Source organism: Zootoca vivipara, chromosome 7 (assembly GCF_963506605.1).
Source record: "Zootoca vivipara chromosome 7, rZooViv1.1, whole genome shotgun sequence".
Taxonomy (NCBI): domain Eukaryota; kingdom Metazoa; phylum Chordata; class Lepidosauria; order Squamata; family Lacertidae; genus Zootoca; species Zootoca vivipara.
Genome location: NC_083282.1, coordinates 65,076,745 through 65,214,791, shown reverse-complemented (window position 1 = coordinate 65,214,791; position 138,047 = coordinate 65,076,745). Strand labels below are relative to the sequence as shown.

The window sequence follows — 138,047 nt, the reverse complement described above, 5'->3', positions numbered from 1 at the left end:
CCCATTCCTCGGTCCCAGCTCCTGCCTACCTAGCAGTTCGAAAGCACGTCGAAATACAAGTAGATAAATAGGAACCGCTACAGAGGGAAGGTAAATGGCAATTCCGTGTGCTGCTCTGGTTCGCCAGAAGCGGCTTTGTCATGCTGGCCACATGACCTGGAAGCTGTACGCCGGCTCCCTCGGCCAATAATGCGAGATGAGAGCGCAACCCCAGAGTCGGTCACGACTGGACCTAATGGTCAGGGGTCCCTTTACCTTTACCTTTTTATAACAACTTAGCCTACAAGGCAACAAGTTGCACAAAAACCACTCAGTGACCTTCACAGCCATGCAGGAATTTGAACCCAAGTCTCCCCCTCTTTCAAAAGCCCAGCATTCTAGCTGCTATACTACGATCCCAAGCAAGCTTTTATTTTTCAGTTGCTCCCCACATTATTCCATTGGCCACTTTCAAGGTCTGTGGCTGCAAGCCTAGGCATGCCTACTAGGAAGTCTGTCTCATTGAACTCTGTGGGACTTAACGTCTGAGTCAATATGCATAGGAGTGCACTGTCAGAGTGTCTCCTGTCCGCTCATACATCTGGGTACAGCCTTCCCTTAGGCCAAATACCAGCCAAGGGACTGGTCAATGGAAAGAATGTCAGCCAAAAATGTGATAATATTTTTCCCTTTCAACATCCCCCTACCAGTAGGGAGGGACTTTCTATTTTATTCACATTTCTCAGCCCACAAGCTCAATGGGGAGAGACTTTGGGCAGATGGCTCACATGTTTCAAGTTTGCCTCTTCACAGTTAGACATCAAACCAGCCTATGATTCATCTGATAAGTCTGGGCTCCTTTTGGAAGTTCATAGCTGAGCTGCCGAACAAGACCAGAATCTTAGGTTTAATTTTAAACAAAGCACAAACATCCTTGGTTTGAGAATGCGTTCCTCTCCCTCGCTTGAAATTTTGGCTGTATTCAACCATGGAATTTCAGCAAGTGCTGCCTATTCATGTCATCGCGCTGCAGGGTGACAATAGTGGCAATCTGTCAAAATTCTCTCTTCTATACAGATATGGGAGCTCTGGCCTTCCCTACAAGTCACCATCATCTTATGTGTGTATTTCACTGGACTTTGCTGTCCTCTCAGGGCCAGCCTGGATACTAAGGGAGAGTGAGGCAGATGCCTGGCATTGTAGGAGGAGTGGCAGCAGTCCCCCGTTCCATATTGTTCATAGGAACAAAGCAACATACCTTTTAACCAGGCTTCCTCAACTCGGCCCTCCAGATGTTTTTGGCCTACAACTCCCATGATCCCTAGCTAGCAGGACCAGTGGTCAGGGATGGTGGGAACTGTAGTCTCAAAACGTCTGGAGCGCCGAGTTTGACAAAACATGCTTTTAACCACCCATGGGTCCTTTACCTTTACCTTTTACCTACCAAGTCAAGACCATTGGTCCACCTAGCTCAGTATTGACCACACTGACTGGCAGCAACCCTCCAGGATTTCAGGCCAAGATATTTTCTGGCCCTACCTGGAGATGCTGGGGATTGAACCTGGGACCTTCAGTACGCAAAGCAGATGCCCCGCCACTGAGCTATGGTTCTTCCACTGAACACACACAGCCGCTCACCTCTACTGGAAGGCAGAGTTGCATATATCACCCACACAGAGCTTTGGACACTCTTAATCTAGCCTGCTGCCCTGAGGTAGGATGGGTAAAGCTGTCCCATTACTGGAGTTGAAGTAGATATGAGAGATGCATCTTGTCCTTTGCCTTTGGCAGCAAAGTGTCTTGGCTAGTCATCTCTTATTCTGCCACAATTCACAGACTGGGTTTGGACAGTCATCTGAACTAGTGGGGAGGAACCTCAGATCTGTGGGTCAAATTCAGCCCTCCAGGACTCTCTCTCTGGCTCTCAGGAGTCTTCCCAGGCCACATATTTCACTAGTTCTGTCCCACATCCTCCTAGAATACTTTTGCCCAGCTGAAATGTGTCCTTGAACTGTGACGGTGCCTCTTGCTTGCCTGGATTGAGGATGGAGATGTGCGTGCATAGAAATCTCTTACTTTGGCATGGCTGCAGTGTAAACCATACTATGCAAACCACCCTGACATTCAAGGCACCAGATTTACAGTGGTGTGAGTGGTTCCCCTACACTGGGCATCAAACCAAGGGGCTGCAAGATAATAAATACTACTACTACTACCACCACCACCACCATTTATACAGGTACCTACTGAGAAGATCCATAAAAAACAACTTTACCCAAAGGAATTATGAAAATAAAATATTTAGCCCCCTCCCCAATTTTGTCCTCATTCAGGGCACCATGTTACCAGACTCTGCCCCTGCTCTCTCTCATCTCCTTAGTGAGATTGTGCATCCCAGTCGGCTGAAGAACATAGAAGAATCACTAGGGTTTAGCTATGGAATGGGAGCAAACCTTTTGACTAGGGCCTTTGTAACCCAATCCTCAAACTGAAATCCTCTGTCTGCTGAAAAAGCAGCACTGTCTGATATTTCAAGACAGACTGTTTTACAAGGTATGCAAAAAGCACTGGAGGGACAATTTAATTTTTTAAAGCCAGCTCAAACATCACAGTCCGTGCAGGAAGAACGCTCAACTCAACGTTCTTAAGCAGTTCTGCTAAACTCAGTGGGACAACTTCACAGGTGTGAAATTTGTACCTTTGGTGCATTGTGATAAATCTGCTTAGAAAATTTAGTAACAAAGGTCAAACTTTGTGGTTCAGAATTGAATATGAAAATATTGGGTTGTATGACCAGCATATGTTAAATTGTGCATGAGGTCCAATGGAAGGTCATCTATAGGTTTCCTATTAAGACCCTGTTCTTTCTTGTTATTTAGGATCAGTATCTGCTACTATCTATAAAACCATATAAAATTGAGACGGACTGCAGTTCCAGTGCTTCAAGGGACGAGCCCTTTTAACTACTGTTTTTAAAAGGTTACAGTGTGGCTCAATCTGGCTAAACCTGCAAGGGATCAGGAGGCGAGGTATGTGAATTTCCTTAAGGACCCCTTCCCCGACCATTTATTCCCCAATCTGAGCACTGGTAGCTTTTGTCTAGAACCATGCACAGCATCTATAAATAAAGGACCCCCAAGAAGGGAGCGCAAGAGGGCCTTGAAGTTGCCCATCCACAGGCAGCACTTGGGCAGCAGGTGAAGCCAGCACACAGGTCCCCTAGCCACACTCTTCCCCACTGTGGCAAGATTTATTGTGTTTCTATTTAAATTAGGATATTTCTAAATTCGCCTCTATACATACGGCTCGACATATGCAAATCTGACCTCTTTTGGCAACGTGTCACCCCAGTAATGTTTTTGCACCTGCGCCTATTTTATTGTTTTAGCTCATTTTAAAAATATTGCTCTTGCTATTTAGTCATAAACCACTTTTTTTAGTGCTTTGGTGTGAGATGGCAGGGTATAAATATAGCTCGTATAAATAAATATGTATAAGCACAGAAGCCAGGGCTAGTTTGTAGCTCAGTCCTACACATGTTTCTTTGGAAACAAGCCCCATTGCATTGAATGGGTCTTACTGGCTTGTAGCCAACTAAGTTTTACTCAGAGTAGACCCATTGGTGGAGTGAAATTAATCATGTTCATTAATTTCAGTGAGGTGACTGTTCACACGGAGTAAGCCTTGCTAAAATCAGTGGAGATTGATTCTGGTAACTGTGTCCAATGGGATTTAATTCCCAATAATCCCTGGTAGGTCCTTAATTCAGTGACAGAGCATCTGCTTTGCCTGTAGAAGGTCCCAGATCAACCCCCAGCATCTCAAGGTAGGACTGGGAGAGAAACAGGTAAGAGAATCATAGATTTGTAGTGTTAGAAGGCATCGTGAGGGTCATCCAGTTCAACTCCCTGCAATGCAGGAACCTTTTTGCCCAAGGTGGGGCTCAAACCCACAACCCTGAGATTGAGCTGTTCTGAAACCCTGGAAAACTGCTGCCATTGGTTAGACTCTGTATAAGGCAGCTTCCTATGTTTCTATTAATTGCATCCCTACCCTTTCTCATTGCTTGATTGTTTTATATAACTTTTGTGAAATCTAAGTTTTGCATGTTTTGAGCTGGGCTGAAGGGTAGGATGACAGACAAAAATCCTATGTATGCCTATTAGAAGGAAGTTCAACTGAGTTCAATGGGACTTAATCCTAAATCAGTGTGTATAGGATGGCAGTCTCCGCATGGCATCTTGCCACTAGCCTTTCTGAATTTTTCAGGTAGTGCTTTCCTTTCTTGCTCATTGCCCCTTCCATTCATGGCTCTCGGCTGCATTAGCCTAGGCCACAAATCAGTCTTACCTATACCATCTTGAATCAGTCATGTAACATCACAGCTCCCTGGGGATATGGCTAATTGCAAATGATTTGTATTTGAGAAAAAAAATCTAAGTAGCTGATGCTGCCTGCACCTCGTTGCCAGTCCTGATCAGCATGTGCCTCCTGAGTTTCTTATCATTAAAGTCAGAACTTCTTAAAATGGATGCTAATCTTCCTGCAATGTTTCCTGCACTTGGGGTGACTAACACCTCACATTTTGCTTCTTATTCCACCATTGTTCTGTCATATTGGCCTTGTCCTGCACTCCGCAATGACAGCATTCCTCCCTTTATAAATAAGCAAACCAGATTTTGTACACATTCACCATTCTCTCATTTCAACAAATACTCTTTCTGACCTTGCACAACTGGCAACTTTGCAGTCCACGAATGGTGCCTACCTCCCTCTCTCAATGAGAAGCAGGGATAGCTTTCAAATTTTACAGAGCATTCTTCTTTCTCACCACACTTTGGAACTCCCTGCCTATTGATATGTGGCAGGTGCCTTCGTGGTACTCTTTTCGGCACCTGATAAAAACATTCTTGTTTAGTCGATTGCTATTTTAACATTTCAAAAGTTTTTAATTATTGTTAATTTTACTTTGTGATAACCTTATTGCGTCAAGTTTTTTTTACAATCAAGCAATGTATAAATTTTCTGAAAATGTATTATTGTCATTATCATCAATCATCATCATCATCATCATCAATAATAATAATAGTAATAGGTAAAAAGGTAAAAGTAAAGGGCCCCTGGATGGTTAAGTCCAGTCAAAGGTGACTGAGGTGTGGCGCTCATCTCACTTCAGGCTGAGGCGGGCAGAGTTTGTCCACAGACAGCTTTCCAGGTCATGTGGCCAGCATGACTAAACAGCTTCTGGCACAACAGGACACTGTGACGGAAGCCAGAGCGCATGAAAATGCCATTTACCCTCCTGCTGGAGTGGTACCTATTTATCTACCTGCACTGGTGTGCTTTCGAAATGCTAGGTTGGCAGGAGCTGGGACAGAGCAACAGGAGCTCACCCCGTTGCAGGGATTCGAACCGCTGACCTTCTGATCAGCAAGCCCAAGAGGCTCAGTAGTTTAGACCACAGCGCCACCAATAATCACTTGTTCTTTGAGGACAATGTGACCGAGACAATTTAAGCAAAGCAGTCACATGATCCCATAGATCAGCACTCATAACTGCCTTCCCCTGTGCACATGGCAACACACATACCTGCCAATGCTTGTGCAGACCTGTACAAGGAAACTGCCTTATATGTAGCAGCCTCCTTCATTTGTCCACTTGGCAGGGCTGTCCAGCCCTCAACTTGTCTGGAAGTGATCGCAGCCCGGGGACTAGCAAAGCTTCCTGACTCTGCAGCTCCTGCGCTGCTGCTCAGGGGCTGGTGCGCTTTCTGCTCTCCCTCAACACCGGGAGGAGGCTGCTGTGTGGAGGTGGCTTCTGTGGCCGCGTAATTCCAAACTGGCCTGAGGGATTAGGGTTCTGCTGCCGGCTGTCAGGTTAGACCATGATGGATGGTCACTGATGGTAACAGCACAAAGGCAACACTGTGTGTGCAAGAGGCGAACGTGTTCCAATCCGTCATGGGCTGACATTTTTGTGTTAAAAGGAGGAGGGCGGGTGGAAGGCCCTTAGCGGGGGCAGCTCACAACCAAGGAGGAAAAGGAGTTGCAGGGCAGAGATGAGCCCTGACTTTAAAAAAAAAAAAACACCACTGGAAAACTTTTTGGAGGAAGCCACAGGAAGAAAAGTTCTGTCTTGAACCCCTGACGTACCTGGCAGCAAGTCAGTATGTCAAATCCCCAGTCCAGAGTGAACCCACATGGTCAAAGTCCAAAGCACAGTCCTACAGAGACTCTGGAGCATCCAAGCTGAGGTTCATCAACATGGGCAGTTGACCTTTTATATTTTGCCTGCTGATTGCAGCATCTGGGCTTGATGAGGCACCTGTTTCAAGCCTACTCCAGCTGAGGAATCACACACCTTCTCCCAGAGCTAGCAAGCCCCACCTGGCCAGCTAGTGAGCTGGGCTGTGGGCCCTTGCCTGCCTCAGCCTCCTGGAGAAGCCTGCCCACTGCTCTCTATGCCTCAGAGCAGGCATAGGCAAACTCCGGCCCTCCAGATGGTTTGGGACTACAATCCCCATCATCCCTAGCCAATAGGACTAGTGGTCAAAGATGATGGGAACTGTAGTCCCAAACATCTGGAGGGCCAGAGTTTGCCTATGCCTGCCTCAGAGCCTGCTGTGTTCATGGAGACGGGAGCCACTCTGGTTCCTGTGCCCTGACCCCCATCCCCTCATCGTCCTCCATCACCCCATGAGTACTTCTTACCCCAACCTCTCCTTCCCCTTCTCTAGTTTGCCCCAGTCTCAGCTACACTCCTCGCTGGGTTCCTCTTCCTTCTCCCATTGTCCTGCCAGTTCATGACAATTTCTGTATTTCCACTATGGTGGAACTAGGAGGGAAATGTTTTTGGAGTTGCTAAAACTTTAAACACACACTTTAACCCCCCCTCCCATTTTGCAAAATGTCGCTGTAGTGCAATATTGCTATGGGCAACTCCCATATATAAATATATAAATAGGGAGATTTTGCAAGGTGACAGAGAAACAAAATACCACCACTGTGAACCCCTTTGGCTCTAGGGTTTGCAGTTGCTGGTGCTGTTTGTTCCTAACTGGTTTTTGTGTGTGTGTGGGGGGGGGGGAAACGACTTGGTTTCATACTATTAATCTACCCCTGTTGCATCATATTTCACAGATGCTTCATTTCTGTTTAAATTTCTAATCTTCAAAAATGGGCAGTGCATCTGTTCCATCCTCCTGACATTTGGAAAGCTGGATTTCTGCATGGGTTTCAACTGAATTGGGATCCACCAGGCGCTGAAAGCTCAGGACAATTCCAGAGCAGAGCCATTCCGTTCCACTCATTCCCTACTGTAAATCAAAAGCCTTAGCGTCATTCGCAACACTGTCTTTCTATGCCAAGTCATCACCTTACCAGGAGACAGTGGGAGATTTAACAAGCTTCACACTAAATTTCCTTGGCTGCCGCAGCATACAACTCTCCATTATAGTTACAAGCAGCATTAGGGAGGGTTGTTAGGTCTGGAGCATCCCAGACTCTGAGATTTCAGGTACCAAACCTGAGATCTAAGGCTGGCCCAAGTGATGCTACAGGGTGGACCCCTGTGATGTCATCAATAATGACTCATTAATCATTAACAGCAGTCACTGGGAGCATGTCCTTCAAATAAAAAGCACAAACCAGCAACCTGAGCCCTGGAGATGGAAGTTAATTGGGAAAGGGGTGGAGGGCAGATTCCCCAGAGAGGCAATGCAACAATTTGCAGCCAGCCCACCCATTCAGGGTAGTTTAAGATGTCATAAAATCTAAAAAGTAAGATTCAGTCAGACAATAAAATAAAGCAACACTTAAAACAGCAGAAGAGCCAAAATCAAACAAACAACTAGAAGAGAATTAACTTTAAAAATGCATCCTGGACAAATATAGTCTTTGGTGTCCAGAGGCCAACCATCTCTCGGTAGATTTTCTCAAAATCTGAGTGCCACATCTTTATCAGCTGACCTTTGGTCAGAGGAGGGGATAGCAAGACGGTCTCAGAAACTGAGTAGTCCCCCCTCTAATAAATAAACAAATAATAATCTTGGCTTCTTGACTGAGCCCAGAAACTTACTGAAGTTGACATAAAACAAAACCTAGCATAATGTGATTTAATCTGGCCACGGATTTTGGCCCAACTGATGATACTGTACTATGTACTGTACTATGTACGGGCTCACAAACCTTTCACCAATCTCTTCCTTTGTGTCCCTGCTAATTAAATACAATCCAAATGATTTACATGTGAATTTCATCTGTGGCCAGAGTCATGTCTTACATAACCTCTGGAGCCAGGATTGACAGAAGTCTTTATAATGAGACCAGATACAAACGAAGACTGGGATCTCAAACCTTTAACCATGGCCTGGATTCCTGAGATTCCCTGCAACACACACTGTGGAACTCTCTCACACAGGAGGAAGTGATGGCCACTGGCTTGGACGACTTTTAAAAAGGGGTTTGACAAATTCATGGAGGATAAATCTAACAACGGCTACAAGTCATGATGGAGGCAATGCACTCCCTCCGTGGTCAGAGGCAGCCATGCTTCTGAATATCAGTGACTGAAAACCGCAAGAGCAGAGAGGGTTCTTGCGCTCAGGTCCTGATTGCAGGTTCCCCACATCCTATTGTTGTACTGTGTTGGGTTTATGGACTGCAATAAAGCTGTGTTTGTGTGGTTTCCCACAGGCCTCTCATTGGCCACTGTGAGAAGAGGGTGCTGAATTAGATGGACCGTTGGCCTGATCCAACAGGCTGCTCTTGGCAAGGACTCCAGTCTCATCTTTGGGTGAAGCAGAGGTAATATGAAGTGAAAACGGCTCAGGACCGCAATACCTCAAGGACTGCCTCTTTCCATATGAACCTACCCGGACCCTGAGATCATCTTCTTTGTGTGCCTCCTCCTCGAGAGGGTTGGAGGGTGGCAACACAAGAACAGGCCTTCTCTGCAGTGGCTCCCCATCTGTGGAATGCTCTCCCCAGGGAAGTTTGCCTGGTGCCTTCATTATACACCTTTAGGCGCCAGGCAAAAACTTTCCATTTTAACCAGGCCTTGGGTTGATCCGATTTACACCCTATGCCCTTTTAAAATGTGTTTTGTTGTGTGTGTGTGGGGGGGGGGCTATTGGGTTGTTGTTTTTATTTTTATTAAGTATTTTGTTGTTTTATATCTTGGTTTTATTCTGTGAACCGCCCTGAGGCCCCCAGGTATAGGGCGGTATATAAAATCTAATTCTAATTCTAATGATGATAAATATAATATAAATAAAAACACATCCTGCAGCAGCAGCATAAACCCAACTTCTTCTTGTGTTAAACAAAAAACTGAAAGGTATATTTACCACCCAAATCCCTTCAAAATTGCCCCCACTGCTCTGGAACAATTGCATCTGTCTTCCTGACTGAAACATAGCTGCCAAGTCTCCCGTATTCCCCGGGAAACCCCCGTTTTTCCGGCTGTCCCCAGTCGAAAAAATGGAATTTTTTTTGTTTTTTCCCGGTTTATTCTGGCGCGGTGGCCATTTTGGAACTGGGCGGAGCATGCTCAGAAGCGACTTTTGATGCTGCTTTGCCCAGTTCCAAAATGGCAGCAGCGCTACTTCCGGCCTGCTACTTCCGGTCCAGTCCCTTATTTCTCAGGCCGGAACTTGGCAGCTATGGACTGAAAGGCCTATTGCATTTAGTCTATCAAATGGATCACCGACTGTACCCTTCCTACTTCTCCCAGTCTTCAAAGAATCACTCGGCCCCTCCCCACCTGGGCTTTCATTTAGCACCTTTCTCTTCTTCTGAAGATCCAGGTCCCCTCTTCGTTTCACCCACTTAGCATATATTATTGCTCCTTTGACAATGACAAGTTGTAACATATTTTGGAGCAGCTGCTCTTAGCCTTCCCCAAGATGCTAGGCTGACTCCACCCACCCTCAGACCCCCCCCCTTGCGGAATTTGGAACAGGCCCCTTCCCCTGCGCTGACATACAATATTTCTAACTGTGCTGGTTCAAGAGGAAGACTCAATGGAGCCTGAAGTGAAGGGAACAGATGCTCTGCCAAAATACGGTCGGAGCAACTACCTCTTCCTGGGTGCCATTGGTCCCAGATGACAATGTTTAAAATCTACATGGAGTTACACAGCAGGGAACAGGGTAACAACTTGTAGTCACCTCCCAGAATGCACACAAGAACAGCCTCTGCAACTTATCACATGGGATCAGCCTTCTGTGGACAGCCTAGGTGTGCAAGGAAACTTTCACTGCTGCTGGTTTTTAATTATGAAAATTACATTTTATAGTATTGTTGCGTTTTGACGTTTTAGGAAAACAGTTCTGAATTGTGCCCTGAAAGACACACCAGAAATGTATTGAAACCAATAAATGTCGGTCAGATGTGCATTCCCTGTGAAGAGAAATTGATTAGTCAATCACTCTGGGAATTGTAGCTCTGGGAGCCTCCTTAACAATTCCCAGCATGCTTAACAAACTGCAGATGCCAGAATTCTTGGGGGAAAGCCATGACTGTTTAAAGTAGTATCATAGTGCTTTAAAGGTATGGTGTGGATGTGCTCCAGATAGGCCCACATTTTATGTTCTTAAAATGACTTGCTTTGCTTACTCTCACTGGATCTGACCAAAGGCTAAACAGTTTCACAGAACTGTTGTCTACATGATTATATAAGATGGATTCCATATTCTTTTGCACTTTCTGTGCCAGTGCAAACCATAGTTGCCAAGTTCTCCCTTTTTTAAAGGGAAATTCCCTTATGCTGAATAGGCTTCCTCGTGAGAAAAGGGAAAACTGGAAAGCTATGGTGCAAACCCCCTCCCCCAACACACTGGATCTTTCTGTATATGTGGAAAAACAGTGATGACACAGATTTCTTTCTCATCTGGAGAAGGCAGTGGGTGATGAGACAGGTGGCTGTTCTGGGGCAGAGCTCTGAAGGAGACGGATTCTGAGCGATATGCAGCAGCAACCAGAAACCAAAGGAATGACAGCTGTCTGAGCATTGAAATGATCTAAGGAATAGGGATGATCTGAGGAAAGAAGGAGGGCTTGAAAATGGCCTGTAAGGATCAAACAAGCCAAGTTTAGAAGCCACTTCAAAATTTATGTTTTTAACACTTACTTTACTGCACACACTAAAGAAGTGGTGCTTAGCCCACAAACCTGTGCCTGCATGTTTAATTTGGCCGCATCACTTCACAGTTGCTCCCCACTTGCCACAGCACCCTACGCCATGCAACCATACTGTGAGGCCAGTGTTTTAGGCCTGGTCTTTTGAAGCAGCCCTAGCACAGACTTTGTCTAATCCTCTGCCACTACATTTTGTGATAGCAAGTTCCATAGTTTTGCTGTGAATGGATGAAGAAGTGTTTCCTTTTGTCTCTGCTGAATCTTGCAACATTCAGCTTCAGTGAATTCTAGTATTAGAAACTTCTCTCTCTTCATTTTCTCCATGCTGGTGTATACCGGTAATCTTATATCCTTCTATTATATCCACCGCTTAATTGCCTTTTTTTTCTTACCTAAAGGTAAAGGGTAAATTTTGGTCTCTTGCGTGCTCCTCAGAGATGAGCACTGAAACCCAGCTGATTCCAAAAGAAGAAAGGAAAAGGGACCCCTGACCATTAGGTCCAGTCGTGACCGACTCTGGGGTTGCGCGCTCATCTCGCATTATTGGCCGAGGGAGCCAGCGTATAGCTTCCAGGTCATATGGCCAGCATGACAAAGCCGCTTCTGGCAAACCAGAGCAGCACATGGAAACACCGTTTTACCTTCCTGCTGTAGCGGTTCCTATTTATCTACTTGCATTTTGACGTGCTTTCGAACTGCTAGGTTGGCAGGAGCTGGGACCAAGCAACGGGAGCTCACCCCGTCGCAGGGATTCGAACCGCCGACCTTCTGATCAGCAAGCCCTGGGCTCAGTGGTTTAACCCACGGCACCACCTGGGTCCCACTTTTTCTTACCTAGAAAGTCCCAAATGTTGGAACCCTTTTCTTATGCAGTAGAACCTAGGTTTACAGAGCATCTCATAAGCTAAACGATTCGCAACCTGAACGCCAAAAACCCGGAAATAATTGCTTCCATTTTCTCCTTTCTCCACAACCTTTCCTTTCCCATTCAGCCAATTTCTTCTTCTGGGGCAGCTGCATCCCTGACCCTCCCCTCATACAGACCCAGCTCTTTGGAATGATAACTAAGCTGCCGAATGTGAGACATGCGTTGGGTTCTGTCCCACACAACACAGTGCATTGTAAACACACTGAGTCATGCCAGGATTCTCAGCTGTTGGGTTGCTGAATGTGGTGCCACTGCCAAGGAAAAGGCTACCAACCTGGATTCTAACATATGTTATGGCCCTGGTCACACTCATGTAATTCCACAGGGTCAGGGCACTATCCGCTTGGCAACAATTCTTTCAAATAATTGGCCTGCCAGCTCGAAGGGTTGTCCCATTTTCAACCTGTGTGGGTCACTCTTCAGTGTCCTCTCTGTCCCTGATTTCTTTGCCTTTGATCTCTCTTTGAGGGCATGACAGGTGCCCAGCTTAACGTCTCAAACACAGAGGTTTTGCAAATTCTCTTGGACATTTTTTTAGTGTGTTTGCAATGAAATAATGGCAAAGCCCCCTCAGGACTATAAGGGAACTGCAGTTTTAGGGAAAAGCTTGAATTCTTCTGGCGTGATCAGTGAAACAACAACAACATTTTTTGTACCCTGCCAAGGCCATTTTGGTGGCTATTTATTAATTTTCCCTCTGACTGTTTTTCTACAACTCACAATCCCCTTCAGCTTTCTTTCTACCTGAAGTGGAAAAGATATATACTTTCTGCAAAGTGGAGAAAAACAGCTCGTGTGCAGGAGAGGTTTTTTAAAGCAGAAAGTGGGTAAGGATTAAGTACCTCCTCCCCTACCTTTTCTGTGCTCGGAGTAGCTGGTTTATTTATTTATTAAAAAGTCAGGTGTCACAGACCCCTCTTTCAAATAGTAAGAGAATGGAAGGAAATGAATTCCCCTGATCTGATCAAGAGCTTATAATCATAAACCTTTAAAAGGTTCCCTAAAATCATGACACAGCCATAATGAGCTATAGGCCTCTGAGAACTCATGGTGATTTGCAGAACGGTACCTTAGTTTAAAACTGAAATTACTTAAAAGTTAAATGTAATTAAATAGACATCTGGTGCTTATGGGGGGCATGGATTGTAAAAACAACAAAAAAAATCAGGTCTGTATGAATCACTGTTTATGACTGATATACATTGCAAATTAAGAAAAACACATATAATAAAAAAGAAACAGCTACAGTCACAAGGATACTCTTAGAAATTTTGGACAGGCTGGGAACCAATAGTAATTGTCACTTGCCAGATGTGTTCAAGCCCTGTCTGCTAAAAAATGCTCTTTGCTCTGGATCTAGCGGAGTCTTTCTTTAGCTCAGCCTGTGATGCAGGGCAATTATCAATTTGCAGGCATCTGAATGAATTAACACATGCTGTTTTTTAGCATGGCTATAGTGCAAGGAAACTTTAAATTATCATACATTTATTCAGAGGAGTTGCGATGGTCGTGGTACAAGCAGGCAGAATCATAGCTGCCAAGTTATCCCTTTTTTACAGGGATTTTCCCTTATGCTGAATAGGCTTCCTCGCGAGAAAAGCGAAAACTTGGCAGCTATGGGCAGAATAAGCTGATGCTCCTTCCTTTCTGCCTTTCTCAGAAGCCCCTTGGAACTAATTCTGCACCCGAGTACCAACAGACACAGTAATGGAAGTAGAGAAAATAAGCAGTCAATTTATAATCCGTAGCACCCTCTAGTGTGAACAACAGGTAGGAGTCATCCCAGTTATATACGTTCTGGTGCTTCGTTTTCATGTATCATCATTTTTATTTTTTTAAAATATGGCTCAAAAGCTGCTGGGAGTGGACTTGCTATCTCTGAACCTCTGAGAGGGCCTAATTAAAACAATAATAACTACAGATACAAGTCACGTCACACTTCCTGCAAACCGAACTGTTCTGTTTCCCTTCCCTGTGTGGTGTAGTGGTTAAGAGCGGTAGATTCATAATCTGGGGAACTGGGTTCATGTCTCCGCTCTTCCACATGCAGCTGCTGGGTGACCTTGGGCTAGTCACACTTCTCTCAGCCCCACTCACCTCACAGAGTGTTTGTTGTGGGGGAGGAAGGGAAAGGAGAATGTTAGCAGCTTTGAGACTCCTTAGGGTAGTGATAAAGCGCGATATCAAATCCAAACTCCTCCTCCTCCTCTTCTTCTTCTTCATTTCTTCTCAACCTGGTGTCCTCCAGGTGTTATTGGACTACAATTAGCCAGTGATCAGGGATAATGGGAGCAGCAGTCCAATAACTTCTGGAAGGCACCAGGTTGGAGAAGATTGATATACTTTAGCTAATTATGACTGATTGAAAAACCTATAACTCCAGAACGAATAAGAGAAAACCTGAAGTAATATCTTTGAATGCAACACTCCTGGAATAAACACATATTCAGAACTTAATGGGTCTGAAATGTATGAATAGACAGTTATGATTATTATTTATTACAGTTATCCATTGCTTACTGCAGGTATTTGGGATTTCCAGAGATATTTGGGAGCAAAATTATCCACCTACCTTCAATAATGATTGAATTTAAACTATATTACACTTTTATATGATATTAAAACAAAGATTGGCCCATCTAAAACTGTCTTAGTTTCCTAAAGTAGTATCCCAAAACAAGAGAGAACATGTCTCAAGTTGCTGGGTGTGTGTGTGTGTGAAATGGATTTTATTTTCCAAGCAGCCTGCAGTAGCCATTAAGACTGCAGTAGCCTCCAGAATTCTGCTTCTGTGATTTGGTTTTTTGTGCACTGTGCATAGAGTGAACTAATAAACAAAAACTGCCACTGACCCTTAGGGGGAAAGACCACATTTAATATTTTCTTTTCTGCCAAATTTGGGAATATTAAATACATTATTAATATGAGTTACATTAGCATATCAGTGACTTCCAAAATAAACAAGTTCCAGACTTATCAGACAGATTTGAAAGGCACAGCAAGGTTGATTTCTGCTGATCATAGCCAGCTGTAGTTGCTTGTAGTTCTTATCATAATGAGCAAAGCCATAATAGTAGAGCACTGAAAAGTAAGCTATTGACCTTGGATATTAAGTAGAAGTAAAAGCTATATTCAGCATAGAAAGAAGGGCGCCGATGCAATTCTGTGATGCAATTCCAGGGGCCAATTTTAATTGGCAATAAAATTTGGCCAGTCACATCTGATACACTGATGAGCATGGAATTTGCATTTTGTCCCACTGGACCGACGTCTTCACTGAGGTATCCACTGCAATTCTAAGGTCTCATCTTGCGGTAAAATAGCTTTCACAAGGATGTCTAGTTTGGCAAAGCTATGCAGCACCACTAACTTCCCAAAGTAGCTTGGAGATACTAGCTTATTCAAGTCAGAACTACGCCTTAATTAAATCTAATTTGAATCTGTTGCTTCACATCTGGGAGACTGTGTTCTTGTTAGGCCAGAGGTGCAAATGCATTCTTATAATAATCTTGCCGCTTTGGAAGTGAGAAGAACTGACTCCTTCACAGTGAAAATGCTGATCAAGCGCCTTCCCAGTGTAGCAAAAGATGTTTATCTGGCAGCAAAGAAATTGTAGCTTCCCTGAGTTTAATTTCAGGACCTCAACCTTGAGCCTGCACACACCCTTCCCTTAATGTCAAAGAGCAGTATCCTGTGTGTGGCGTTCTCATGCTCTTGAAGCAAAGCTACAATGCTTGCATTAAGCACCCTTGATTCCCCCCGCGGCCACCATTAACCCATGCTATTCTGTGTGTCCTCACAAGAGGGCAGCAGTGGCCCATTGAAATTAATTGAGGGCAATCATCTGTCTCTGTCCACATTCACTTCTGGTGATAAATTCAGAGCCTAATCACACCAGCACTTTGTCACATGCAATAGCCACATTGTGTTCAGACAGAACCTGAGAATTCAGTATTTGTATACTTAAGGGAAAGGATCATCACTTTCCCTAGGTTAAATCACTGGCTTCCCCTATTAAAGAAAAGCAAGAGATGCAAAAGATGGCAGAGCCGGCCCACCCTTGAGATGAGTGAAGCAGCTGCCTTGGGGGGCAAAAACGCAAGAGGCAGCACTCCTGGGGGTCCCCCCCCCACCCAGCCTGCTGCCTCTGCTGCTACCAGAGAAGCAGCTGTCAGTGCTGCAGTTGCACAGCGGCACATTTTCATGTCACCACTCCAGAAAGAGGAGTTGGACAAATGATCAAGGGACTGGAAGAACTCCCCGATGATGATGATGATGATGATGATTTATTTATACCCTGCCCATCCGGCTGGATTACTGCATCCAGAGCATTTTAATTTAGGAAAAAAGGTAAATAAGAGGGGACATGGTAGAGATATATATACGTTTATGCGGATAAAGGATATGGAGCAGTTTTTCTCCCTCTCATAATACTGGAACTTGGGGCCCTCCAATAATAATAATAATAATAATAATAATAATAATAATAATATTCTTTATACCCCCACCTAGCAGTTCAAAAGCATGTCAAAGTGCAAGTAGATAAATAGGTGCCACTCTGGCAGGAAGGTAAATGGCATTTACATGCACTGCTCTGGTTCGCCAGAAGTGGCTTAGTCATGCTGGCCACATGACTCGGAAGCTGTCTGCGGACAAACGGCAGCTCCCTCGGCCAATAAAGCGAGATGAGCGCCACAACCCCAGAGTCATCCGCGACTGGACCTAAAGGTCAGGGGTACCTTTACCTTTACCTTTATTTATACCCCACCCATCTGGCTGGGTTTCCCCAGCCATTCTGGGCGGCTTCCAACCGAATATTAAAAACACAATACAGCATTGAAGCTGAGTGTTGGAAGATTCAGGACAGGCAAAAGGAAATGGTTCTATGTGGAACAGGCTCCCTTGTGAAATGTGGACTCTCCTTTTTAGGGTTGCCATATTTCAAAAAGTGAAAATCCAGACACAAATGTTGTTGAGGTGTTTGTTTTTGCTCTCTTTTTTTGTAAAGTGAAGTTTTAGAGCTATTTTAAAGGAAATTTGCCAAAATCCATATGACCAGATTTTCCAATTTCCACCTGGAAACTGCTTCCAACTGCACTATTCCGGTTATGTCTGGGAAATTCTGGACATATAGCAACCCTGCCTTCAATGGAGGTTTTTAAGCAGAGGTTGGATAGCCAACAGTCATGAATGCTTGAGTTTAGATTCTTGATTATACCCTCAGGTAGAAGGTAAAGGACCCCTGGAGTCAAAGGCGACTATGGGGTTGTGGTGGTCATCTCGCTTTCAGGCTGAGGGAGCCGGCATTTGTCCACAGACAGTTTTCTGGGTCATGTGGCCAGCATGACTAAACCACTTCTGGTGCAACGGAACACTATGACAGAAACCAGAGTGCATAAACACTGTTTACCTTCCCGCTGCAGCGATACATATTTATCTACTTGCACTGGTGTGCTTTCCAACTGCTAGGTTGGCAGCAGCTGGGACAGAGCAAGGGGAGATCACTCCGTCATGGGGATTCGAACCGCCAGCCTTCTGATCGGCAAGCCCAAGGGGCTCAGTGGTTTAGACCACAGCAACACCTACAGGATGAGAACGTGATGCTGGACTAGATGATCCTTTGGCGTGATCTATCAGGCTGTTCTTATGCTCTTATGACACTCAGCATTTTTCAGGTATTCAGGATCTTAAATGACAGAGTTCTTGCAATGACCAGCTGGAATGGAAAAGGTTGAGGCAGAGGAGGAGCCACAAGCTACAGGAGAGTCCGGGTCCTGAAGTCCCATCTCTCCCTCTCCTAACATATTACTTGCTTTTGGAGACAGACAAGTATTCCAATGAAACATGTTGATATTCTGTCCTGATTGTTGACTCCTAGGTTTGTTCCCGCACAGGTGGAGTTCTAGAAACAGCACTTCTCATGGCCCTGTTTACTGGCTGCATGATCCACAGGGTCCTTTTGCCCAGTGCCCAAGACACAGCTGGTCACTTCTGATCCATTTGGTTAATTGTTTCATTGAAGAAACTGTTGATGGAGACAGACATTTTTGGCAAGCGAAATAACTCTCAAGGTGGTATTTTAGGGCTGCATTTGGAAATTTGTGCTCAGTTTGTTTCGGGGAATTTGACTTGACCTCCCACTTCTACGGAAGGTAAGGATTTGGACAAAAATAGGCAAGTTTCCATTCCCTTCTGCCCTCTTCCCCCTTAATCTTTCTCAGAGGGCAAAACCTCCCAGCTGCATTGCTTATTTTCCAATATATCTAATCAGAATGATTGACTCAGAGGGCTGCGTTCCTAAGGTCTTGAACTATTTTGAGCAAGTGTACTTGGGGCCAGGCTGTCACGAGGAAGAGGGTAGCCTTGCAAAAGGTGGGACGACTCTCCTGCACACCTCTCCTTTTGAAAGAGGGGTTGATGAGGTCAGGGGCATCAGAAATGGGTTACTACTGTCAAGACAAAGCCTGAAGAAAATGCTTGCCAGTTTTGTTGGTGACAATAAATCGAGGCAAAATCTTAAGATGCTCTGCATTCTGCCTTAAGATGAGTGCATTTTGCTTCCTGGGTGAGATCCTGCTTTTCAGGGTCCAGCTAGTGTGTTACGGGATACAGGCTGGCCCTATGCAGCCTGTTTTATTTTTCTGTTGGAAGCAGCCCAGAGTGGCTGGGGAAACCCAGCCAGATGGGCGGGGTATAAATAATAAATTATTATTATTATTATAGTCCAAAGATAGTTCAACTCTGTTCAGTGGGGCTTATCAAAGTGTGCACAGAATTGTAGCCTGAGTTCGGACTCCACTGAATTTCAGAAATTTTGGGGACCATTTTTTTACAGGTGAATCATGGGCCATAGTCTGAATATTCAAACAAGCTTGCTGATTGCATTAAGTGGATATATGCATTGAAGTTTTATATCGCAATACTGTGTGAATGGCCCTTCTTGTACCAGTTTGTACAGCTAGCTATTTACCTTGGGGCTGAAAGAGAACAGGTTTGCAATAGGGGTAGGGGTGAGGGGAGAGAGGGCAGTATCAGTGGCCAGCTGACGCCAAGACCTGATTATTGGAGAAAACAGACACCTACCGGTAACAAGCATCTGGAGAGGGAAAATCTAACTTCTTTCGCTAACATGGCTGCATCTTTATCCGTCCTAGAAAGCCTCCAGAAATAAAATCCCTTGTCAGAAAAGCAGGAGTTCTAGAGGGCATTTGTGTCCTCCTTTTGCAGTTCATCTCCCCTCCATCTGCAGCGGATGAAACCATCTCTTTCTTCTCTCAACCTGGGAGACCTTGCCAACTTCATTCAAGCACAGATTTGGTTTGGAACAAAACTGCCTTTCAATCAAGAGTCCCTGGGGAGAAAACAGGTCAACATCCACTACGTATCTGCTCCTGCTCACGTCTCACCAAAGGATCCCACATCAGCTACCATCATTCCTTTGGGAGTATTATAATAGGGGAAAAACCCACCCTCTTTGCTCTGCACACACACAAAAATCTCTCCATTTTCTAGAGGATGCCCACAGGATGCTGCTGCTGTGTGTTCTTGCAACCAGAAATGCAACACCTGAACTGGGACATGCAAATCTTAGATCAGAGTACACTGGAAGAATTTCAGTGAATGTCTCAGTAAGTCCAGCTTAAAAAGGTAAAGGGACCCCTGACCATTAGGTCCAGTCGTGACTGACTCTGGGGTTGCAGCGCTCGTCTCGTGTTATTGGCAGAGGGATTTCTGACAGGTCATGTGGCCAGCATGACAAAGCCGCTTCTGGTGAACCAGAGCAGCACACGGAAACGCTGTTTACCTTCCCGCTGTAGCGGTACCTATTTATCTACTTGCACTTTGACGTGCTTTGGACTGCTAGGTTGGCGGGAGCAGGGACTGAGCAATGGGAGCTCACCCCGTCATGGGGATTTGAACCGCCGACCTTCTGATCGGCAAGCCCTAGGCTCTGTGGTTTAATCCACAGCACCACCCGCGTCCCGCCACCCGCGTCTACTTTAGGGATGAGCAAATCTGTCAATTCCAGTTTCTCATTTTCTCAGCCTTAAGTTCTATTCTCCACATTCCTGCATCAGTTTGTGATCCCCCCAAAGTCATAAAATTAGCATCCTAAAGTGATTTCCCCCCTAATATACACATTTTTTCTATCCAATTTTGCTTAATAGACACATTTTTACAAGCCAGCTTCTCCTAATATGATACATTTTTATGCTATCTTCACCAATATATGCCTTTTAAAGCATACTTTACCTAAATAGATGCAATTTTTAGTATATGATTTGGCTGAGGAACTGAATTTCAAAATTGGGAGGGGTGTGAATTTTAAAGGATGGCTTTGTTTCAGTTTGGGTTTTGTTTTGGAAAGTGTGAATTAGGTACATTCCCCTTTAAATGAGACCTGTTAGATGAAATATTTCATTGATTTTGCAAGCACCAGTATGATAAAGCCAACATTTATAAAACAAACAAATGTAGGTTTCATGTGAGTTATTATTGCAGGTTTGGCTTGGAAAGGAATAGCAGGTGTGAGAATCAGGTATGCGTACGTGCAAGACAATAATCTGATATAATCTCCTTGGAACCATGCCTGGGTGCCTGAAGGTCATAAACCCTCAGGAGAAAGACAGATAAAGGTTAAGAATGGGAAGCACAGTGTATCAAACTGGCCAGACTGGGCTTGACCTTTGTGCACCATAAATTAACCTCTCCATAAGGGCAAGATGATAAATTCATCTGTACCAGTTACTGAGTGAAAAATCAGAGGATGTTTTCTTGCCCCCCACAGTCATCAATCTGACTGCCACTAAGAGAAATGTAACAAGGTCTTTATGAAGCCGTTTTGGCCAGTGAAAAATTGAAAGACCTGCTTAAAGAGGCTGGTTTTGGGGCCACCTGATTAGTTAATTGAGAAATGCAGCTAAAGACTAAGATGTGCTAGAAGCATAAGGGCAAAATCACCACATGTGGAGGTATGAACCTGACCTAGCACATCCCCAGCACTCAGACAATGAGGAAAAATGGATAAAACTCAGTTTTACTGAAGTGAAGTACCACCAGTGAATCAGTTTCAAGAAGCTTCTCTCACCATGGCTGATATTACCTTATGGGGGGGCATAGGTTCAAAGGGATCCCCCCCAGGTCTGATTTTCAAACATTTTGCAGTCCTTGGAAACTACGACATTTTGCATTGTGTCTGATATTGTTCTACCGGACCCCTTCTAAGTGTGGTGTATTGTCCACCTTCATTTTCAAATGCTGTCAGGGGCCTGGGGAAATTTGCAGTCCGTGAGATCCATGTCTTTAGCTAAACTATGAGCTTGCAGTGCTGCTAGCCAGTGTTTCCCCCCTGAATCAAGTATAATGCTTAGCAGTCATTCCGGGAGTTTTGAAACCTCTGCCTGAAACAAGTCTCCAGATCTCTCCACTCCAGCCTTCTCCTGTGTGCCAAATTGATTATTGCATTCCAGGAGAGACAACCCAAGACAGTCTAGAAAAGGGTGCAACAGAGAGGAATAGGGAGCTAGTCTCCACTGCCACATCCACCACATCTGCAGTCCAGTAGAAAGAAAGGGCTTATTTAGGCCCCAGAAGCACCTGAAGTGAAAGGGAACCAAGAGAAGAATCCTCTACCGAAGGCCAGGATACTTCTGGACTGTGTTTAATAATTTAAGTTGGCAAGCCTTCTGGTACAGTCTAAGTTGAGGGTTCCCAAGCTCCCTTCTTTAGATTTCATATGCAGGACCATCATGGGCATACCCAGCGAGGGGCAGCAAAAAAAATTAAATGGTTATAAAGTGATGAAACGAAACAAAATTAGGTAGGGCGATGGCGAATAATCAGTTGTTTACCACACTGAAATGGTGTAAAAACCGAGAAGTATCTAGAGCCACCTAGCGACTGGTAGAGGAATCTATGTCAGCCAGCCATTGGGATTCAAGGGAGAGAGAGGTCTCTAGCGGGCTCTAGCAGAGAGAAGAGGGAATCTTCTAGAGCAGTGGTCCTCAACCTTGGGCCTCCAGATGTTTTTGGCCTACAACTCCCATGATCCCTAGCTAGTAGGACCAGTGGTCAGGGATGATGGGAATTGTAGTCTCAAAATATCTGGAGGCCCAAGGTTGAGGACCACTGTTCTAGAGGGGTCTAGTGAGTTCTGTGTCACTAAACTGAGCCGCCCGCCGCTAAACTGAGCCGCCCGCTATTAGTTTACCTTCTTATTTACATTTAGAAGACATCGAGGCTGCCTAAATGGATATAAGAAACTGGTTCCAAAAAGGTAAGTTAAGTAATTTCTGTAGAAAATTAAATTTTGAAGGGTAAAGACCTGGCTCAGAAGTGCAATGGGAGAGGACAGACTGACTGGGTTGTGTTTGATGAGCGTCCATCGGAAATTCTTCAAGGAAAATCAGGACTGGATTGAAACAAAAGTTTTGAACAAGTTTTCTTCAAACCCAAGAAAAATGATATTAGTCTAAGACGTGTAACTAGAATAAAAAAATTTTTTCAAGCAAATAATTGTAATAACTACTGTAATAAAGCACTGCTATAATTATATATAATTTTCTTAAAATTTTGGTTTCATTCACCTTTTCCAGGCTGAAATGTCACAACCTGAACGACCATGGCTTGCCCCCCCCCCAGTTTTGATCCTGGGTATGCCCCTGAGGACCACCCTGTTCGCCCTCACTCTCTTCCCTCTGTTAGAAAAACCACCAGTGCACTGTTGCCAAATCTGCAATTGGGGGACGGATGGACGGACAAGGGAGGTCCTGAGTCCCAGTGGCACAATCCTAAACACGTTTCCTCAGAAGGAAAGAGTTCCAAGTAAGTATGCTCAGACTCAAAGTTCCTTTGTGGCTATCCAGTTCCTTTGTGGCTGTGTGAGGATTTGAGCCCAGTTCTACTCACAAGCCAGCGTCTTAACTGCACCACCAACTGGCTCTCCAGGGTCTCATGGCTTGTGCAAATCAGAGGATTCTAAGCCACGGCATTGCAGAGCTGGCCTCTGCCGCCAACCAAGAGCCATTGTGAGGCTCACTGCTTCCTTGGCTGCCCAGGAAGAACATTGTGGCAAGTGGAAGACCAACCTGCCATCACCCATTGGCAAGAGCTGTAGGGAGCTTACTGGGGGTGGGGGGGAACTACTCTGCTCCAACTGCTGGTTATCCTGGGGCTTCGCAAACATGATGGGTGGAATGAGGACATTCTGGCCCCATCTACTAGCCAAAGGCAAAGGAGCCACCAGCTGCTCTTCAGACGAGAACACCAGCAAGATCAGCTTGGTTAAAACTGGATAGAAATACGGCTCAGCACTTTTCTCCGGTCCTGAAGATCTTTTATCCTTCTCCTCCGCTCTTCTTTCCATGAGGCCGTGAAGTAAATTACAGTAAAATATAAAATATAGTAAGTAAATAATAATAACCTGAGTACTTTGCATGAAAGAGAGCTTTCATTTCCCTATACGTATTCTTCCCTTGTAATTATCAACAAATCACAGAGATTGACTTAACCTTTAGTGATATTTTTCTTTCCAAAGGATTGCGTCACCCCTACCTCTCTTTCCCAGGGAAATCTGTGCCATTTCAGGCTGAAATTCGGAAAGCCCAGGACCCTTATTGCATCTAAGCCTTGAGGTCACCAGATTGCTGTTTTACACTCTTCTGCATCTGAGAGTGCACAGGGGAGAGAAAAGGCTGAGGGAATTGATCTTATTTATTCTATCAACTGCGACATACTAATGTTTTTGATGGAAACGTTTGGCCCCCTCCTGCCCTGCGCCAAACATTAGATTTGTTATAAATGGTATTAGGAATTACTCTTGGAAGGTTTCCCAGGTTGATAAAATTAATAATGTGAACTCTTTCCAGTGATGGCTGAGATAAAATGAAATAACAAAAAAAAGACTGTGAGTGGATGCATTTCAGTGAATTGAAATCAGGAGGATTTTATATAAATTCATCTCAGGCAGAAAATGCTGACTTCTGCAGGAGTTTCATTCCCAGTAAATACACTAATCTGATTCAGGGCTTCAGAGTTCACTGTTCAAAGATTGTGGGGATGGGAAGGAAATAATGAGTGGGGGAAGGAAATAATGTTTTGCTGTAGACAAATCAGAGCAAACTCGCCCCTAGCCAATTCTGGAAAGGGCAATGCCAAGGGTACTGCAATTTCTGGCACTTTGGAACCTCACCTGTTTTGCATTAATCTGGCAGATGTTTCAGTGCCTGCTTACAGAGTCTTTTTAATATTGTGTTTTCCCTCCAGTTGCAGTTACGTGACTAACACCAGTATTTATGCAAGCCTTCCCAACAGAGTTGCCTCCTTTTTTCTGGTGGGCAAAAATAAAATAAGTGGCGTCACATCATCTGCTTGTGCTGCACCTGTTTTCATTATTTTCCAGGCAGGTATTAAATGCAATAGTATCCCCTGTCTGTTCATGCCCTGTTTTGACTCGCAGGGTGCAGACTCAGTGGTTTGAAGGCACCTTCCCCTGACATGAACTACAAGAGGTCTCAGGCCCAGGCTCAGATCCCCAAAAGAAAACAAGAGAAAACAAGTGGAGATCAGCCACTGAACTAATGAAAATCCTCTAACCTTTCCTTATGGAATAGCAACATCAGTATGCAAGGTGATGAGCTATCGTTGCATTCATAATAGCTCTGCTGCAGTGTGACACCCTTGCCTCACAAAGGCTTATTCATGCACCTTCCTTATTGTATCTTGTTTGTGTTCTGCACCATGTCAGGTTCATGTCAATCATTTATTTTGCAAAACATTATCGCATCACCGAACCAAATGTTTATTCAACTGCTGTAGTTCCCATCTTAATTTAGTATTTCAGTCACAGAGAAAAGAAGCTTCCAAACAGGAGCGCCAGGAAAGATTTTGCATGTGCAGAAGTGAGAGATCTGGTCTCTTTCTCTCCTACCGGTAGTCTATCATCAGCTGCCTTCTTACCAGTAATTTCTTTTGGTGCTTGGAGCTCAAAATTCTCTCCATCAAGGTCTGCTTGCCATTTGCAGATGCAAGCTTGTATCCCAGGAACAACCCTTTGGCTGCTACATAACATCTTCTGTTAATCTAACTTGGAGCAGACCCATGTTTTATGACACAATTTACCATGAATCGCAAAGCAATTATTTTGCTTTACTTCCATTCTTAGGAACTTCCCAAGGTTTTTTTTTTTTTAAGAACTTGTTACTGCTCCAAATAATTTGTTGATAATTGCCCACTCCATTAGACCGGAGTACCACCTTTTTTGTATTGTGTAACCACCTCCACCTGCAAGAGGTGGCAAAAGCAGGCATTTGAGAACCTATTGCAGCAGTCTGAGCTGTTGGCAAAACAGCTAGAGAGTCTGCTTTGAATGCACAGGACATCAATAACTTTGAAGAGGGACAATACAAAATGGAGACAGGGTCATGCAGAGGCGTACTGTGCGCTAGGGGTGCCATGGCTCTGGGTGCACAATTTTTGAGGGGGCATGAACCCTGCAGGCAACCCCAGCCTGGACTGGCCCTGTGCTCCCCTCCACCTGCAAAGGGTCGCATTGACCGGCTGGGCTCCCCCCTGCGTGGACAGACAAGTTGCTAAGCATGTCCCTGCTTTGCTCCAGTGAGGGTGGGGTTCCTCTGGCAGCATCAGTGATGAGGCCTGGGCTGCCCCCCACCCAGCATGTATGTGCCCTCTCCCCAGGCGCCGGCAATTGACACTACACCGTTGTGGTCTTGTGCAAGGTGAGGCAACTGGAGGCTCTGCATTCTACTGTTGCCCACCAGCCCAATGTCCATGGCCATGAGAGATTCCAGAGGTTGCAGGTACACTTACCAGAGTCTGTGTTTCATTTGGGGATAATGAGGCACAGCAGAGTCTGGTGTCCTTACGATATATGTATCAGGGAATGGTCTGAAGCTGAGGATTGGGGAATGCATTCTATGGCAGATCAGCTTCTCTCCAAAGAAGAGCAGGAGGGGGAATCCCCCCCACCCACAGCATGTTCAGAAGAAGAGAGAGAGACACAGAAGCTGAACAGCATAGACAGGAGTTACCCAGCTACGAGATAGGGACAAGGGAAACAGAAGGGAGGGAACAGAGAGCTGAGGTGTCATTTGAGAGTGTGGGGGATCCCCCTCCCCACGGACCAGAAAGTCTGAACTTATCAAAGGAGGAAGAGAGAAGGAGGAACTTCCTGTTGGTGTCTTGGATGTGGCAGAAGGTGGAAGATTTAGAGTAGCCAACTGCCTTCCTTCTGGAGTGCTGTATATTTGTGCTTGCAACATGATGCCATAATAAAAGGACTATAAATTATAAACTGCTTGTTAATTCTTATTTGTGAAATTACCAAAGAGAGAGGAGGACTCTCCATGCCTGACAATATGGTTTATTTGCACATATATACAACCAGAACCTAGATGAAGGGATTACAGAGTATTCACATCTGTCAGGAGTGTGTGCAGGAGCCAGGCCCTGTGACTGGTAGGGCTTCACAGGACTGGGGCTTTCCTAAGTTTGTTCTGAAGAGGCAAGGCGCAGCCGCACAGGTGAGGCCAACTGGTAACTCACAGCACCTGGTGGCAAGAGCAGGGAAGGGATATAAGGTCAGCGTTTCCCTTTGGCTCTTTGTCACAGCAACATGCTTCTTGCCTTGCTGCGTTTGGCTTCTTGACTGCTTTCTTCCTGATCCTCGGACCCTTGGCTTCCGGACTCCTGGCTTCCAGATTCCCGTTCCAGCTCCCACCCCGCAGTCTTGCCCCTGGTCCTGACGTCCTCAGCCATGACTTCGACCCTCCATAAACTGAACTGTGACAACATCCCAAAAAGGTTCTGTTCCTTCCATTGCTGAAGCCTCCGATTCCTAGAGACTCCACCTGTCATGTCTGACCCTCTCTGCAGCATAAAACAGACTGCCTGCCTCCTGCTTCTGCCCCCCCCCCACTTGCATAAGTGACACTTTTTTCTGTTTGCTTATTTTGTTGTCCACTGTAATCTTGAAAACTTTCCCCTCCCAGCTCTGGGATTGTCTTTTGCTAATTACCCAGAGCTCAGGGTGGGGTCCCCCCCCCCACGTTAAAGAATGATATGTTGCCTTGTTGATGAATTTCACTGATGGGTTAATGGCAGTCCATCGTTTATTCTCTTTACCACTCTGCCATTAGGGTTGACTAGGACATGGGAAGCTGAGTCCAGCTATTAAGGGTCTGACTTCCCATTTTGACTCTCCAAGCATTGAATAATTTTTATTGGACCCAGGAATTTAGGGGGCACCTGCCCCCCCACAAACCCATAACAATACTTTGGCTCTTCTGCCCTCTGGACACATGGCCATGAACCCTCTGCCCCATTCACACTGGTCATTTCTCCCAAAGGAGATTGTTGTGAGGCTTAGAAAAGAGTAAGAGCCACATATACTTTCTTTGGAGTGAAGGTGAGATAAAAGTGTAATGAAATACACCAATAAGGTGAATGTCCTCCTTTTGGAACATTAGCACCAACAGATCCCTTGGAAGAAGTGAAACTTCAAGTGGACCCACTCCAGAGTCCCACACTCTGGACAGACCTATCAATTGCCCTTCAGATCTGCTCTGTGTCACAGCAGTAATAATAACAAAAAACTACAAACAGCCCAGCAGCTGGTGTGCAGAGAGTATCCGGCTGTTCAAAATAACCTCTCATTGTTGTGCTGTGTGTTTCTCACCTACGTGTTGTATCCACCAGCTGGATTTCACCTAATGCACCGAATTTCCTGAAGCTGCCTTTACAAAGTAGCTGCCTTTCATATGATGGATAGGGTACCAATTTCTAATGGAGGTCCTGAAGGATTTCTGTAATGTATATAATACAAGATGACCAGCACAGTAATGGACTGTGTCTACATTGCCGTTGTTATTGTAGTAATGCAATGCCAAAATTACATTCAATCAGTGAACAGAACAGGATATGACAGACCTTCCCATTTTGGTTCAGGAAATCGCAATGCAGCCATTGCTTTTTACATTTATTCATTGCCCTTCATGTACATTGCAAGGTGATTTACAACCATACAACCATACAACTAAAACTAAGTTTAAAAAACACATGCACAAACACAAACCAAAGCAGAAATCTACTTCTTTTTTATTCCAGCTGGGGAAGCTTGTCGAAACAAGAATGTATTCTATTGTGTCTAGAAACTACAAATAGCGGCGCCTGTTGTATCTCAACAGGAATGCTGTTCTACAAAATAGAACTTTGGCAAATGTATGTTATCATAGTATACCATCAGTTTATATGAAGCTTTACTGTAAGCAAACCTAAGTCCTCAAAGGCTCCAGAAATTCAGGGGGTTGTGGGGGGGTGGGGAATGGCAAAGGACACACAGATGTGGAATAAACTGGGAAGTCAATGATACCAAGGGGTGAACCAGCTTTTGCGCACATTCACCTTTGTTATCTTTTACTCTCCCTTCCCTTCCTCCCCTCACTAAAAATTTAGACTGAAAAATCTTTGGAGCACAGAACGGCCTTTTGCTGAACTTAGTGGCTGCCAGTCATGATGGCTCTCTTCTACCTCCTTTGTGAGAGGCATACAACCCAAGACAGTCAGAGGCAATATGTCTCTGAATGCCAGTTACTGGGAACCACAAGTGAGGGGAGTTCTGTTGGGCTCAGATCCTTCTTGGAGTCTTCCCACAGACATCTGGCTGGCCACTGCTTGATCCAGCAGAATGTTCTTCTTACATTCTGCCAAACACCATGTACTTTTTACATATAAATGTAAAACCACAGCTGGAGAGCCTGCAACCCTCCAAGTGGTATTGAACTATGATTCCAGCAGAGGTGCATTCCAGCAACAACCGGTGGGCCACAGGTTCCCCATCCCTCCTGTTCATAGCCATGAATATTGAATGTGCTTACTTCCTGAACAGTAAGAGCTGTTTGACAGTGGAATTTGCTGCCAAGGAGTGTGGTAGAGTCTCCTTCTTTGGAGGGCTTTAAGCGGAGGCCTGACAGCCATCTGTCAGGAATGCTTTGATGGTGTTTCCTGCTTGGCAGGGGGTTGGACTGGATGGCCCTTGTGATCTCTTCCAACTCTATGATTCTATTCTCTATTTTGGATTCTTTTTAGCTGGAGATGTTCGCACCTGTAAAATGAAAATGGCAATGGTTGTGTGGATGAATGTAGGAAAGTACTTCGAACTTTCAGCCTCCTGAATGACGGCCATCTTGCATGAACATTAGCTGTTTGCAGACTTCCCATAGGCATCTAATTGACCACTGGGAGAACAGGGTGCTGAACTGCATGAGTCTTTGGTTAGATCCAGGAGAGCTGGAGAAAAATTTAGACATTAGTTAGCAAAGCATCCTTAGAAGCTCTACAGAGTAGGTGGCCCACTCTCCCTTTCATGTGATTTTGGATACTTGGCGGTAAGAATCTGTCAGTTTCAATGTCTAGCTTGATTGCCACCGGCAACTAGAAATTCCACACAAGCATGGTGGAAGAGAGAAACCAAGTGGGTGCTAGAAGAGGGGAAGCCTCTCTGCTCTCCCAAAAGAGAAATGCAGCTCCCTATCCATCTTCTGCCAACCTCCAAGAAGCTAGTAAAAAATAAACAAACGCCAGACTAGTAACTTTTGAGGGCTAATATACAAGGCTGCCTTATCTGTTCGGCCACTTACCTTTGCTGATACAGTGATAAGAACCAAGAAGTACAAGGATTCTGTGCCATTCACAGCTTTTCCTAATGGCCATAACATAGCCACCCCTTTCCACAACAGACCATGTGAAGAGGTGTGGACTGCATCACCTTCTTACATGCGTGTCAGAAGAAGACAATTTTCAGGGTGCCCCTAAAATAGATGCAGTAAATAAAGTGGCACTCGGCAGAACATCCCCATCATAACTAACATCTCATTTCCCATTACCACCCTGCCACTTATGAATAATCATATAGTATATTTTTAACAAATCTAATTTGTGTGAAGAATGATGATACAGGGAACCAAGAGTGATGACAGGCGCACTTTCTTGCAAGCAAAGAAGCCAAGCTTGATTGCAGCAGACTGATGGTGCAAACTCAGCAAGAGAAGAGCAGAAATTAGTCCAGACTCCCTTACGTGCCAGAGATGTGGCAAGGATCAAATAAACTTAGTTGAGGAGCGTCGGGGATAAGGCCAGGGCGGTCTGAGAACGAATAGAAGTACAAGGTTGCTCCAGCAATTGGCTTTGCCTGCCCGGCACGCTTTGGAACAGAGGTGAGGGAAGTCTCTCTCAGATGGATCATGTGAATCGTGCAGGAACATGGCCCTGAAAGACGCACGTCCTGGTTTTCTCCAGAAACATGTTGGAGGGTATGCCTGTTCTATCAAGCCATGTGCTCTTACTGAGGGGGCTGGGTCTGCTCCTGCCTCTTGATGTGCTGCCATTGCTTCAGAGACAATACCTGGCTTTCTGCTTTACCTGGTGGAAAAGTGGTCTCCTTGGCATTGCCCTGATCTCCTCACCCTGAGCCCAAGGCAGGAGGACCGGAAAGACTTCTCAGTGAAGTCTCAGTTCCAAATTGGGGGCTTGAGTGGGAAGTTTCTGATCTATGGTCTCACTCTCTTCCACTTCCTTGGTATCCTCATCAAAGTCATGGGAGGACACTGATCTGTCAGTGATTTTATTCCCTTAGTTCTCTGCCTCCTGATGTGAACTAGATTCAGCTTGTATCAAGCTTTACTATATCTTCATAACTCATATTTTTATGCTGTGAACTACCCTGAGATCTTTGGATGAAGGGAGGTATATAATACATAAAGTAAATAAATAAAAATAATAAATATTTTGACATTTTCCATCAGGATGCTCTACATCAGGGGTCAGCAACCTTTTTTCAGACCATGTGGTGGGCTGGACTATATTTTGAGGAAAAAATGAACGAATTCCTATGCCCCACAAATAACTCAGAGATGCATTTTAAATAAAAGGACACATTCTACTCATGTAAAAACACGCTGATTCCCAGACCATCCGCGGGGCGGATTGGGAAGGCGATTGGGCTGCATCCGGCCCCTGGGCCTTAGGTTGCCTACCCTTGTTCTACAGCTTTTGAAATTGGTTTAGATTATTATTATTTTGAAATGTTTTAAAATGTGGTTTTATTTTATTTTAAATTCTATGGTTTCAACTTTTTGATGTTTGCCTCCCTGGTCTCCTTTGGGGGGAAGGGCAGGATAAAGATTTAATTCATAAATAAATGTGAGGGTCTGTTTCTTAATTTTTGCCATTTGGGTGGTAATGCTGCTGTTAATGATCCACCCTAGATCAGACGTCAACTTGCCAGTAGGTCTACCAGCTTCATTCCAATGGAGTAGAGCATCACCAGAAGTCCTCAGCGCAGTCACAAACGGATGTCAAGGTAGTCATTTCTTCAGATACCTCTGAGTCCGCTTTTTGCAAGCAGAAGCAAGAGGAGTCTTCTCACTGGCATGGAGATAAATCTTCCCAGGGAACTCGGCTCTGAAATATTTTTTGAGCAGCAGACTGAATCTTGGAATGGGTGAAACATTAATAGATAAAAGTGTCTCTGAACATGTGCAGAGATCTCTTTCTCCTCTACTGAGTAGATGAAACCTGTTCTCCCATAGAAAGGGCTAAAGAGAAGAGCCCTCTCAATTTTTGAATTAAGCATTTTGCAGTGACAGTGGCTGACTTCTTAGCAAAGGATTTCAGTACTCTGGGATACGGAAGCAAGAGACGCTCTCCGATGTGGCTCTGTCTGGTGCAACATTCTGTTGCAGTTCAGCGAGCCAGACCCCACCCTCCACCCTGACACACAAACACACATGCACAAAACAGGCCACTACCTCTTTAAAATATTGCAGGCACAGCCGGTGCAGTGTGCTGGACCATGTGATAGCTCGAAAGGCGGTTAGAAGCTGCAGGAGAGGAGACTTGGGGATGAGAGCTGCCTGCCTGCCTGCCTCAGAGTTAAGAATACACTGCAGTGAATCAAGTGCTCCTTCCAATCGGGGGAGTAAAAGTTCATGCCGTAGGGAGAGCAGGGCAGGTTTCATTCATCTGCAGGATGCCAGGAGCCACGGGGATCTAACGGAGCCGTCCGAGAGCAGAATGGTACCTACGCTCCCGCAGCCTGCCTGCCCTGGGTGTGAAGTGTTCACTTGGAGGAGGAAACAGTAACACACACTGGAATCTGTGTAGGAGAAAGTGAGTCTGAATCTTGTACTTCCTTGCTGGTCTGGGTCTCTCTCTCTTTTTTAACACATTGTGCACGGTTACTTCTGTTATGCATTTATTTAAGTGGTGGGGTTTAATCTAGAGGCAGGGAAATGTTCAAGAGCAGCAGAGGGAGGCGTATCATTTGAAGGGGAAATCACAGTGAGGAAGGACTGCCTTTGTTACAGAAATCAGGTCTAAGCATGGCAAATATTTGCCTGGAACCTGCTATACATTTTGGATTCAGGGGTGGGTAGTTCGGAGAGAGTAAGAAATTCCAGGGGGAGAGAAAAGTGAGATTAAAGGGGAAGGAAGGGGCTGGAGATAGTCAGAGGTCAGAGGGGTGAGTGTCAGGAAAATGTATGGATAAAGAGATCAGGAGGTTATTTCTCAAGTAAGCTTCTCCTCTCTGCTCTACAGAGATTTCACATGCCACTGTCCCTTGAAATGCTACCGATCTTGTTCTTTCCAAATGAAATCTATTTTCTCCTGGGAAAAAAATCAACATAGAAAGGTGTAAAAAAGAGAGAGAGTATTGTGGCATTTTAGAGACAAAGTTCATTATTATTAATATTATTATTATTACTGCTGCTGCTGCTTGTGCTTTTGCTGGGCTTTGTATAAAAGTGATTGTTTCTCTGGAACAATGGGAATGGCTTGCTGCATTTGAAGCACTATAGTCCTGATCCAGGACTGATAGCTTTGTAACTGTAAAAGCATAATGAGAGAAGGAGCAGTGGAAGCATGCATTGTCTCCCAGCAGGAAGAAAAAGCACAGTTCCAAAAGTACTCTGGATATATATGTGTGTGTTGGGAAGGGTGTTATTTTTCATGCTGCTATCCAACAGGCACCCTTGACTGTCACACCAAAGCATGCAAACACCTATCACAAGATTGCTTGTCACACCTCTGAGGGCTTCTTTGTGTGAAGGTTTTTCTGGGGACAGGTTGAAGTACCACAGGAACATGCTAACCCAGTTTAATCGGAGACCATGATGGGGCTCCAAAACTGAACTTGTGTACTTTGCACCAGTGCCCATTTGTCTGCACAATAAATCTGCAGTTGCTTCCCATCTGTAGCGTGCAATTTGCATGTCTTCCCTCAAGATAGCACTCATAATGCAGAGGTGTCACCTTTTCCAAGCATTCATGCCTTTTGAGTGAAACATTGTGTAGCTGGGGACAGGTGGTAAATCCCTTGGGTTGTGCTTTAGTTGCTGCTGTGCTTGATGTGTGGAATGTGGTTGCACAAGTCCACCTATTGAATATTTGTCTGCGAGGTGATTACTGCACCTCCACCCAATTCTTGACTCTTTTGTGAATCTCTGATTCTGTTAACTAGATAGGAAAGGCTGTCCCATTTCTCCAACTTCTGTCTGGAAGTGCACATCATCTTACTACATTTTAAAGTTTTAAGGGGTATTATTATTATTATTATTATTATTATTAAAAAGGTAAAGGGACCCCTACCATTAGGTCCAGTCATGACCGACTCTGGGGTTGCGCGCTCATCTCGCATTATTGGCCGAGGGAGCCGGCGTACAGCTTCCAGGTCATGTGGCCAGCATGACAAAGCCGCTTCTGGCAAACTCTGTTTACCTTCCCGCTGTAGCGGTTCCTATTTATCTACTTGCATTTTGACGTGCTTTCGAACTGCTAGGTTGGCAGGAGCTGGGACCAAGCAACGGGAGCTCACCCCGTCACAGGGATTCGAACCGCCGACCTTCTGATCAGCAAGCCGTAGGCTCAGTGGTTTAACCCACAGCGCCACTTGGGTCCCCATGAACTACAGCGCCATGGCATCCTTATGCAAATACAGTATAGAAAGATAATAATAAAATTATTATTATTATTATTATTATTATTATTATTATTATTATTATCTTTCTATACTGTATTTGCATAAGGATGCCATGACGCTGTAGTTCACATGGCTGCCAACAGATGGTGCTGTGAGTTCCAGAGTTACAAGAGATCAGCACAGCTACTGGAAGCCTTTCTCTTTCCCAGTGGCCACCATCACCAGGGGCAAAACAAAGCAGAGAAAGCCTTTCTCCTCTTTGTCCCACTGCTGCCACTTCCACTATTGATGAGGAGAAAAGCTTCCTTCTTGGCTGCCACCAAGCACAAGAAAGAAGCCTTATTTCAAAATTCAGGCTTCTTTCTCAGGAAATGAAGTCTAAGGAGAAGGGGAGATTGGGTGGGGTGGAGTGGGGCTGGCGAGTGAGGTGAAATAAAGCAAGCAGCCCCTAGTTAAAGAAATGTATGGGTTGCTTCACAGCATAAAGTCATCAAAAGGTGTACAAGATAAAAACAGAATAAAACACAGCAATAGAAGCTCTAAAAACAATAAAATTGATGCGACAAACTTGCAAAACAATAAAACCACCACTACAAACTCCCAAAACAGCAAAACCATTTTTCAGTGAGCCCCTAAATGTCACGATACAAGGTGCCTATCTGATTTCAGCTAGCAGTTGACTCCAGAGAGCCGTAACTGCAACACTAAAAGCCCACTTTCTGGTACAGGGCATATGGTATTCTCAGCAACACACTGTCTGAAAAACACAATTGCCAGGTAGGGATATATTTGGTGAGGAAAACCAGTAGTATATTGGCAGCCAGTGGAGCTCCTTCAGCAGATAAGTAATATGGTGTGAATGGTGTGCCTCAGTCAACCTAGCCAGAATACTGCAGTATAGTTCTGCAGAGGTTACTTGCAGAAGTGTCCCTGTTGGCTACAGCACATCTCTTGCAAGTTTGCTGGCGTGATATGGAAAGATATTCCCACAAAGAAAATGGAAGTGGTAGAGCACATGCATTGCATGCACAGGTTCCCGGGTTCAATCCTTGGCACCTGCAGTTGAAAAAAGGAACCAGGTAGCTGGTGATGTGATTGGCTTCTCTCTTCCCAAGACTCTGGAGAGCTATAATCCAGCAGAATAGGTCTTATTATGCTAGATCAGGCATGAGGAACCTTAGGCCCTCCAGATGTTGCTGAACTGCAACTCCCATCATCCCTGCTAATTGGCCATGATTGCTGGGTCTGATGGGTGGGTGGGGCTACGTGGCCTGCGCCTCCCAGCTCTTCCAAGGAGACGGCCCCAGGCTCCCGCTCCCGGTGCGAAACTCCAGAGGCACACGGGGAACGCGAGCCTGTGGCTGCCTCCTCCGCTTACGCTCCCACTTAGCGCTCCTCAGCTTACGCTCCCCGCGCGCCTCTGGAGCTTTGCAACAGGAGCGGGAGCCTGGGGCTGCCACGCTGCGCCCCTCAGCCTTTTGCTTCGGGGGGGGGCAATTGCCCCTCCTGCCCCCCTGCCTACGCCCATGGGTGGGAACATTGGATAATAATATATTATAATATTATTATATATTATAATAATAATTTATTATTTATACCCTGCCCATCTGGCTGGGCTTCCCCTGCCACTCTGGGCGGCTTCCAACAAACATTAAAATACATCAAATATCACAGATTAAAAACTTCCCTAAATAGGGCTGCCTTTAGGTATTTTCTAAATGTCAGGTAGTTGGTTATCTCTCTGACCTCTGATGGCAGAGTTTTCCACAGGGCGGGTGCCACTACCAAGAAGGCCCTCTGCCTAGTTCCCCGTAGCTTTGCTTCTCGCAGTGAGGGAACCACCAGAACGTCCTCGGCGCTGGACCTCAGTGTCCGGGCAGAACGATGGGGGTGGAGACGCTCCTTCAGGTATACTGGACCGAGGCCATTTAGGGCTTTAAAGGTCAGTACCAACCAATTGTGCTCGGAAATGTACTGGGAGCCAATGTAGGTCTTTCAAGACCGGTGTTATGTGTTCTCGGCGGCCACAACACTCTATTGGTGGTCCCTTGGTTGCAATTGGATCTGAGGGACGTCAGTCAAAGCGATTGAGGGACCACTATTTAACCAGATGCATGTGTCCCTGAGCTTCCTCTTTCAAGCTCAGTGCATCGGAACACCTGCCCACCTCTCCCTATATTTAGGGATTGTGCTTGACCTTGCTATACTGTTGTGTGTTGCCTGTTGTTGGGACAGGGGCATGGTAAAATTTTTCCCCACTTGGCTGATTGGCTTGTGCCACTTGGGTTTCACCTGCCACGCAGGGCCGTCTTAAGCATATCTGGCGCTGTGGTACGAAGATCCCTCTGGTGCCCGCCCTGTTTCCCAGCGTGGTTGTCTGGCGGCCCAGTGCCCTGGCGCCCTGCACCACCCAGCCTTGCCGTAGGGCCGGCCCTGCTGCCACGTAACTGATTGTCACAACTTGTAAGGTTGCGGATAGGCTCTGGTTCAGGTGGATAGGTGTGGCAGGGTGCCTAGCCATCCCTATGTGTTGGGTATTCCTTTAAGAAGGAATCCACGGACTCATGGTTGGTCTTCCGCACACGGGGTTGTGCCCTGAGCCTGAGTCCAGGGCTCATTTGGGTGGAGGCTGAACAGGGCTCCTGCTTGCCACTGTCCCAGGTGTTCACCCAAGGCTGACCTATGGTTGGTGCCCAGGGTCAGCGCTACCTGCAAGGGTGCAGGGAGCTAGTCAAACCAGAGCCTATGCAACCACTCACTTGATTGTAATCAATAAAGTTGTGGCCTAAATTCTGCCAAAAACCAAACCAATAATTTGAGTCTTGTCTGAATTTATTTCTGGGGGCGGTTAAAAGGTCTCCACATGCAAATGTAATGGTACAGGCCTATATTACTAGAGGGAGAAGCAGACAGGCAGGCAGGCAGGCAGACAGACACATAATAAACTTGCTGTGCTGAAGAAAAGGAAGGCTTGTTCAACAACATAGCTGTCCTGCATTAGTGGCAAATGCAAAATGATGCTTTACATTGTTATTGAATGGTAATTGATTGGCTTCTTGTTCCTGCTGAGTCCCAAGCACTCGGAACGAAGTCCCATTGATTTTAGTGAGACTGACTTACTTCCCAATGTAACTGAGATATAACAGCTCAGGGGCTGAATCATGCTAAATATCTTTCCTGGGGCAGGGGAGCTTGCAAAGCCCAGCAGCCACACACTTAAGAGCGAAGCGTCTAGAGCAGGCACCCCCAAAATTCGGCAATCCAGATATTTTGGACTACAATTCCCATCATCCCTGACCGCTGGTCCTGTTAGCTAGGGCTCATGGGAGTTGTAGGCCAAAACATCTGGAGGGCCACAGTTTGGGGATGCCTGGTCTAGAGCACTATTTTTGTTCCAACTTTAAGAGGCTGCTGTTTCAGTGATGCAATTAATTATGTTATTTATCATAATTATTTCCATGTTTCTTTTTATTGTGCATTATGTTTTTTATCCTACCTTGTTTTTGTAAACCGCTCTGTGACCATTTTTGGTGAAGGGCGGTATAGAAAACTCCTAATAAAATAAATAGAGCATTAAATAAAATAGGAAGAAAACAGGGATTTCAAGGATGTAAGGAAGACCCTACGGATCAGAACAAAGGCCTGTCCCAGGGAAGGTGAACCAGCAGACTTCCAGAAGTTGTTGTACTACAACTTTCATCCAACTCCAACATCTGGTTTTCCATCTTTGGCCAGTCTAGTCCAGCATCCTTTTCTTCCTTGACCAACCAGGTGCATATGGGATGCCCGCAGGCAGAACCATAAGACGATCCTGCTGTTTCTCAGCAACTGGTATTCAGAGGAATGCTGTCCCTGATTTTGGAGTTAATAATCAGCCATCTTTACTAATAGCTATGGAATGTGATTTACCAGGAAGAGAGGTTTCTAGAAAATGTGGGACAAACAGGGATTGTCCCTGATAAATAGGGACACTTGGAGCATTTGCAAATTATCAGTATAGCTTTAGTTACATAAAGACAAAATCCTCCTCTCTGGTATTTTCTTGTAAACCACAAAGCCAGCATATAAAAGACATCCCCAGTGACAGCAATCCTGGGGTTTTTTTTTGGGGGGGGGGGTATACTTTGGAAGTTTGCCAAAGCCTGATAATCTTGTAGACACAATGGCATCTATTTTTATTTAAACAAGAATCTTGCAACTAGGCATGTGTGGACAAGGGTGACCGACCACTTCTCTTGGGAACTTTCGTAAGGCTATTCTTCTGCAACCACGTGATCGATCAGCAGCATTCAGAGATGCTCTCTTAATGCTGCTTAAAAACTACCTGGCTGCTGAACTGGAGAGATGGGGGCCAGAGGTAGCAACAGTGAAATCCTAAATCTCTCATTGCAGCAGCCAATATGGGCAGGAGGGCAGGTTCTCTGCACAGCAGACACACTCAGATTACACAGCCTTTTAGTGTGAAGTTCCTGGTGGTGACCAGTCTATCAGAGGGATGGCAAATTTGAGTTGGAAATAGTCGGAGCACAGTCAATGGTATGGGAAGAACAAGGGAGCACCACTGGGAAATCATTTGAGGAGTTTTGCAGTGTTTGCGAAGGAAAATGTGGCATGCAAGGTAATCTGTAAACTTACTGAAGTATAGCGTCAGGCTATATAACTGCTACCGTGTTTCTCCGAAAATAAGACACCGTCTTATATTTATTTTTCCTCAAAACACACTATGGCTTATTTTCAGGGGATGTCTTATATTTTTCCTCCTCCTGCCGTGGCCGGTATTGCTGCTGTGCCTATCACTATGTCTTATTTTCGGGGTATGGCTTATATTCCTTGAATGCTTAAAAATCCTGCTATGGCTTATTTTATGGCTACGTCTTAAAATAGGAGAAACAGGGTATTTTAAAAGTTGGTTGCTTGATTGTGAGGTTATTTTGGATGCCTCTAATGTGGATATATATTTGTATGGTTCTAATTGCTTTTAGCTGCCCTGGGTTCCAGGAGGGTGAAAGGCAGGGTATGAAAGCAATACCTAAGCGAATAAACGCAAAATTGAAAGATGTTTGGGGTTTGAATACTTTGGTGGTCTCTTCCATCTTTAAAACACACGACTCCTTTGATCCTTTCAGGCAACATAAGGGTTCTCAGAGCACCATGCCGCATCACATCTCGGGCTTCCAGGCTGCCTACATCACCATCGAGGTGCTGATCGCCCTTGTCTCCATACCTGGGAATATCCTGGTGATCTGGGCCGTCAAAGTGAACCAGGCCCTGCGGGATGCCACCTTCTACTTCATCGTCTCCCTGGCAGTTGCGGATGTAGCTGTGGGAGCCCTTGTCATCCCGCTTGCCATCATCATCAACATTGGACCACAGATACACTTTTACAGCTGCCTGATGGTGGCATGCCCTGTCCTCATCCTTACTGAGAGCTCCATCCTGGCACTGCTGGCCATTGCTGTGGATCGCTACCTCAGAGTAAAGATTCCGATGCGGTAAGAGACAGCCACCCATGCCGGAGGGAGAAAATGTTGCCAGAGGCGGAGTTAGATTTCTTTCGGGAGGGGGTGTCGTATAAGAAGGTCATGTTGCACAGGGAGGAATCTGTGCTTCTTCTGTGGAGTCTGGTGGCTTTGTCAGGATTCTCAAAATCTCAAGGGCTTCTTCTTTTTCTTGAACCTGGTCCACTGAGGCATTTGCCAGTGAAGCTGATGCCTTGCCTGCCATCATTTGGGACCCTCGGTGGACGTGCTGCTGCTCTGACAAGTGAGAATGTGCACACGGCAGCAAGGATGTTGTTGTAATGGTTTGTGGACTGAGTAAGTGCAAGGAGGCCCTGCCTAGTTGTTCCTTAGCCCGTGCTATGAGATAAAAGGGATCTAAGCAACATAACAGGTTGCATTCATTTAAATTATACAGCATACTGTACCTGCTTGGGGGGGATGATGATGAAGGATGCGGGAGAAAATTGACTCAGTTCACTTTTAAAGGTGAACCGACCTATTTCACAGCTTCTGAAACAATACGCAAACTCAAACAGCTGTCCTTGGAAATTCACGCTTCTCAAAATTTTGCAGTGCAGTTCTCTAAGCAAACAATGTTCGCAAAAATGCATTTACTGAAGTGTGCATTAAAATGCACATATTCGTGAAAATAACAAAATGCATTATATTTGGGGAAATTATTTTGGAAAAATGCATACAGAAATGTGTACATACATTAGGATGAATTTGGGGGGGAAATTGCTGGGGAATTTTCATGAGGACTTTAAAAGAAAAATCACAAACTGAGGTGGAAATGTGGAAAACCGAGCTTAAGACTGGAAAAATGAAAAACTAATAGAGTCCCTCATCCCTAAAATGGGCTGAAGTTACTCATGTCTCTTAATTTGATGGGTCTGTTCTGAATAGAACTGACATCAGACACAACCCTAAGTAAGTACCCCATGGGTGAGAAGTTGTCAACCCCATATTGCAGTCATTAATGATTACTCAACTTGACACAATGTGGAAGTTCCGCCAGTATGTATAGGACTGAGCTGAGAGTTGGCCCCAGGATCTTTCCGGAGGCTGGTCCATGAGGGCAAATGGGAAACGACCACATCAACCTCAGCCTGCCCTCAGCTGCCTGTCTTCCTACTTACAACCAGTCCATGCAGTGCCACTACCTGTCAGCTTCCTCCCCCTTAGTCTCCGTGTTGCCCTTGTGGATTCAGCAGAGATGGGGTCGGGACTTTAATTAGTTGGCTCTGTCTGTCATTGGTTCTGACTCCACCTATGGTTGGTCTCCCTGCCTGTTGCCCGACCATTCCTGGTGGGCACCACCAGCCCCATTGCATTCTACATCACATGACTTTAAATATACATTTCCTCTATTTCAGAACTTCAGGCTGTGAGTGCTGTTGTTTTTGTAGCCAGAACAGCTATTGTGGAGGACAGGGAGAGAATAGCCCCCATGAGAAGCCCCCTTTGCACTTCTCACAGAGAGCCCAAGTTTGAGCGTGAATATTTGAAATGACTCTTTGCTGGTTGTGCAGCATGCTACATGTTTAAGAGTAAATAATATAATTACCCTCACTTATGTACATGTTAATAACTATTTGCGCCGACTGTGCACTTAACTTATTACTAGCTTAGCCACTTTCCTCGGGGGTTGGCAGAGGGCCCACCCCACATATACTTAAAGGTTACATCATCCCAATATGCCTGACTGAAGGCCTGAGCAGGCTGGGATTTGGGGCATCGTTTTCCGTGGCAGCAGAATTGCTGACTGCCACGTCTCAGCCAGGTGACTGCACAGAACAGCATGTGGAGCTGTTGGCTGTGCTGTGCTTCCACCCACGCAGTTAGTGCAATATGCTCTAGCACCAGATCTCAAAATAGGATTGTTTTTTCTTTTTTTAAAAAGCATTTGGCTTGCAACCCAGCCACATAAGGGATCCTTGCTCACCCCCTTCATGTGGCTGAGAGTAAGGAAACCTTCCTGCTTGTGAAAGGGTAAGTCTAGCTGAGACAATTTGGCTAGCAGGAATGTGAAAGCAGCCTGGTCTTAATGAGCAAGAACCAATACACTAGCAGAGATGGGGCTGGTGCAAGACATTTTGCCGCCTGAGACAAAGGACCAGATCCCTTGTCCCCACTTCCACATACAGAGGATGACTGTCTCACCTGAATTTCACTTATGCACTGGTGACAAGACAAGAAGTGTAGGGGAAGCCATATGCCAGACACAGCTCTATCCTTCCACACCTTGCTGCGTCTCTTGGTTCCCCATCATTTGCCACCCAAAGCCTCTGTTTAATGGTAGAGCCGGTCTTGTCCATAGCATTGTTGTACTCATGTCTCAGGGGATCTGAGCAGCTCGGCGAAAGAGTCCAATCCAGAGGGGGCCTTGCATGGAAGCTCCTTTGAAACAGAAGACATGCCCATTGATCCAAATTAAGTATCAGTCTCTTGTCTGCCCAGCTGATCACATAATTAGAAATATTACTGTCCCTCCCTCCCTCCAAGGAGCTCAGGCAACCTGCAAGGGTCTCCTTCCCCATTTTATCTGCACAGCACAACAACACAGTGTGGCAGGTTTGACTGAGAAATAATGTCTGGCCCAAGTTCACCCAAGGAGCTTCATTAGTGAGTGGTGATTTCAACCTGGATCTCCTGGGCTTCCTCTGGCAGTGGCTCATGCTCAGTTGCCTAGAAATCTTTTCCGTGAATAATTTGGGGCACATGTTATGCTGGGAAATGTTCCTGAATGTCTCCCTTTTCATTTCAGTATAGTTTGTAGTATGCAGGAGAAGCCAAAATTGTATGGAGCAATGTTAGGAGGACACTTCACTCGAGCGCTATGAATGTATGGACATTGAAGAGGAACAAACAAACTGTGGGTGGTCTCCGTAGTTCTGACAGGCAATGCTGATCTCCTCCATTACAACCACCCCATCCCTCCCCTCAACACTTCTCCAGGCTTCAAAACTGAGGCCACATTCACACAATACCTTTAAAGTGCCGTGGCACCAACTTTAACCAGTCATGGCTTACCCCAAAGAGTACTGGGAGCTGAAGTTTGTTAAGCTGAAAGTTGCTACGGAACTCTGAGAATTGTAGCTTTGTGAGATGAATAGGGGCCTCCCAATAACTGCAAACCGCAGCTCTCATAATTCTTTTGAGAGAAGCCATGACTGGTTAAAGTGGTATTATAGCACTTTAAAAGTATGTTGGGAATGCGGCTTAAAATTACCTCTCATCAGTTGGCAGCAGGACAGTAGACAAAGCAGGCATATGGGTCACCTGTCCACAGCCTTCCCCATTATGATGAAATGTGCTGCATTTCTTCTTAAATTATAGCAATAATTCCTAAATTTCTATCTACACATACAAATTATCATAGGCAGGTTCATGCAAAACTGTGCCCTCTTTTAGTCCTCTTTTTTGGACAATGTATTTCCTATTTGTGCTATTGTGTTTGTGGCCCCCACCTTACGGATGGTGCACATTTATATGAACCAGTGATAAAGTGCATACAGGAGAGCTATTTGTCTTCTGGTCCCTCTACTGTGCTTTGGCATTAGTAGCAACAGAATAATTAACAGTTCAGCTGGTAGCCATATGAGGAATATTATTCACTGCCAGTAGGAAGACAGCCAGTGGTGTAGAAGCATTGCATAGGGACATTTATTCCCGTTCTCTCCTTGTTCTAAGCAAATAACTCTCTCCAACATCTCTGTTGGCTTCAAGCTGATTCAACACCCTTGCATTGTTCTTGGATTGTAAATTGAATTGTTAGCTCAAGTGCAAGGCCGAGTTGCACTGTATAGTACATGCTTGTAGATTATTGGTAGAGCATGTACCTTGTTTAGTCGTGTCCGACTCTTCGTGACCCCATAGACCAGAGCACGCCAGGCACTCCTGTCTTCCATTGCCTCCTGCAGTTTGGTCAGACTCATGTTGGTAGCTTCAAGAACACTGTCCAGCCATCTCGTCCTCTGTCGTCCCCTTCTCCTTGTGCCCTCAATCTTTCCCAACATCAGAGTCTTTTCCAGGGAGTCTTCTCTTCTCACGAGGTGGCTAAAGTATTGGAGCCTCAGCTTCAGGATCTGTCCTTCCAGTGAGCACTCAGGGCTGATTTCCTTAAGAATGGATAGGTTTGATCTTGTTGCAGCCCATGGGACTCTCGATAGTCTCCTCCACTGGGAGAGAACTCTCTCTGAAACTTTGGAGGGGCACTGTCAGTCAGTGTACAGTAAGCTAGAGACTAATGGTCATCTGACTTGGGATAAGGCAGCTTTCTATGTTTTTGACACATTTAGAACTCTCTCTCTCTCAGCAACTTCTCAATCTTTTTGCAGTAAAAAATATCCTCTTGATTAGGACCCCCTACTCTGTACTGACCTTTTTGTAGCTGGGATGTTGGCTCCCAAAAGTACAGCTGCTCCTTAAATAAGCATGGAGTGAAGCTGGCTCAAGGGGGAAGAGTAGCTGTACTATAGGAATCTAGTTGTAAAACAGTAAATTCTGGGTTGGGGATTCCTGTTGGAAATAAAAGATTCTGAGATTAACAGGATGTGTGGCCCTGTCTGCTTTCCCCCACAGCATAATCCCCAAATGCAGGCAAGGATGCAGCCATACAGATGCATGCAGAGTTTTAAAAACTCTATCGTCAGTATGTCTCTGCAGTAGACTGGCGGAGAGTGTTTGGAGGGAATGGGCAGAGGTGGGCTCCCTGAACCAGGACCCCACAGAAATGGCTGCAAGCTGGGAGAGGGCATGTTGAGAATACTGAAAACACACTGTATTCTTGCCCATAGGCTGATGGCAGGGTCCAAACAGATAAATGCCAGGAAGAGCTTCCCAGCAGGCTCTTGCAAGGCAGGCAGCCGGACAGCTGCAGCTGCGGCACACTGGGAGCCCAGCTGCGATCGGATTCTGGAATGTGTGAGCAGCAGCATCATGGAAATTTATGCTGAGGCATTCTCTGCTCGGAGACACAGCACAACCCTTCAGCACGTGCCGAGCCAAAACCTGTCTGACTTCTACAGTCCTGTGGGAGTCTTGATTGACAGCATAAAGACAGAAGCGAGCCCTGGGCGGTAGCAGGCAGGGCAGAAGGGGCACGCCCGTTGTCTGCCCACATGGATGCAGTTTAAGCTCTAAAATCTTATCGGTAGGCTGTGTGCAGAATCCAGAACCAGAGAAGAGAGGACAGGTGGTGGCCTTTGCTATAGCCATGGAACCTGTAAAGCAAGATTGCTTCTCTGGTTGGATGTAGAAGCATGAAGGGCATTTCCCAGTGCTGCTGCCTGGCTAGGTCACAGAAAGGACAAGCACCGCTAAACCTCCTTGTTTTGTCTCAGTTGTGCGGTAGGCACAACTTTTAATTCTTTGGTCTGCTTATCAGCTGCAAACACGAAGGGCCCTGCTTGCAGCTTGCCTTCTTGTTTGCAAAGTGTGGCCGTCACAGGTGGTGTTCTGGCACGGGGAGCTAGGGCTGATTTTCTGGTGTGACTGGTTGTTGGAGCCACCGGGTCCCCTGGAACAGAGCAGGCAGCCCGAGTGGCAGTGAGTCATCTCCAGGCAGGTTTGCTGCCTGAGGCAATAGAGCCTGCCCAGCTTCTGGAACTCGGCTGGTTGAGCCTTGCTCTGAATTTCATGACTCACAAAGGAAGGTGGTCTCCTTGTACTCAGGTTTGTACTGGAATATTTATTTTTTCTGTACATGATGACCTTTAAGCACTGGCTGGAGATTAACTCCCATTGTTGGCAGAGACAGATACAGGGCTTATCCACACTTAACTTCACCCCCCCACTCTTTCCAGGCACAGCCTGCGCTTTAAAGCTCTTAGTCCAGAGCTTTCCCTGCAAAAAAAACCCCAGCACTATTTATTTATTTATGTAGTATACTTCCCTACACCCATAAGTCTCAGGGCGGTTCACAGATACTGGCGGAGGAACAGGGGTGCGGGGGGAGCGCACTGGACCTGGCGGCACGATCCCAGTGGGGTGCCATCGTGGCTGGCTCCCCCTCCTGCGCTCGGCACCACACCCCTGCAGGTGGTGCACCACGCCCCCGGGACGCATGCCACGCCCCCGGGACGCGCACCAGCCACGCCCCTGCCTGCTCTCTGGCCCCCTGCCGGAGCTTGAAGCTCCGCCACTGTTCACAGAATAAAATCACAATATAAGCACAACACTATGGGTGGTTTTTCACAGCAATGGTGGTGCCAAACGTAAGGTGGGAGGAAGAATAATGTCAGAAGGAAGTGCTATCAAATGGATTGGCCCTGCTCTTCCTATGGTAGTGCCCGTAGTCCTGCTAGTCTTTTTGCACTAGCAGCACTCATGGGAAGTGACAGTCACTGTAGGACTGTATACCAAAGCCTGCTAACTTCCTGTGCTCACCACTTGAAAAAAAGAATTCATTGTGCCCACTGCAATGGGAGTTTTGCAGGTGTATTCTACAATGTGCCATGGATGCACATTGGTGGTGGATTCATATTAGACCATCCACACATCATTCTGCTTTCTTAGTTGTTCTGTGATGCTTCCCGGGTTTTACTGCATCATTGCCGTCAGAAGGGGCACTCTTACTCTATAGCACTACAAGAGCAGGACACACACAACTCCTAACCTTTATGGCGTGGAAAACTACAGGAATTCAGCAGGAATTTGTGGGATGTGCACCAACTGGAAACAAAGCAGTATGTCCACCCTGAAACTTTTGCAGGAGTAAACAGTTGGTGTAGATAAAACTGAGGTAAATTGACCAAGTGGTAGATTTCAGTGTTTTCTCATGGTGAAACGCTGCTTGATCAAATTACGTCAATGAACAGTTGAACGAGTGAAACCAACCACCTGTCTCCTTGATCCTTGGAAATCCTGGCTAATAAAAATGAGTGGTGCGGGAGTCTTCCCAGCCCTGAAAGAGGTAGTCATTAAACCACTTCTTTTTTAAAAAAAATATTTGGACCCAACCGATATGGCCAACTATCGCCCAGTCTCAAATCTTCCATTCTTGGGCAAGGTGATTGAGCAGGTGTTTGCTGAACAACTCCAAGCATGCCTGGAGGTTGCGGACCATTTGGATCCCTTCCAATCGGGATTCAGGCCTTATCATGGGACTGAAACTGCCTTGGTCCCACTGGTCAATGATCTCCAGCAGGCTAGGGACAAAGGTGAAAGCTGTTTCCTAGTTCTGCTGGATCTCTCAGCGGTCTTTGATACCATTGATCATGATATCCTTCTGGACTGTCTAGAGGAGCTGGGAGGTGGGAGCACTGTTATAGTTGGGAAACACTGAACTAGAGCATGCACCACTCTGGCAAGACAGTCTGTGGGTCTCAGCCTGCGTACCAGATGGAGCTGGTAGACCAGGCATAGGCAAACTCCAGCCCTCCAGATGTTTGGGACTACAATTACCATTATCCCTGACCACTGGTCCTGTTAGCTAGGGATGATGGGAATTGTTGTCCCAAACATCTGGAGGGCTGGAGCTTGCCTGTGCCTGGTCTACCAGCTCCATCTGGTACGCAGGCTGAGACCCGCAGACTGTCTTGCCAGAGTGGTGCATGCTCTAGTTCAGTGTTTCCCAACCTTGTGCCTCCAGATGTTTTGGGACTACAACTCCCATCATCCCTAGCTAGCAAGACCAGTGGTAAGGAATGATGGGAATTGTAGTCCGAAAACAGCTGGAGGCACAAGGTTGGGAAACACTGCTCTAGTTATCTCCCGCTTGGATTACTGCAATGCGCTCTACATGGGGCTATCTTTGAAGGTCACCTGAAAATGTGGCAGCTAGACTGGTGACTTGGAGTGGCCGCCAAGACCATATAACACCGGTCCTGAAAGACCTACATTGGCTCCCAGTACGTTTCCGAGCACAATTCAAAGTGTTGGTGCTGACCTTTAAAGCCCTAAATGGCCCAGCCCAGTATACCTGAAGGAACGTCTCCACCCCCATCGTCCAGCCCGGACACTGAGGTCCAGCTCTGAGGGCCTTCTGGAGGTTCCCTCACTGCGAGAAGTGAGGTTACAGGGAACCAGGCAGAGGGCCTTCTTGGTAGTAGCGCCCACCCTGTGGAATGCCCTCCCATCAGATGTCAAGGAAATAAACAATTATCCTACTTTTAGAAGACTTCTGAAGGCAGCCCTGTTTAGGGAAGTTTTTAATGTTTGAAGTTTTATTCTGTTTTTAATGTTCTGTTGAAAGCTGCCCAGAGTGGTTGGGGAAACCCAGCCAGATGGGCGAGGTAGAATAATTTGTTGTTGTTGTTGTTGTTGTTTATAGTGTGTGACCTCCCTGCAACTTCTTTGGGTGCACTTGTTGCTTTGATTCCAGTTCCACCTCTTGCTGCCAACCAACCCTCCCCCAGACCTAAATGAAGTGATCCCGGTGTTGGAATGCCCTTCACCGCATGTCTGTGTGAGAAAGCAGGCTATTTGCAGTACATACTTTATCTGCAGCTCTCAGACAAGGATGCTGATAGCCAGGGGTTTGCTTATTTCTGCCCTTGCTTTATTTGCCACGCTAGAAGATTATATGTACAAAGCAAAAACAGAGAAGATTCTTCCACTCAGGAAAGGCGGCTGTGGGTCAAACTGGAGATTACATGCTCTTCTGCCACACATCAAATGTGAAGGGGCTCATGGACTTCCACTGCTATTATTTCTTTGCAAACTTAATTTTTGTAGCATGTAAAATGGTGGATGCTATCAATGACTAGGTTTTTCATACTCATAGAATCAAAACATTGTAGAACTGTGGAGTTGAAAGGGACCCCTGAGGGTCACCTGATCCAACCCTCTGCAACGGGGACCTGAACGATTTAAACAACTGTGTAATCTAACAAATGGGTTTCAGCAACAATACGAGAAGAAGCTTGACTATTGTAGTCAGAGAAGCTCTAAATCTGCCTTTCCCAACCTGCTGCCCTCTGGGTGATTTGAACTACAGTATAATTCTCATCATCCCTGACTATTTGCTATGAAGGCCAGGGCTGATGGGAGTTGTAGTCAAAAATATTTGCTCCAAATCTCTCCCACCACCTCAAAGCAATTTAATGTTTCCATCACCAACTAGACCTAGTCTTGAAGCCTCTGCAGTGTCACGTTATTTGCAGGCACTACAAAGACAATGTGCATGTGTTATATGCAGTGGGGCGCATGCACAGTAACTGTTGGAACCAAAGCGGCAAGAGCAGCAGGAAGAGAGGCAGTGCACCAGTGGTTGTGGTACCATCAGACCCCTGTCACCATCCTACAAAGCTAACAGTGGTATGTAGGTGGGGTAGATGTTCAACCCCCCCAAGGACAATAACACAGGGTATTTATATGGGAAACAAAATACACATTAATGCAACATTGGCGGTGAATGCAGTTGGATCTAGTGATCTCCTAAAGTTATTCCCACCCAGCTGATTTTATCTACTCTCCATCCTCTTCCTCTCCCACCTATCAAATGGATAACTTCCCACCCATCATTGTACATTTGGTGGGGGAAAAGCAAAGAAAAACTTTCAGAAAGTTTCTGCTTTAATTCAGACTGCAAGCAATTGGCTGTACTAGCACTGCAAAAAAAAAACACAATTTTTTCTTTTTTGTCTGCCTGATGTTCCCTTTCAAATCATTTTTGTTTTGTTTCTGATTCTTTGGGATTGTTTCTGATTCTTGGCTCAAGCCAGGATGTCATGTCCATTTGGACTCGTCTGCTTGAAATGAAAGGTGGAGATCAAGGTGGGAATGACGGACTTTAATATCTAGCCCATAGCAAATAAACACTCAAGTTTGCACAGAATAGCTGTCTTCCTGCGAAGACAAATAATAATACTGGCTCCAGCTGGCTTTTCTTTGATGTAAATGAAGAGAGAAGCGGAGTTGAGCCACCACCAGCGGCATGGCCTTTGCTTGGTATTTGGCAGATTGCAACAAACAGCTGGTGAACAGCTGCCGGCCCAGGCAGATGTGCTGCTTCTCCTAGGAAATAGCAAAAGAGGGTTCACATTTGTAGCCGCAAGGACCATGGTCATGGATGAGTTGTAAATTGTGGACACCTCCAGACAGTCAGGATTTTGCGGGAAGTTCAAACACATCCCAGGAAATGTTGGTTCGTGCAATTAAAATGGATTAAGGCACTCTGTCACCCTAGCATGGGGTGGGAAATTGGGCCCAGCTGGCAGGCTGCAACCTGGGTTCACCCACCCTTGGAGGGGCCATTTTGACAGGTGGCTATAGCCTTGTGGCCCACTTCAAGAACAACTTTCTGCAGGACCTGGTGTGGTGTGGTGAACTTCCTGGGGGTCTCTGTAAATGCAGTCAATGCAGTGGGCTTGAAGCCTCTGGCTATCAGCTCCTAGTTAGTGACTTCAAGACCTGCTTTCTGCTGAGATAGGCTGCAGTGTCCAGTAGCAAATGCCCCAGCAAAGATGCCTCTTGCTGCCAATCATCTGGCTGGCAGTAGCATCAAACTTCCCTTGCCAATGAACAATCGAGAGAGCACTTCAAAGTACCTAGTTGTGCACTGGCAACCTCCTCTCTACCTGCTCCAGACCTGGCATCATATATGGGCAGGTGGCTGTGGTTTTGGGGAAAATCCTTGAAAGCCAATTTGGGACCCTAATTAGGCCCATGGGTGGGAGGTGTCCTCCCCCTGCCCATCATAGCTGCCAAGTTTTCGCTTTTCTCGCGAGGAAGCCTATTCAGCATAAGGGAAAATCCCTGTAAAAAAGGGATAACTTGGCAGCTATGCTGCCCATGCATGACAAATCCACTGTGGAATTGTGGAGTTGAAATCAAGATTTTTTTAAAAAAATTGGGGTGGGTTTTACAGTGATGGGGGAAAGTATCGAAAAGCAGCATGAACGATCACCAGCCAGAAGATATACAAAGGCCCCACAAGCAAATCAGGATGAATGTAGGATGCATGTTCATAACCTGCATGTGTAACCTCCCCTGAAAGAAACCAGAATGAAGACTCAATGAAGACCAGATATAAGTTTCATGCTTGCAAACCAGGGTGAAAGCTTTATGCTCAGCCCTGCTGGACTTCAGTCCAGAAGCAGCCAACAATCACATCAAGTAGGACTCCTGTCTTTGATGCCAACTGTTATTTTTTTCCAGCTCCCCAGCTCAGGTAATGCACTCATGCATGCCAGGGATGCACTGCAACATTTTGTTACGGGAACCCCTGTAGTATGCTAAGAGTAAACTCAGTTCTGTGACTGCTACTCTTCACGGGCTGTGATAGCAGCAGGGGGATATTGCCAGGTTCAGGGAACTCCACATTTTATACAAGTACCCTAGAAGATAAGCTAAAGGACAGGGAAAGAGTCAATGGGGGATGATAATGTTTCAGTGGGCATTGAATGCTGATTGACTGTTAGAGGACAAAAAGAGAAAACTGGGAAGGAGTGTGTGAATGGAAGAGCATATGGGTGGAGCTCTGCACAGGATCATTCCACATAGCAACAGTTTGTAGAATTCGTTCTCTCTTAGTTCTGAGCATGGAGGCTTATGAATGAAGGGTTATGAATGGAGATTTCCTACCATTGTATAAAAGCACCTATTTAACGCAATGATGAATGAGCTCTCTCTCTCATCGATAGCTGTACTCTTCCAGAACAGATGCAGTGCTGCTGACTGAGTGCGTGAGCCACGAAAAATATACAAAAGTGCTTGGAGATGAAGGATTGGCAGCATTTATAAGGAACCCCTCCCCAAATTGCCTGCCCACTAGTCTTCCTGTAGATCTAGGGTGAAAACAGGAGGAAACGTCTCCTTGCCTGCTTCTTTGTTAAGGCTAAACATTGTCATGCCTGCAGGGAAGCTGCAGGGGATCCCATTGTCTGAAAGGAAACCAAGGAGCAGATTTTAAAAATGTATTTCTTGTTTGAGATAGTGAACAATAAAGTATGCTGTAGGACTCTGTCCTGGGAATAAAATGGAGGCTTGGAATATCCTTCCCAGTCCCAACATAAGGAAACATGGATTAATGCAGGTCAGAGATATGACTAATGGGGTTTTGAGGTCTGCAAAATGTCTGTGCTTTTCTATATATCTATATGACAGACAGCTATAGATAGCTAGGTAGAGCTGATGAGAACTGCATGTCTGGGCAGTTCAGTCCAAAAGAGAGACATGATTCCCCTCTGAGTATTGATGACCATATGAAAGAGGCGCTACTGTTGGGCACACCCAGTCTACTATTGCCTTTGGTAAGCATATATGTATTGGGTTTTGTTCTGTTTCCAAGCCCCACAAAAGCGTTTTGACCTAAGGGCAATCTCCTCCTTGTTTCAAGAAAATATTCATCCCCTGCTAAAATTGAAACATCTGTGAATTTTTGGGAATGAGAGTTATTTCTTACTGTACTAAAATCTTACAAGGTTGCTGAGGGGGTTTACCTCAGTGATCACTTTCAAGGCATTCTAGGAACTGCAGCCAGCAGGAAGCCAATTAGAGACACAAGTGCAGGCCTACGTCCTATCTAGACCTTCACCATATTATCAAGGAGGCCAACCACCTGCCTATGGGAAGCCTGCAAGCGCAACAGGACTCTACCTCCGTCCAGTGATTCCCAGCAACTGATATGCAGAGGTATACCAATCTCCGATACACAGCCATCATGGTTGAAAAATAAAATTTCAGTTCAGCTCTACTTTGTCCAGAGACAACAGGGCAGACAATGAAATGTGTGTGCAATAAGACTTTCAACTTTCTTAAAAGCTATTGTCTGTCTTCAGCCCCAGTGGGCTTTAGGAGCTGCCAACCCCTCAAGGCAGTTTCCATAAAATGCAAATCTGGGTGCTAATCATGCAAATAAAGTAACTTAAATTAGGGAGCTTAATTTGTGTAATCTCATGCAGGTGCTTCATCCCTGCTTCCACCAATTATCCGAGTGCCAGGTTTGGAGCCCCAAAATTAGTTCTGAGTCCCTAAACTTGGCTGAGCTCATTGTTATTCCACAACCCATTCATTCCTGATTAACCTAAGCTTTCTTCATTTTAGGATTATAATGGAGGTTCAAGGCAATGGAGTTGTTGTCATTGCTAGTAAGCATTCCTTGTTGAACTGCTTCAAACATCCTGAGATCTATGGATAGATCCTGATTTTTGCTTCTCCCCTTCCCTTTTTGCAAACCCCTTAGAAAAGTCCATTGGAATAAAAGCAGGTTTAAAATAGAGATAGGTGAATCTGCCAATTTTGGTCTCCACATTTCCACAGCAATTTCCTCATGAAAATTTGTCAGCATTTTAGTGCAAATTTTTCTTAATACAGTGGTACCTCGCTAGATGAATTTTTCACTAGATGAATGGGTTTTGCGATCGGAGGTTGCCTCGCAAGACGAATTCGTTTTGTGAAAAATTCGTCTAGCAAATCGCGGTTTCCCATAGGAGTGCATTGAAATTCAATTAATGAGTTCCTATGGGCAAAAATAAAATAAAATTCAATGCATTCCTATGGGATTCGCAAGACAAATTTTTCGCAAAACGAATTGACTCACAGAACGAATTAAATTCGTCTTGCAAGGCACCACTGTACTTTTCAGATTTTCAGAATATACCCATTTTTGCAAATATATTTTTAATGTTATTTTAACACTGGACACGTCTTTAATTCAAAAGCAGGAATTTGCCAGGTTGGCTTTGCAATGGGATATCTAAGGGTGGTTTTCATGGAAGAGGCTTAAAGCAGTTTTTGCATAATCCAGTTTGTAATATGAATGTAAAAGCGTCCTTTTACATTTGCAAGTACATTTGAATGGCAAAATGTCTCTTTGTTTGCTTTTTATGTCAGATGAACAACATCTAGGTACATCAACCAGCATTCCCCAACCTGGTGCTCTCCAGGTCTTGCTGGGCTCCCTCAACCAGACAGCATGGTCAACATTAGAGAATGATGGGAGTTGTAGTCCATAAGTTTTGGAGAGTAATGTCAGGGCTGGCACAAGACATTGTACCACCCAAGGCAGGGCCGTCTTAAGCATGTCGGGCGCCCGGGAGCCGTGGTGCGGAGATCGCTCCGGCGCCCCCCGCCCCGTTTCTCGCCATGGCTGGTGGATGGGCGCAGCGCGGCTGCCACGCGGCTCTGCCACGCGGTGCCTCCCTGGCAGCCCTGCGCCACCCAGCCTTCCCTTAGAGCCGGCCCTGACCCAAGGCACATGCCACAGCTGCTCCTCTGCCCTTCTCTAATCTCCTCTGGCTTGCTTGTGTATTGCTTTATCACTGCAAATGTGGCAGAGCAACAGGCTCTGTCCCTTTGCCTCCACAACTTTTGCACTCACCCTTTGACTGAAAATGCAGATTCCATCACTGTTATCTGAAGCAAACCTTGGAAGAAAGTTGTGATTTCAACAAACATAGAGCTTATCTTCAGACCAGAGATGCAGAAGGACATGTTGTTCTTTGCCGTGTACCCTGATATCAAAAGGATATATATATATATGTTTAGAAATAAATAAGGAAGGAAGTCATAATATATATGAAGGAAGGAAGTCATAATATATATATATATTCATCTTCAGTTCTATTCCTGATAAGTTGCTAAACCAAGGCACAAAACAATTCATCCTTCAATGATTTGTTTATTACGTTCTTTTGTTAATGGCTCCCATGGATCAGTGACTTAGTGGGGTCTTCCTCACTAGGTATTTATTGTCAAGAAGAAGCTGTGTATCCATCTGTTGGAGATGCTCTAGGTTTTCTGCATCAAGTGGAGGTTTGATTAGATCTGGGGTAACCAATGGACCTACCTCCAGATGTTTTGGACTACAAGTCCACACCTAGAATACTGTGTCCAGTTCTGGGCGCCGCAATTTAAGAAGGACGTTGAGAAGCTGGAACTTGTGTGGAGGCAGGCAACCAAGATGATCAAGGGTCTGGAAACCAAGCCTTATGAGGAACGGTTGAGGGAGTTGGGTCTGTTTAGCTTGGAAAAGAGGACACGGAGAGGAGATATGATAGCCATTTTCAAATATCTAAAGGACTTTCACATGGAGCAAACTTGCTTTCTCCTGCTCTGGAGGGTGGGATTCAAACCAATGGATTCAAGATACAAGAAAGGAGATTCCAACTAAAAAACCAAGAAGAACTTTCTGACAGTAAGAGCAGTGGAATGGACTCCTTTGGGAGGTTGGAGGTTTTTAAGCAGGTGTTGGATGACCATCTGTCATGGATGCTTTAATTGAGATACCTTTATTGCATGGGTTGGACTAGATGACCCTCAGGATCCCGTCCAACGCTACGATTTTATGATTCTATGAAAGCATTTAGCTCTGGTCATCCATTATTAATTAATTAGTTAGTTAGTTAGTTAGTTAGTTAGTTAGTTAGTTAGTTAGTTAAAAGTTCCTTTATGACTGAACTGTCTAGCTCATAATAATAGGGAAGGGTTTTATTTGGAAAGCAAATCCCTCCCACCCCAAAATCAATTTTAAAGGTGCCTACTACAAAAGCTGCTGGACCTTTTTGTATGCAGTTTGGCAGGTTTCTTACCTGGGGGCAGCTCTTTCATGTCTGTGATTTTCAGACCAATTGCCAACAAAACCACTGCAGGAAATAAAACTGATCCCTACCCTTGAAACTGTGATGGCTGCCCTTGTAGGAAAACCGCTGCAGCTATATATCTGAAAACCAGCAGTATTCATTCCCTCAGAAGAGACAATCTTGCTTGTAAATCCTATCAGATTCTAACACACACACCCCAAACCAAATAAAAATAAAAATAAAAACAAAACTTTATAGGTGTCCAGAACAAAAAATATCTGGAGCTATATACCTACAATATGACAGGCCTAATCCATTCTGGAGGGCCTACTATTTCATCCAGTTCTGTCAAAAGGGGGGGGGGAGTTATAACTGCTTTTTGATTTCCCAGTAGAGAAGTGCAGGGGGCAGAAAGCAGAGTTCAACTACTGGGACAAATTGGGCAGCCTCTATATTGGCCTGAGCCTAACTGGGTCGTTTAATGAAGTGTCAGTTGGAGTCTGAACTGAATCTTGTGGTCAAGGCATACCCTGCTACCGTGTAACATGCCCAGGGCTACCATTGGCTACTCTGCCTCAGGCAACAAAATATCTTGAGACGTTCCTGTGAACCGGCCCCAAAGGCAGTAGATAAGAATTTCCAAGTCTAGGAATCATCTGCCCTATGGGATTCTGCCTCGGCTGCTAAGTTCTCTTGCAGGTGGTTGTTTTTAATCCATACAGGGCACCATTTCTCACTTTTAAAACATGGCACCTATTAATGGTGACCAAACAGCATTTCAATACAGGAGCAAAAAGTTGATTCACTACCATCACCAACAAAAACAACAACCAGCCACTCCCAGATGAGTGCAATACTACAGGGGGAAACAGAGGGTGGAAGACTAGAACTCAAAATTAATTAAGCTGTAGCTTAATTATATAGCGCAGCAGCATGTGAGGGCAGTGTGTGGAGCAGCAGGAGTAGCACTGCTGTTGTGTCCCAGGATGAGGATGGGGCGAGATGAAGGGCTCGTCCACACTTGTCTCATGGCTTCCAGGGCCGGATTTAGGTTTGACGAGGCCCTAAGCTACTGAAGGTAATGGAGCCCTTTATATGCCCAGCTGTCCTTTGCCAACAACAAATCGTCACTGTTTTTTGTGTTGAATATATGCTATATGGTAATTTATGGACCTCATAGGTATCTAAAGCCATTTGCACATAACAAAATATGTATTTTATCAAAGTAATTGTTGAACTGAAATACAATTAAGAAGAAGTATATTAATGGTGAAATACAATTAAGAAGTATATTTGGGGGGGGGGGCAAGAGAGTGGGGCCCTAAGCTATAGCTTGTTTATACGTAAATCTGGGACTGCATTGATCTGAGGGGTTTTCGGCTCATCCCGTGCTTCCTAGGCATGGGTAAGAGGGGTTTCTGTTTGCCCTGCCGGTTTCCCCAGGAGAACTTGCTATTTGAATCGGAGCAAAACCTGATTGCTGTTTGCTGCGAATTGGCAGTAAAAAGTGGGTTTTCCTGGGGGAAAGCAGCGGGAAAAGTGGATGAGCCTGAAGAAGTTTCAAGTTCAGGGGAGCTCCGGGTTCTTGTGCTCCTGTGGGATACTATTGCCACAAACCTGGAGCTCTCCCAACTTCACCACTATTTCACTTAGCTCCATCTCTGCAAGTGGGAATGCCGCTCTGCCCACTTCTGCTCATGCACCACTGCTGGAGCACATAGCCAACAGCTACAAGTTCAACCCTGGGCATCCCTACGTAAGGCTAGGAAGGACTCCTGGAGTGCCACTGCCATTCATTGCGAATAATAATAATAATAATAATAATAATTTATTATTTATACCCCGCCCATCTGGCCGGGTTCCCCCAGCCACTCTGGGCGGCTTCCAAAAAAACAGAAGTTCTAAAATACAGAAATCCATCAAACATTAAAAGCTTCCCTAAACAGGGCTGCCTTGAGATGCCTTCTAAAGGTCTGGTAATTGTTCTCTTTGACCTCTAGTGGGAGGGCATTCCACAGGGTGGGTGCCACTACCGAGAAGGCCCTCTGCCTGGTTCCCTGTAACTTGGCTTCTCGTAATGAGGGAACCGCCAGAAGGCCCTCGGAGCTGGACCTCAGTGTCCGGGCAGAACAATGGGGGTGGAGACGCTCCTTCAGGTATACCGGACCGAGGCCGTTTAGGGCTTTAAAGGTCAACACCAACACTTTGAATTGTGCTCGGAAACGTACTGGGAGCCAATGTAGGTCTTTTAGGACCGGTGTTATGTGATCTCGGCGGCCGCTCCCAGTCACCAGTCTAGCTGCCGCATTCTGGATTAGTTGTAGTTTCCGGGTCACCTTCAAAGGTAGCCCCACGTAGAGCGCATTGCAGTAGTCCAAGCGAGAGATAACTAGAGCATGCACCACTCTGGAGAGACAGTCAGTGGGCAGGTAGGGACTCAGCCTGCGTACCAGATGGAGCTGATAAACAGCTGCCCTGGACACGGAGTTGACCTGTGCCTCCATGGACAGCTGTGAGTCTAAAATGACTCCCAGGCTGCGCACCTGGTCTTTCAGGGGCACAGTTACCCCATTCAGGACCAGGGAGTCCTCCACACCCGCCCGCCTCCTGTCCCCCACAAACAGTACTTCTGTCTTGTCAGGATTCAATCTCAATCTGTTAGCCACCATCCATCCTCCAACCACCTCCAAGCACTCACACAGGACCTTCACCGCCTTCACTGGTTCTGATTTAAAAGAGAGGTAGAGCTGGGTATCATCAGCATACTGATGGACACCCAGCCCAAACCCCCTGATGATCTCTCCCAGTGGCTGCATATAGATGTTAAAAAGCATGGGGGAGAGGACAGAACCCTGAGGCACCCCACAAGTGAGCGCCCAGGGGTCTGAACACTCATCCCCCACCACCACTTTCTGAACACGGCCCAGGAGGAAGGAGCGGAACCACTGCATGACAGTGCCCCCAGCTCCCAAGCCCTCTAGACGGTCCAGAAGGATGTTATGGTCGATGGTGTCAAAAGCCGCTGAGAGATCCAGCAGAACAAGGAAACAGCTCTTACCTTTGTCCCTAGCCCGCCGGAGATCATCGACCAGTGCGACCAAGGCAGTTTCAGTCCCATGATGAGGCCTGAATCCTGACTGGAAGGGATCCAAATGGTCCGCTTCTTCCAGGCGTGCCTGGAGTTGTTCCGCAACCACTCGCTCAATCACCTTGCCCAAGAATGGAAGATTTGAGACTGGGCGATAGTTGGCCATATTGGCCGGATCTAAAGATGGTTTTTTAAGAAGCGGTTTAATAACCGCCTCTTTCAGCGGGTCTGGGAAGGCTCCCTCATGGAGAGAAGCATTTACCAACCCGCGAAGCCCATCGCCCAGCCCTTCCTGGCTAGCTTTTATAAGCCAGGATGGGCAAGGATCAAGGAGACAGGTGGTTGGTTTCATTCGTCTAAGCAGCCTGTCCACATCCTCGGAGGTAACGGATTGAAATTGATCCCACAAAACTTGACTAGACAGGACTCTAGCACTCCCCCGCCCCGGCCCTGCTCCCACGGTGGAGTCTACCTCTTCCCGAATCTGAGCGACTTTATCTGCAAAAAACTTTGCAAAATCATTGCAGGAGATCATGTGGCCCGTACTGGGCCCGGATGGAGCAGGTGGTTCCGCTAAATTGCGAACCACCTGGAAGAGTCTCCTGCTGCTGTTTTCTGCAGATGCGATGGAGACGGTGAAGAAGGTCCTCTTCGCCGTCGCCATTGCCACTTGGTAGGCTCGAAGTTGAGCTCTAGCCCGTGTCCGGTCTGATTCAAAATGAGTTTTCCGCCACCGGCGCTCTAGCCGTCTCAACGACTGTTTCATTGCCCTAAGCGCCGGGGAAAACCACGGGGCTGTCCGGGCTCCATGCAATCTGAGAGGGCGCTTCGGAGCCAGACAGTCAATAGCGCTGGTTAACTCCGCATTCCAGCGGGCCACCAGGGAATCAGCTGAAAGGCCATCGACATGGGATAAAACATCCCCTACCACTCTTTGGAAGCCAATTGGATCCATTAAGTAGCGGGGGCGGACCATCCGAATCGGTCCCACCTCCCTGCAGAGGGAAAGGGTTGCGGAGAAGTCCAGTTGCACCAGAAAGTGATCTGACCATGGCACTTCTTTTGTTTCGCTTTTACTTAATGTCAGATCACCAACATCCATAGAGGTAAACACCAAGTCCAAGGCATGTCCGCGGCTATGAGTTGGGCCAGACTTATTCAGGGACAGCCCCATGGTGGCCATGCTTTCCACGAAGTCCCGAGCGGCTCCTTGTAAGGTCGTGTCGGCATGGATGTTAAAATCCCCTAAGACAACCAAGCTAGGTGTCTCCAGGAGCACATCCGACACGACCTGAAGCAGCTCGGGCAGGGAATCCTTGGTGCAGCGGGGAGGTCGGTACACCAAAAGGAATCCTGTACTGCCTCTATTGCCCAACTTCCAGAACATGCACTCAGAGAACTGGGTCTTCCCAATAGGACGCCTGGTGCAAACTAATGACTTCCTAAAAATCACTGCAACCCCCCCTCCCCGCCCAGATGGCCTGGGTTGCTGTGCATAAGAGAAACCTGGTGGGCAAGCAGCGCCAAGAACGGGCCCATCGGCTTCCTCCAACCAGGTCTCTGTCACACATGCCAGGTCAAATCCTCCATCCACAATCAGGTCGTGAATGGCGGTGGTCTTATTCATCATCGACCTGGCATTGCACAGCAGCACCTTCAGGTCATGTGGGTATCCCTTGCCTATTCCAATATCCGTCCGGTCAGGACCAGACCTGGAGGCAGGGATAGTCCTCAGACAACAACTAAGTCTGCCTCCTCGGTAATGACATGGTCTGGTCTTAGCGTAACTCCTCCTCCTACCCGTGACCACTGAGATCGGTTGTTCCAGTGCACACACCCCTGTGGAATCTGCCCCAGCCATTTTGCTTGCTGGGACCCCCTCCCGGGCAGCCCTGACCCCTCCCCTTAAAAACAAAATAAAACCTCTGTAAAAAACAGCAAAGAACTCAACAAAAGAAAAACACAAAAAAGACAATAAAACAATAAAACCAAAAACAATAAAAATTACAAATACACTAAAATTTAACAGATTCCCACACCCAACTAAAAATCCCTCCCACCTACCACCCCAAACACAATAAAACAATAAAACCAAAAACAATAAAAATTACAAATACACTAAAATTTAACAGATTCCCACACCCAACTAAAAATCCCTCCCACCTACCACCCCAAAGAAGATAAAAACATTAAAAAATCTTTAAAAAGCATTTTAAAAAGAACTCTGTGCTGTTTCAAGTTCCCCTGGGCAGCACTAGCAGCAGAGCGGCGGCAGCAGTCCTTTATGAGGCCTTCCAGGCCCCGCCCTAGACCAGGTGGAGAGAGGTAGGGACAGGGCCTGTGGGCACTCACAGCAGGAAGAGTCCTGGGCAGCACCAGCAGCAGAGCAGCGGCAGCAGTCCTTTATGAGGCCTTCCAGGCCCCGCCCTAGACCAGGTGGAGAGAGGTAGGGACAGGGCCTGTGGGCACTCACAGCAGGAGAGAGTCCTGGGCAGCACCAGCAGCAGAGCAGCGGCAGCAGTCCTTTATGAGGCCTTCCAGGCCCCGCCCTAGACCAGGTGGAGAGAGGTAGGGACAGGGCCTGTGGGCACTCACAGCAGGAGAGAGTCCTGGGCAGCACCAGCAGCAGAGCAGCGGCAGCAGTCCTTTATGAGGCCTTCCAGGCCCCGCCCTAGACCAGGTGGAGAGAGGTAGGGACAGGGCCTGTGGGCACTCACAGCAGGAAGAGTCCTGGGCAGCACCAGCAGCAGAGCAGCGGCAGCAGTCCTTTATGAGGCCTTCCAGGCCCCGCCCTAGACCAGGTGGAGAGAGGTAGGGACAGGGCCTGTGGGCACTCACAGCAGGAAGAGTCCTGGGCAGCACCAGCAGCAGAGCAGCGGCAGCAGTCCTTTATGAGGCCTTCCAGGCCCCGCCCTAGACCAGGTGGAGAGAGGTAGGGACAGGGCCTGTGGGCACTCACAGCAGGAGAGAGTCCTGGGCAGCACCAGCAGCAGAGCAGCGGCAGCAGTCCTTTATGAGGCCTTCCAGGCCCCGCCCTAGACCAGGTGGAGAGAGGTAGGGACAGGGCCTGTGGGCACTCACAGCAGGAGAGAGTCCTGGGCAGCACCAGCAGCAGAGCAGCGGCAGCAGTCCTTTATGAGGCCTTCCAGGCCCCGCCCTAAACCAGGTGGAGAGAGGTAGGGACAGGGCCTGTGGGCACTCACAGCAGGAAGAGTCCTGGGCAGCACCACAGAGCAAGATGGATCAATGGCCTGGCTCCATACAGGGCAACTTCCTATGTGCCAATAAGCTCCATTTCAGACAGAACGCCTATGTTTGCAGTCCATGGATATTCACACACCTCTAGAAAGTTTAAAAACAACAACAAACCTTCTTTCCTGATTATCTGTTCAAGCGGCACACATGAAACCAGCTTGGAAAGAGACCTGGTAGTTTAAAAAAGCCGAATCACAACTGGGATGTCTCATGGATAAATTTCTTATAATTGGGTCAGACACGGCTGTAAATTTACTAGGAAATGGACACTGGAAATGCAATAACGAAAGAGAGCTTGGTGCAAATCTCTGATTGATTGGCACAGGATTATTCTTGCCGCAACACATGTTCTCCAGGGCCACCAATCAGCCTGAAGCAGGACCCTAAAAAGTGCCTTCAGGGATAAATGTGTGGTTGGAAATGTTAAGCTAGGCCCGTGGTATAAATCTTCCTAAATTGTCCTCTAGTCTGCAGCAAGGGACTGTTTTTCCTGCAGGGAGCTGCAGAGAAGAAGAAGAAGAAAAATTCCAGATAGCTTTGCAGCTAACTTGTGACATGGCAAAGAATCTCGTCACACAACATGCCTTCCCTGCAGCCCACAGCAGTACCAGGTTTGGAGATAAAAAAACCTGCTTCCAAGGCTTTAGGATAATTGAGTGGTTGGCCTATAGGAGAAAAGACCAATGGATTTCATCCACAGGCAGACACTGGTTAGGATGAGAGCAAACCCTAATTAAGATCTTACTTTCCCACTCCAGGAAAGGAAGGGTGTACAGTATATACACTGAGTGAAAAAGTAACATGGCTTCAAATGAGGTTAATAGCTTGTTTGAAGTCTATGTGTGTGAATATATTGGTTATGTAACACAGACAGACAACTTGCCGTCATTAAATTTGACAACACTTTAATTGTCACTCTCTGAAAATTCCAGCCAAGCATCAAAGACAGGCAGAGTTCCAAAGAAGAGGCTCTTTTAAGCATTGTGTTTCGTTCTTGCTCTTCTCTTTTGCTTATTCTCCATGCTCTGAAGTTCTCTTTTAAAGGGAAATCTCCAAAAATCTCCCTTATAACAATAACTGAATAGAGGATCCAAAAGCCAGTTCACAACCTTCTTTCACATTCTTGTGTGACCAAGAGACTGAAGCAAAGATGGGGCCACATAGGTGAAGAGACAGGATTAGGTGATTAGGGTGGAGTTACCAGGAGTGGGGAGAAGGTTTCATCCCTACCCTAAAGGTGTTTCCAAATGTACTCCTTCACTTTCTCCCCATCTGAGTTGATTGCCCCATGGGAGTAAATGGAAGCAAAGTGTTACATTAGAGGACCCTTATAGTGAGGGGGAAAGCTGCCCTCTACGCCTGGCCCTGTATAGTCCAGCCAGCCCAATAAAGAGATATAGAAAGTTCACTGTGCCTATTCTCAGGAACTGTCCACAAATATAAAACTCCTCATCCAGACTCATCTATCACAATGATGGGTGTTTTTCTACTGCAAAAAGAAACGCAAGAACAGAGTCTCAGGTACCAGACAACCAGGCAACAGCTTGTACTTAGAATTCTTCTGGGCCAAAGACTTGATGTCGTTCCAAAAAAAGGGGTATAGTTTCTAAAGGGATTTTGATCTCTTGTGCCTTGGATCTTTCACAGTGTGCTATCAAGAATGCCAGCCATCTTGTCCATGCAGTGAGCCTGCTCAACTTGGGACAATGGACATTAAGTGGAGCAGCACATGAAGAAACCTAAAAGAACCACCTGGGCAATGGCCTAGTGAAAATCAGCTTCTCAGATATGCCAGGTCCAGGGGTCATGCTAAGAGTTGTGGGGTGGGGAGCAGAGACCATGACACAAATGTGTCTGGGAAAATGAAGGTGGGCGGTGGATTTGCAGTGTGACAGATCATCTTGTAAACAAAGTTTTTTTAAAAAAAAATGGTTTAAAGGGGGGGAGGGGACACTGATCTGGGGGTCCAGTCCCAAAGAAGCTTAGATCCCTCAGGACATATACTAACAATGCCCTTGGTAAGGACCCCTAGACCAGGCATCCCCAAACTGCGGCCCTCCAGATGTTTTGGCCTACAACTCCCATGATCCCCAGCTAACAAGACCAGCGGTCAGGGATGATGGGAATTGTAGTCCAGAACATCTGGAGGTCTGAAGTTTGGGGATGCCTGCCCTACACTGACATTCAGCTGTGTTTCCAGACTTAGCAGTTTAAAACACTTACCATGTGGTAGCTGTTCATGTAAAGCCACCCAAAGCTCTCTGAAAAATGACATACAGTATTTCCCCCCACTGATTCCAAAACAGCTCCATTGCATTGTGAATAAATGCTATGGGAGGCCAATATTCTTACTGCAAAATGTTTGTTGAACAGGTTGAATTGTTGCTGGGCCAGTTTGCTGGGCCAAGATTGGTTTCCCTATTGATAGACCTGGTGTTCTGTGGGAAGCAACTGCAGAGAACAGACAACAGAGCAGGCCTGATATGATCATACTAGTACCGGTAGACTATTTTTGACCTTCAACTAGTTTTTGTTTCTCTGTATTATCATTGTTGCTCTGAGATGGGAAGTGACCAAGGCAGAGGAGATTAAGAGGAATATGTGATTGTCTTTGAGAAGGTGGCTGGAGTTGAGGGTGTTTAAAAAATAATAATAAAAAATAAAGCCCCCTTGTGCCATGAGTCTGTGATCACAGATGTTTCCATAGAAGTTGGCTGTTATCTTGCATGCACTTCATAGCTGCGGCTGGAGAATTTCCATTTGATCTGAGCCTCTTCAGACTTAAGCAATTTATATGGCTGACAAACAACTGGAAGCGGAGCAGACATTCATTTATCTTTCCCCCTTCTTTTACAAATGCCCTGCCTAACAACCTCCCCTGTTGTGCCTCTTCAAATTCCATCTTACAGTCCTTCTCTAGCATTTCCCATCACTATTCTAGTCTCTGCCAAAAACAATCTTCATAATGTCATCTGCGACAATGAACGAACTACAACATTCGCATTATGCAAGGAAAAGATGCATGTTCACATGTATGTAAATACTTTGAGGTTTTCCCATGCATAATTTGTGGGAGGTGGCAAAAGAAATAAGATGGTACTGGATAGAAATCTTCCCCAAACGCATGGACAGCCATAAGCAAGACCCTTTAGATCCAGGGCAGGAAACTTTAGGTATCGGGGTGGGGGGCAAATGCAGCTCCTTTTTGTCTGGCCCTTGAGATTCTCCCCAGGCTATGCCCTTCCCTAGACCTCACTCTTACCTGGCCCTGCTCCATACTATTGTTATGGGTTTGCTGGGGACAAAGATCCCCTGAAATTCCTGCATGCCTGTTTCTCCCCATAATTTCTGACATTGGTAAATGTGGGGTTTGAAGTCAAGCCAGCTTCCTTAGGCTATTGGCTTAGAGAGGTGCCATGAAAGAATAAAGGCAGAGTCATTACTCTAATGAAAGGTGAAACATTCAGTGTCAGACATGGAGTTGGGGTGGAGTTCCTCCCCACTCCCCAGTTTGTGCTAGTTAGCAGAAGACAATAGTAAAGTTGAGAGGGGGGAGGTTGCCAGGGGAACAGGTTGTGTGATGTCACCACAGGAAAAAATGGTGTCCTTTTAAACAGAGAAAATGTTTTCTGCAAAGGCTGCTGGGAAGAAGGAACAGGAAGTGGGCAGAACTGCATGTGGTGCTCGCTGGGAAGGGCTGCACTGAGAGGCCAGGGACCATGACTGCTTGCTGAGGCTATGAGAGGACCCCCTCCATTGAAGGCTTCAGGGGTACATATGTGTAAAATAAACCATATTTCTTAAAAGCAATAGTATCTGCTGTGCCTCATTTCAAAGGGACACAAACCTTGGTTAAGTGCCAAGACACCTAGAATCTTGCACCTTTTGGCAATGTGGGCTTGAACTGGAAAAAAATGCTTCTTGCTTGTCTGGATGAAGAGATGTATGTGTAGAAACTGCTGGCTTTTGTGTGGCAGAACTGTAACCTACAGTACAAAGATGAAGGTTGCCTCCATTACCTCAGCCACCTCTGGCATGCAACCCTCAGAAAGTTGCTTTCAAGGGGATGTGGCCCTTGGGTTGGAAAGTATTCCCCATCCCTGGCACAGATCAACCTGTAATGTGCCACCCACAAGTAGTGGCGTCAGCAGGAGTAGATTGCTCTTCCATTTGTTCCCAAAAGAACATGTTTATTTACAGTATATTGTTACTGTTTCTGGCCACCTATATTCATTTGCTCTTTGCCGATTCATAATCCAGGATCATTTGTTGATGGTTCATCAATGGGAACTAATTGTTCATGTTCAGGGATAGTATTGTGGCGAAAACACTCCTTGTTTTTGGATGAGATACCCATCAAAGCTTGAAGAAAGTGGCAATCCTGTATTTGGTAGGAAGAAGTCGTGTGTGAGAGTGTGTGTTTGTGTCAGAATCAGTAGCAGCTGACAGTTTGGGGACACAGAGGCAGGGAGAGAAAGAACTGATGATGGAATTCAATGTTGTGCTGTTACAAACATTCCCTCTGCGTAAGCAAACCAGCTTGGCCTGGTGGAGCAACCCCCCTCCCCACACCTGCTTGGTGTGCTGTTCTGGGGGGGGGTCTCCTGATCCCCTGAGCCAATTTTAGGGGGCCCTGTTGCACAAGGAAACAGACTGAAGGGGTTTCTTAGCTGAATCCCACCTTGAGTTTCTAGCTAGAATCGGCTGAAACGGGTTGCAGCCTAGTTTTATGCTGTGAACTGCCCTGAGATCTACAGATGAATGGCGGTATACAAATTTCATTAAGTAAGTAAGTAAGTAAGTAAGTAAGTAAGTAAGTAAGTAAGTAAGTAAGTAAGTTGCTGTCTAAAGGACCATCTTGTACAAGTGCCTGTTTGTCTCCACTTATACTCTGCTTGTATATTTGTAAACACAGCATGTACTACAATGATGCTGTATGACTCCATCTAGAGGAAACTAAATCTGGCAGCATCACATTATATCAATTTTAATATGGGCATGCCATCAGGAAAAAGTTAAAAAACAACAACAGATTGTCATGTGCATGTTTAACATTCATATTTAGTTCCAAAACACCCCCCTTCTCCCCCCTTCTCTTCAACATCATTCCTACAAGGCCAGCCTTTTAGAAAAATGTCTGCCCTGTTTAAAACTCTGGATCTTGCTGTGAACCTTCTATATTTATTCAGCCACACACTCACATCATTCCTATCTCTATAAAAAAGGTAAAGGTAAAGGTACCCCTGACAGTAAAGTCCAGTCGCAAATGACTCTGGAGTTGCGGTCTCGCTTTACTGGCCGAGGGAGCCGACGTTTGTCCGCAGACAGTTTTTCGGGTTATGTGGCCAGCATGACTAAGCCGCTTCTGGCGAAACCAGAGCAGTGCACGGAAACGCCATTTTCTTTCCCGCCGGAGTGGAGAAAACCAGAGAAGAAAATAATGGGATGGGATGACGGGGAGGAATGAGAAGGGGAAATAGTGAGTCTCTTGGAACAAGACAAATACTGGGCTAGTAGTGCTGGACATCCTTTGAATGTCAGCGATCAAACTGCCTTTAGGGCAAGAAGTTGAGATTGTGCTACAGATCCATCTCTTGCAGCATACATGCAGCTACGGCTACCCTGCCTGGAGATGTGGGTTGACAATCCCATTAAGAATCAGGTCATTTCTATAAACCATGAGGACAGCAGTCAAGACAGAGAGAGATTAATCTCAGCTTTAATCATGTCGTATTCACAGTGCAAATGCCTGGGAGATTTCCCCCCTTTTTTGTATCAGCAAGAAGCAAGAAGCAAAATAGAAAGGCCCTTCAGATTGTGCTCCACCCAAGTGGGAACCTTTGGCAAGGCAGTTGCAACTAGAATGAGCAGGGACGGTGAGCGAAGGTTGGTGGCTTGATGCTGCATTGTCCTTACATATATACAGGGACTCAGGTGGCGCTGTGGGTTAAACCACAGAGCCTAGGGCTTGCCGATCAGAAGGTCAGTGGTTCAAATCCCTGTGAGCTCCCATTGCTCGGTCCCAGCTCCTGCCAACCTAGCAGTTCGAAAGCACGTCAAAGTGCAAGTAGATAAATAGGTACTGCTACAGCAGGAAGGTAAACGGCGTTTCCGTGTGCTGCTCTGGTTCGCCAGAAGCGGCTTTGTCATGCTGGCCACATGACCTAGAAGCTGTACGCTGGCTCCCTCGGCCAATAACGCGAGATGAGCGCCACAACCCCAGAGTCGGTCACGACTGGACCTAATGGCCAGGGATCCCTTTACCTTATACAGCATTACGCATTCGTCTTCCGCACTCCATCCCCAAGGGGCAGGATGTAGCCAGGGAGATGTCTTGCTACGCGCCTTTGCCATATTCACCAAATGGAGGATGAAATGGATGAGACTCCATTATTTCTGGGTGCTGTGCTGCAGCTTTGCAGAGGGGAAGTGCACAACCTTGCTGTGTTGGCTTGGCCCAGATACTAAAGATTCTGATAAAGATAAAAATAAAGGTTCTCATGGCGAAAGGGGCAGGAATTGCATCACCTGTAATACAAGTCATGTTACATGAACGACCCAGTGTGGTCTAGTGGTAAGAGCGTTGGACTAAGACCTGGGAGGCCAGGGTTCTAGCCCCCACTCAGCCATGAAGTTCATTGAGTGACCTTGGGCCAGTCCCTGTTGGCAGTGGTTGTGCACTCATCAGGGTGAGGAGAGGCATGGGTGATGTTGGGTGGGGGGTGGGGTTCAGGGCAGATGACCATGAACTGATGGGGTCGTTTCTGTCAACCTGGAGTTCCTTCAACTTTGCCACCACTGCATCCTGCCCTATTCCTGCCCTAAGGAGTAAACCAGGCATCCCCAAACTTGGCCCTCCAGCTGTTTTGGGACTGCAATTCCCATCATCCTGACCACTGGTCCTGTTAGCTAGGGATGATGGGAGTTGTAGTTGCAAAACAGCTGGAGAGAGATTGACCTCCTCTGCCTAATTGGCTCCAATGCACAGCCATTTAGCATATTTAGAAATTTACAGAGCAAGCTCATTTTGGAAGACGGGCAGGGGTGAGCTGGCTCAGGATCCACTGGATCCAGTCCTGCTGCAGTCACATGACAGCATAGGACCTGGTTGGTGCACCAGCTCCCAGATAATCCCATCACTCCATAAAGCCCTGCTAGGGGGGCCTAGGGGGTGCATTTTCACCAGTTGTACTCCGAAACATTTGGAGGGCACCAGATTGGGAAAAGATGATTTATTAAAGTAATGTGTGGGTACTGAAGGGCCCCATCATCACACCCCTCCCTTAAGTTTTCTAATTGTACTTCTGAAGGCTTCAAACCTTTTTAAAAAATTGAAGGTTTTAAGCTCTGTTTATGAATTGATATTGCCTCAGCTGTTGTTTGTTTTTATGCTGCATATTTCTTCATTATGATTGCATGTTAATTGATTGCATTTTTATTTTTGATGCAAACCGCTCAGAGAACTCTGGTTATGGAGCAGAGTTGCCATGAATAACTAATTTGTTGGACTCCATGTATTAGATTTTTAGAGCCACACCTCCTCCAATCCACCCTGTCCTTTCTGCGGATTTCAATAGGGCTGCCATATTTCAAACCATGAAAATCTGAAAAGTTGTTGAGTTTTCTTTGGCAAAGTTGTTGCCCCCCCCCCCACAAAGGAAGCTAACGTGGGCTGCCATACGTCCAGATTTTTCCGGACATTTCCCTGATTTCCACCTGGACACTGCTGCTGACTGCAGTATTCCAGTTGTGTCCAGGAAAATCCGGACATATGGCAACCCTAGATTTGACATACAGAGAACTACGGTATGCTATGAAAATCACAATAGCAGAGCTACATCAGTTGCATAGGGAATCTTAAGGTTTAGGGAGAAGAAAGTGTGGGGCAGCAGTAGTTGGAACGATACATGGAGAAGGAAGCACAAGGGGTTCACAATTCCCATTAAGTTGAGGTTTGGGTGGGCGCTAAATCTCCCACAGTGCAATCCTATGCATGTTTATGCCAAAATAACTCCCACTGTGTCCAAGTTCCAGGAAAGATTGGAGGCAGCCCTGGTTGTTGTTTTCTCCTGGCAGAGAAACCTTACTACTTCACAGTCCTTGAACCTGGCTCCTTCCCATCTCAAGACTGTGCCCACATTTTATTTAGCGTGTATCTCATCTTTTAGATCCAAATATTTCTCAAGGCAGCTTAGAAGGTCATAATAAGCAATTTAAAGCAGGCATTGAGAATTCAAAGAAACCCATAAAAACAAGAATAGAACCATGAGCAATAAAAGAAAAGCTGGAGCCCAAATCGCTCATTAGATGGAGATCTTATAAAACGGAAGCATATTTTACAGATATCTCTTAAACTCTGATAGAGAGGGATCACACCTGTCAGATGGTTGTGAATACACTTGTGCAAACGTGACATCTTGTAAAAGAAAAAGAAAGAAAGAAAAATCCAAGCACACAATTCCAGGAAGAGTTAGCACGTTTACTGGAAATACACAAAGATTTATTTTCAGAGATGCAAAGCTAAAACGAAATGTGACGTGAATGTTGGTCTGGAGATACTCCTTAAACCTTGTGTCCATGAGGAATTATGGCCTGGTTCAATTCTCTTTGAATTGGGTCAATCCTTTAAAGGGGATTGAAGTGGGAAAATTCCCTGCATTTATGTCTAATGAGGCTTTGATACCAGATTTGGCAAAGAGAATGCGCTCATAAATACTCATTTTTCTACTCTTGTTTGAAAAGATACAGGCCTATCAGCAGGAGCTGGGCTGCCCGGGTGCCACCCTGGAGGTTGGTAACACTCGGCACCCCCCCCCCCGTGACTCCCAAGCCGAGCCCCGCTGCCTGGTAAAAACCCTCGCTTGGCGGCTGGCTGCTCGCTCATTGCTCGGCGCATGCTTTGCTTCTTCCTGCTGTGGCAGAGGCGAGGGGCGGGCCAGAGAGGGGTGTCAGCTGCGCATGCATGCTACGGAGCAGGTTGCTGCTCCGGGTGTCTGAGCGGCTTCCTACGCCGCTGCCTATCAGAGCATCATCTTGACTTGAAATTACGGTTGCATATACACCATACTTTTAAAGGACATGACTTGTCCATAAGAATCTAGAGCTTCAGTGCCCAGGACTCTTAAAAAACTGAAGTTCCCAGGATTCTCTGGGGGAAGTACTTCAAAAATCTATGGTATGTATGTACACAGCATCTCTGATGATGCCACAGCATGGAGGATCCAGCAGATGATTGTATCCATAAGGTGATCTGCTTCAGCATTAGGGATGAGGGGGAGAAACTTGATTTAGTTCATATTTAAAGGCAGACTTACCTAATTTGTACTTTTCAAAACAATACATGAACTGAAAAACAGCCATCCTTCAAAAATTGCACTTGTTCACATTTTGCAGTGCAGTTCTCCAGCTAAGTAATGTGTACAAAATGCATATATTAGGGTCAAGTGTGCATTAAGATGCTACGAACATGAGTTTGACCAAACTGCGGGAGGCAGTGCAAGACAGGAGTGCCTGGCGTGCTCTGGTCCATGGGGTCACGAAGAGTCGGACACGACTAAACGACTAAACAACAACAACAACAAATTACTGAAAATAATAAACAGAAATGCATTTCATTAGAGGAAATTGGTTTACACAAATGTGTAAGGTAAAGGTAAAGGGACCCCTGACCATTAGGTCCAGTCGTAACCGACTCTGGGGTTGCGCGCTCATCTCGCATTATTGGCCAAGGGAGCCGGCATACAGCTTCCAGGTCATGTGGCCAGCATGACAAAGCCGCTTCTGGCAAACCAGAGCAGCACATGGAAACGCTGTTTACCTTCCCACTGTAGTGGTTCCTATTTATCTACTTGCATGTTGACGTGCTTTCGAACTGCTAGGTTGGCAGGAGCTGGGACCAAGCAACGGGAGCTCACCCCGTCACAGGGATTCGAACCGCTGACCTTCTATCAGCAAGCCCTAGGCTCAGTGGTTTAGTATATTCGGCTAAATTGCATACGGAAATGTGTATATTAGGAGAAATTTGCACGAAAATGCTGGTGTTTTTCATGAGGACTTTTTAAAAGTTACAAACTGATGTGGAAATGTGGAGAGCTGAACTTAACATTGGAAAAATTATAAACTGAGGAAAAACCTGGCACTAGTGTCAAATACACTGTTCTGCTCAATGCTCAATGGAGAAAAGGAAAACGTATGAGTGGAATGCAGTTGCCTATTCTACTTTAAAGTTCTAATTACAACAATCAAAGTAATTTCTGTCAATTTTGATCAAAGCACAATCATTTGTTAATACTAATCAACCCAATCACCACTGAGCAGGGCCGTCTCAAGCAGGTCCGGCGCCCTGGCGCTGAGGCGCGGAGATCGCTCCGGCGCCCCTGCCCTCGCAGCGCGCAGCATGGCTTCTGCGCGGCTTTGCCACGCAGCGCCCCCCCCCCATCGGCCCAGCACCCTGCGCCACCGGGACTACACCTAGAGCCGGGCCTGCCACTGAGTAGAATCTGAGGCTCCCTGGGTGCCCTAGGAAGGAAGGACAGGACATAAATTTGATGATAGATAGATAAACAAATCTCATCCTTACTGCATCAAGTTTGGCTAAATTGCATTTGGCTAAAATTTATCTCTTTTAGAAGGCAGTATAATTTCAATTTGAAGACTTCATTATTGGTAAACTTTCTATCTTGCTTCCTAGCTGGTTCCAATGGATATAAATCCAATTTGAAGAATAAATTGTGTACTAAAAATGTGTAGCCTTACCTCCTATTCCTTATTATGATATATTTATACAGTTGTGGGTGTTATGAGATTTATGAACTTCTATCAGCTCATCACTGTATAGTTTTTCAGCATTCTTCCAGTAGCATATTTTCACCTACATACAGTAGCATCTTGCCCCCTGTCACCCCCAGCCAGAGATAAGGTTGATGAGAGTTGGAACCTGGGAATCAAAGCCAAGGAACTAACTCAACCCCCGGTTTTCCTGCTGCTGCAAGCTAAGCCATGGTTTGGTTTAGCATTCTGTTCCAACACAGACCCATAGTTTGTGTTGCTGTTTGCCAATCCATGAGATGTGTAACCACTTATAAACGCCATCTCCATCATTGGTGTCTCTGAAAATTTTTGCACATTACTTGGGAGGACAGGCGAACTAATACCAGTGTACTGTAAGAAGCAAAGATCACCAGTGTTGAAGCAATGATTCTTCAACATCAACTTCGTTGGGTTGGTCATGTTGTGCGGATGCTTGATGATTGTCTTCCAAAGCAACTACTCTATTCCAAACTTAAAAATGGAAAGCATAACGCTGGTGGTCAACAAAAGAGGTTTAAAGACTGTCTTTAAAAATGTAGTATAAACTGGCAGATGAAGCTGATAGAATTTATGGAACTGTCTGAACTGACGGGGAGAATCCATGATCAGGGAGAGGAGACGGTGGAAGAAGACTGGAAGAAATTCAAGATTTATTTGGAGAAGAAATATAAGATTAAAAATGGACAATAAGGGAAGTGGAAGTACAAAGAGGCTGAAGAAGCAATTAGATATAGTAAGGAGGAAATAAGATTAATTGTAAAATAATTATCATGAGTTCTAGATCCAAATGATATTTTGAAATATTATTTGTGGTTAAAATGGATCAATAATAAGATTTATAATGAGTATTTTAGAAGAAGAAATGATTTAAGAAGTAGAGAGTGCTGTACTACCGGTAGTTACAAATAGAAACGTGGAAGGGGGGGAAGGAGGAAGTCGATAGAGTAAGAAAATATATTGGAGCATTATATTGTTAAGGAAACTAAAGTTTGATGAGATGTTTGCTCAAATGTGAATAAATATTTGTTTTTCTATGTTCTTTTTTGTTTTTTTCTATTTTGTTTTTTGTATTTTTTTTTGCTTTTTGCTTTTTCTGTTATATTTTTTGCATTAGTCATAAAACCAATAAAAATATATTAAAAATAAAAAATAAAAATGTAGTATAAACACCAACAATTGGGAAACAGTTGTCTGTGACAGCTCCAACTGGAGAACAGCCTTTACCAAAGGTGTCATGGGTTTTGAAGACACTCAAACTCAGGATGCAAGGGAGAAACGTGCTAAGAGAAGGCACGTTTGGCAAATCCTCACCGTGATCAACTCCCGCCCGGAAACCAATGTCCCCACTGTGGAAGGATGTGTGGATCCAGAATTGGTCTCCACAGTCACTTACTGACTCATTGTTAAAACCGTGTTTATGAAAGACAATCTTACTCGGCTACGAGTGATCGCCAAAGAAGAAGAAGACAGCATGTGGTTATCTGGTGGGGACAAACCACGTCCCCAAGTTCAGAAAACACACTAAACCAAACCATGGCTTATTCACAGCAGGACTAAGGAGCAAAGTGGCTGCAATCTCCTCTCTGGGGACGTGTGCATTTGTGCTAAGCCATTATTTGGCTTGGTGTTCCTTGTGGGCTAGCTAATTGACTCAGTCAAAAGGGAAATACTGTGGTTTTGCATTCTGTATAAATCTAGCATTGAACCAAGAAGCTAAAGAAAGCTCCCTTGCCAGCTCATCAGGTGCAGCCACTACTGCAGTGATAGCAGCATCTTGCAGCTGGGTGGGCAGAACAGCTTTGTCGGCTGAGCCAAGGAGATTGTCAACGCCTCAATGCCAGAGAGCCAGTGTGGTGTAGTGGTTAAGAGCGGTAGACTCGTAATCTGCGGAACCAGGTTCGCGTCTCCGCTCCTCCACATGCAGCTGCTGGGTGACCTTGGGCTAGTCACACTTCTCTCAGCCCCACTCACCTCACAGAGTGTTTGTTGTGGGGGAGGAAGGGAAAGGAGAATGTTAGCCACTTTGAGACTCCTTCGGGTAGTGATAAAGCGGGATATCAAATCCAAACTCCTCCTCCTCCTCCTCCTCCTCCTCCTCCTCCTCCTCCTCTTCTTCTTCTTCTTCTTCTTCTTCTTCTTCTTCTTCTTCTTCTTCTTCTTCTTCTTCTTCTTCTTCTTCTTCTTCTTCTTCTTCTTCTTCTATGAGTTTGAGCATTAAGACATATCTTGGACACAGAACAGGAAGGAGGGTTGTGGGACAAGACAAATTCTGACACTGGCCATGGGACAGCATCCTCCACCATATCTAAATGCAGGGCAGGCCAAGCTGCACACACAACACCTCACGGGCACTGCCTGCCCCCCAGCATCTGCCACCTGAGGCAGCTGTCTCACTTTGCCTAATAGTAGAGCCAACTATGATGGTTAAGTTTGCTCATGGAGAATTTGAGAATTCACCAGAGATTTAGGAATTATGCTGGAAGCAAATGGACTGCTGAAAAGGTGTTTTAAAGATAAAACCATCACCATAATAATAGAAAATAGTAGCCGCAGTGGTTCTTTCCATTCAGTATGTTACACTCACTCTTGTGTGACTAAGTGACCTAGCAGCAAAGAAATAGACCTCCAGGGCTTAATGAAACATTTCCTAACCCTGCCATATCACCCCTTGGGAGGTAGTGGAACAAAATTAATCCTGTAAATACCATTGGCACGATGGAGTTTTCATGGGAGCAGAGGAATGGATCTACGACAGCATGCTTGGTAGCAAATTGGCAATTACACCTAAGAACCTTTAGAAGGCAAGAAATATCCTTAGAGGCTGGAGACAGACTAATGGCATTGGTGCCAGATGCCGTGAATCACGATGTTAAGACACATGTTGAGTGAAATGGAAGAAAGCCTCTACTTGGGACAGCTGTAATGCATAGATGCACATTTTTTGTGCCTAGTGCCTCTTCTGTTACCTCACAGCCTCTCCAGGGATTCATTCATAATGCTATAAATCTTAATGTTATGGTGCTAATAGGAGCCCTGGCCCAAAGAGATCATTAACCAGGATGTGTGTCAGAGTAGAAATGATCACCGCATCTTTAGGCTTATGTCTCCTGTTTCGATTGCTCATCGCACCATTCTTCATCCAGGGACAGTGCATGATGGCCCAGAGATTATCTGTGCGTATTGAGGTAGCTTTGGTTTGTGGCAAATGAGTCACATGACCTGCTCCCCAAGAACACAAAGCTGACACAAGTTGAAGAAGGAAATGGCAACCAGCAGAAATCTTCTGGTTGAATGAATCAGCTAATAGTATGATGATACTTAATTTCTCCAGAGACAGACGAAATTCTCTAACACTTTATCATTGTTGTTTAGTCATTTAGTTGTGTCCGACTCTTCATGACCCCATGGACCAGAGCACGCCAGGCACTCTGTCACTTTATCATTATCCGTGGCAATAACACCACTTCCCCTCCCACTAAGTGTCTGAACAGCAGCAACTGTGTTCAGAGCCTGGCCACCATTTTGCATCCTCCACAGTGCTCCCGTTCATTAAATGTTTATGTCACTATGAAGGGAGGGGCTGTGATTCTGTTCATTGTGAAACTGGGATGGGTGCATCTGAACCCATGTGCTGTCGCTTTCTTTTTCTTTCTATACACATAAATTGAGATATTGCATATTCGTTAACTGCCCTGGGGAAAATAGGACATCCCGGTTTCCCCCCATGAGAGCATGGCAGCCATTTTGGCTCTCTCGTGATTTCAGGCTGAGTTCTTGCACACACATCCCAAAAGTGTTAGCCTGCATAAGTCTAACTTTTGCTTGCAATATTCATTATTATGCCTATAGGATTTTTAAAGGACATGTTTCCCTTTTTGTTCAGTTTGTTCTCAAGCAGTTTCCCATCTCAAGGCATTCAATCCATTAGGGACAGACTAGCTAAGACACACCCAATTTGAAGATTATGGGCCATGATTTTTTTTAAAAAAAATAGCCACAAGAACTGCATCCAACTTTTTGCTACTCCGTCTCTTAGTATTAGCAAACCTTTTTGAAAGTAACAGGGCAAGCCCACACATTTATTCAGAAGTAAAGTGCCCAGGTAAGTGGGTATAAGATTGTAATATAAGGCAGGAGGATTGGATGTAGCTATACCACATTCTTCAGGAATGTAGTCCCATGCTTTCCCTACTTTGCAGCAATATCTGTCAAATTTCTGTCTGAATATCTGAGAGAAAATATTGCCCATAGATACCCGATATGTAAACGGCTAAATAGTAGCAATCAAAAGTGGGCTTGTTATCTGTGGGCTCCTCTTAGCCATCAATGGAGCTGCTTGGATGTAACTGAATGTCCATGAACATTTCTAATTTCCGAGGGTGAAGCTATAAACCACAGAATGCTGATAAACTGCGCAGCTGCAGAGGGGAAAGTAAAAGTCACTTCCCATAAGAAGGGAATGGCATAGCAATTGACTTTTGTGGGTCAAGGAGCAAAGAGAACAGAAACACTGAGAGAACAGAGGTTTTAAATGGCATGCTGATTTTGAACTAGTAAGCTAATTCTCTGAAGGAGAATATTTTAATATATATACCAGTGATGAAGAATCCAGTAGATAGACTATTGGATGTTGTGACACAGTGATCTTTCTTTTGCAATTAGTTTCATAATGGTTCCGCTTCCATTTCATGTGTGATGAGTTCGTCAGGGAGTTGGTTTAGTGCAGAGGCGCATCTTGGCTCACTCTTGCGCTAAAAAGAATATAATACATTCTTCATTTAACAAAAAAGTGGCAAGGGTGGGGGAAGCTGTGTAAAAACCATCTTAAACCAAGCTTGTGGTCTCGCTGTTAATTACTGAGCATCTGAGGCTGCTTCTGTTATCCAGATAATCTAAAGTTGGACTTCCTGTAACACTACTATCTCAAAGCCTCTTCCTAGTGCAATACTCGTGATGTGGGCATCGGATATAAAGACAGTTGATAACATTTTGAGATGTGTCTTTGTTGTTCTTTACATAGCCCCCCCCCCACTGTTCGGTTATTTCAAAGAATGAGCAAAAACTTATTTAAGTTGAGAAGAGCCAAACTAGCATATCTGAGGTGGGTACTCCTTAACAGTGGAGTTAAAAAGCTTTTATCTCTGACATCCGCTGGAGGTTACGAGGCCATTCTGCCCTCTTCATTGCGTGGACAGGCGGAGTCCCCCAAACCCCAGGCGACCCCCTGAGCGGAATAAAGACGCATAACAACGTGCTATGGGATTCAAATTGGCCACAACTTTATTAAGATTCAGATGTAGGGAGACCTTGGCTCAGGCATTGGGCTTTATCCTCCCAGGGTTCTGGGAGGCTTCGGGGTTATCCAGAATGTATGGGGGGTTGGGCTGGCTCTGGAGAACATATGTTCAAGCAGAGAGAGCCCGCCCCCCATTCGCCGCTGCTAAAAGGGGGAAGCGATGACATCTCTTGATACGGTCAATGCTTCACCCCAATACCCTGATCTTGTCGCAGCAAAGGGGGTGAGGTCTCTGCCTCATGCCCCTCCCTCTAGGAAGATCGCCAAAAGAATTCTGCCCAAGGCCTGAAACCGCCAAAGTTGTGACATATTACTACGGGAAAAGCGAAACCTGCCAATGCAGGGAAATTCCTTTCTGGCCCTTCAACAGCGACCTTGACGTAGCAGCACCTGAGTACCTGTGGAAAAATGGTTAACCTGCAAAAGAAACTTCAGTGAGGGTGTGGAGGGTGGGAGAAGCTCTGGAGCCGACTGATGCTTGGAGGTAAGATTCAAGTTCTATTGTGTGAGCTGGAAAGTCCCTCCCCTTACCTGGCCAGTCCCCCTGGCAACACCTCCCCAGGCAGGATTGGACAATTGGCTGGAGTAGGTGGAGTCCCCTGGCATCCTGCCCGGGAAGGTGATACCAGCCCCGAACTACCAGGGAGTCACCTTATGGGATCAGGGAACTGCTCCATTTAATGTGTGGAGCGATCATTGCGTGGACAGGCGACCCCCTGAGCGGAATAATGACGCAATGGTGCTATGGGATTCAAATTGGCCACAACTTTGTTAAGATTCAGTCTGCCCTCTTCATTGTGAACAACGGACAACTCTACTCTACTGATCGTAATGATTGTGGAGCATTTTTCTAATAACCAGGAGGGGGCAGAAGGACACAGCAGGAAATAGCCAAATTGAGGGTCCTCTGGATTTCCCTTTCCCACTTCCCACACTTCCCCTCCCCCCATGGTGTTCCCATTGCTGAATAAGTTGCTGCCTAGAAGCACAGTTATGGTTCATTGTAAGGGCACTAAAGGATTGGATAACATCGCTCCATTATGTTACCCTGTGGCCACCACCTCCAGCAGAGCCTATGGTAAAACAGCACAGCACATTGTTTCTCAGAGATCAGTCAAAAGCTAGCAGGGCTCAGGTAGCATGACCACTAAACTTACTCAAGAATTTCCAACACAACAAAAAACATTATCATCTGTGTTTACCTAGTATGGTTCCAGCCTCTGCTTGGTTATTTTCCTCATTCCCCAACTTCATCAGGGGGAGAAGGGGAGGCTGGCAGAGCTGCACATTTGACAGGTGTGTGGCCAATGCTCACCTGTCCAAACATGTGCCATCACAATGATGCCATGTGGTTTATGTGTCATCCCTGCCCACCTGTCAAATTTGACCCATGAGACTAATCCTGATAAGGATCTGGCTGATGGAGCCAAAGAAGTTTCCACACCCTGTTCTGTGATATAGCATAGGAAAGAGTCTTTGCCAAGTGTGGAGAACCCCAGGCAGCACTCTAAGCTTCTTCACCTGGCCCTCAGGAGTTTCCCCACCCTACACCCCCTCTCCCCAGACCCATGTCCCTCATTGGCCCCGATTTCCACCCTCCTTGAGTGATTTTGCCTGGCCGGAATAATAATAATAATAATAATAATAATAATAATAATAATAATAATAATAATAATTTATTTATACCCCGCCCATCTGGCTGGGGTTTCCCCAGCCACTATGGGCGGCTTCCAACAGAAAAATGAAATAAAATAATCAATTAAACATTAAAAGCCTCCCTAAACAGGGCTGCCTTCAGATGTCTTCTAAAAATCTGGTAGCTGTTTTTCTCTTTGACATCTCATGGAAGGGTGTTCCACAGGGTGGGTGCCACCACCGAGAAGGCCCTCTGCCTGGTTCCCTGCAACTTGGCTTCTCGCAACGAGGGAACCGCCAGAAGGCCCTCGGTACTGGACCTCAGTGTCTGGGCAGAACGATGGGGGTGGAGACGCTCCTTCAGGTATACTGGACCGAGGCCATTTAGGGCTTTGTGATAATGTGATAATGTTTGCCATGATGGAGGATAGAGAGTGATTGTGTACCGTTCTGCACAAAGGGAACATCTGGATCAGTTGTCTCACCCATGTTTGCCTCTGGTCCTGCCCCTTGTTGCCATGTGTACCCCCACCCCACAAAAAATTCCTAGAAAGAAATGCAGCCTTCAGGCTAGAAAAAGGTTCCACACTCTTGGACTATGCTAATCTGTCACAAGCAATAGTGAAACTCAGAAGCCTTGTTTTCATCACATTCACTTGCCAGAGCAAGGAAAATCCATCAGTTATACTGGTGACTATTGCTCCTTTTCTGAGAAAAGCCCCAGAGCTGCTCTCTGTAGGCTTGCCATAGGTCAGGAAAATTCCTGACATGTCTTGGTTTTTGGGTGAAAAAATGGCAATGGGGGGGGGGATTTTGCTGAATTGGCAAATGTCTGGGAAAACCTGGATGTATGGCAATGTGATGAAAAAAGCAGCTTAAAATCACTATGTTTGGGTTAGGTTTACCCAAAAAGCTCAACAATTTGGGTTTGTTCCCAAATATGAAATACTGAAATATGATAACCTGAGCCTTCCCCTTTCCCCTAATTTGTGCTGCAGCTCCAAATACCACCTCCAACAGAATCAGGGCACTCAGAACATCGCCATTGCTGTGAGAAATGCTTTTCATACCAGCAGGCACTTTTTTTAAAAATGAAATATTTATGCAAAAAAAGAGAACCTGAGAAGAATATCAATACTCCTGTGGATCAGAGGAGCCAGCTCTCATTAGTATTGTTGTATTCAATAGCGTATTAAGAAAGAGCTGGAAGATAGCTAAGTTTCCAGCCCAAAACAAATTAAAGCCACCTTCTCATCTCCATACTTCGTTATGGAAGGAAAAAGTCTTCCACCAATTCCTTCAGTTAGCTGGTCCTTTGCCCATAGAGTTCCAGCTCATTCACCTCTGCTTGCCCCATGAACCTGTCTCCTTGAACTCCCTTGCTGTCTTCCAGAGCCGCTGTGAAGGACTGATAAAGTATGCCTTGTGACTTCTTTCTCATTATAAGCGAGCCATAAGGTGGGGAGGCAATATTTTTTAATTGCTGGATATCTGCTGGCTTAAACATGGAACTCTCATGTGATGTTTACAATTTACTTCTCTCCTTACTGTTCTCATCAGGGCTTAATTTGAGTTAGGGCTTAATTTTCCAGGATTTAGCCTTCGTTCCTAAAATGGATCAATACATTGTTCTGGATCTATTAATACTACTTGCCTGATTTGTGAGATTTACCCTTCCCTCCATCTGAACTCAGAAGAGTGCTCTTTATCCACGAAGGCCATTAATCTTTCCTTGTTGCTTGATTAATCTTAACTCTATGGCCTTTCCCAGTCTTAATGACTCACATTTTTAGGCACTACAGTAGACAATAAATAAAGTATTTTATTACATGCAATGATTTATTGAAGGCCATGGGTGCAGAAAGAGATATTAAAGTGCTCTAGTGGAATGTTAGCAGAGTTTGAGATACATCAGAAGATTTGAATCTGCACAGGAATGAAAGTTGAAACACATCAAGCATCTCCAGGTGCCTTAGCTACCTTCTCTTTCTGGATGCTGCGTATTGGTTTGTGCAGGTATGTTCTGACAGGCTGAGGCTGGCATGTGTTAATAGGTGATGGTGAGAATGCTTTGCTCCAGTCTTCCCTTACAAATAGAATTGTGATTAACTTGGAGAAAGCAGAACAAATAATAGTAAAGGGGGACTTGCCCAGGATGTTGTTGTTTGTTGTTTAGTTGTTTAGTCGTGTCCGACTCTTCATGACCCCATGGACCAGAGCACGCCAGGCACTCCTGTCTTCCACTGCCTCCCGCAGTTTGGTCAGAATCATGTTGGTGGCTTCAAGAACACTGTCCAACCATCTCATCCTCTGTTGTACCCTTCTCCTTGTTCCCTCAATCTTTCCCAACATCAGGGTCTTTTCCAGGGACTCTTCTCTTCTTATGAGGTGGCTAAAGTATTGGCGCCTCAGCTTCAGGATCTGTCCTTCCAGTGAGCACTCAGGGCTGATTTTCTTCAGAATGGATAGGTTTGATCTTCTTGCAGTCCATGGGACTCTCAAGAGTCTCCTCCAGCACCAAAATTCAAAAACACCAATTCTTCGGCGATCAGCCTTCTTTATGGTCCAGCTCTCACTTCCATACATCACTACTGGGAAAACCATAGCTTTAACTATATGGACCTTTGTCGGCAAGGTGATGTCTCTGCTTTTTAAGATGCTGTCTAGGTTTGTCATTGCTTTTCTCCCAAGAAGCAGGCATCTTTTAATTTCGTGACTGCTGTCACCATCTGCAGTTATCTTGGAACCCAAGAAAGTAAAATCTCTCACTGCCTCCATTTCTTCCCCTTCTATTTGCCAGAAGGTGGTGGGACCAGTGGCCATGATCTTGGTTTTTTTGATGTTCAGCTTCAGACCATATTTTGTGCTCTCCTCTTTCACCCTCATTAAAAGGTTTTTCAATTCCTCCTCACTTTCTGCCATCAAGGTTGTGTCATCTGCATATCTGAGGTTGCTGATATTTCTTCCGGCAATCTTAATTCCGGCTTGGGATTCATCCAGTCCAGCCTTTTGCATGATGAATTCTGCATATAAGTTAAATAAGCAGGGAGACAATATACAGCCTTTTCATACTCCTTTCCCAATTTTGAACCAATCAGTTTTTCCATGCCCAGGATAGGTAAGATTTAAAAATACATAGCAATGTCGAATGAGTTCAAGTCTTCAGAGCCAGGTGAATTGCACCCCCCAGGGTGCTGAAGGAGGCTGTGGACATTATTTCAGAGCTGCTGGCTATAATTCTTTAGAGAACTGGTGAGGTTATGGAAGCCTGGTGATAGGCAAATATTGTCCCTGTCTTCAGAAAGAGTGGGGTATGGGAAAACAGGGAAACTACAGATTGGTTGACCTGACATTAATACTGGGCAAAATTTTAGAACAGATTATTAGGTGGCTGACCTGTAAGCATCTAGAAAATAAAGCTTTGATTAATAGGAGCCAGCATAGGGTTGTTGTTTTTTATAAGTCATACCAGACCAAGCTGAACTCCTTTTTTATATATATAGTGACTAGTGTGGTAGATCATGGGAATGCTGTGAACATAGTATATCTTGGTTTTAGCAAACATTTGGCAGTGTCTTTCATGATATCCTAATACTTATTGACAAGATGAGAAAATGTGAATAGGACAATGTGCTATTAAATGGACTCACACGTGTCTGTGCAATCCAACAAGTGCTCATTAATGGCTCTGTATCAAACTGGGGGAAGGTCTTGACTGTAGTGCCACATAGCTTCATCCTACACCAGTGTGGAGAAATCCTATACATTCCAAGCCCCGGCTTTTGCAGCATAGAACAAACTATCTGTCCTGATGGTTTGCCCATATAGCTATATGGTCTTCAAACATCTAAAGGGCTGTCATGCAGAAGATGGAGCAGACTTGCTCTGCCCTGCTCCAGAGGGCAGGACCAGAACCAACAGTGGAAATTGCAGGGAAGCAGATTTGGACTAGACGTGAAAAGAAATTTTCTGACAGTAAAATATCCCTCAGGTGCTATTTATATAACAAGAATTAGGCATATTGCATTTACTACATAATATAGTTTGGCCCTCAGCTCATGAAAGGCAGGATAACAATCCAACAGATAAATCAGGTAAATCACATTCCTGGTTGTCCCTAGTTAATAGATACTTTGTGCATATAAAATAGATCTTTGATGCCCATCACAAAAATGAATCTTGTAAAACTTTGAAGACAAGTAGATTTTATTGTGGCATCAGCTGTTGCAGACAAGAACCACTTCCTCATATGAGCTCTAATCCATGTAATTCCCCCACACACACTTGGCATTCCCCTTCATGCGGCTAAAACAGGATTAGGGAGCCATAGTGACTGTCATAATGTGTAGTTTCAACTTTATCAGCTATGCACGTTTCATAGTGAGCCACTGCGTACGCTCTGGAAGGATGCATTTGGATTCATTGTGGAAGAATGACGAAAGTATATCATATCAAATCAAATTGGCACCTGGAGCAACTTTGGATATGAACTTGACACACCAAAAGTGCTTAGTATATATGGGACTGTCAAAAATATTATGGAAATATTAGTGTGGGAAAGATTGCATGTACTATATAGGTGATAGCTTGTTCATGTTAACCTAAATGTGTTATTTTTATGTGCACGTGTGCACATTGTATTATAGCTATATCTGCATACAGACATGGTTGCAAGACTTCACAGCTAAGCAGTCATATTTGGATGACGTTAGATTCTATAGTTATCACAAAGCCTCTGTGTGGAAAGGAAAAAGCACCTCTGGAGCCCTGGGATCAGGCAGGTCCTTAGTGAAGGGGCCTAAAGCAGTGGGGATGGTCCATAAGGGCAGAGGATACACTGCCCCACCAACCTCAATCAAGTTTACCATAATTAGTTTTTAACACTTGCTGGATCCAGAGGTTAGAAGCGTCTGGCACACAGTTTAGCACCCCAAGCCTTGATTAAATTCTAACACTTGCTGGATCTAGGGCTTAGAGGAGTCTGGCACCCACAAACTCATAACACTATCATCAATGCAGCTAAATGTAACGTGTAAAAGGAATGTAAAATGTGTAGAAAGAAAGCTGATAAATTGCCACCATTTTGCAATGTGCAACTTCTATATTATATTGAGTAAGGTCAGGAACAGAACATCTGCATGAACTGAATCAGGGAGGGGGAGTTGTGTGTGTGAATTAACCCCAAGCCTCTTTATCTCTACATGGTCAAGGCACAGATCTGAGCTGATGATTCCACACTGGGTCCCCTCTCTGTGAAGCCTCCAATCTCACAGGAGATTCCAAGGCAGAGCCAGAAATAGCAGCCAACAACAGAGAAGATGCTTTGCCTTGAGCTTTCACAACCAGACTCCTTCCTCTCTCCCTGCCCCTTACAACTCTCAAAGGAATTTGCAGGCTTCCACCCAACACAGCTCCAAGGATTTCCCCATTTATTAAATGTCTCCATGCTTATGTTTACAGCTGAGCAGCTGGAGTTGTAGAGATGAGAACTCAAAGGTGCTGTGAGAGCCGGGCAGTTAGGAGAGAGGCGGCGTGGGGAGTACCAAATGATCCCATGGGATGAGGAGAAGCTCTTTCACAAAAGGGTATGCAGCTTCCACAAAAGCTCTGCTCATTTGGCTCCCTCCTTCCACACACTGGGAGACAATAAGACATAAGTGTTGGCCTTGTATGAGGGAGACCTGTGCTTGAAACACCCCTCAGCCATGCAGCTCACTGCACCAGATCCAAACTAAGCTACTCTACAGGGTAGCTGTGGGGTGGAGCACACACTTTGCATGACATCTTAAACTCCTTGGGGGAAGGGCAGGATAGAATGAGATGAGTAAATGGATGGGATATTGTATATCAATCATGGATTTGATAGCTTCGCCAAGGTAATATAATCCCTCAATGTGTGAAAATTTATCATTTCAAACAATGTAGACCATGTGCCAGATATGTATTTCTGATGTCTCCCATTGATCCTTAATGTCCAGTGCAGACATTCCAAGTTCAGATGCACGCTGGTTTGACCGTCCATTCCCAACCCTGGGAATTGTCAGGGGCTGTTTCAAGACTGTGGGATTACACAGGCATAGGCAACCTTGGCTCTCCAGATGTTTTGGAACTATACAACCCCCATGATCCCTGGCCGCTCGCCCTGTTAGCTAGGGATCATGGGAGTTGTAGTTCCAAAACATCTGGAGAGCCAAGGTTGCCTATGCCTGGATTACAGCATCAAACAAACTCTGCATTCTAAACCATCTTTAAGTTTTATTTAGGACTCTCTCCCTCTGTGACCCAGGTGGTGCTGTGGGTTAAACCACTGAGCCTAGGGCTTGCTGATCAGAAGGTCGGCGGTTCGAATCCCTGTGACGGGGTGAGCTCCTGTTGCTCGGTCCCAGCTCCTGCCAACCCAGCAGTTCGAAAGCATGTCAAAGTGCAAGTAGATAAATAGGTACCGCTACAGCTGCAAACGGCGTTTCCGTGCGCTGCTCTGGTTTGCCAGAAGTGGCTTAGTCATGCTGGCCACATGACCTGGAAACTATACGCCGGCTCCCTCGGCCAACAACGCGAGATGAGCACCACAACCCCAGAGTCGGTCACGACTGGACCTAATGGTCAAGGGTCCCTTTACCTTTACCCTCTGTGACTGCTGTCTCCTCTGCTCAGAGGAAGTCACTAGCATTCTTAAGTAATTCCTTGTTCCTCCCAGGATGTGCAATGCAATCCAGTGTCTCTTTCAAATTGTTTCAGGGGCAGGGCATTTAGCAGAATTCTCAGAACCTCACTAAAGCCCACCTGTTAAACCTTGATTGAATTTGGACTCCACAAAGATGATGGCAGCTTAAATTAATTCATTTACAGGGCTATATACAGCTCTCCTTTGCAGGGCATAAACATAAGCATGCAGCGGGATTCCTCTTTAGGCTGAGCAGAGTGGCAAGTATGGTGGCTAGGTTATCCTTTAGAGAAACCAGGGCAGTTACGTCACTATGCCTCAATACAATGTATATATTGTATAGCTCCCACTATATTTTTCTTTGCCTTTCTTAATGACATCACCTGTTCGATGTTTAAACAGCATGAAACAGATACTGAGCACTGTGAAGCTATTGTTTCAGTGAAGAGGATGGGTAAAATAAACCAGCAAATTCACTTTTATTAAACTGGGACTGGGAACAAACACCCAGGTCTAACTTAAACTGCTTGATGTTCTATACAAAGCACCAAAGTTTCAGGAACTTTTTTGGAAAATTGCCTGAGCTTCCAAGTCTGCTGGGTGGGCATCCAGGAGACTTTTAAGATCACAAGTGAGGACAGGAAGAGAGTAAGAAGCAGAAGCAGAAATGGAGCAAGATCAAAGAGCTTTTGTTGAGGGATTTTCAAAGGCAGCAGCACTGTCTTAGATTCTGCCTCTAGAATAATAAATTCAAGGAGCTGCATTTTAGATTTGCCCTTAAGCTCCCCCCTTTTTTTTTTGCTTCATTTTGTTGATAAGCTTGGCATTTTTCACAGATGTTGGGAAGCTGCAATATGAATTTCTATGCTGGGCTAGGATCCTGTTTGCCTCTTTTAGGCTTGCAAGTGCTTCAGGAAGATGCACACAGCAGGGCAAGCCAAGAAAGTGAAAACCACCCACTTTTGTGACAGCCAAGCAAATGGGATTCAGAAATATGTTGTTGTTGTTTAGTCGTTTAGTCGTGTCCGACTCTTCGTGACCCCATGGACCATAGCACGCCAGGCACTCTTGTCTTCCACTGCCTCCCGCAGTTTGGTCAAACTCATGTTTGTAGCTTCGAGAACACTGTCCAACCATCTCGTCCTCTGTCGTTCCCTTCTCCTTGTGCCCTCAGTCTTTCCCAACTTCAAGGTCTTTTCCAAGGATTCTTCTCTTCTCATGAGGTGGCCAAAGTATTGGAGCCTCAGCTTCACAATCTGTCCTTCCAGGGAGCACTCAGGGCTGATTTCCTTAAGAATCGATAGGTTTGATCTTCTTGCAGTCCATGGGACTCTCAAGAGTCTCCTCCAGCACCATAATTCAAAAGCATCAATTCTTCGGTGATCAGCCTTCTTTATGGTATATAGTATATTCAGAAATATACTATCTTTGAACCCAGAGTCTTTATGCTTTTCTTCATTGTAACTAGTAGCCACAATAAATCAATCTTCCATGCAAGAGTGCCATGCTCCCCACTCCTCTCACAATTTTGGCATACAGTACTCAGTTTATTTATATACATCATTTCTTACAGATACAATTGTGCTCAAAGCGGGTAACATAAAAAAAAGTCTAAATACAGTAGCACAATAACAATATGTTAGAAAAAGTATAATACCACTACAAAATACCCTTAAAAACCCATTAACAGTTCATTCAATATATATCAAAATTTTAGTGGGCATAAAGATCACCAGTTTCCAATTACCTCACATCCAAAAGTATCTCCAAAAGCTGATAACCACACACACATAAACACAATCATTTATGACTTAACCTCAAAAGCTGGAAAGTTCCCTAAGAATTCTTCTGCAAGCAGCTTCCTCAGGGCTGGAGAGTGAGGCACAGACAGAAAGAGCCATCCTCTGATAGCAAAAAGAGTCTCTCTCCTCCCACAATTTAATAAACTTCTTTATTTTAGCTCCTAGCTGTTCGGGCATTTATTTGTTTCCGCTTTTAGAAGTGGGTTTTATTTGTATCATTTTTTAAATGAAGGATTTTACTGCTTCTATGCTGCAAGTCACTTTGAAATTCAAAGAAAGAGGGTCATAAATATTTGAGGAAAAGAAAGAATAACATTATTCATAGCGAAGAGAAGAGGATCTGCCCCTGAGTTATTTTTGTGCTGGTCTTATCTTGAAACTCCTGACAAGCATTTATACTAGTTAACTCCATTGATAAATTACAAGAGACAAGTCGCTGAATGTAGCCAGGGCCCCTGTACATGAAGGATTTGTATTACTGTAAGTGCATTTACTCTTTCTGCTCATAACACTGGTAGGTGTCAAGAGAGTGACTGTAGTGCAATAAAGCTTGCTGGTTAAGTACTCCAGATCATTGCTGGAGGCCTCCTCCTGGTGTCTCTGCTGTCTAAAGTTATGCAGATGACTACCATGGAGGGGATTTCTAATCCCCATAGGAGGCAGATACCTGCCTTTTCATCTGTCATCTTGAAAAGATAGCTACACTACTGGGTGAGATGTATCTAGAAATCATGGCCTCGGATGTGGAAGCTGCTCTAGCCTTCCTATATGACAAGGATAAAGAACTTGTGGTTCCCTAGATGTTGTTGGACACCAACTTCATCAGCCCCAGTCAGCATCACCAGTGGTCAGGGATGATGGGAACCGAGGTGCAGCAACACCGGGAGGGCTACATGTCCCACCCCCACCTGCTCTATGAGAAGAAGAAGAAGAAGAAAAGAGAAGAAGAAGAAGAAGAAGAAAGAAGAAGACGAAAGAAGAAGAAGGAGGAGGAGGAGGAGGAGGAGGAGGGGAGGGGGAGGGGGAGTTTGGATTTGATGTCCCGCTTTATCACTAACCGAATGAGTCTCAAAGCGGCTAACATTCTCCTTTCCCTTCCTCCTCCACAACAAACACTCTGTGAGGTGAGTGGGGCTGAGAGACTTCAAAGAAGTATGACTAGCAGCTGCACGTGGAGGAGCGGAGACGCAAACCCAGTTCACCAGATTACGAGTCTACCGCTCTTAACCACTACACCATGCATTGACTTGTTGTGGTGAGGGGGAAGCATTTTGCACATGCTCAGAAGCACCATCTTCTTTCATATTGCTTCACATCTTCTAGACCAGGGTTCTTGCATAGCAATGAAGTTCTGGGTGTGATCCAACGTGGACGAAAACCCTCATGTCAATGACAGTCACCTCTCCTGGTCCTTTGTCCCACATGCAGACAAAAATAACAAGTTCTGTTTTGGAAAATTTCAAATGCATTAAAAGGATTGAAAGAGGGATTGCGTTACCCCTAGCTGTGAATCTCCAAGCTTGAAGCACAATGGAATTTATACTTACTAACAGCTTGCCTTCAGGAGGGAAGAAATCTGTTGCGTGAATTCAGTCAGGTGACTCGGCTTGCTGAAACTTCAAAGACACTTAGGGATGTGATTGTTGTGAAGAGGCAGCCTGCTCATTTAGCAAAAGTGCGTCTCATACAGTGTCTGATCTTCAGAAGCTCCATGGCAACGGCTCCGCTGAGATTTGTAGAAAAAAATTCTCTTTCTCGCTTCCATGGGTGAAATTACTTCTGCACTTGAGGCAGTGACAAATGTCCAACCTCAATTATTATTTTTTTCCAAATCTTAACACAATTTCCGGGTAATCTCTTAAACTGGAAAACCAGCCCTTGTTTTGTGTGTGTGTGTGTTCAGGTTCTTTTGTTTTGTTTTGAAGCACTTTATTTGGCTGTCCTGGGGATTCAAATAGTTATTTCCATTAGAAATATTTTGTTTTCCATTCCATTTTGTGAAGTGGGCTTTAGCTCATGAAAGCACAGGCCACATTAGTCTGAATTGCCACAAGATCAGTTGTGACTGGTGACCAATGGGACTGGTAGGACAAAAAGCAGGAAGGCCATCAGTAGGTGGAGCCACCATTGCCATGACTCTTTGCCTTCCTCTTCTGAGGTTTCCATATGGGGTTCTCCAGCTGGATCCTCCTACCACTCCCCATTATCCAGCCAGTCCCTAACACTGAGGGCAGACTGGGCTTGATGGAGCAATGTCCTGTTCTCCTTAAGAGAGCAACCCCTGCTGGGGAAATTGCTCCTTACTGCATCTCCTTTCCGCCCAAATTGGAAATAATGTTTCTTATTACTCTTTTATAAGGCACCTACTCTGTTTCCTGGGACGCGGGTGGCGCTGTGGGTTAAACCACAGAGTCTAGGGCTTGCTGATCAGAAAGTCCGGCAGTTCGAATCTATGCGACGGTTGCTCGGTCCCAGCTCCTGCCCACCTAGCAGTTCGAAAGCATCTCAAAGTGCAAGTAGATAAATACCGTAGGTACCACTACAGCGGGAAGGTAAAAATGGCGTTTCCGTGTGCTGCTCTGGTTCGCCAGAAGCGGCTTTGTCATGCTGGCCACATGACCTGGAAGCTGTACGCGGGCTCCCTCAGCCAAAAACGTGAGATGAGCGCCCCAACCCCAGAGTTGGTCACAACTGGACCTAATGGTCAGGGGTCCTTTAGTCTGTTTCCTAATCAGTTAAGAAATGGTCTTCTTCATTTATGAAGATGTTGTGATGGTACTCCTCTGCGGTGTGCCTTTGCGGTTTGGATGCATAGTGTATGAAAGGATTGATGGGTATCTCAGCTGACAGAAGCCTATGAGGCATGGAAGTTCCCTGGCCACAATCAATCACAGGAATAAGTGGTTTAAGGGCCGCTGCTTAATTTGAGCTAAACTGTAGATGTGTACATTATCCACTCTGGAGCTGAAAAATGCACCAGTTGAAAAATGTTTCCACATAATATTTCTTCTCATTCTCTACATGCACTGTAAAAGCCACTCATTGCCTTACTACCATAATTTTTGGTCATTTTATGCAGTCTCCCTTGAGTGCCCAGTATGAACCCTCCACCATCATTCTGTCCATTTGCTTGTAAACCTTCAATACAAGTGGGACACAAACTAAGCAGCAGAGAGAAGAGGTTTAGTTCCACTCCATTTAAGATAGAAAGAGACCACAAGGGCAAATATAATGTTCTGGCTTTACAGAAGCAGCTGTGGTCTAACAAGCAGAACCTACAGGCAGAATTTATACGACTAGTTTGCAATGTTATGAAAATGTGGACTCTACTTTTTTTCAGGACATGAAAGCACTGCTTGCACAAAGTCAAGCTTGCACTTTTTAAACAGAGTAGATATAAAGGGTTTTTCAAAGTACAGCTATATTTCTGAAAATCTGTGGGGTTGTATCCAACTAAGTTCTGCTCGGAGTAGATTCACTGAAATTAAAATGCCTGTTACTCATGCTCATTCATTTCAATGGGTCTACTCTAAGTATCTGACCTTCTCCCCTTGCAAAATCCTACGTATATTCTTAAAGTAAAGGGTAAAGGGCTCCCTGACCATTAGGTCCAGTCGTGACCGACTCTGGGGTTGCTGGGCTCATCTCGCTTTATTGGCCGAGGGAGCCGGCGTACAGCTTCCAGGTCATGTGGCCAGCATGACAAAGCTGCTTCTGGCAAACCAGAGCAGCGCACGGAAACACCGTTCACCTTCCCGCTGTAGCGGTACCTATTTATGGTATCTACTTGCACTTTGACGTGCTTTCGAACTGCTAGGTTGGCAGGAGCAGGGACCGAGCAACAGGAGCTCACCCTGTCACGGGGATTCGAACAGCCGACCTTCTGATCGGCAAGCCCTAGGCTCTGTGGTTTACTGAGCAAATTTTCACATGTAAGATTCTGCAAGAGAGGACATGGGTCCCAAATCCCAACAGATGCCAGTCCTTGTCAGATGCAGCAATATCAATAGCAACATGATGACCGGAAACAATTACAATATTAAAAACTTTATGGAATAATGCAAAACATGAAGATTAACAAACTAAAATATCTGAAAGTCTCATAAAGTCCTGAATGAATCACGATGCCGGACTTTACCCAGCAGAGAACAAGCTGTGAATATTTCCAATATTGATGTCCAACTCTGAACTCTGCTGAATAGTGTTTCCGGATAGCAACTACTGTTTCGTTGAATTCTTTATTAGCCAATGAGTTCAACAAACACTCGTAAGTAGAACGATATGCAATTTCTTCATTAACTGAAAATAAAAATATTCAAATGGTGACCTGCACATGCATAACAACAACTTTAAATAGCGTGGAAATTATAAACTGTAACATAAAAAGGTTACATACCCAATCTTTTTTCGAATAGATATAATCTACATGAGAATGAAATTACTCTGGAACAGTGCTCATGCGATTCTGTAGTCGCTGTTACTAACAACATTTTTTGAAAAATATATATAGCCGACCCCAGGTGTTGCTAATAACCATGAAACCGAGTTTAAAGATACAGTACAAAGTAACAACAAAGATACAAATAATCAAATAAAACAATTGAGGTCTAATTCAGAATTAAGTCCCCCTGGATGAATAGTTTTGAACATAAAGATAAAGCGGGTTTCTTGCTGCCGTAACTGTCGCTCCTAATCTTTTCTGATACCAATTGTCCTCTGATTCACCCATAAAACTGTAAATAATAAATCCATGTCTGAATGCTTGTGAGAAACAAAATGTTCTACCAGAGGTGCCTCCATATTGGCATTACGTCACCCCAACTGCTCGAGTGGTAGAGCCTATATACAATAGATTGCAAGGACATTGAATAAGGTAGACCAGTGTTTCTCAACCAGTGTGCCTCCAGATGTTTTGGGACTACAACTCCCATCATTCCTGACCACTGGTCTTGCTAGCTAGGGATGATGGGAGTTGTAGTCTCAAAACATCTGGAGGCACACTGGTTGAGAAACACTGAGGTAGACAATGTCTCTGGTCTGACATGTGCTAAATTGACGAATAACAAATCTGAAATTAGTTTTCTCAGCATAAATGTCTTTCATCTGTAAGGAAAATGGGCAAGATGAACATCTGCCACATTTATGGTGACCAGTGGGCCCAGAACTGGTAATGGTGCAAGTTATAATTCTTTTGGGATTTATATCCGTGTGTCCTAACATATATTTAACTGATTTGGTCCATCTCAGGCCAATCAAAGGAAATTCTTTACAACCTGGTACATTCCAGAGTACATGCCAATGTTTACGTATAATTCTAATAATTCTATCTGCATGAGTAGTGTATTCTAGTGAGCCCGTAATACAATTTTGAGACCGTGGGGTGGTTGTGGGACTGAGAAGCAATGTCCGGTCCTTAGTAAGAGATTTATATTTGGACCTGTTGACAATAGTGGGAAGATATCCCCTGGAACGAAGAGAGTGAGTTAGAATTTCTGCACTGTTACGGAAATCATTGTCAAAAGAGGAATTTATTTTAAGGCGTAAAAATTGACCATAAGGTAAGTTTGGGGTGAAAACATCTGGGGTGAAAAGAAGAATAGTGTAATAGAGAATTACAATCGGTGGGTTTTTTATGAGGTTGAACAGCAAGGAAGCCATTATGTTTTATAACCTCAACATCCGAAAAAATATAAGAAACGGAGCTATGAAGATGGATGTAAGGAGTTAAGCCATGTAGAAAACTGTAAAAACTCTTGTTCATTACTGAAAAGGAAAGGCATATAAAAGTTATGACGCTGGAAGATGAGCCCCTCAGGTCGGAAGGCGTCCAACATGCTACTGAGGAAGAGCAGAGGACAAGTACAAGTAGATTCAGAGCTGATGAAGCGGCTGGGCCAAAGCCGAAAGGACACTCAGTTGCGGATATGCCTGGAAGCGAAAGGAAAGTCCGATGCTGTAAAGAAAAATATTGCATAGGAACCTGGAATGTAAGAACCATGAGTGGAGGTAAGCTGGATGTGGTCAAAAATGAGATGACAAGAATAAATATCGACATCCTGGGCATCAGTGAACTAAAATGGAAGGGAATGGGTGAATTCAGTTCGGGTGACTATCATATCTACTACTGTGGGCAAGAATCCTGTAGCAGAAATGGAGTGGCCCTCATAGTCAACAAAAGAGTGGCAAAAGCTGTAATGGGATGCAATCTCAAAAATGACAGAATGATCTCGATACGAATCCAAGGCAGACCTTTTAACATCACAGTAATCCAAGTTTATGCACCAACTACCGGTGCTGAAGAAAGTGAAATTGACCAATTCTATGAAGACCTACAACAACTTCTAGAAATGACACCAAAGAAGGATGTTCTTCTCATTACAGGGGATTGGAATGCTAAAGTAGGGAATCAAGAGATAAAAGGAACAACTGGCAAGTTTGGCCTTGGAGTTCAAAATGAAGCAGGGCAAAGGCTAATAGAGTTCTGTCAAGAGAACAAGCTGGTCATCACAAACACTCTCTTCCAACAACACAAGAGACGACTCTACACATGGATATCACCAAATGGGCAGCATCGAAATCAGATTGATTATATTCTCTGCAGCCAAAGATGGAGAAGCTCTATACAGTCAGCAAAAACAAGACCTAGAGCTGACTGTAACTCAGATCATCAGCTTCTTATAGCAAAATTCCAGCTTAAACTGAAGAAAGTAGGAAAAACCACTGGGCCAGTAAGATACAATCTGAATCAAATCCCTTATGAATACACAGTGGAAGTGAGGAACAGGTTTAAGGATTTAGATTTGGTGGACAGAGTGAATGAAGAACTATGGATGGAGGCTCGTAACATTATACAGGAGGCAGCAACGAAAACCATCCCAAGGAAAAGGAAATGCAAGAAAGCAAAATGGCTATCCAACGAGGCCTTACAAATAGCGGAGGAGAGGAGGCAAGCAAAATGCAAGGGAGATAGGGAAAGATACAGGAAACTGAATGCAGATTTCCAAAAAACAGCAAGGAGAGACAAGAGGGTCTTCTTAAATGAGCAATGCAAAGAAATAGAGGAAAACAATAGAATGGGGAAAACCAGAGATCTGTTCAAGAAAATTGGAGATATGAAAGGAACATTTCGTACAAAGATTACCATAATCAAGGACAAAAGTGGTAAGGACCTAACAGAAGCAGAAGACATCAAGAAGAGGTGGCAAGAATACACAGAGGAATTATACCAGAAAGATATGGAGGTCTCATACACCCCAGGTAGTGTGGTTGCTGACCTTGAGCCAGACATCTTGGAGAGTGAAGTCAAATGGGCCTTAGAAAGCATTGCTAATAACAAGGCCAGTGGAAGTGATGATATTCCAGCTGAACTATTTAAAATTTTAAAAGATGATGCTGTTAAGGTGCTACACCCAATATGCCAGCAAGTTTGGAAAACTCAGCAATGGCCAGAGGATTGGAGAAGATCAGTCTACATCCCAATTCCAAAGAAGGGCAGTGCCAAAGAATGCTCCAACTACCGCACAATTGCGCTCATTTCACACGCTAGCAAGGTTATGCTTAAAATTCTACAAGGCAGGCTTAGGCAGTATGTGGACCGAGAACTCCCAGAAGTGCAAGCTGGATTTCGAAAGGGCAGAGGAACCAGAGACCAAATAGCAAACATGCGCTGGATTATGGAGAAAGCTAGAGAGTTCCAGAAAAACGTCTACTTCTGCTTCATTGACTATGCAAAAGCCTTTGACTGTGTCGACCACAGCAAACTATGGCAAGTTCTTAAAGAAATGGGAGTGCCTGATCACCTCATCTGTCTCCTGAGAAATCTCTATGTGGGACAAGAAGCTACAGTTAGAACTGGATATGGAACAACTGATTGGTTCAAAATTGGGAAAGGAGTACGACAAGGTTGTATATTGTCTCCCTGCTTATTTAACTTATATGCAGAATTCATCATGTGAAAGGCTGGACTAGATGAATCCCAAGCCGGAATTAAGATTGCCGGAAGAAATATCAACAACCTCAGATATGCAGATGACACAACCTTGATGGCAGAAAGCGAGGAGGAATTAAAGAACCTTTTAATGAGGGTGAAAGAGGAGAGCGCAAAATATGGTCTGAAGCTCAACATCAAAAAAAACCAAGATCATGGCCACTGGTCCCATCACCTCCTGGCAAATGGAAGGGGAAGAAATGGAGGCAGTGAGAGATTTTACTTTCTTGGGCTCCTTGATCACTGCAGATGGTGACAGCAGTCACGAAATTAAAAGACGCCTGCTTCTTGGGAGAAAAGCAATGACAAACCTAGACAGCATCTTAAAAAGCAGAGACATCACTTTGCCGACAAAGGTCCGTATAGTTAAAGCTATGGTTTTCCCAGTAGTGATGTATGGAAGTGAGAGCTGGACCATAAAGAAGGCTGATCGCCGAAGAATTGATGCTTTTGAATTATGGTGTTGGAGGAGACTCTTGAGAGTCCCATGGACTGCTAGAAGATCAAACCTATCCATTCTTAAGAAAATCAGCCCTGAGTGCTCCCTGGAAGGACAGATCGTGAAGCTGAGGCTCCAATACTTTGGCCACCTCATGAGAAGAGAAGAATCCTTGGAAAAGACCCTGATGTTGGGAAAGATTGAGGGCACTAGGAGAAGGGGACGACAGAGGACAAGATGGTTGGACAGTGTTCTCGAAGCTACGAACATGAGTTTGACCAAACTGCGGGAGGCAGTGCAAGACAGGAGTGCCTGGCGTGCTATGGTCCATGGGGTCACGAAGAGTCGGACACGACTAAACGACTAAACAACAACAACAACAACATCTAAAGGAATGTTGGTATATAGTGAGGCTACATCCAGAGCAGCTAGAACCATAGTGTCAGTGACTCTGGTCTGCTCTGTGACTCTGATAAAATGAGACGTGAATCCTTAGCAAACGGTTGAAGAAAACAGTCTAGGTATTTCGCTGTGGGTTCCAAAATGGAATCCGATCCCGATACTATAGGCCTACCTGGGGGACAATGAATGTCCTTGTGGATCTTAGGAAGATGTCAGAGGCAAGCAATCTTTGTGCATGAGACAATTGTTCTGTCCTCTCACTGCTGTCCTCTCTAATTGGAATGGGATATTGTTTGTTACCCTGTGTACTGGGCTGAAACTCCGTGTTGCAGATTTATTTTCTGTAGCCTCATGATCAAAGGTTAAACATCTCAATTCCTGGGGATTTTGGCACTGCCTGCATCTCTCCTCATTAGCCCTGATGCGTTCCTACTGGAGCATTGCCACTCGCTTCTCCTGCCTCCCAAATGATGCTTGCAAGGATGTTAATAACCTTCCTTGGGCACAGCGTGTTTAGAGTACTGGTCACTCATCATCTCAACATTCCAGCCATTAAATGTAGGAGTGTAGTGCATCTATGGTAGGCCTCTATTTCAGGGCTTTATGGGTTTGGGATGGACAAAAGTCATTTCAGAGTCCAGTTCAAACGGCTGGTATTAACCTATAAAGACACATAGGGCTTTACATTCTTTCCTCTTCTGACCTGAGCCTACCTGCACCCTGAGGTCATCACTGGAGCCTTTGAGAGTTATTCAGTGGGTGGGAGGGGGTGATAAAAGATCCTTTTCAGCTGTGGCCCTCTGTTTATTGAATTCTCCCAAAAGTGAGGCTCATCTGGTACCAACACTAACATATTTTCTGTGTCGGGTAAAGATGTCTTCTTCCAGATATTTGTTGTTTGATATTATTGGGTTTTGCTGAGCTGGAACAATAGTTCCAGTAATGATTATCTGCACCTTTGGAAGGACTCATCATCACCCATAATGTGTATACTCATCTCTTTGGTCTCACTGTCACCTCCAGACATGGCAGATTAAGCCGGTATCCTTTGCTTTCATACTCTCATTAATCATGCACATTAAAATACCCACTCTGCAGATAATCAAGTACTGGAAGAAAAGAGGGGGATCTAAAAATTACACTACCCTTTTGTTAATGGAATCATTGTGATTAAAGTATTGTGTAGCAGAAACAAGCTGCACTTACTTTCTTGAATGTGAACCTCCCAGGTTGCATCTAATTTGTGTTCCATTTTTGAGTCACTTAGGGTGATTAGAGTCCTCTGGAGAGTGGCTGTCAAAGCAGAACAGATCTCCGGCTTTCTGTACACTTGGACATTTTCACTGCTTTGAGCCTGACACTTTTACAAAATGAGGACTCCTTTGGTCTACCCTTCACTTGCCAGCACATTAGAGATGATTAGTCTTCCATGAAGCACTGGCCTTGGGCTGAACGAAGGTTGTTGCTGTTGCTTTACTCTGCCCCCTGAGCACCCCCTGACTGTTTCCCCCATGAGATCATCCTCTGACTCAGCAGGATAAACTAGCACTCCCTTTATATAAGCAACGTCAATGAAAACGACGAAGTAATTGCTCTATGTCACCCTATTATTGCTGCATTAGATTTGCCAGCACATTGCATTGTGGGAATTTAATTTTCTCAGAAAATGATATGGCATCATCACACAAACTTAATTGTCAGCCTATCTCTAAACAGGAATGGGCAAATGGAAGGATCAAATTCTTTGGTTGCCCTTTGGTGGCACTTAGAAGTGGTTGAGTGAGGCAACCGCTTCATGCTATCTAATGGTAGAGTCATTCCTGAAACGAGGAGTATTTTTTTTAGTGCACACAATTCAAGCAGTGCTCTGGCAATGCACAAAATTTGAAGTATTCTAATTATCAAGTACAGTGGTACCTCGGGTTAAGAACTTAATTCGTTCTGGAGGTCCGTTCTTAACCTGAAACTGTTCTTAACCTGAGGTACCACTTTAGCTAATGGGGCCTCCTGCTGCCACTGTGCCGCCGACGCGCGATTTCTGTTCTCATCCTGAAGCAAAGTTCTTAACCCGAGGTATTATTTCTGGGTTAGCGGAGTCTGTAACCTGAAGCGTCTGTAACCTGAAGTGTCTGTAACCCAAGGTACCACCGTATAAGTGCAGAGAATATTCTGTGTGTGTGCTTTTTCTCTTGTATAGGTAAATTACTTTTTAAAAAGAACAGCTGTTTAGCCTCTTCTTTACTATCTGCTTGCTTTAGGGAAAACCCAGATTGACTGCATTTTGACTGCAAATTGGTTTTTAATACAAGGATTCCATTTGTTCTGAATTTCTTCAGGACTTCTGTAGGCCACTCATATTATTCCCAGGATACAGATTGCAACTAGCCTTATGCCACTCAGTTCATGGCTCAGATGAGATTCAAAGTGGGGGCCTCCAATTCAAAATCTGTGCTGTTTTCACTCCTTGGCTCACTACAAAACCAATTCACCTATTTAAATACAGGGGAACATATACAGTGTAGTAAAATGTGGCTTTGATGCCTGGACACTCTTTGTACAATTTATGATGGAAGCAGTTTGGGAGCCAATGTGGTTTGTGGTTACAGTGGTGGACTAGGACCAGGGAGACACAGGTTCAACCCCGCCCCCCCAGCCACAAAGCTCACTGGATAACCTTGGGCCAGTCACTATCTATCAAACTAACCCACTTGTGAGGATAAAATGGGGAAAGGGGAGAACTGTATGCTACCTTGAGCTCCTTGAACCAAAGGTGAGGTACAGTTCTTCTCACTTAGGAAGATTCAGACTGTTTGTGCCAACAGATTCTTTTGTCACCCCAAGGGGAGCTGAATTATCCCCTGGATACTTTTCTTATTGCTGCTTGTCTTGATAGAACACAGGCAGCTGCTGGTGTTGACCTATAAAGCCTTACACAGCTCAGAACCTCAGTACCTTAAGGACCACCTCTCCCCATGCAATGCAACACAGGTCCTGCACTTATCATCTGAGGCCCTTCTCTACGTCCCCCTCTCCCTGAAAAATTTGGAAGGTGGCAACACAAGAACGGGAATTTTCTGTGGTGGCCTGTGGAACGCTCTCCCCAGAGAGGCTCACCTGGCACCATCAAAACATGTCTTCAGATGCCAGGCAAAAACTTTACCCAGGCCTATGGTTATTAAATAACATACAGCCTGTAAAAGTGTTGGGGAGAGGACTGTTAGGGAGAGGAATGTCAGTATGCGTTTTACTATGTTTTTAAAATGTTTTTATCATTGGTGTTTTGCAATGTGTTTCTAATGTTGTACACCGCCTTGAGATCTTTTGGTAAATACAAATTGGTTTACACATTGAATAAATAATAGTAATAAATAATAATAAATACCAGTTACAGGTAGGTAGCCGTGTTGGTCTGAGTCGAAACAAAATAAAAAAATTCCTTCTGTCTGGTGGCTTCTGTTTCAGTGTATCTGATGAAGTGTGCATGCACATGAAAGCTCATGCCAAAATAAAAACTTAGTTGGTCTTTAAGGTGCTACTGAAGGAATTTTTTTAAATAAATACCAGGTAAGACTAAATTGTCTATCTTATTACCCCACAGTATTGTCTGCTCAGAGAGGCAGTGACTCTCCAGGGTCTCAAGCAGACGAGGGTCTTTCCATTTGCTTGCTGCTTATGTTTACGGCTGCAACCATCTACACACCACCACTTAACTATGTCCCTTATTCAAACGTTGGGAGAGCTGAACTGGGATGCCATTTGAGTGGCTGCCTGTTAAAGACCATAATACATATCTTGTTTGTTATCTCTGCAGCTACAAGAGTGTGGTGACTCCTAAGCGTGCTGGAATCGCTATAGCTTGTTGCTGGCTGGTTTCCTTGCTCGTTGGGCTGACCCCTATGTTTGGCTGGAACAACTTGAACGAAATGCAGAAGAGGGCGAACGTCAGTCAGCTGATGAACACCAGTCAGTCAGAGTTCACCGTCAGTTGCCAGTTTGAGAACGTTATCAGCATGGAGTACATGGTCTACTTCAACTTCTTCGTATGGGTATTGCCTCCGTTGCTCATCATGCTCATCATCTACCTGGAAGTGTTCAAGATCATCCGCAAGCAGCTTAATAAAAAGGTCGCCTCCTGCTCAACAGATCCAGAGAAGTATTATGGGAAGGAGCTGCAAATCGCCAAATCTCTTGCTCTCGTCCTCTTTCTGTTTGCTGTGAGCTGGCTGCCTCTGCACACTCTTAACTGTATCAGCTTTTTCTACCCGTCGTGCAAGACCCACAGCAGCCTCACCTACATCGCAATATTTCTTACGCATGGGAACTCTGCCATGAACCCCATTGTGTATGCCTTCAGGATTAGAAAATTCAGGACCACGTTCCTGCAGATCTGGAACCATTATTTTTACTGCAAAGGGGACAGGCACATGAACAATATTGATAACACTGACATTGCCATCTAGGAGTCGTCTGGTTCCAGGCTGCTCTATAAACATCCCTTTCATCGTCCAAATGGCCAAGTTGGCTTCATCTCCATTATACGCAAGGCCTGCTCCTGGGCAGAGCAGACAAAGCCCAGAGCCAATCAAGGGTATTATTTATTACTACTAGTAATATTCATTTTACCATTTGGTATTCTAGGAGCTGTTTTTTCCCCTCCCTTTTTTTTTTTTAAAAAAGGTGACACTTATAATTATGCATTTAAAGGGGGACTATGCCAACAGAATGTATATTTCATTCCAATAAAGAGGAAATGAATTCTGTAGTTTAATTAATGGGGAGTTGTACTCACTATGAAATTTAATATTATCATTGGTAGCAGTAATCTTAATTGCATTTATGAGTTGCCTCTGCCAAAAAACAACAACAACCCCAGCTCTGGACAACTTACAGGTTTAAAACAAATACACAACATACAATTTAACATATACAGGGTTGTATCTAACAGTATCACACAGCTCAGCCAATGATTAAGTGAAAAGGGACAGAAACCATTTTCAGTGATTCTACCTCCTTGCTGCAGCCCCCATAGTCTTAAATCTGGGGACTGGCATAAATAGTTCTCTAACCAAGCACTGCCAGGACTTAACCGGAAAAAAGAAGCTGCCATTATGATCATAATGCTGAATCTGTGTTCAAACCCTACTGCAATTAATGAACATTTATTAGAATTATGGTAAGGCAGCAGGTTAAGTTTTGTTACATTTGTCACAGGGGACATTTTGTTACATTTGTCACAGGGGATTGTTTTTTATGTCCTGACAACAATTTCATTTAACAGTTTTAGCAATACAGCTGCCTCATGTGGTCTTGTTCTGCTGACCCATAGGCCAATGTAGCTTATTTCTACAAAATGAAAGAACAACACCTCACGGAGCGCGATATCAGTGCAAGCTGCCTTGTGTGTATTGAATTGCTTCTTGCTGGAAATAAATGTTCCTGGCTTCAGAGCACATATTCAGTCTTGTCGTCTGAGGTAGAGCCTGAGTTCAGATGCGAGTTGGGAGGGCCTCCTTTTCCTTTCTCTGCAAGTACATGCCCTGCTGTGCCCCAGAGGCAAGAAATGAATGCAAGAAAGAAATCAAATAAATAGGTTACTTGGTAAATAAACAAATGCACATATGTTCCCTGGACCTGCTATGTACGTTGATGATTTGGAGAGGCCTCAGGGACACCAGCACACTTTGCAGGTGTGGGGGTACCCTGAAAAAGAAACAAGGGCCCTAAAGCTGAAATTAACCAGGTACCATAGGATGTTTAATAAGCTTGCATACATTGCGGACCCAATTAGCTCAGGTTTCTGTGTTTGCCAAAAGTAAACTAACACTTGCAACATTCCCAAACATCCCTTTTATTGAATTGTTCCCATGTTAATTAATGTATTTCCAGAGTATTCCAGGTTATATGGCTGCATTTTTTTCATATAGAAGCATGTCTGTCGGATGTGCCAATTTGAATAAAATATTTTGGGGGGGGAGTGTTGCAGGTAAGCCCCACCCCACATAATCGATCACATGACTCAGCATGCGCGCACACACACACACCATTTGAATGGCAATGCCCATTAACTTTGGAAGGGTCTGCTCTCCTCAAATATTTTAGGGTGTGTGTGTCTGTGTGTGAAGGGACCTCGGCCCCTAAGAGTTGGCTCCTATGATGTCTGTTGAGGTGGCTAAAATGAAATTGCCAAAGAGAGCAAAACGGATAAAGCCTACATCAAATGAATTAGGCAGATACTGATAATCGTGAAAATAGTGTAGCAAACCTAACAGATGACTACTGTTTCTTATGTCTTATTAACCCACAGTAAACCAACCTAAAAGTAGGTATCAACTTGTTAAAATGGAAATGGATATACAGTGGAACCTATATTTATGAACACCTCGGTTTATGAATTTTCGGTTTATGAACGCCGCGGACCCATCTGGAACGGATTAATTCATTTTCCATTACTTTCAATGGGAAAGTTCGCTACTCCGCGGACCCGTCTGGAATGGATTAATCCACTTTCCATTACTTTCAATGGGAAAGTTTGCTTTAGTTTATGAACGCTTACTCCGCGGACCGTCTGGAATGGATTAATCCACTTTCCATTACTTTCAATGGGAAAGTTCGCTTCAGTTTATGAACGCTTCAGTTTAAGTACTCCGCGGACTGTCTGGAACAGATTAATCCACTTTCCATTACTTTCAATGGGAAAGTTCACTTCAGTTTATGAACAGACTTCCGGAACCAATTGTGTTCATAAACCGAGGTACCACTGTATCTGCTTTGAAAAGCTGTGTCAGGCTTGAATTTCTGAGCTGGCTAGAAGAAGTCTCCTGGCTCTTGTTTTGCACAGGACATTGGGGTGGGGAATGTACACTGGATTACCTGGTCATCTTTTGCCCTGCAGAGGGCTGAGGAATGGGGTTGCAAAGGAGGGAACGGGATGACCTATGACTAGGGATGGATGAGTCTGCCAATTTTGGCTTCTCACAAGAGGCAGGCCAGGCAAATGAAGGACCGGGTGCTTCCCTACCCTTCCCTGCAACACTCTCCCAGAAGCATGAGAGAAATGAAGTGGGTAGAGAAGCAGCAGCAGCTTTCATTGCAGGTATAGTTTCCAGCTAGGTGTGTGCAACCCGTCAGGGGGAGGTGCATAAACTGGTGGATGGGGAGTGGTCCCCAGTTGCTGCAACTGCTCCACAGAGCATGAATCTGGAAATAGCTTCCTAGGTGCCAGATTGGCGTGCTCCAGAGCTGTCAAAGTGACTGTGTTATCTTTGACAATAGTTAAGTTTCTGCTGTATGCATTCCTTTGACTGGGAAGCACCCTTGACAGGACATATCAAATACAGCAGGATGCAAATAGCTCCCTTATATACTTTAGTATCTCCGGTCCTGACAAATGAATGTCAGCCAAGCAGCAACATGGCTAGGGTGCTGCAGGGGTAGTTGCCCCGGGTGCAAAATTATTAGGGGCGCAAAATTTCAACACCTGATGCTCCCTCAGTACAGCTGTGTGCTTCCATCACTGAGCTCTGTTGAAAACGGCTTCTCCATGTGAACCAAGAATTGACCTCTCCAGACAATTGAATGACTCTTCTTTTCTTATCTCTTCAGCCACGATCTCTTGGGTGACGGAGATGCTGGTAGTTGAATGTCCATGCATACTTCGTCCATTTCCCTCCCTCCCTCCCAGAGGAAACCTAACCAGATGGGCAGGGTATGAATAATAAAACAATAAAATAATCTCTCCCACTCACCCCCTTTGTGCTGCCCCGGGCTCTGGCAACCCACACTATGCCACTGGTGCCAGATCATTTTTGTATTATAAAATATGGTGGCAAAATGGAGTATGACTCTCATTAGCACACAACTTATTTCCCTGGTATAAGATAAAACAAATTGCGTTCCAATCACTGTGCATGGCAGGAACAGTCTTGTATGCAATGTTTATTAAGAGACGGCAAGGAATGAAAGGAGGAAAGGAATAAAGACAAGGTATGTAAGCTATTTCAATTTTTTCCCCTTTCTCTCCCTTGTCTACAAGATAAGAATGGCTGTGCTGCCAGTTTGTCATATGCAACTGTCTCTGACAGATGTAGACTATTTACGCTGTGTGGATGAACAGAGATTGCCACATCTCCCAACCACTGCAAGGCAGGAGAGCTGCTACTGAGGCAGGGGCCTTCGTTTCTTTTTCTCACATGATCAGTTGCCAGTTTAAAAATCAAGCACAAAACTCTTCTACTGGGCCAAATTGCTCTTAGGTAGCAGATGAGGGTGGGAACTCAGTCTTCAGCAGGAATGATTTACTCTTAACAAAACATCGCCACATTAAGGAGGAGGAATATGCTCCAGCCAAAATTAAGCATTTATGGGTCGCCGCTTTCAGCAAAAATGCCCACTTAACTCAAAGGACTTTAATAAACAGTGCTTCACTCGGCTACCTTTTCCATTCTTTTCTATTAATACATAAATAATTAGTGCCAGGTGAGGTGGGATGGTGAAATATGTAAAGAATGAAAGAAAATGAAAAACGGATCGATCGCATGCTACAAATTTGTATCGCATCTGATACAAATTTAATGTTTAATAAGCTAAAGGCAGGGGAAGGAGCTTCCTGACACCTTGAAATCTGATGTATTTATGGTGGCATATCGGTATGTGTTCGTGGACTAATAGAGATCACATTATCAAATGCATGAAGTCTGTACACACACACACACACACACACAGAGAGAGAGAGAGAGAGAGAGAGAGAGAGAGAGAGAGAGAGAGAGAGAGAGAGAACATTCCCCCACAACTACAAGAATGTAGTTTAACATTACTATGCAAAACTCAATTTTCTATACAAAGTTCTATGTTGACTCAGGTTTCCGCAGCTGAGAAAAAGGTGAACATATGCTATGGATCATTAGGAAAGGAATTGAAAATAAAGCTGCCCATATCATAATGCCACCATACAAATCTATGGTGCAGCCACATTTGGGCAATTCTAGTCACCTCAGGTGAGGCAGAGTTGAAAAAAAGTTCAGAGAAGCATGAACAAAATGATCAAGGGGATAGAGCAACTCCCCTATGAAGAAGGGTTGAGGACTTTTTCATTTTGAGTCAGTGGTGACATGATAGAAATATATAAAATTATGCATGGCATGGAGAAAGTCGACATGGAAAGGTTTTCTTCCTCTCTAATAGAATCATAGAGTTGGAAGGGATCCAAGGGTAATCTAGTCCTACCCCCTGCAATGCAGGAATCCATGATAGATGGCCATCCAACCTCTGCTTAAAAACCTCCAGGGAAGGAGAGTCCACCACCTCTTGTGGGAGTCTGTTCCACTGCTGAACAGCTCTGACTGTTGTCATAACATAAGAACTCATGGCTAGCCAATGAAGCGGAACATTGGAATGTTGGAAGATTCGGGACAGATGAAAGAGAGTGCTTTTTCACACAACACATAGTTAAACAATGGAACTTGCTCCCCTAGGAAACAGTGATGGCCACCCACTTGGATGGCTTTAAAAGAGGATTAGAGAAATTTATGGAGAAGGCTATCAGTGGCTACTAGCCACGATGGCTCTGCTCTGCTCTCAGTTTCCTTCTGAGTCCCACCTGGAAACCACAGGAGGGGAGAGGGCTCTTGTGCTCAGGTCTCGCTTGCAGATTTCCCACAGGCATCTGGTTGGTCACTGTGGGAAGGCAGCCATTGGTCTGATCCAGCAGGTTTTTGTTGTGTTCTCATGTTTTTATAAAGTTATACACCTGAGCTTTGGGTAGAAATGTCACAGGTTGTACTTCTTACATTTTGTAACATATAGACAGGTGCTTCCCCCTCCCCCAACCTATGTTTTCACATTGCTAACCAACCAGCAAAATCTGTCTGCTGCATGACCTATAAGGGCAGGTTTATAGAACCATGTTTCTCCCATGATTAATTCACCATGAGGTGACGAGTGAAGTGAGGGAGGCAGTATTAAGTGGCAGGAAGTTACAAACTGAGAACCAGTAGTGGATGGCCTGGTGGAGCAGAGGCACTTACCTAACCTCCTACTGTTGTTCGCTGGGAAGGGAAAGATTATGCAGAGGTCAGTATAGTGCAAATGCACCAGCAGAGCCAATCTGGTTCTCCTGCCTATGTGTTTGCACTGCACTGCCTTGTTCCTTCCCCACCTAGTAAACAATGACTGACCTGCTGGAAGACCAGCTAAGTGTCTCTGTCCCACCACACTATCCAATATGGTTGAGAACACATACAGCGTAAGAAATCCTATGCCTCATTGTTCTTCACTGTAAAATGTAGCAACCAGTGCCTGCTAAACGTTACATATGCAATATAGCACATACTGTGTGTTCTGTTATTTGTTTGCCATGTGTATGGTTTGCCTCAGTGATTTTGTCATCTGGAGCTGTTGGTCTGCATGCACGTCCAATTCCTGCTTTATGCTTGTGACATGTTTGGATCTGAATGGTCTTGACTGTGCCACTGTCCTTCGCGCAATTCCAGACTACATTCCTAGCCGCATTCTGCTCATGCAGCTGTTCATGTCCTTATTTTGTCTAATGCTGGAGGTTATGAATCAAGTCACTTTTATGTACTCTGTTGACCTGGGATAAGTGGCAGTCCCACTGTCATGAGAGAGAAACCTATGTTGCTAGGTATTTGCAATTGTTTTCAATGGAGCTACAGTACTTTGCAACTGTGCAAACCTGTGAATTGTGAGACTTATTTACTCAAGATTCCATATTTAGTGACTTGTTTGCATGTCTGCGATAATATTCATAAATGCTGCCTGTTTCTAGTTATTTGGAGTGCAAAGAATGTGGAGGGAGTTCAACTGATGCAGATGTCTGACTGCATATGCAGAAAATCCACAGCAAGTTTTGACCTGTGAGGTACCTGATAAATGTATAATTTTCAGCAGACTCTCTCCTGTATGTCACTATTAATAATGTCAATGCCAGTATTGTTCAGCATCTCTCTGTTCATCAAAGCAGGTAGTTTGCATCAGTGCCATTTGTTATTTTTGGCAAGGTTGAAGTTGCAACTCCATGTGGTTGAAAGCCATGTTGTTTCTCCTCTACACAATGAAATCTAACAGTTGGGGAAAGCTAGAATGTGCTGTTGTAATTCAGCTGCAGAGGCTGACTCTGAACCAAATTATGTGTTATCATGCTGGAAAGAGAGATTAATCAAACAGAAATGTGTTCAGTTCCAGGAAAATACATTTTAACATATTTTCCAACCTGATGCAATGTTTTTCCTGCTCTTTGAAAAAAGTGACAAAGCCCAGGATCAAGATGATTCCCCCTTCCTTCAAGCCAATGTTGACTGGAATGAGGGATTTCTAAGACTTTTCTGCCCGGAAACTGATTCTGGAACCGCTTTCTACACTTCTAAAATTGAACCCGTGGCTGTATTTGCAGTCATACATACGCAGTCAACTGCACAAATGTAGATGCATGTGCATTTATTATATCACAGCAGAGGCACCAACTCCTGGGGGGGGGAGGGGAGGCACTTTTGTCCTCCCAATGTTTTCTTGAGGGGGGTGGGCCACCTCAACGTTCAGAGGGCATTCGGCTCCTCCCCTCAAACATCTTGAGAAGTTGGTGCCTTTGCACCAGTCAATACTTCTGCTTTTCACCGGTTCAAATGATCTATGCAGGAAATCAACATCAGGAAGAATTATGCCTACTGGCCCAGCTTCCCACACCCATCCATTCACCCCAAATTATAAATGTGCAGACTCTGTGTGAACAATCTGAGATCCTAGAACAATTTGTACTCTTGGAGGCTGTTTACTGCTTTGGATGAATGAGTGGGCATGGATGGGAGCTGAGACCAGCAGGCTAAATCCTGTTTCCACCCCCTATATATGCACTGATACAACTTATATGTCATGGACTCTGTGTTTGTTTGGTAGCTGCAGTAATTTAACAATGCCTTTTCGGAAGAGCAAATATAACTACAACTGTTATACTGTATATAACCCACTGTTTTCTTGGGAACCATCCGGAGAAGCCAAGGGGCAGCCCCTCTCTACCAAGAAGCCACCCCGGGGAATTTGCTCCCTTCCTGAGAAGTCACAGCGCGCTTGGATTTCATTATGAGCAATGTTTGTGGAATGCAAAGGACAAGGCCCCCTTGGTTATGTAAATAACATGCCAATCGGGGTATGCAAAGGTGTTCAGAGGTCTTAGGGCTGGGTTGCTGATAAATTAAAGGTTTTTTTTATTAATACTCTGAGCAAAGCTCTTGCCAGATTTTGCTGGACTTTGCCCTCAGGGAGTTCTACTCTGTTTGGAAACAGAAGTTCAGGGCCTTCACCCATCTCATTGGCCTGGGAGTTATTTATGTAACATTTTTGGGGAACATTTTTGGCACCAGGAGACAGAACCTCATCAGGATCAGCCTTGTGGGTCAAATTTGACAGGTGAGTGGGACAACTCACTTGTCAATTATGTGATGCTCACAAGCTGAAGGAGGCCTGCCAGGCCAATAAGCATCCGACCCATACAACCAAAGAGATTCCTGACCCCTGCCTTATGGAATAGATAATGGGATTCACCTAACTGATCCTATATCAGCAGAAGCCCTCCATAAGGATCCCTGCTTCCACAACAGGGCTTTCCCCCTTTCCCAAGCATCCTGTCCCCCTGAAATTGGCTTGGAATGGGAGATCAGGAGCATCTTTAAAACATAATGCAGGGTGAGGATAAGGGATATCATTCAATCTGGCAGGCAGGGAACACTTGTGCAGCCAAAATGATTGGAAGAGCACAAAACTGTGACTTAGCTATAAAGCATGTTGGCACAGGGGAAAAAAAGGAATTGTATCAGAGAGGCAGAGTTGAGGGGAAAATGGTGCTGGGAATTAAATGAAAGTACCAGTGGAAGGACATGGGGTCATGAAATGGTACAGAGTTTAGCTGAGGGCCATTTTCTTATGTTCATGTAGTTAGTTCTTAGCATGATTTTAACTCAAACTAAGAACTGAATCTGAAATGCCAGATGGCTGTACCATTTCAGAAAGCAAATGGGGTATCATATATATGAAGGCACATCCAAAACTATTTGCTTTTGGAAAGCTAACACACCAGAGTGTAAAGAACTATCCTACTTTTTTCCAGATGTGTTAGCTTTCCACATTCAGTGAGGGAGTTTTTGCCATGATGATACAGTTCCAGGTGGACTACTCCATAAGTTTTTCTGTAATGTTCAAATTGCCTCTAAATGAAGAAAGGCATAGGGTGAAAGCAGGAACTTGAGAATGGAACAATTATTTTGAGAATTAGGGTGCATCATATGGCATCTTAAAAGTCAAAACAAAGGATGTCCTCACAATTTTGGCCCATAATAATCTGCTTTCCATATTATATTTGCACTAGTCTGTCACCATGCTATTTTCACACATTTGCTAGAAATTTATTCTAATGTATTTTTGTATGTTATTTTCAGTAAATGTTGTTTGCAGATGATACAGCCTTGACAGCGCATTCCGAGGAAACTCTACAGAGATTCATCAGTCATTTTGCCCAAGCCTGCAGGGAGCTCGGCCTCACCATTAGCCTGACAAAGACTAACACCCTGGGTCAGGACGTCACCTCTCCAAAAGGGTATGAGAGAATGCGATGCTAGTGTCCAATACGAGGCTTGCATGTTGAGCACACCAAGAGCGACACCTCAACGTCTTCTACAAGCACTGTGCCAGGAAGATTTGGGGCATCACATGGCAGGACAGAATCCCAAACAAAGATGTGCTCCCCTAAGCCCACATTCCCAGTACATTTGCATTCCTATCTCAACACCATCTATGCCGGCTTGGTCATGTCCACAGAATGGAAAGTGGCAGGATCCCCAAGGATCTTGGCTTCAGGCACCAGGCCTATTGGCAGACCAACTCTGTGCTACAAAGCTGTTTGCAAATGTGACATGACCCCAGAAGCATTGCTTCCACTACCTGCTACTTGGCTGATCCTGCCAATGTACATACTCACAATAATAGGTGAGTGCACTAATTTGTATGTCAGATGCCCCGAGTGTTTCGTTTCTTAAAGGGCATTGATGAAATGCAATGAACTAAACATTGCAAGGCTCTGTGATGGAAGTGGCTTGTGTACAGGTGTCATCAGCTATACCGTATTTTCTTTTAAAGCTCAGCCCCAAATCCTGGGATATTTTTTTTAAAAAAGCACACACAAAATGCATGACTTTTGGAATACCGTTCTGGCAAAAAAACCTGATGTGTTACTAAGTTAAAAACAGAAACATAACACTAATTCGTTGCTTTCAAATAAATGCTTGAAATTGGCTCCAGTATTTTTGCATATAATAATTTCTGACATTTGGCAGATTGCAGCATACAGATTGTGTAATGTGGTAGCAGCAACAGCAGATTGCTCCAGTCCCAGGAAAAAAAAAACCTGATGTTATGGTGCCATCTGGTGACCAGAACTGAAAGGAAGCAGCCAGGAGGAAATTGTGTTTTTTGGGTGACGCTTCTCTGATGGGTCACAGAAATGTACATGAGGGTGATGGGCAATAACCTCTGAGAAGGGAAGAAATCATCTTGAAACAGCTCAGCAGAACCATTCTTCCATGTAAAGCCTCATTCAGTGTGATCTCCTGGAGGAGAATGTTGTTGCATTCTCTGATGGCAAAGCTCATACACAGTTAATTGCAATTTCCCGTGTCTTCTTTCATGAGTATAGATTCATCCTCCTCAGGGACTGATAATGTTTACTTCTGCCTTCTCACTGCTGCCCTTCAATATTCAGAACCGAGCTGGGAGGACATCAGTAGAAACAAGTCGTACCAAAAGAGTCAAAATACGACACAGCTCTCACAGAGGTGATAAATGAACTTGCCTGTTCAGTGTGTGGCAGACTCATGTCTTTCCTTTGATTCTGATCCTACACAAAGTATTTGGCAATTTTTCTTTTGTCCTGGTGCTTTACGGATGAACAATCTATGGCCTATGTGGCCCTCAGCCTAATTTCATGTGAGCTTTGCCCTGATTTCATTCAGGTCACAGAAAGGGGAGAAAGCTGGTAGCAGAAAGAAGGGCTGGCAAAGACAGGGAAAAAAGCAGGCTCTGGTCCCCACCAGGATGTTGGTCCGACAGATTATGCTGTGTGGAATGTGGCCCTCAAAGAAGCCTCATTTGGGCCTATCAGGGCCAGAGAAGCTACTCCTTTAGGCTCCTCAGATACAAGCAGGAGTAGCAAGGGTGGCAGTACCCCACTTTTGTTCTCTCAACAGTGAGGCAGTGTGAGGTGAGGCAGGGGTGTGGTTACGGTTGTGCAGGCACAATGCCGTTGTGAAGCCTCTGAATTGTTCCTGGGTGGCAATGAACAGGCACTCAGTTTGCCCCAAAATCGTATGTGGCGGCACATGGCAAGAAGCAAACTCTAGTAACATATCTATGATACAGGAGAGAGGCGGCATTTTCACTTCTGTGTCTTAAACTATTTTCTTCATTTTCCTTATTTCCGTAAATGGCAATGAATTTTAAAAAAATCACACTGAGCAGCAGGCACATTCAAATTAAAATGAATGGGTTTCATTCAATGTCATAAGGCTAACGCTCCATCAGTGCAATGATTTTTCCTTGCACAATGAAACATTCTCCCCGTCTCCCCTTATGAAACCCCTAATCTGTTCTGGAGTTTCCCCCAGAACAGATTTGGGGACAGCATGGGGGTGATCCCATTGCGCCAGCACTAATCGTTGCATTAGTGCAAAAGGTTAGTCAAATACCACCCAGTGTGTGCTGTTTTCTCTCTTACATTGACAATATTCACAAGAGGAACATTCTGGACTGAAATAGCATTCAGTGTGCCAGTTTGTAAAAATGCCCAGGATCCTGCTGAGTAGAAAAAGGAACTGATGGGATTTCTGATTTCCGAATACTGCTTAATATCAAAGCCTGTGGAGGTGGAAAGGAATGCTTGCTGTGAGGAATCACAGAGGAGGCTTTTGGCTCTTGCCACATGTGGCCTTCAGTCTAATATCACGTGGCCCTCAGGACAGTGGCTAGGGGAAAGGGAAACCTATGCAACCTTCTAAATTCCACCCATGTTTGGCTCTGGCCCCATCCACTTTTGGCTCGGCCCACCACAAAATACAGGACCCCCCCCCCAATAGATTACCCGCAAGAGAAAGCAGCCCTTGAGAGAGGGGGAAAAGGTTCCCCAATCCTGCTTTAGAACTCTCACTAGCCTTTTACTCCACTAGCTGTCAAATCTTTCAGGAACAGTTTGTAAGTTGGAAACACCCCTTTGTGATGATTCAGTCCAACCTGACTGGGTAGCTTCCGAGGGTAGTGGCGAACTTCATTTTGGAATGCAGTATCACCCATACATAGGTGATGGCACGCTGGAGGGAGTCAACTGCAGAATGTATCACCGAGTAAAAAGTCCTTTGTAGGATGTTTTTAAATTATTAATTTATTGCTACCACCATCGTCATCGTCATCCTAAATGAACATTTCCCCCCAAGACTGATAACTATTGTAGGGTGAAAGACGATAAAAGGAGTAAAAGACATTTAACAGGAGACATGGTCAGTGTTCCTTACAGAGCCATCCTAGATGCAGGTCCTGTCCTCTATAAAGCTTCTGTTTTTGAAAAGACGCAACAGCAGCAGCAGCAGCTTCACCTCCAAGCGAGAGATTCCTTCTAGGAACCATGGAGCTGAGTGTGTGAATAAGGCATTGCTCCAGAGCAGGGATACCAAGAGGGAGTTTTGTAGGAGGCCTTGAACAGGAAACACTGAAACAAGAGATATGTGCAGACTCAATGTCTGGAGTGGATACTAGGCACCCAGAACAGAAACCATCTAATTTAGTTCAGCGCTCATTCACTCCTAATACCTATGATGCAGCCAGCTTTTCCTTCTCCTTGCCACCATGCAACCCTTAAGCTTGTTCTGCTCTTCAGTGCCATGGAGGACGATGTTCTGTTGCCAGCACTGAAGTAAGATTGAACCACAAGTCTTTTGTAGAAGTCAGCAGTGACAGAGACCTTGCCCTTCACTCCAGGCCACAAAATGTTTTGGGCCAGCCCTAGCCCAAGCTCTGATATGGCTCTTGAGCCAAATGCATTCTGGATGATCATCTTTAATTCTTCCAATGACATCTTACCTCAAACTCACTTTGTTCTTCATCTGGACTCACCATGTCATCCTTATTCTGGGACTGTGGAAACATAAGAAACTTGCAAGATTACTTTACAGGCATCTCTTCATGCAATGTGTCTTTTTTGTTTGTTTGTTTTGTCCTGCTGGTGACATTAATGGTAGCACAAGCTTTTGCCATAGAAATACTGTAGACTAGAGAAGCACTCAGTGATTGGTTGCAGTGCAGTAAGCAAGACCTACTCCTTTATAAACACACACAAAACCCCAACAACTCCAGGCTTATAAAAATGCTTCTTTATATGCTCTGTGATATTAAAATGCAAAGCACAGATAGTGGCTTAGCTGACTCAAGTCTGCTGGGAGATGTTTAGAGGCAGTGCACTATATTTGAAACACTATATGCTTAAAGGGCTCTCTCTTCTTAGTATCTCTCTCATCTCCATCCCAAATTGGTTATGTTCTGTTTCACTCCTGCAGTGGGAATGTCAATTTGCTTTTTACACTGGAGATTTCCTCTCCTAATAAATACAGCTCTAGAATCGCCTTCTGGCTTTGTTTCTAGTGTTCATTCATAAAAGATTTGCTGCATGGCTGTTCTGGGGGTGGGAAGTGATTTTTGTTTTGCTTGTTTAGCCTTGATAACAGAATCCAGACAAGTAAGAATTTTATTGTAGAACAAAAAAAGCCTTCATAAAATATATAAAAAATATGTATGACAGGACACAATGCAAGCTGAGTGTGAAATATCAAATGCTTCCCAAGCCCTTGGGACTTTGCCATACAAAATGTGAGCTAGGTATCTTGCAGGCTTGGGCCTGCATTGAATGTGCTGCTTATCTCAGCAACAAGAGCGTTTTCCTCCAGCAAAGAAGCCTGGGGATACTAAATCTCCGCCCATGACGTTTCCTGCGTAATTCCGGGGTCGCTGGGATCGGTCTTCTTCCCGCTGTTTCCCTGCTTCCCCCTTCCGTTCCCAAGCGGCGCCTTGGCTCGGCTACCTTGCCCGAGCCCTGGCTCCTACTTCCTGATTCCTCGCTAGAGACATCCCCCTCCCCGCTCCCACTTGTGCTTGGCGAAGAGCTTGTGGTTAAGATGGGAGGCGGCTGTCTATAGCTTCTGTCCCTCACACATACAAATAATTTATTCCACCTTCTTACAACCAGCCCACTTGACTGCTCTTACGTCATATAGACCAGTGTTTCTCAACCTTTTGGGGGCCAAGGCACACTTGTTCCATGAAAAAAATCTCGAGGCACACCACCATTTAAAAAGTTAAAAAAATTAACTCTGTGCCGCCCTATATTGACTATATAATTATGACTGTAAGAAACACTTGCCAAAAAGATAGTAATTTGTGTCTCACTTAGGATTGTATTTTTAAAGTTTGGTTGTTAATTTAAAAGAAATAGTGAAGCTTTTGTTTCATTAGTTTGATGAATAAAAATGATGTCCTTTTATGATTATGTACTCAATAAATGGGGTTTTTTTTGGGGGGGGGGATTCCCTGGATGCGCACTTTAATGAAATGTGTGGCGTACACCTATGCAAAATTGTTTTGCTGGGATTCTCGACAGGAAGTGCTGTGTCATTAATCGAAATGATTTAGCCTGCCTAAAATGAAAATACGTGTTAATATCATGACAGACTTATGCTGAAGAGTTTACTTTTCATCAATAAAAGTTTAAACACACCTACACGGAGTTCAGAGCCCCGCCGAGGGAGGAGGAGGAGGAGCGGACCCAGCGACACACCCGCCCCGCGGCCGCCTGCTTGGATCCCAGCCGGGTGCGCGGCGGCAGCCATGGCGGGAGAAGGGCCGCCGGCGGCAGCCGAGCACCTGCCTTGACGGCACCTGGGCGCCCCATGAGCTGCGCCGGGCTGCCAACGTCGGGAGAAGGAGACCTGGCTGGCAGAGTCGGGAGACCATGAGAGCGTCAGCCCTGCCCCCTCCCACACAGCGCGGACTCTGGCGGGCACCTCGCGGCATGCGCAAAGGACTCCCGAACGTCAGGAGCGTCAGCGTCAGCCCCTGCCCCCTCCCACACAGCGCGGCTGTGATGACGGGCGCCTCAGGCGCCGTACGACTCGGGAGTCGGGCGCAACTGCCGTGGGCGCCGGACGACTGCCGCGGGCGCAGCGGCTCGGCGCCCCTGGCAACCCGGCACCCTGGTGCATTGCGGGCGACAATCGCCCTTCTTGTCACCGCACGTTGCGGCACACCAGCCAGCGTCTCGCGGCACACTACTGTGCCGCGGAACAGCGGTTGAGAAACGCCGATATAGACAGTATTTCCTAATGTTCGATCAAAATCTACTTTATTGTAGTTTTAAAAACCACAGGCCAGGCTGACTGAGTGTGCCTTTGGTTTAGCTGTACCTCTGCCAAGTTGTTCTTAAACAATTCGCAATCCCTGAGCCCTCTTCTTGCAATAAGATTATAATACTGACCCACCTTAAAGGGCTGGTGTAAGGGATGACATGTAAAGGAAGCATTTTGAAAGAATATTCTGAAGAGCAGCATAAATGCTAAATATTGTAATTAAGCTAGCTTGTGGTCACCTCTTCTGCTCTTCACAAGTGTTGATATAACTGCACCATTCAATCGCCTCTGGACTGAAGCACTTTCTTAATGAATTTTAATAAACTGAAGTAGAATGTGCAGCATTTGGCAAACCTTCTAAGTCACTACTTGCTGCTGCACAGTGTTTCCTTGGGAAATCAATGAAGGGCCATCAATCCTGGGAACCAGCATTAACAATGTATGAAAGTGATTCTGGGAATGTCCCAGATGGAAACGGTTGCCAGCAATCCAAGCAAACGGATGGCAGAGCACCAGCCTTCAGCTGCATCTAGCAAACACACCCTGCCTGTCAATCACATTTGATTTCAGGAGGCTGAAATAGTTCATTACATGACTATGATTGGAATTCCCATAAGGGACAAAGGATTCCAAGCCACAGTAGAATTCACGCAGAATGGTTGCAATTCCCTTTGAAAATCTTGGCAATTGCATCGAAATAGGCAGTCCTAAAGCAAACTCCTCATATATTAAATACATACCTGTTACGTTCAGCTTGCAGTCTACAGAGGCTTCCCCAAAAGGGTTCACGGCCTTGCAGGTATAGACACCACCATCGAAGGGGCTGGGCTTGCGGATTTCTAGAGAGCAAATACCTTGGTTCATGAGGGCTAAATACCTGGGGTCTTCTCGAATTTCCATCTGGTTTTTCATCCAGATCACTTTGGGCTGAAATACAGATAAGGCACCAAAATGGCAGAAATTAACACCTCTCTCCAAAAAAGTGGGAAGGGGCTGATCATTGGTTCCAGGTGAGCAGCAGTTTCCCATTACTTAGTGATATGTTTCTGGACAATCATTACTTTTTCACCCTTAACCCTCCTGCCTACTCACTGGGACTGCTTTATGATGGATGTCACTGATAATGTCCCAGTGCTGCTATAGACTGCAGCACCCATCACATGTTTGCTGAAACAGGAAGGTACCACAAAGCCACTTCCACATAAGACTGGACATTTATCTGGAAAGTGATGGGGAAATGCACTGGAAAGTATGGCATAACACTTGCTTTGATGCAATGCCATCCAACCTCCCCCCTTGCCCTGAATAATATCAGAATGACTGCTCATTAAACAGCCCAAGTCATCTAATCTCCCTGCAAATGAATCAGGGTGAATGCTCAATAAACAGGTCTCCTGGAAGCCCCATAAATTCTAGAGATGCTTGAAGAATTTGATGCAAGCTGGCCTGATCTGCATCTCCTGGCCTGAAGTGCAGGTCAGAATGTAGCTCTTATCTGTTAGACTTCATGGTTCTCTGAATGTTGCGATGTGGACCTCAGCTCAAAAAAAAGCTATGCATCTAAATGTGTGTTATGAAATAAATTACAATTAGAAATTCCTATTTTGAAAGAAAAACATTCAAATGCAGCTTTAAAAAAAAGTTTGCAGATTACTGTGGAAGCAGGAGAGAACAGCCTGAGGAGTAAACACATGCAACAGGTACACTTAACCTGAAGTAAATGGATCCACCTGTCTGTAACTTATCCCCATTAACAAAAGAAGTCAACCTATGTTCCTCTACCAAAGGAAACACCTCAAGCCTCTCATCCTATACCCAATGTCAGATTCGGTCTTGCTAAAGACCTTCGCTGATCACTTAGCTTCCAAGAATGACCAGCACTCACCTTTGGGAAGCCCCGGACACTACAGACAAGCTGGGTACTGTAGCCCCGGGTGGTAGTTCTGTCGGTGAGAGGTTGGGTGAATTTTGGAGGTTCAGAAAGATCCTTGCTATTGTACTTCTCTGCTTTGTACGTGTTTGCTAGGGGAGGGGGAGAAGGCAGATCAATATAACTCTACATAAGAGGGGGAGCAGATTGTGACACTTTCTGAAACAGCCCTGTATATCAAAATAAGTGTATAAACCGCAAGTGAAAAAGGTAAAGGACCCCTGGACGGTTAAGTCAAAGACGACTATGGGGCATGGCGCTCATCTCCACAGCAGCTTTCCAGGCCATGTGGCTAGCATGACTAAACAGCTTCTGGCGCAATGGAACACCATGATGGAAGCCATAGCGCATGGGAAACGCCTTTTACCTTCCCGCCGCAGCGGTACCTATTTATCTACTTGCACTGGTGTGCTTTCAAACTGCTAGGTTGGCAGAAGCTGGGACAGAGCAAGGGGAGCTCACCACCGTCGAGCAGATTCGAACTGCCAACCTTCTGATCTTTAGCTCCCTGAGAAAACTATCAGCAGCCTCCAGCCATATATTCATTTGTAACTGATGTCTTTATGAAAGGCAGAAAGAAAATGTTCCTTTTTTCACCCCAACTACACCATTAAAACTCACTCTGTCATCCCTCCCAGTGTCTGCCATGGCTTATCTGGCTTTACATCAGAGTGAGGGACGTCCAGCCTCTGGGTTAAAAACTACCCCCTCCAGGCTTCCCTATCCTGCATTCAGGTCTTTCCTCAGGTTGTGATCTCTCTTCCAACCCATGCGTCCCTCTCTCTAGACCATCCCCTTCACTAGCCCTGCTTCTCACCCTCCCCTACAGTTCTTTTTTGTGGCTGGAACGTGGCCTACTGAACAAGAGTCACATGTGTGGTTCTGCCTACTTTCTTGCTGTCCCCATCCACTTTTCCTATGATACTCCCCCCCTCCACCTCACCATACAGCTGCTGGAATGTTGCCCATAAAAGAAGATGCTTCAGACAATCTGGCTGGAATGGTTTGAGCTGTCATGGCTGCCTTCTGTTCTCGATGTTCCGTGCACGTAACCCACCAGCCCTACAAGGAATGTCTTTCCACAACCATGTCTTTCCTACTGTGCTTCTACAGCACCTACCTGATTTTTTGATGTGAGCCACATCCTTGGAGACAGCAGGCTTCTCGCTGAGGCCACAGGGGTTCTCCGAGAAGACTCGAAAGGAGTAGCTGTTGCCAATTATGAGATCGGAGACGGTGCAGTTAGTGCGGTTGTAGTGCTCCATAACTGTGAACCATTGCTGGAAAGCAGTAAAGGTCAGCCTCTTAAACACGAAAAAGGTTCAGGTTCAGGGCACAGGGCTGCCCTCCCAGCAGAAGGACCAAGAGCTTCCCAAGCCAAAAACAACAACTACGGAAGCCACCCTGGGGTGCTGTTTTGTTTTGGTGTTAGGGCAAGCGAAAGTGGGTGACGGTGGCACCATTAGGGTCTCCTATTCATACCGAATAGCAGTGCCCAGGGCGGGGGTTGTTGGAACTGTAGCGCAGGAGAAAGCATTTAACTCGATCTGTAGTGGTTTTGTTGTCTTTTTCTTAAAGAACTGTACAACTGTTGATAGCTACATCTTTCAATGTAACACAGGTTCTCTGGTTCCATGGTTTTCACTCTACCACTTCTCCAACAGTGTTGCAAGAGGAAGGAAACAGCCCACAATACAATTTGGCTAACTGAGAGGGAAGAGAGTCCCCACTTGACACATATTCCATTGCTGTACTGGGGTGGGGAATAATGGCAGGAATTCTCCGTTCCACAGCAAACTGCCCCCACCAGTAAAGCCGCCCAGCCCTTTCTTAATTGCCAGCATATATAAATGTAGCATACAGTGAAATGCTAACTTGCTGCACTGAACAAGCCAAGACTCTCTTATATGTTTGCATAAAAGGGTGCTTTTGGACCTTATAGAAAAGGCTTTTGATACTATTTGATAAGAAGAAGAAGAAGAACAACTGCACGTTTATTAATATTATAATATGTTGCCCTCTCTCACCCCAAGATCCCAGAGAAGGCTACATCAAAAGGCAATATTAAAAACAGTTCAAAAAAACTGGCACTCACAGAAACAAGGTGGGTCCCAAAAATATTTGGCAGCAATGTTGTTTTATGACAATCTTCATGTTTTAATTTTTTTAAATTGATTTTAATGACCCTTATGTATATTTTGAACCAATATTTTAAGAAAGGAAAGTTTGTGTATTTGTTTGTTTTAAAACCTTATACAGTATCAATGCTTCCACAGAGCAACTGAAGCAAGGCATAGGTCACAGCACCAGGCATATAAAAATAGCTGAGTGCATCAACTCTTCCAGGGGGCTTGTGATTGGACCCCAGGAATAAAGCTCTATTACAAAGGCAAACTGTGTTGACCTACTGCCATTTCTGAAATACATGCTGCCGATGGAGGATTAGAGAGGTTCTCAAGGGAAAGATTTGTTGGACTAAATATGGATACATTTAGAGGGTTATTTACATTTGATAGTTAAAAAGAAAAAAAGAAAACAGTTCATACATGAGGGTTTTTTTTTTAACCTTGATTTACATTCTTATTCAAGATGTTATTGATTCCATTTATTGTACTATAAAAAACATAAAAGAATAAAAAGGGTAAAGGTTCTAAGTAATGTTCTTTTCCTATTCTCATTTTCACTGTTTTAAACCACCTGTGACCAAATTCTGTATTGTCACAAAATTTGTGGGCTGTGTTTTTGTGGAATATGCATTGCATTTATTATATTGACTCCTTTTGGTTGGTATTTGTAAACAGCTGTGAAGTGACCCACCACTAATCCTTGCACAAAGTACAATGCCCCCCCCCAGGCTGTATCTTTCCCAGTCCCAAGTCCTTACCCCAGTCTTCTTGTCTGCTTTTTGGACTGTGTACCCTTTGAGATCAGCATTGCCATTATCTTTGGGTGGGCTCCACTCCAATGCCACGTTAAAGCCCCATACATCCACCAGCTTCAGGTTCTCAGGAGGGCCTGGTCTCTCTGAAAAGATGAGCCACGCATTACATCTGAAATATCAAGACAGTGCTACCTGCCACAGCACATCATGGAGACATTCAGCAGCAGGCAGCAGATAAAACAGAGAGCAGCCATTAAGCTATCTGGAAGAAGAGGGAAATCTATAACCATACTGGAATATACAGTGGTATCTCTACTTACGAATTTAATGCGTTCCGAATGCACATTCGTAAGTCGAAAAAAATTGTAAGTCGAATCCCATAGGAGTGCATTGGGAGAAAAAATTCGTAAGTCGAAGCAACCCTATCTAAAAATTCGTAAGTAGAAAAAAAATCCTATCTAAACCGCATCCAAGATGGCGGACGGAGCTCCGTTCGTAAGTAGAGGTACCACTGTATTCTTATTATTCATTCATTACTGTCATGCAGGTGTAGTTTCAGTATTAGAAACAACAGCTCCTAATTCTTCAATGCCTTTTACATACAGCATCTTACCCTGTTATATAAGGGATTCGAGACTGAAACAGAACAGTCATCTCAGCACACATTCCCCATGGCATAAGCACACCACATGCTCCGATGCTTAATAATGCCAGGCCCAGCTAGCTGCCATATGCCACAGTACACAATGACTCTTGAATTAGGGAATTTTGTTTCAAGGGAAGAGGTATCTGTGCTAGCCACCCTTTAGATACCCAATCAAACCATATGGTTTCATCGCCCTTACCAATCACCTGGAGATTAATGGTGGCCTTGTCTTCTAGTTCATCTAAGATCTTAACACTTATTTCATATTTTCCAGAATCACTGCGCTGAACTTGGCGGATGAATAGGACAGAGTCCCTTTCACTGTTGCGCAGATTCATTCGCTTGGGATCCAGAGGCTGGCCATCTTTGGTCCAGGTTACCTGTGGCTTTGGCTTTCCCTAAGGAAAGGCATATGGAGAACAGTTGGTAGATCGCGGTTTTCTTCTATTTGTCTGGCTACTAACTCTTATAAACATACAGTGAATCTTCGGCAATGGTTAGGTGGTCTTTCATGATTTTGATGGTTCCTGGTGTTGCTCTTATAACTACGTTGTTTGTTTTTAGTTTAGTTTTATTAATTTGATTTTACTGATTAGAACTTGCTTTATATTACATTGTGGTTCTATTATGTGAAGTGTGTTGATTGTTCTTCATGGAAGTGAAAAGTGGGAATAAAGGTTCAAAGAAAGAAAGTGCTCATTTGCTTCCACTTTCTAGCCTCATGTGATCAAATTGTGATGCAAAAAGCCAACACAATTTTTGGATTCTTATTCAAAGGCACGACAGTTGCTGACACACATTTATCATAGCTGCCAAGTTTTCCCTTTTCTCACGAGGAAGCCTATTCAGCATAAGGGAATTTCCCTTAAAAAGGGGGCTAACTTGGCAGCTATGACATTTATGTATGTGAGTGCCCATGCACAGGAGAGGCAAACATTTTCATACTGATGTTTCTACCCAAAACCTGAGCTCTGAAGTCCCCTCCCCAACAAAAAACTTAGGGGCAGTTGAAGCTAGTATGAATGTGTGTCAAATGCAGTTGCTTCTGACAGCTGGCCCTTAAAGGGAGTGGCCTAGAGCCACAGCATGTCTACAGATACCCAAGAACCAAGGAAATGCATGGAGTGCTATACCCTATTATAAGTCTCTCTATACCACTTGCTATTTTTAGTAGAACGCTATTTTCGGCTCTGGACTACAATCCCCCACCCGGTGCCTGACAGGAACATATTGCCTCTGCCTTCCAAATGCACATAACAAACTTTTCTCAGTGACCAGGCCACATTCAAGTGAAGCTGGAATTCTTTCCAAAACATCAACAATTCCTGCTTTGGATGCTGCCCACTGTAGCCAACCTGAGAACTAGTTCACCTTTGCAAGCTTTCTGCAACTATTCCTAGCTTCTTGACCAATTAGGACAAAGGCTTTTAATCCCCACCCAAAGCCAAAATGTCAAAATAGGAATAAGGATCCACATACCCGAAAAGGAATCATCAGGTTCAACACATCGCCCACAGTCTTCATGTACAAGTCCCTCAAATAGCGTGGCAGTCGGATCTTGGGCTGCTCTGAAGAAAACAAAATTATAGCAGTTTGTCACTGGTACTGCAGAACTTGCAGTGGAATCACTGATGAATCTCCTTTGCTTGGATCATTTGGCTTGCCGGGAATGCTTAGGAGCACTAATGATTAGGCAGTATATAAATGTCTTAAATAAATAAATGTTAAAGGGTGAGATACCCATATGACCAGAGAGGTTCCACAGCAGTTTGGAGGCAGGGTAAGCCAAATATCTCATATTTCATTGTGGTTAAACTTTGTAGGATCAAGGGTACTTTCCCCTCAGCACAACAATGCATCTTCCTCGGACCATAAATACAACCCAGGCCAAGGAGAAGATGCCACCAGCTCTTGAAGCGACCAGCAGTGGCGTGAGAGAACTGTTGGCTCAGTTCTTCCCACATTCCCTGACTCTTCTTAAGAAATACCTGTGTGTCCTGAGGGGAAGCAGGATAGAAGCCCAAGCCAGGGAGCCTAAACCATCAACTCCTGAAGTGACTATCCATGACCTGAGAAAATGTTGAGTCAGCCATGCCCACACCTCTGTTGTATACTAAGCCAAAAAGATATGTGTGTATGTGCTATGCAGCACATACTGAAAGCAGAGCTTTATACTTTCCCTTGGGAAAACAACCTGGTGAGATTCAAAAGAAGCCTGTATGCATTTAATCACTTGCCGCTGTCTTCACTAGCATCAAAATAGCAATGGTGTAACTCTAGCATGCTATATTTGTAAATGGTAGCCTGGGTGGTGAAGGAATTATGTTGGGGTTTAATAAAAGAGCTATGCATGCCTGCAAGGCTTAAACGTGCAGTAGCTTACATTCCAGAAGTGATCATGTAAAGGAGGACCCAGGATTATAAAGCTGAAAGATACTTTAACAACACTGTTCATAGAACACCAGCAATGCAGTAGGATATACCAGAGAAGAACGCTGCCAACAACTGTAACAGCATCTTCACTCACCAATCTCTTTCCCCCTGAGATCCCTTGCTGGCATTTATTCTTATCAATAGGGCCAGCGCAGCCATTAGGCAGGATGAGGCCACTGCCTCAGGCAGCGGAAGTCCCCAAGGTGGCACTCCCACAGGCCAGGTTATCTTGCTAATTGCTTAAAAGTGCGCAAAGGTATTTTTTTGCTCAAGTGTTAGAATAAAATAGCATCAGGGGCAAACAGCAGGGGGACATTTTAAAACACAGGAAGCTATGTAGAGGACACCAATCCTAATCTCTCAAAATAAAAGTAACAGCATTAACCACACTTTTTTTAAAGAGCCTGTTCTTTCAACACACAATAAAGTAGGCCAGTACAGTAATATTATATCAATATTGTACAATGAGAGAGATTGTGAGTTTCCTGAGCTGAGAACTGGTGCTGCTACGCTGTACCAATTGGCTAGAAAACTAATTGAAGATTAAGTGTGTAAATAGACCATCAATCTCAAAATGCCGCAGCATATTTTTTTTGTCTACCTGCAGCTACACAGGCACTCAACTGGAATTTGCTCCCAGCAATGTACATAAAGTAGTCTTGTTAACTAAACAGTTGGAACTGCAAGAACAATTTAAACATAACACGCTGGTCAAGATTTTATATTTGCATAATCTGAGACACTCAAACGATAGAACCTATCCCACCACACAAAAAAACATTCATCTACCAGTACAGTACTGCAGATACCTGAAAATACAACAACCTGCATTTGACTCATTCAGAGTCAGGTTAAAAAGCACTGTGCACAAATTCCATAATACAGTGGCAGATGCCTTTATGTCCCTACTCCTGCCACACTTTATGCTAGTGGTGCACAAGTAGTGAAAGATAGTTCTGTGAGTCCAGTGACAATCTGTGCTTGCAGGCAGCACAATTATATGCTGCAGTAGAGAACTCACTTGCCGACTAGCTGGCAGAGAAATATGTTCCGTCACCGGCATTCATAGTTTTCCATCAAAACCTTTGTCTAAAAATAATTTAGGTTAATCTGAAGTGTGACCCCTCTGTCCAAGCTATAAAAGATCTTAATATTTCGCACTCCACACAAGATACCTACTAAACACACTATGGGGCCAGCAATACCTTGAGGAGGCTGAAGAAGCTTTCAAATTCCTAAGAAGCACTGAAGGTCACACACCCTTGCTGTAATCTGAAGTGAAGGAGCCAGGGGTAAAGTGACCAGATGCAAAGAAGGACAAGATCCCTGAATCTTTAATAGTTGGGGGGGTGCACTCTAGCAGTAGTTTAAAAAGCAGTACTTGGCAGATTCTCCTCAGCCAGTTTCTACAGTAGCTGCAGAAAAATGTATAGATGGGTTCCAAATTACAGCACTCAGATCCATGACCACTGCTGCTAAGTGAGATACAATTAATAGTGCAATGTATGTATCATTACATTGTGGTGCCACATTAAAGTTATCAGCAGCTGATACCACGAAAGCCAGAGCTGTATCATACCCAGGACTTGCAGATCAGACTGTTCTTGCAATTTGTAGACATATCTGCACATGATTTATTTTGAGAACTAAATGTGGTTGGGAGGTATACTTCTTCATCACTGACTTCAGCTTCTTCTGGTTTCCTGTTACCCAGAGTTCTGTTGATGACTGAAGGATGAGGGCACAGCCGCGAGGGCATCCCAGGTTAAAAGGAACCTGCCTTGCCATGGATGTTATCCAGTGCTTCCAGTTGAGTGCTAAAATGCTGAAGAAAGAACATGGGAAGCTGCCATGCCCTCAACAGAACTACTGAAGTAAGCCAATTGGAAATAAGGAAATTTAGTTCTGAATAAATATGTATAGGATTGCGCTCTCATTCTTGCATTCAGAAGAACAGTTTTATATTAATATTGGATTGAACATAATTATACTTCCCAATGGCGCACCAAGAAGGCCTATCATATGCATGTTTAAGGTCCATGTGCAATGCCTGCCGCTCACTGCAATGCACTCTGCCTTAGGAGATATCTACTTGCCCTACATATTCATGGGACTGTCCAAAAATAGGTGCAGTGGGAGCATCAATGGCACCTTTTTAATTTATTAAAGCGGATTTCACATAACATCAACTGCATCTTGTCCTCACCTTTAAGTAGGTGAAGTATGCTCCATTTTTACACAAGAAGGTTTGATTGCTCTATGCTGGGGTGTCTGCTTCATTTTCATTTCAAGAAATTGCAAAAATGAGTCAAAGCTGTTCATAATTTTTAAAGCAATGAAAAAAGGACAACAGAAGGAAAAGTAAAGAAAATTTTGCAAGGGCAAAATGGAAACAGCCCAAACCAGAAAGTCATCTGAAATTAATTCTCCATTGCATACCACAGTGCAATCAGCTACAACAAATCATGACACCAAATGCTAGCAGGCTTTAGTTGTGGTGAAGAAAAAACTCTAAGGGTATACTAATGTGAGCCAAAGCCTCTTTTATGGAGATTACAGGAGTTAATGAAAGCCATTAAGCAAATTTGATCCACTTGTGTATAAGAGAAGGAGTGTTGTTTAAGCTTTGCATACCACATCACTTTGCTGATAGAAATCATGGTCCCACAAAGCTCCTGGGGGTAGGGGAATAACTCCCAACAAGGCAAACAGCAGCTAGAGGGAGGATTTTGACCAGGAAGATGATATGAAGGACTTCTTTGAATAATCCATGTTAATGAACATGTTCTGTTACGCTAAATGCATTCAAGATACATACCAAGAACCTCTCTGATGAGGAGTGGCTGGTCCAGGACGGCTGGCTCACTAACTCCATCACCTTTCACAGCCTTCACACGAATGAGAAGTTTATCTCCAGATGTTAGATCGCGAATTACATAACGGGTGGAAAGGAAGGGCTTCGTGTTGGCAGCCACCCAGTCTGTAGCTAAAACAAAAATATGCAACAGGTGAGTCATACGATTAGAAGCAAGGATGGCACGGTTGGGTTACGGCACTCGTTTGATCTTACAGCAGAGTCACTGCTACTTACCAGGAAGGAGGTGTCAACACAATGTAAACACACCGGTTGGAATGCCAGATTGGCTCTGCCAGTATATTTGCACCATGTCAACCTCCCTGCCCCCACTAACAGGTAAGCAGCAGCAGCTAAGCTGCCAGGAGGTCTAAGGTTCATTGCTGCCCCACTACGTCATCCACAACGGAATTATTGTAAAAAGTTGATTCAGTGGACAATGAGGCCTCTACTCTGATACATTTAAAATGTATCTGTCTACAGAGCCCACTCAGTTCTTTCTTGAGAATGAGATGAAAGCTGCAATGTTATCTAAGGGTACCATACGTCCTGGACATAGCCAGGATTCATCCATCGAAAATGGTGTCCGGGCTGAAAAGTGGCTAATATGCCTGGGAAAGAAAGCTCAACAACTTTGCCTCCACCCCCAAAAAAGCCTTTCACTTTTTGAACTGTCGTTGTTGTTTAGTCATTTAGTCATGTCCGACTCTTCGTGACCCCATGGACCATAGCATGCCAGACTTTCTGAAATAGGGCAACCCTAAATTATCCCCATTGGGATATAACATTTGGGTACATTTGTGCTACAATTGTGCTCAAGCCATATTTTGTGAACAGTTATGCCATGTTTCAAGGACATCCTCTTCTAATCACAACAAAAGCAAGCTTTTATTGGATTCAATTAACAAAAGAGGTTACAAAGGTTGAGGGAATCTAATTAGTGAGTGGAAATGCTACCCTGTGGCAATAGCTCTCCAAATACACCATGCAGATATGGAGTGACAAATATGTGATATTCAAGCCAGGCCGAAAAACTGGCTTGAATAAAATATTCAGCAAACAATTTGGAACGCAGGAAGTAATTTGCGAGCAAGGAAAAGAGCTAACCTCAAAATAATTTATTTATGAGAAATGATTCACCCAGCTATAGCTCACAAGAACCCCCAGCCAGACAACCCATGAAAAGGGGCAACATAAATTGTTTGTAGCAATCAATAGGGATGTCATCAATTGCTGAAGACTTTAGTAGACGTCACCCATTATTTATTACCATTATAGCATACTCAGTCTGTATGATAAACCTTGTTTAATACACAACATCTTCCACTCAGGCTGTGACATGATTAATCCATCACTGGTGGTTTACAAACCAAATTGCTCACAAATGTAATCTTGGTTCCTAATATTATTCAGTTTTTAAAAACTTGATCCCCTCCCCCTCTTTCCTTCTGTGATGGAACCCCTATTTGGGGACTTCCCTGGCTTTTTTCTGGCCCATGTAGGACCAGTCTGGATAGTTGACCTTGGTGAAGATTTGACGTTTTCTGCCCCCAAACAGTTTGGATCTGAGCTTCCACTGAAATGAGACTGCATTTTAAGTTGTATTTTAATCCTGTTTTTAAGTTATATTTTAATCCATTGTTTTTATACCTGGTGTTAGCTGCCCTGAGCCCGGTCTTGGCCAGGGAGGGCGGGGTATAAATAAAATTTATAATAATAATAATAATTAATAATAATAATAATAAAAAGCAGACATCATAGACTGCAACCCTTTTTCGTAATATAAAGTGCTACTATACCGTACCTTTCTATGCTATTTGGAGGTGCGTATTTGGCAGCCTCTATGGTATGGCATCTATACTTTTTACATAACAGATTCAATCTGCAAAAGTGGTTGAAAGAGGGGAGAAATAACTACCGGTACTTTCTCCATTTACAAGTTTGGAAAGCCACTTCCACCATTGCCATATACAGAATAAGAGGCTGAAAGGCAAGGTCATTTCTTGACTTTAAGTAGATTTCCTTCTTTCAGTAGTTCCACAGCAAGAAGACTTTGTACATGTACATTTCCTGCTCCAGCATGCAAGTTCTGTTTCTCAGCAGTTGGACAGAACCAAAGCAATGCTTGAATAGAAGAAGCTACATCTGTGGAATCTCTTCCTGCCTGAGAGCTCCTAAAAGAAATGGACCAACCTCAAGGTTCTAGAATTTGCAATCCCATGACTTGCTGCTTCTAGAATTCTAAGCCTTTCTCAACTTGAGCTCACAGAGCATGTCCATTGCACATCAACATGGCATGTGAGCAACTGATCGGGTGTGTGGAGAATATGTCAGGCTAACAAGAGAACACATATCATTTTCTTTACACACCTGTTCAGCGGTTTAAGGGTTTAACGAACATTTCATGAGAACTATATGAAATCCAACTGTGGCTATAGATACGTCAAGAGAGGGACAAGCAATTTATCCTGACCATGTTATCCTATTTTCCACATTAATGCATGCAGCTCTTCATGCTCATGAGAGATAAAGCTCAAGCCTACTTCCGTATTTGCAGTGCTCCACCACATATCCATCCAGGCCAGAATGGCCCACAACCTCTGGGGCATCCCACGTCAGAGTCACAGAATTGTCGTTCACATCGTCCACTGTTAGATTTAACGGTGCACCGGGAGTGCCTGGTATCACAAATATAAAAGCGTTAGTAAGGCATTTCCCATCCCCACCAGTCTAGTACTTATGCTGTGTAAATTCATTAATGCTCTTTTCTCGGACTAAGGGCTTAGTCCAAGCATAGGCAACCTTGGCTCTCCAGATGTTTTGGAACTACAACTCCCATGATCCCTAGCTAACAGGGCCAGTGGTCAGGGATCATGGGAGTTGTAGTTCCAAAACATATGGAGAGCCAAGGTTGCCTATGCCTGGCTTAGTCAGAGAATGGATATCCCAACCTTATTTTAGCCTTTGCATGATAGCTATGCAAATTCCCATTTCTCACACACTCAGTGAATGCGAGAGCAGGGAGCGGGTTGTGTCCCACTCCCCAACACTGGTGCATCCCTCTGGCTATATGTCCCAGCATCCAGTATTAAGTTGAGCACATCTCCATACATACAGTTGTTATGGGCATAGGGATTTTCATGTGATCAGGAACCTCACTTGCACTGGATTTATGACTGCATGGAAGCTCCGACACACAGTTGTTATGCATGCAGGGCTCCCTTTCACTTGTTCAGCTGAACAAGAGAATGTAGTGGAGGGTTGTGACCAGAGGGGTACACCAACATACATATTGCTGATGCAGTAAATTCCCTGGGGAACCAGGTCTCCTTCCTACGTCCTTCAAATTTCTGGGGCTGGGGTAAGAGAACACTATCCTCTTTCTCCAGCTCCAGGTGCTTCTATGATGCTCGCAATAGTAGTCAGTGGGAACAAATAGCTGAAGGTGATTTCATGGAGGGTTGTTGCTGGTGGTTTTCACATTCATTCCATTTCTGACACTGATAGAGGTTTTGTTGTAAAAGCTACAAGACCTATTTTGGTGCTTCCGGACCATATACGGCTCATCCAGGTAATTGCAAATGGGACGTCGGTGGCAATGGCGCTTTTAAGGCTGCAGTCCCAACCCTATTTAGTTCCCATTTAATTCAATAGGGCTTGCTTCTAGGTAGCCATGGTTAGGATTGCATTGCAATTTATCAGAGAAGTGAAATCCGTCTTAAATGGAGGAGGCAGGACACGGCCTGCAGTTAGGATACCAATGGCCTAACGTGACTACCGCAATTAATTATTAATTATATTATTATTATTATTATTATTATTATTATTATTATTATTATTATTATTATTTAAAAATGGAGTCAGCACTATACCACAATAAGTACCCGTCTGGAAAAAAATCACCGGAAAACAAGCGTGGCGCAGGCCGTGGCGATTCACTCGACTTGCTGTCTTTTTAAATATGAGAGAAGCCCCATCCACATGTGCTTTTTGGCGCCCAAGCTCAAAGCCCCTCATTTCAACGCGTGGCCTTGGAAATGGCCTCCCGCGTGCGCCACGGGTTTGCACCGGGAGCAAAGAGGCGCACGCGCCGCCGCCGCCCTCCCGCCTCCGCTGCTCGAGACACTTTTCGGCCACCCACCTCGCCGGCCGCCGCCCTCACCTTCTTTGGGCTTCTTTTTAGCTGGAGCTGCCGGTGGGGCGCTTTGGGCCGCCGGAGGAGCCGGAGCCTCGACGGCTGCGGCTGCGACTGCTGCTGCTGCTAAGTCCGGTCCGGGAGCTGCTGCTGGAGCCGGTTCTGCTGGAGCCGAGGCCGGCTCTTCGGAGGGAACGGCCTCCGGGGCAGCCTCTTGCTCGGACATCTGCGGTAGGCTTCGAGGACTCCGCTCTGTGCCCCGGGGTGGCGGTCGGTGAAGCTGCCGCGTGCGGTTAGAGCGTCAGCGGTGGCCAAAGTCCCGCCCGGCTCGCCCTTTCTGCCTCTCTCCTTTCTTCGGCGCCGATTTCCCCCTTGTGCTCTCCGCAAGGTCTGGGGGGGTTTTATAGACCCCTCCAGGCCACCCCCTCCTCTCTCTCCGCCGCTTGGGCCCACCTGCTTGGGCGGGCGGGGGAGCCAGGAATAGCCGCCCAGCAGCTGCGAGGTGCAAATTCAGCATCTCCTCGGGAGTAGCTGCGCTCCGCGGGACTGGCCCGCAGTATGATCTGTCCCTTGAAGCAAGGCTTCCCCTGACCCAGGGTTTCGCAAGGCTAGCTGCGCCCTCAAGCCGGCACCCAATGCAGAGCATTGCCCCTGAGCATGTGCAGAACAACATTCCTTCATCCTTGCCTTCTCCCTCCTTACCTCCTTTTGAAGTAAATAGAGAAGGGGTGCCAAACCTTCACAAGCTGACAGTTCAGCATGAAAGTGGAAATTAAGGACCTCAAATAGGCTACTGTGTGGAGTAGGAATTTGGGTGTCTTTTCTCCAGCCTTGCATTCCAAGAGTGGCTGGGGAAACCCAGCCAGATGGGCGGGGTATAAATAATAAATTATTATAATATTATTGTCCCTCTGATTCCTCCGTTTTCCAAATAGGCCTAAGATGCTCATCTGTCTTTGCAGCTCGCAGGGTCCGGACTGCACTAACAAAACTGCTTGATTATGGATCAAACTTCTGTGGGAAACAGCTGATGAAGACAAAACTGTGCCAAAAGGCAAAGTTCTCTAGACAAACTATAAATTCCAGAGGAATAGTTGTGTTAGTCTGCTGCAAGAAAAACAGTAGTCTTGTTATTTGCTGCAGCATAATATCTTGTGGAATAAAAGAATCCTGAAAGTCATGCTTAATAGTAAACAATAAATACAACATGTAAATAACAAATATAACATGTAATAACATTTCACTTTAATAAAATGCCTATTAATCTTTTTTGCTAATTTGAGGGGGTTTGGGAGAAACATGAGCGTACAGAAGCTGGAAACAGGAGTGGATCTAAGATAAGTTTCCTAAGTTGTATGATGCATCTGAAAGTTTGCGTAGGGAAGTAGATGATCTTAATTTATTTATTTTATTTTGGAAGTGCTACGGAATTGGAGGAGGCTAGTGGTATTCATAAATGAGCATTCAGTACTGAGCTGCTCATGGTGGTAGCAGCATACTGGTACAGTCCCAGAACAGTCAATTCTTTTAGGATGCTGCTTCCCCATGCTCACTGTTGGGGCATGTCTGCACTACTGCAATAGCTCACTGTTGGGGTATGTCTGCACTACTGATTTTGCACAACTGGCTTTGGTATGTTCCTGATTTCTAACCCTATTGCCAAGCATTGTTCCTGAAAAAACTCTTCCTGAATTGATTGTCAGAGTGAGGAAAAAGGAATCATTTTTGTTAACCTGGATGCTGATTGTCCAAAAAAGCCATCAGGCAACAGAGTTTATGGGCACTTAACTTCCTGGGCTTATGTCTTAATTCTGTTCTAACACCCTAACAGGTGTTTGGTTTGATATACGTTCATCTCCAGTGACTGAGTTAAGAAGCAGCCAGCAACTTTCTGTAGCTTGAGAAAGCAGGTGATAGAGATTTTAAAGGTCAAAGGGTTCAAGACTGGATTTTCTGAAAGAATAAATCTTCATGTTGCTAAGTTTTTTCTTGAATGCATTTCGGATCTGCCTCAGTGTTTGGCAATTGTCTGTGGTTAAATTTAACATGAATGTATTTGCTTAATGTATGCAGATAGCAGTTTAGATGGTCAAGGTGGTAATTTTGGTATGTCCTGGGGAGGCAGATATTAAATATCTTCAGGCGTCGGTGCAAATATCTCACTATGGATAAACATGAGAGCCCTGTGAGACATGTAGCACATCTCTTTGCCCTGAGCAGAACAAAAATAGGGCAAAAGAATTGTGATAATGGTGTCAGAATGTGGCAGCCAGGCATTATCATATCATAGGTCAAACTATGAAACCCCAAATATTAAGATATTTCATTTCAGACGATGTGAGAACGTGCTACTGTGCTTCACTTCAGAGAAAATATAGGAAGCACAGCTCAGCTTTCAAGAAATTTGGGTTGGAGCTAGATAGCTCAGTTGGTTAGACTCTAGAGCAGGGGTGGCCAACTCCCAATAGACTGCGATCTACTCACAGAGTTAAAAGCTGGCAGTGATCTACCCCCTTTTGGGGGGTTCAGGTCAAAGTTATTGAGCTTTTTCTAGGGAGGGGGAAAGCCATGGTTTTTGGGGTGCAGGTCAAAAATGTTGGCCTTTTTCTAGGGGAGCCAAACTTGTTGAGCTTCTTTGGGGGGAGCCAGTGATCTACCACAGATGTCCAGTGATCTACCAGAAGATCACGATCTACCTGTTGGACGTGCCTGCTCTAGAGCATGGTGCTGATGATGCCAAGGTTGCAGGTTCAATTCCTGTGGGATAACAGGATCATGCGAAAGGCAGGATCATGCGAAAGGCTGGACTAGATGAATCTCAAGCCGGAATTAAGATTGCCAGAAGAAATATCAACAACCTCAGATATGCAGATGACACAACCTTGATGGCAGAAAGTGAGGAGGAATTAAAGAACCTTTTAATGAGGGTGAAAGAGGAGAGCGCAAAATATGGTCTGAAGCTCAACATCAAAAAAACCAAGATCAAGGCCACTGGTCCCATCACCTCCTGGCAAATAGAAGGGGAAGAAATGGAGGCAGTGAGAGATTTTACTTTCTTGGGTTCCATGATCACTGCAGATGGTGACCACAGTCACGAAATTAAAAGACGCCTGCTTCTTGGGAGAAAAGCAATGACAAACCTAGACAGCATCTTAAAAAGCAGAGACATCACCTTGCCTACAAAGGTCCGTATAGTTAAAGCTATGGTTTTCCCAGTAGTGATGTATGGAAGTGAGAGTTGGACCATAAAGAAGGCTGATCGCCGAAGAATTGATGCTTTTCAATTATGGTGCTGGAGGAGACTCTTGAGAGTCCCATGGACTGCAAGAAGATCAAACCTATCCATTCTTAAGGAAATCAGCCCTGAGTGCTCACTGGAAGGACAGATTGTGAAGCTGAGGCTCCAATACTTTGGCCACCTCATGAGCAGAGAAGACTCCCTGGAAAAGACCCTGATGTTGGGAAAGATTGAGGGCACTAGGAGAAGGGGACGACAGAGGATGAGATGGTTGGACAGTGTTCTCGAAGCTACAAACATGAGTTTGACCAGGCTGCGGGAGGCAGTGGAAGACAGGAGTGCGTGGGCGTGCTCTGGTTCATGGGGTCACGAAGAGTCGGACACAACTAAACGACTAAACAACAACAACACTCTTGAGTAAATTTATTTCAGTGGGTCTACTCTTGAGTATGACCGAACACAAACCTTAATATTCAGTCTGCAAATGTGAAAAGTCATGCATACTCTTATCAGAACACACTTTTAGTTATCCAATTTCCACAAGCCGTGTCACCTGCAAAGAATCAAAGGGCATTTTTTGCTTCAGGCCTTCCCCTTAACCATTTAACTCTTGCCATCTCGTTCTCCCATTAATGACAAAAAGAACTATACACAATCTGAAAAGATCAAGAGGAAAGTTCACAAATGCTGCCTGCAAATGCTACCAAGGGGAAGGCCACCTTAAAGGCAAAAGCCAATGCTGTGTCATATGTCTCTAGGCTTGGAGAAGTAGCATTTCCAGACTTGCTGTCATCATGACATTCAGAGCAGGCTTAGTCACATTCTCTCGGATACCCAGCAGGTGGACCAATAAACAGAGAAGTTTCTCATTATATGTATGGCACACAATTGCATACTTACCTCACTCGTGAACAATGATGGCAGGTGTGAGGCTGGGCAGCGTGACAGGGCCCATCATTCAGGAAATTGTCATTGCAGTAAGATAGCACATTCTGGCCTGATCATAGCCTTAGTGTGTTTGGGGGATAGTTTATTATTATTATTCATTTTATTAAGAATATAATTCATATTGTAGTTCAGCTGAGAGGGTAACATCTTAAGCCAATTTATTTTCATTGAGTTCAATGGGATTATATTGATAAATCTTACTGGACTGTGGAAATGAGGGTATTCCTTGAGACAAAAATAATTACATTGACCAATGTTCATGTAACTGGCTCTCCCAATAACGGTTTAGTTTATTATTATTATTATTATTTTTAAAAATGATTTTATTGAGTTTTTTAAAATAGTAGACCAAGATGAGTTTATTCACTGTTGCACAGAACATGTACCTATTACAAAAGACAACTAAAGAATAATGTAACATAAAATGAAATGCCAGCAATTCATAATAATAGTTAAGTTTATTACATTTTTATATTACTTCAGGGTCCTGAATTATATAAAAAACTAAAATACACAATAAATTCAATACAACAAAGCAAATGTCAAATACTAAAAGAGTTCATCCAAAGTAAAAGTAATCTAAAAGTACAGAATATCCATAGCCCAACTTCCACACAGAATGCACACCAGTAGCAACCAAAAGCCCAACTAAGAGTGCTGTCTAAATGCCCAGGGGAATAAAAAGTATTTGCCTGGCGATGAGAGCATTCCACAGTCAATGACATTAATTTTTCGCCTGTGCCAACACCTACCTCGAAATACAGGAACAGTTTAACTAGAAAGTATTCCCACGGAAATAGGTTTGCAAAACTGAGAAACCAGTTCCATTATATAGTGATAAACATAACTGAGCAGCCATGAAAGGCTTCTTCATTTTATTTGTATGCCACTTTTCCATCGATAAAAAAAACCATGCTCAAGGTGGCTTACAGCATGAAAAACTTACGAAAGTCGTCATAAAGAATGGATGAAAAGTCAAAAAGTACACAACCAAATTGAACACTTTCCACATAAATCATAATATCTGAAATAAAGATACAAAATATCAGAAACAGCAAAAACCCCACCCAACAAAAACCCATAAACAATCCCTCAGCTTGGATTTCCTCCCTTAGTTATAGCAGAGAATATTCTTAAGTTGTCTAGAAATTAGCAAACCCTGATCTATCGTCTGCCTGCCCCTGTTCTGTCCGGTCTTTTCCTTGACCACCTCAGTTGCTTTGAGTGGGTTTCAATTTCAAAAGTCTGTGTATTGAAAATTCAAAATATGCCTACTGAAATAGAAAAATATGCTGAACTCTTATGAGCCACAACTAAGAATTAGGGCTGATTCCTTTCCCTGTACATGCAAGTATATTCTGAGTAAGGTAATGCATAGAATCATGTTTTAGGGAAGAGCTGGATGTGCCACATGCAAATATGTTTTTCTTCTTAGGGAATGGGTAAGTAAAATGTCTCTTGGGATCCTGTTTCTACTATACATGGTTTGAAAATGGCACCTAAGTGTTTTCTTAGCATGGAAGTCATCTTTGGAGATTTCCATGTATTGGGCAACCACCCATCCCTGCTTCTCTGTTGCAGAGGCTGCCTCACTCCTATGAACCGCACAATCTGAGACAGCAGCTGGGAACTGTAATAAGGGTCTGACGCATGGAAGTGCTGCCAAGCAACCAAATTTTGTTTTTTTGGATCCACATCCAGACATACAACCTGAGTAACAGGTCAAATTTGTATTCCTATGCCCTGTGTCAGATGTACTATTAAGTTGATTGACTGACTGAAGGCATCACTTTCTGTTTATATAAAGAAGTAAATGTAAATCCTTGGCTTGTTTCTGATCTCTGTTTCAGAGTGATAGGTGAATGAAAATGATACTTGCTGACAACTGAGGAAACTCAGCAGGACAACCAGGTATCAGTACTAACATGTGAGAGGCAGTGTATTCAAAAATAGTCTTTTTATAAGGTAGAGAAAGACCACAGCTCTGGTCACTTGCCAAACTCATTGGTGAAACGCAACTCTAATGGGTATTGAAGGAGCATATTCTTGCTCTGCTGAGACCAGACACTCCTTTTAAAGCATGTGGGAGAGGAAGGCTCTGCAGTTGTTAAAGCAGGGAATTGCTTTAGCAGTACCCATCAGAGCAGGGCAGGCAAATCTGTGGCCCTCCAGATGTTGTTGGGCTACAGTTCCCATCATCCCTGGCCATCAGCCATGCTGACTGGGACCGATGGAAGTTGGACAACTTCTGGAGGTCTGCAAGTTACTCACTTCTGCATTCCTCTTGTCATTTTGCTGAAGAGGAAGGCTGGGTCAGGTGTTTTGTGCTTTTATGGAGTGTGGGTGAGAGAGACAGAATGGTTTGGGAACTGTTTCTGTGACTACAGTGCCTGGGGCCTTTGTGTGTTCACTTTAGGAGGAAGTTGGTCCATTCTGGGATTTCAGATATTTCAATTGTGCTTGTACATTAACTAATCCTGAATTGTTAATGAGAAAGTGTCCCACTTTCAGTAGTGACAGTAGAGGTGAATAATGACTGCTTCAGCAGGACACTCATTTGTAAGGAAAACAGCTGCCTATGTATGGACCCATCATATCCATATATTGTGGGATAGCCAGCTTCATATAACCAATACTGTATGCTTGAGTTAATTAATGCATGAAGGGGTTATTGCTATAGAGTAAGCTGCCCTGTCAGGCTTAGCTAGGTCACATAAGGAGTATTTAACATGACAAAGGGAAAACTTAATAGGGGTGTGCATTCTTGGAATACGATGCCATCTGGGCTGCATTCTGAAAACATCCAGGCATGCCTCTGTGTAGCGTGCCTCTGTGTGAATCACTAAGCCCTAAAACATTAAAATACTCTCAAACATGAAGCTGACGTTCGTGGATCAGAATTGATAGCATGACTAAGGCTTGCATATATTTAAAAAAGGTACATACCGATGTTCTTCCTATTTCTTGGCATGACTAATAATAATAATAAGAAGAAGAACCTTTATTGTCACTAAACCACCTGTGTGCAGTGAAATTAAATGACCCCCCCCATACACTCAGTCTTGTTCACACTCTGTGTGCTTGTCGGAAGTCAATTGCACCACTATTTTTTTCCTATTCACATATAAGACAGAATTGATCTTATGCCTACAACCT

The 138,047-nt window shown here is 44.8% G+C and overlaps 2 protein-coding genes across 3 annotated transcripts; one reads left to right on the top strand and one right to left on the bottom strand.

Annotated features, from left to right (window-relative positions):
* The first annotated feature begins 31,893 nt into the window (after positions 1-31,893).
* Positions 31,894-105,088, top strand: ADORA1 (adenosine A1 receptor). The gene is made up of 3 exons (XM_035124247.2): positions 31,894-32,229; positions 39,166-39,531; positions 100,196-105,088. Exons 2-3 carry the CDS (start codon positions 39,191-39,193, stop codon positions 100,842-100,844), a joined length of 990 nt encoding a protein of 329 aa, XP_034980138.1. The 5' UTR covers positions 31,894-32,229; positions 39,166-39,190; the 3' UTR covers positions 100,845-105,088.
* Positions 105,089-112,789: 7,701 nt separating this feature from the next.
* Positions 112,790-131,091, bottom strand: MYBPH (myosin binding protein H). 2 transcript variants are annotated; one of them, XM_035123949.2, is made up of 11 exons: positions 130,712-131,091; positions 129,114-129,248; positions 126,535-126,702; positions 122,763-122,851; positions 121,483-121,681; positions 120,641-120,780; positions 118,877-119,036; positions 117,712-117,848; positions 116,567-116,753; positions 113,512-113,565; positions 112,790-113,140 (listed from the first exon to the last, which is right to left on the bottom strand). In XM_035123949.2, the coding sequence occupies exons 1-10, from the start codon at positions 130,929-130,931 to the stop codon at positions 113,555-113,557; spliced, it is 1,446 nt and encodes a 481-aa protein (XP_034979840.1). In that variant the 5' UTR covers positions 130,932-131,091; the 3' UTR covers positions 112,790-113,140; positions 113,512-113,554. The 2 variants fall into 2 exon arrangements, with proteins under 2 accessions (XP_034979840.1, XP_034979841.1); XM_035123950.2 differs by having other exon boundaries at positions 130,733-131,091.
* Positions 131,092-138,047: the final 6,956 nt, after the last annotated feature.

What these genes read in the sequence shown, in the direction of transcription:
- ADORA1 (XM_035124247.2), top strand. Translation starts at nt 39,191, where the DNA reads ATGCCGCATCACATCTCGGGCTTCCAGGCTGCCTACATCACCATCGAG. An exon ending in AGAGTAAAGATTCCGATGCG is followed by an intron (nt 39,532 to 100,195) that starts GTAAGAGACAGC and finishes TTATCTCTGCAG; the next exon opens with CTACAAGAGTGTGGTGACTC.
- MYBPH (XM_035123949.2), bottom strand. Translation starts at nt 130,931, where the DNA reads ATGTCCGAGCAAGAGGCTGCCCCGGAGGCCGTTCCCTCCGAAGAGCCG. An exon ending in CATTAATCTCCAGGTGATTG is followed by an intron (nt 120,781 to 121,482) that starts GTAAGGGCGATG and finishes TCATCTTTTCAG; the next exon opens with AGAGACCAGGCCCTCCTGAG. An exon ending in GGCTCACATCAAAAAATCAG is followed by an intron (nt 117,849 to 118,876) that starts GTAGGTGCTGTA and finishes CCCCTCCCCTAG; the next exon opens with CAAACACGTACAAAGCAGAG.